General features: G+C 32.4%; 8 protein-coding genes and 3 long non-coding RNA genes across 11 annotated transcripts in view; 7 read left to right on the plus strand and 4 right to left on the minus strand.

Moving 5' to 3' along the window:
* Nucleotides 1-4,669: 4,669 nt before the first annotated feature.
* Nucleotides 4,670-5,380, minus strand: LOC133175315 (uncharacterized protein K02A2.6-like). The gene has a single exon (XM_061310410.1). It carries the CDS (start codon nt 5,378-5,380, stop codon nt 4,670-4,672), a length of 711 nt encoding a protein of 236 aa, XP_061166394.1.
* A 13,080-nt stretch (nt 5,381-18,460) lies between these two features.
* LOC133175317 (E-selectin-like) lies at nt 18,461-26,167 on the plus strand. The gene is made up of 5 exons (XM_061310411.1): nt 18,461-18,665; nt 20,369-20,569; nt 21,132-21,344; nt 25,787-26,006; nt 26,137-26,167. The coding sequence occupies exons 1-5, from the start codon at nt 18,461-18,463 to the stop codon at nt 26,165-26,167; spliced, it is 870 nt and encodes a 289-aa protein (XP_061166395.1).
* A 56-nt stretch (nt 26,168-26,223) lies between these two features.
* Nucleotides 26,224-81,435, plus strand: LOC133175376 (uncharacterized). Its single transcript, XR_009719273.1, has 3 exons — nt 26,224-26,263; nt 80,287-80,448; nt 81,311-81,435. It is a non-coding gene; the product is annotated as an uncharacterized LOC133175376 (long non-coding RNA).
* On the plus strand, nt 71,242-76,247 carry LOC133175246 (sushi, nidogen and EGF-like domain-containing protein 1). The gene is made up of 6 exons (XM_061310348.1): nt 71,242-71,563; nt 74,264-74,440; nt 75,108-75,221; nt 75,331-75,576; nt 75,665-75,862; nt 76,054-76,247. The coding sequence occupies exons 1-6, from the start codon at nt 71,242-71,244 to the stop codon at nt 76,245-76,247; spliced, it is 1,251 nt and encodes a 416-aa protein (XP_061166332.1).
* Nucleotides 81,436-81,742: 307 nt separating the features above from the next.
* Nucleotides 81,743-83,703, plus strand: LOC133175318 (protein crumbs homolog 1-like). The gene is made up of 5 exons (XM_061310412.1): nt 81,743-81,866; nt 82,002-82,195; nt 82,705-82,878; nt 82,966-83,196; nt 83,492-83,703. Exons 2-5 carry the CDS (start codon nt 82,030-82,032, stop codon nt 83,701-83,703), a joined length of 783 nt encoding a protein of 260 aa, XP_061166396.1. The 5' UTR covers nt 81,743-81,866; nt 82,002-82,029.
* A 5,193-nt stretch (nt 83,704-88,896) lies between these two features.
* LOC133175426 (uncharacterized) lies at nt 88,897-91,791 on the minus strand. Its single transcript, XR_009719280.1, has 3 exons — nt 91,736-91,791; nt 90,410-90,497; nt 88,897-88,934 (listed from the first exon to the last, which is right to left on the minus strand). It is a non-coding gene; the product is annotated as an uncharacterized LOC133175426 (long non-coding RNA).
* A 248-nt stretch (nt 91,792-92,039) lies between these two features.
* On the plus strand, nt 92,040-93,389 carry LOC133175517 (uncharacterized). The gene is made up of 3 exons (XR_009719298.1): nt 92,040-92,119; nt 92,232-92,352; nt 93,208-93,389. It is a non-coding gene; the product is annotated as an uncharacterized LOC133175517 (long non-coding RNA).
* An 8,366-nt stretch (nt 93,390-101,755) lies between these two features.
* LOC133175319 (glycerophosphocholine cholinephosphodiesterase ENPP6-like) lies at nt 101,756-107,927 on the plus strand. Its single transcript, XM_061310413.1, has 7 exons — nt 101,756-101,975; nt 102,251-102,399; nt 105,482-105,647; nt 105,774-106,063; nt 107,132-107,299; nt 107,481-107,571; nt 107,725-107,927. Exons 1-7 carry the CDS (start codon nt 101,756-101,758, stop codon nt 107,925-107,927), a joined length of 1,287 nt encoding a protein of 428 aa, XP_061166397.1.
* Nucleotides 107,928-111,191: 3,264 nt separating this feature from the next.
* Nucleotides 111,192-117,379, plus strand: LOC133175320 (glycerophosphocholine cholinephosphodiesterase ENPP6-like). The gene is made up of 7 exons (XM_061310415.1): nt 111,192-111,414; nt 111,638-111,786; nt 113,564-113,726; nt 114,159-114,448; nt 114,800-114,967; nt 116,932-117,025; nt 117,153-117,379. Exons 1-7 carry the CDS (start codon nt 111,192-111,194, stop codon nt 117,377-117,379), a joined length of 1,314 nt encoding a protein of 437 aa, XP_061166399.1.
* Nucleotides 117,380-120,032: 2,653 nt separating this feature from the next.
* LOC133175381 (Na(+)/citrate cotransporter-like) lies at nt 120,033-133,593 on the minus strand. Its single transcript, XM_061310477.1, has 14 exons — nt 133,415-133,593; nt 132,762-132,911; nt 132,331-132,446; nt 127,353-127,501; nt 125,072-125,180; nt 124,800-124,955; nt 123,929-124,057; nt 123,751-123,834; nt 123,567-123,671; nt 122,451-122,533; nt 122,111-122,223; nt 121,011-121,172; nt 120,615-120,752; nt 120,033-120,382 (listed from the first exon to the last, which is right to left on the minus strand). The coding sequence occupies exons 1-14, from the start codon at nt 133,541-133,543 to the stop codon at nt 120,191-120,193; spliced, it is 1,815 nt and encodes a 604-aa protein (XP_061166461.1). The 5' UTR covers nt 133,544-133,593; the 3' UTR covers nt 120,033-120,190.
* Nucleotides 133,594-136,909: 3,316 nt separating this feature from the next.
* LOC133175321 (Na(+)/citrate cotransporter-like) overlaps nt 136,910-144,179 on the minus strand; it is a 9,297-nt gene continuing 2,027 nt past the window's right edge. Inside the window, exons 2-14 of the mRNA XM_061310416.1 lie at nt 142,959-143,108; nt 142,522-142,637; nt 142,032-142,180; nt 141,225-141,324; nt 140,896-141,063; nt 140,469-140,597; nt 140,125-140,208; nt 139,927-140,031; nt 139,262-139,344; nt 138,887-138,999; nt 138,380-138,541; nt 137,971-138,108; nt 136,910-137,827 (exon numbers count right to left, since the gene is read on the minus strand). Of these exons, the coding sequence (XP_061166400.1) occupies nt 137,615-137,827; nt 137,971-138,108; nt 138,380-138,541; nt 138,887-138,999; nt 139,262-139,344; nt 139,927-140,031; nt 140,125-140,208; nt 140,469-140,597; nt 140,896-141,063; nt 141,225-141,324; nt 142,032-142,180; nt 142,522-142,637; nt 142,959-143,108 (1,710 nt within the window). The 3' untranslated portion in view covers nt 136,910-137,614. The remainder of the gene's footprint in view (nt 137,828-137,970; nt 138,109-138,379; nt 138,542-138,886; nt 139,000-139,261; nt 139,345-139,926; nt 140,032-140,124; nt 140,209-140,468; nt 140,598-140,895; nt 141,064-141,224; nt 141,325-142,031; nt 142,181-142,521; nt 142,638-142,958; nt 143,109-144,179) is intronic.

Here is a 144,179-nt window from a genome sequence, read left to right on the forward strand (position 1 = left end):
ATCGGCAATCTTCGACTGACTCAGCTACGCTGCCTTGTAACTCATTTCATATTTTACTCAGCATAAAGTTCTTCAAACATTTTTTTCTGTTGTCTAATTCTTCCTTATATATTGCTTTTGATCACAGCATCATGTAAGTAGTCTTTAAAAGCAAAACATATGTTGGGCGTGCTTCAAAGTAACTCAGAGTTCAAAGGTATAACATTGAGGAATTTCAAATAAGATCACATGACTTTATCAGCAACATGGTAGAACACTTTTGACTTCCGAGGTTAGTGTGCGAGGAACGAGCCACCCGAAGAGCTCCGAGTGCCGACCTGCTCGTTGGAGACAGCCGCCATTTTGGACCCGCTTCAAATCTTAAAATGCGAATATCTAGAGTTTGGATTAATCAATTTTAAAACAAATTGCGTATTAAGCATTTACAAAAGAGTCTCTCTTAAATTGTAAATTACTAAAATCATAAAAAGAAATTTGAAAAACAAAAAAAAGTTAAAAAATGCCCTTTTTAGGTCACCTGAGTCACTCAGGTGACCTATTGCTATCCGTTTTTGTCCGTCGGCGTTCGTCGTGCGTCAGTGCGTTAACATTTGAACATTTTTAGCTTCTTCTCTGAAACCGCTCAACCAATTTCAACCAATTTTGGCATATAGCATCTATGGGTGAAGGGAAACAAAAATTGTGAATTTCATGGTCCCTGCCCCCCTGGGGCCTGAGGGGTGGGGCTAAAACCACCAAAAATAATGCAATCTTTAAAAATCTTCTACTTTACTCCTGGACATCAAGCAGTCTAACTGTTGGCATCATTGTAATAAGCATTGAGCCCTCTACCAAAATTGTGAAATTCATGGCACCAGGGTCAGGGGTTCTGGCCCCAGGGTGGGGCTATATAGATCATATAGTGAAAGTGCATTATTTCTTTGAAAATCTTCTTCTCTGCTCCTGGGTATTAAATAAGGTAACTAAGTATATAGTTATGAAGAGCAAGACTGCCTCTTCCAAAATTGTGAAATTCATGGCCCCAGGGTCAGGGGTTCTGGTGTTAGGGCGGGCTCTATTGATTATATAGTGAAAATACATTAATTGTTTGAAAATCTTCTTCTCTGCTCCTGGGTATTAAATAAAGTAACTAAGTATATAGCTATGATGAGCAAAAGTGCTTTTTCAAAAATTGTGAATTTCATGGCCCCAGGGTCAGGGGTTCTGGTGTTAGGGCGGGGCTCTATTGATTATATAGTGAAAATGCATTAATTCTTTGAAAATCTTCTCTGCTCCTGGATATTTAATAAAGTAACTAAGTGCATAGTTATGATGAGCAAGAGTACTTCTTCCAAAATTGTGAATTTCATGGCCCCAGGGTCAGGGGTTCTGGTGTTAGGGCGGGGCTCTAATGACTATATAGTGAAAATGCATTAATTCTTTGAAAATCTTCTCCTCTGCTCCTGGGCATTAAGGTGATAAACTAAGTACATAGTTATGATGAGGAGGTGGGCCTCTTCCAGAATTGTGAAAGCCATGGCCCCTGGGTCAGGGGTTCTGGTGTTAGGGTGGGGCTCTAATGATTATATAGTGAAAATGCATTAATTCTTTGAAAATCTTCTTCTCTGCTCCTGGGTATTATTTAAACAAACTAAGTGCATGATTATGATGCATAAGGATGCCTTTTAGAAAATTGTGAATTTCATGGCCCCAGGGTCAGGGGTTCTGGTGTTAGGGCGGGGCTCTATTGATTATATAGTGAAAATGCATTGATTCTTTGAAAATCTTCTCTGCTACTGGAGATTATTTAAACAAACTAAATGCATGATTATGATAGGCAAGGATGCCTCTTTCAAAATTTTTAAGTATATGGCTTCAGTTTTTGGGGTTCTTGAGGAAGGGGGGGGGGGGCTCTATTGATTATATAGTGAAAAAGCATTAATTCTATTAATTAATCATTAATTAATCCTGTCTGCTCCTTGGTGATAAGCTGATAAATAAATAGCTTAGTTATGATGAAAATGGAAGCTTCAAACAGAATTTTTAAATCCTGTGGTCCTAAGGTCAGGGGTTCTGGCATAACGAGGGGGGGGGGGGGGCTTTTGATAATATAGTGGAATAGTGTTCATTCTTTAAAGTCCATAGTTATGATGATGAGGGTCACTCTTCCAAATTTGTAAATTTCTTGACCCTTGGTCTTGGGTTCTGGTGCTAGGGTAAGGCTTTGTTGAATCTTTAGTGAAAATGCATTGTACCTGTGAAATTCTTCTGGGCATATCGGAAGAAAACTGAGTAAGACTTTAAATGATATAAGTAAGCATATTTCTACCAGATTTTTGAACATCTGGACCATTTGTCTAAGCATTCTAGTCCTGGGCAGGACTCTATTAATTTGTATTCTACTGAGAGAAGTTATTCCCCTTTTCCATTCACCTTTGATAATTAATCACTGTAAATAATACATTTGGAAGGTTAATAGAATAGATAATTATGCAAGAATGTTTATCATATAATTCAAAAAGTATTTTCTTAGTTTTAATAATCAGGTAGACCTGTAAGTAATAGATAAATAAAAATGAGACAAAAATAACTTATCTTATTAAAAGTTCTTCAAAGACCATAAGAGAGGTCAATGCTAGAGGTCTTAATATGGGTTTAAAAATAGTACAGAAGCACTAATAGTTTGTTAATAGTCTGCATGTGATAGTGTTAAGTGGGGGACAGATTAGAACTTAATTTATGAGTTGATACTGAATACTAGACTAATTATTTTGTTGATCCTGATCTTCCTACTTCTCTTGCTTTAGGGCAACAAAGCTTCATCTATCAGTGTATTTAACTTCTAAATTGTTGTATTATACTCAGGTGACCGTTAAGGCCCTTGGGTCTCTTGTTTAAATTCGCTTCCGGTAGCAACCGGAAGTGGTGACGACGCACAAAAAGATAATTGTGCAAATCTAAAGGTCATGATCTATCTTCTCCAATAAGTCTCCAGTTCATATCTTTAGTCGTTCTTTAGAACATTCATCGACAAAAGTCCATTTAAAAATCAGGAAATAGTCCATAACTTGGAACCAAAAGAGAATTTACTAATTTTTTCTTTGAGATGAACAAAGTTCATTTAATGACTCATTTTTTCTGAAAGTTTCACTCAAAACCACTAAACAAATTTCGAGAAAACGCCTGCACAAAATTTGGTCAATAAAATAATAGCGAGCGCAGCGAGCGGCGCGAAACTGCTCGTCACTGCGAGATCTTAAAGCAACGCCTGGGCGAAGAGAAAATTCGGACTTTGCACATTGATCCAAGTGAATTTTTTTCCACAGTTACCTGTGGTCCCATAACACTCGATATGCGATATTTGGGGCGCTTTGCATATACATGTACATAATACTTAGCGAATTGCATCTCGCCGCAAACCACGTTTTCGCGATAGCAACAAAAATTCAACAAAATATAAAATCACCTTGATTTAATGGATATATAGCAGACACATAGATGATTAAACGTTTTTGATTAAAAATAGCACTGTTCAGACTTCGTTTTGGTAATGCAACATACATACGACGTCATATGACGTCAGAGTCTAGACGTAGCAAATGTCACGTGCGGTTTGACGAGCTCGATCTAAATTAAAACTGAAAGGTATCTGCGCTCGCCCTAACGGTCGCACCGTCAACATATTAATAATAAGAAGAAACAGTAGAATCACTATAAGGTCTTCCGTGAAGACGGAAGACCTTAATTAACCAATTTCAACAGCTTTTTTTAAAAGGAAAATGGTATTTATCTCATGCAAATGTTTTTTTAAGGTGCGATATTTTTTCTGGTGTGTTAAATGTTACCATTTTTTAAAAAAGAGGATGAATTTAGCTTAAAAAACGTAAACATATATAGAAAATTTTAACATCATAATTAATTGAAAGTTTATACATTAACTTAATTTATAATCAATATTTAACATTTTCCTTTACAAAAAATTCAAATGAAAAGATATGTAGACATGAGATAATTTGGACTAGAAGGTTCACCAAGTGATATCATAGAACTAAATTGTAATTTACTTGCTTAAGCATAACAATTGTTAGCAACTTGAACATGCAAATAAAGGGATTATTATGCCCTTTTACAACCATTTAAGTTTCACTGAATCACACGGTATAGTCAGAAAGATACCTAGGTTTCACGACAGCTCGACCCGAACGCGTTTTTGGTTGGTTGGTATCTGGTACTGGCAAAACTGGGTTCTTTTTGACTGTTGCTTCATTCTGTTGCACTGTGTTCGGTTTTGTGGTTAGCGGACTATTTGTCGAATGGTCTTTTGGAACCATAGTAATCGGAGGAATGCAGATTTCTTGTGTTGGTTGGATGATGTGTGGATCCTCTCTGGTTTTCATCAACTTGCAATTGTTCCGACGGTATGTTCGGGCCTGAATACCTGCTTTAACAAGGTGAGAACGTGGATTTCCAGTTTGCGAGATGTACTCTGCCGGTTTCAAACCCTCTGGTGTCTGAATGCGTATGGAATCGGCAGGCTCACACTGTTGTCTTGGCTTTGTGTGCTGATCGTAATAGAACTTCTGTTTTAGTCTGTATTCCATTAGACGAGTTGAAACCTGATTCGGCTCTATGATGCATGGTTTACGTAGGTTGTCACTGCTAGGTGTCAATGTTTAAGCTCTTCTAGACATCAGACGCTGCATCGGAGATCCAATTCCAGAATCCCTCGGGGTGTTGCGTAAATCAAGAAGACCCAAGTGTATATCATCTCCAGATTCTGCACATTTTTTAGAATGTTCTTGACAGTTTGAACTGCCTTTTCCGCCAAGCCATTGGATTGCGGATGTAAGGGCGATGATGTTATGTGTTCAATACCATAAGACCTTGTGAAATCCTTAAACTCTTGGCAGGAAAACTGTGGACCATTGTCGCTTACTAGTATGTCCATAACGCCATAACGAGCGATATTCTCTTTGATTTTTTTTATGACAGTTGCTGCTCTCGTGTCCCGTTCCAATTCAGCAACTTCTATGAAATTCGAATAGTAATCAACCATAATGAGGAAATAGTGGTTGTCAAACTCAAAAAGATCTGTGCCAACTTTGCTCCAAGGAAGTGAAGGTATTGGATGGATGATCATTGGTTCTTTCTGTGGCTTGTTCCTATGCATCAAGCAAGCGCTGCATCTACTAACAACATCTTCAATCTGTTTGTTCATCCCAGGCCAGAACACTAGCTCTCTAGCCTTTTGTTTGCATTTATGAATCCCTTGATGAGAACTGTGGATAGTTTTCAGTGTTGTAGCTCGTAGCTCACTTGGTATGACTGTTCGTTCTCCACGATAGATTAACCCGTTGTAGGTAGATACATGTAACTCATCGTGAAAGTCCCAGAACGGCATGAACTTCAAGTAGTAAGTCACATTTCCTGTCTGGCCATCCTTGGCAGATAACTTGTTTCAGAGTCTGTAATTGCTGATCTTTCTTTGTGGCTTCTACTAAGGTTTCGTGGTTTGTATGTGAAAATGTTTCTACAGTAAAGACCATTATTTCGTCGTATATCACTTGTCCGTCGCTCTCCTTTTACGGTAACCTGCTCAAACAATCTGCCAATCCTTCCCCTTTACTTATATGAGATTAAATTCTTAATACTGCAGTCTTAATGTCATTTTTTGAATTCGCATCGGTGCTTTGTATATTGGTTTTTTGATGATGCTTTCCAGTGGCTTGTGGTTTGTTTCTATAGTTACGTCAGCTTTCCCATACAGCAATTTGTGAAACCGTTTACACCCAAACAATACTGCAAGCATCTCCTTCTCGATTTGCGCACATCTTTGCTCCGCTGGGGTTAGAGCTCGAGACGCATAAGCCACTACTCCATTAATATTTTTCTGCAAGATTGCTGCTCCCAAACCTTTCATTGATGCATCAACTGTAACAGTCACTGGCTGTGTCGCATCAAAGTACTTCAAGACATCTGTTGAGGTAAGTGCTTTCTTAGCATTAGCGAATGCCTGTTGAGCTTCTGTGTCCCAGCTCCACTGGTCTCTAGTCTTAAGCTCTCGTAATGGTGATGTTAGTTCACTTAGTCTTGGAATGAACTTGGCCAAGTATGCGAGCATGCCCAACACGGTCTCTAGCTCGTTTCTATCCTCTGGATCCTTCATCTCAAGAATTGCTCGTACTCTATCTCTTGACGGTTTTAGACCTTCTCCTGTGAGTTGGTGACCAACATAATCTACTTTTGGCTTCACAAGTACACACTTAGCTGAGTTTAATTTCAGACCAATTGATCAGGCCTTTTTGAGTACTGAAGTAAGTCTGTGTGCTCCTTCAGAGTCTTCCCATGAACCAGTATATCGTCAATCACGATTTCCACACCTTCCATGCTTCCAAAGGAGTAACCATTTCTCTCTGGAACACTTCTCCCGAACATTTTAATCCCACTGGAATACGAAGATATCGGTATCTTCCAAACGGCGTGTTAAATGTTGTTAACAAGAAGCTTGCTTTGGTCAGTTTAATTTGATAGTAGCCCATTTTGGCATCAAGGGTAGAAAAAAACTTGCTTCCGTGTAACCTGGTTACTATGCCGTCTATGCTGTTCATAGGGTAATGCTCACGCCTAATCGCTTTATTGAGATCTGATGGATCAATGCAAATTCGTACACGACCGTTCTTCTTCCTTACACAAACCATACTGTTTACCCATGCGGTTGCGGTTGATTCTTTGACTGGGGTAATGATCCACAGCGAACAAGATTGTCAAACTCACTTTTCACTTGCTCGCGAATGGCTACAGGGATAGCTCTTGGTGCGTGAATAACTGGTGTTACAGTGTTGTCAACTTTGATCTCATACTCGCCAGGTAGGCATCCAACTTCCTGTCCGATAACATCTGTGAATTCTTGCTTAATTTGATCCGTGACGTCACTCACACTTACATTGTTTACTCTGGCTATAAGACCAAAAAGAATGCTGTCCTTCCTCCCCAGTAGCTGTAAGGGACGAGGATTGTCAATCACTTGAATGTTTATGGTTCTCTCCATGTCTTGGTATCTGCATGGCAGGCATATTTGTCCACATGCTTGTGCTGTGTTGCTCACTCCATTGATGATAACATTGCTGTCTGTAATGGGCGCGATCGGTGTGAATTTCTCGGCACTTGTTCTTGATAGGATGTTGCACTGCGCTCCGCTGTCAATATCTAGAGTAAGTTTCCTATCTTTGACGTCAAAGGTGACTTTCCCATCACTTAGTTTCTCTTGGCTGGAATCTGTTTGAGCTGTCCACACATCCTGAAACGTACACTGATCAAACATTTGTTCCAATTCTTGAGTATCCTGATATTTGTTATCTTCTGCGTAATATATTCTTGATCGCTGCGGTGCATGTCCACTGCCTCTGAACCTACTCCTGCCTCTACGGAAATTTCTGGCTGGTGTACTGCGTCCTCGACACAAGGTTGAATGTTTGAAATGCCCTTTTTGGCCACATGAATCACAATACTTGTTATAAGCCGGACAGTTTACACTCGCATGGTGTTTGCTACATTTGATACAAAACGGATGAGTGCCTTGATATTTACCTCCCCTTGTTGGTCGCCGACTTGTCCTTGTTTTCTCATGACGCATGTGTGCGCGATTTACTGCTGGGTTCTCTGCATCCAAGTTTTTCAGATGTGCGCTGGTTAGTTCGACATGTCTGAATTACTCTGTCTAGATTCAAGTCGGCAGCTGAAATTTCCATTAATTTCTCTGAGCACTTCCTGTCGTTAACACCGTTAATAATCATGTCACATATGAAGCCTTCCTTATGTTCACCTTACTCACAAAATTCTGCTTTCCGAGCTCCGAGATATAGTCCATAATTGTGCTCTAACCTCTCTTGGTATTTAAAAATTCCTGTCTCTTGATGTTGCGATAATTGTGCACACCAAAATGGCGATCGAATTTGCGGAACACTGTATCTAGGTCATGGCGATCCTCTCCAATATTTCAATGGCAAGCGTTACAAACTTTTCTGGCGGTCGCAATATAATATTTTTTTTTACCTTGCACCTTCCGGCTTCAGTATATTGCAATGTATTTGATAATATGAATAATATTAATTACAGTCAAAATTTTTTATCATGATACGTAATATGTGAATAGCCAAATGATGAAAAAATCTATAATAGAATGTTTCCTTTTCATTATGAAACTTAAAAGTATTTGCCCACATAGTTCTGCATTATATTTTCAACATAACTGAGAGAATCTCAGCCAGGACTAATTTCCTCTCGCTTCCCAACTCTCCATAGATACTTGAGTTGCTTTCACCAACTCTAGTCACTTCTCATTTAGAGAGTTTTAGAATTCATTATATATGATTTGCTAGACCAGAGCGCAGTTCAAACTTCATGTATAAAAGCCAAAAATATGTGTTTAATCCTTAATCAGGCAGACGTATGTGCCTAGACATCCAGACTTAAAACAATCCACGTTCCCTACTTAACCACACAAAAATATATGGGCGCTTGTCTGGCATGTTGGACCGTGGATTTCTATTTAAAAGAAAGTCAAAAATATAACTATGCATGATAAATAACGTTAAGGAATGGACTTGCCCTAAAACTTATTTTTTGTTCAGTCAGTCGGAAAATGCAAGAAAGATCCGGCATCTGAACCATGTCTGAAGCATCATCAGTGCAAGTTTGGTTACGATAGGGCTTATAGTTACATTAGAATGAGACCTGGTTCAAAATCTTTAACCTGCTTACTCAATAAGGAAATGTAGGTCATATCCAGCATCTGAAGCAATCTAGTAGTGTGCATCCGTAGATGCATCATAAAGCATGTTTTTACAATAATTATCACTACTGCAAGAAAGGTGTGAAAAGTCGTTCCTCGAAAAATTACCGTCCAGATAAACGAATCATTTTTCAATAAATTATTACGTTTTGTAGTAGAAATTGACCGTCCGGATCCGGAACGCGAATTTCCGGATTAATGAGACAGAATAACGTGGAAAAAATCGGTTCCCAGAAAATATCGTCCGGAAGGTGAAGCGTCCGGATTATTGGCGTCCGGATTACCGCGGCGCCACTGTATATGAAAGGTCCAATTGAATAAAAGAATTAAACAAGAATTTTTAATGTATAATAATTCAAAAAGTAATTTCATGGTTGTTAAATAATGGTCAGGTAGACTTAAGCTTGTAAATAATAGATGAATAAAATGACACAAAAATACTTATCTTAATACAATATATTATATTCTTCAAAGGCCTAGAGAGGCCTAGGTGAAAGGGAATTCGAAGGGTTTACTCCATGTTCTCTAGCACTATTGTATCCTATTATTATTATATAGTCTGCATGATAATGAAAAATTAAAGTGGACCTTAGTACAGGCAAGTAAATTGATCTACTTTATGATTTATTACTGAGTACTAGACAACCTGACAAGCTATTTTGTTGATCTCTGCTTGATTCATCCTATTTCGCTTGCTTTTGGACAATATATCTTCATTTCTCAGTTTATTTTGTTTTATTTCATTCTTCAATGGATGTTTTAAAGTTTTGTTAGGCCCTAGGACCGAGGCCTGTAGGAAGCAATTTCAGTTATGTTTTTTTTTTTGGGGGGGGGGGGGCACAGCCATACATTTTTTAGTTGACAATTGAGGGGGCACTACCAAAATTTCCTGACAAGCAAAATAAAAAAAGAAAAGGTCATCAGACGTTTTTATTGAGGGGACACAAGCATGTAGTATCTATGTTTACTATTATATAGTAATCTATATATCGGTAAAATTATTTGGGACATCCCACCGTGCCCCCCCCCCCCCCCCCGTTCCTACGGCCATGCTAGGACCTTTAAAGGTCAAATATAATATTTATTATTTGAAAATCCATAATTACTCATGATTATCAGCCTTGGGCGCAACATAAATGATATTCTATGGTCTGTTTAATTTTTTTTTTTGTCATCAATTGTCATCATAGGACGTCGTTTAGATTGAACTTTGTGACAAGTGGAGCTTTTATTATAAATTGCCTCTCTCCCTTTTTTGCGTGACGTCATAAGAGACAACAACTTAATAAGTTCATTGCCGGATTTTGGCACATTATCGTTGGCGAGGTGGTGCTAATTGTGCTTTAACTATAACAATAAGTCGGGACAGGGCCTACGTATGTATTTATCTCCGAAGGTCCCGAAATTGAGGAAAATATGAACATTAAAATTAAAAAGAGATGGTTTTGAACCCAATCAACTAGTCCGAAATATCTGACGTTTTCCAGGCTTTTTTTCACGATTTTGATATTTCACGTGCCAGGCACTTGAAATATCAAAATCGTGAAAAAAGCCTGGAAAACGTCAGATATTTCGGACTACCAATCAACATGCGAAGCTTTCTGAGCGACATATTTACATGAGGCAGTTTACAGTTTAATTAGATATAAAATGACTCACGAAGTTCTTGGTTTTATTTCAAAATTTATATTTTTATATATTAAATTGGGTACATGTATTTATAGCCGCAGTACTGTTTGGAGGAAAAGGTTTTTCGGATTTTCGTTACTACACAAGATTGAAGAATTCATCTGTTTCTCTTCCCGAGGCGCTGATACCCATCCAACAAATCTCATTCTGTAATAAACGTAGAGTAGGAAATGATCAAGGAAATATATCATTTACACGCTTTTTACATTAAGTGCAATAACATAAATGTTTTTCTTTCAAAGAAATAAAAAAAAAATTGTGTAGCATGGTGAAAGAATCAATATCCAAGGGGGGGGAGACTAAATATGGGGGGGGGGGGGGTAATTGACAAGCTAAAAGGATGCTTGATAAACTTTTGACAGACAAAAAAAATCCGAACTAAAGTCTTTCTGACTAAAAAATTGGATATATTGAAGTGTGGGAGATTGAATGTACTGTAACAAAACGAGGAGGGAGTTTGTTACAAGCCTTTCATGAAAATGTTCATTTCAAATTAAAAGCAAGAAATTACTTATTGAAAAAAAGCAAAACAAAAAAAAAGTTAATTTTAGGAAAAAGTCATGGGAGCACCCCCTCCACTTCGTATCTATGAGGCATTTTCTTGTGACATTATACAGACTTTGCGAATTCATTTCTTGTTAGAATGTATAGTAAAATATCCGTCTCAGAAATGACTTACTCATGAATGCGTTCATTTACCTCCAATTGTCCTTTTTCTAGAATATATTCATAGTAAATTGTTTCCAAAATATATTTATTCAACTAGTTTACAATAAAACCTTCGTGTTCAATCATGCACGCAAGTGTTTGTTCTTCAATTTTACTGTCCAGAATATTTGTTTTTCTGCATCATGTATTTTCTCTTGGTGTCGGCATCGTAAAACAATTACCACAAAAGCACCAGAAAACAGAATATAGTAACATTTAAACATTTTTCTTTATTTTAAAAAAAACTAAATTAGGAAGATGTAATTGATTTTAAAATTATTTTGGTACGAGAGTGTCTTATGACAAAGATTTTATTCAATGCAGGCCTGTAGGAAGCAATTTTAGTTTGGGGGCACAGCAAAGAAATGTTATTTCGGGGGGAGGAAGGGCTGCCAAGCAAAAGTTCCTTAACTTATCACGCATAAAAAGTTATCAGATATACGTTATTATTGAGGGGACAAGCTTTGTTTTCTATAATATACTTATATAGGAATTTTAAAAAAATTGCCGTGCCCCCGGTTCCTACGGCCATGCAATGTAAAAATAAGAATTATATACGTTTTCACCTGTGACAGTTCTGATCCTACGATGAACTTATGAAACAACACATAAAATAAATTTTCCCTAAACATTTTACCACAGGCACCTGAGGTTACTTATTTTTATTTCAATAAAAAAATATATACCCTGCATAATAATTCACCCTTGTGAATAACTTGTCTTAACTGAAATACCTACCTCTGTTACATCACCATCACTGTCGCTAGAATTTGACATTTTTTTATGATAAGGCCAACTTTAAAAAAATTGTTAGGTTGCTCTCTCCCGACCGACTAGCTAAAAATGGCCCAGCACAAAATTTTTTTAACCCCCAAAAGGCAATTGTATTTTGTACGCTTTCTGGAAAATAGATTTTGAAAATTCAAGATTTTCTTTCAAAATAAAATTTTCACCTACCTACCGACTCAATTTTTTTCATCCTGAGTCGGGAGAGGGCAAGCAAACATTACATGTATTTTATAGTTTGCGTAATTGAGAGCACAGGCCCGTAGGAAACAATTTCAGTTTGGAAGGGCACATACAATACATTTTCATTTGGGAGGAACTATCAACTACCAAAAATTCCTTGACAAGCAAAAAAAAAAAAAGGTCATCGGGCGTAATTATTGAGGGGGAACAAGGATATGGTAGCTATAATTTCTATAGTATTCTATATATCGGCAAAATTATTGGGGGGGGTCTCCTTAAAGAAGTTATATCTCTCTTATTACGTTTAGTATGTAACACATTTTTATAAGCATTGCATATTCATTTTTCGAAAACCGCGTTTCATATCTTTTTATAAGTCTTATTTTTTGTTATTTTTATATGGTGTGTTTAATTACTCTGTTATTTCTTTAACTAAATAAATGACTTTTTATTCCTCTTCTGAGTGTAAGGTCTTATCATTGATAAGGAAGTCGTGTTTATTAGGTATCCATCAATTTTGTTTGCAGTGTCGAAGTGTCTCCAGCAGGTATTCCTAACCCACTCAGAGTTACACGCACGAGGAGTTTGTCTTTTACAGCAAGCGATGAATATGGTGAAAGAAGAAGTTGCAATTTTAAAATATTTTTTTCAGGTAAAATCAATACATTAAGTACCCCTTTGAAATTATGTGTACATACTTGACTTAATGGTAGTTTATGATACTACAAGAGGGTTGTCATGGTGCTTGACTGGTCCTCAAAATTGGTTTTACATAATTATACAGTATGTACTAATAAGATGAATGAGATGCGATTGTTCATTATTGATACAGTGAAATACATGTGTAATGAAATGTGAAGATAACGATCGATTCTCTGAAGTCCATTTAACAAAACAAGTTATGAGCAGAAACCTCTGAAAACAGAGGTGAAACATTTGCTCTATTACATAAGCTCTAGTATTAATTCTTTGTTTGAAGGGGCTTAGACACAGATTTGAAGTTAATATTCTGTCAAATTTTCTGTATAATATCATGACTTATAATATTGCTATAGCATTTCACACGAAAAAATAATGAAAAAATTATTTTATCTAGAAATTATTGAAACTACGAATTTCGGGACGCGTTTGATTGGCACATCCATCCACTTTCACAAAGTAAACTTTATCCTTAATACTGAAGAAAAGTAGAAATTTTGTTGTGTATTAATGTAAAATAACTATAATCCAGCAAATTCAGAGTAGACATGTGAGAAAGCAAAACCAACTCAACAGTATTGTCAGTCCGTGCTCAGTGATGTGTGCAGATCAATCTGCCGAGCGCTTTTATAAACCTTGTGCTCCTTGTCGTGATCGGGAAATCGGAAAAATCCGTGGACAATTCTGAGTGAAAAAAATGGCCTAACAATTTGATTGAAATACGTCAATCAACATTCGACTTGACGTCGGATTGTATTAGAAATGTTGACTTAAGGTCAAGATCTAGTAAATGACTTTAGACCGTCTTTTCGGTGCTAGATCCATTATGACGTCATAATCAATTTAAACTTTCCTTTTCCCGTATTCTACAGCTCCAATAGAATTATGTAGAAAATAAAGTATTTTCATGGCATTCAATTTGAAATCATGTGAAAAGTAATCCCGATACCTATATTCAATTTTACATTATTTTAAAGAAGAGGCTAGGAACATACAAATTACCGTTTTCTGAGAGACTGTAGGCAAACTGAATACATTTCCTTCGTCTGATATGGAAAAAACTCCAATATTCGTGACTGGCTTTCTTAATTTTTCATTGAAAATGACAGTTTACAAGATGGTTTTTCGTCTCGTTTTCTTGCAAATTATGCCCCGATACACCTTATTTGACCGAGCTATAGTTGTAAAGCATCATAAAAGGAATTTATTTCTCAAGTTTGAGAAATATGTAGGCTCTTTTCATTTACTAGATCTTGACCTTAAAAGCTGAACACGACTCGTAAATAGGCAAACGCCATATTTGATATTACTATCTACGCAGGGCTCTAATTGGCGACTAATTTAGTCGCCATGGCGCCTAAAATTTTTGATTGGCGCCTAAAATTTTTCCATAAGTCACCAAATTGGCGACCATTTTAAATTGACTTGGCGATCTTCGAATTCCGGAAATTTTCACATTTTTAACAATTTTTCTGAAAAAGCGAAAAGAATTTTAACAGAAGAAGAAATTATCTTTAGCAATGGACATGTCATGTTTTCTTAGTCACGTCATGGGACCCTATATTCTATAAACATTTAAAGTTGTCGCCTTAGAAAAATTGCCTGGCGACTAAAAATTTGCATTGGCGACTAAATTTTTTTGTTAAGGCGCCAGCTGGCGCCTAAATTTTAGAGGCCACTTAGAAGCCTGCTACGATATCAGCATCGGACTATACTCTTCGCATTTGTTACACCTGACTGCTTTATTGTCACGGGTATCGGCTTGGAATGGCGATCCGTGTTCGTGCTCGTTATCTTGCATTACCTTTGTTTACATTTTATTGTAGTTATGTGTATTTGCGTTTAATTGTTTGTATACTGCACTGACCTTTGCAACTGTTGTAAGTTTCTTTGGTATCTTACTCTCCTGCATTAGAAGAAGTACCCAATTATTTTTTGTTGATACCGAGTGCTGTATAGCATTCGTCCGTCTACAACGGTGACGATTGATTACACTGAACAGTGACTAAGTGAGAGGCTTTATATAGGGCTCCTCAGATATAGCGAGAGACCCATCGGATATGGCGGACAAATCCTTTATGAATCATGTTCAGCTTTAAGGACATATGCAACGTAGTTTGAACTTTATTGTCTTTTTCCCTAGAGTTGAAAAGTTCCAATACTTGAAGGAAATGTGTGCTACATTTTAATGTTTATATATGCTGTTATACAGTATTTTCTTCTAAAACAATTTTGGATAAACAAACCATCTAGAATATACATGTATGTCTAGTAATTTTTGTATATATATTTTTGAATTGTACTTGAATTTTCATCAATGATATATTTTCAAAACCCCTGGTATCTGATGGCATTTTAATCTTAAATTAAGAATATCTTGAAAAAAAAAATAGCATTCGGTAAGATACGTTGCGTTTGTCCTTAAACGAGATTGTTGATATCCTTGATTCATATTTCACAGGTGTATTCCTTTATCACAAAAAAGCAAATAACATGACTTAATGATGAATTATAGAACGTAGTGAATCTAATCGGTAGTTTAAAATACCATGGATTTGGGTTTACAAAAAAAATTGGTTGAATTTTACTTTACCGATCCTCAGATCCGCAAGGTCCGCGCGCTCACTCGCTATGACATAAGATTAACGTCACTCGACTGATAAGGGATAGTCTTGCACGGTACGTACATGTATACCTGACTAGTTAGTCTTGCAACCCACTGAGAGATAAGGGTTAGTTCTTGCACAAGTATTCGACTGATTAGGATAAAACTCGCATCCATCGAAGAGAGTATGATTAGTACTCGCACATTATTTTACGATTAGGGTTAGTCTAGCATACCATCCGGGAGATTATGATTAGTGTATTGTTCTTTTAGATTTTTAAAGAAAAAATACCTTAATTTCCGAATGAATATTTTGGCAAGATCTTTATTCAATTAAGGATCCTATTCGTTTCTTAACATGAGAAAATGCGTATGTTCGAAATAAACGTTACTAGGCATGCATGCGCACGCGCTTTGTTGACAATTATTTTTATCGATTTTTCACTGAATAAACAATAGTAATTTTTTTTTTCAGAAAACAAGGTTACAAACTTCGTTTAAATCGCAGTTTTGAACAAAACTTTATACAATAAGGCCAAAAACATCGTATTTTTTATTTTTTGGATTGCTCACGCGATCTCATACATGTATATATTGAAGTCGCTTACGGTGATACTATATTTTAGCGCGTTTTTCTGGCCAGTAGTGTTGGAACTGGTAAAGTTCTTCCAAGAATTTATTTGTTTACATAGTAAAATAAATTCGTTATCCAGGCCCCATCGGCGTCAGGGTGTATGGAATAAAACCCGGGGTCAATCCCCGTACACCCTTGATTGAACCTGAATAACTAATTTTATCTACGTGAGAGTTGAGGCCCTTGGGCTGTTTCATTTTAGAATTACGCTCCTTTGTAGGATAGCTCTTAACTATTAGGTCATTTGGCTTTTCAATTCTACTTTATCAAGAGCGATAATATATAGGAAAAAATCATCACAGGACATATTTTGTAGATAGGATAGAAAGTATGTACTTTTTAGTACTTATATTTGTATTTATATTTATTACTTTTTAGTGATAACTTGTCCAACTTTTAAAAAAGATGACTTGGAGCCCGCAAATATTGAGGCACAATGTGAATCGTATCCAACAATATATGGCCACAATTGTCATCTAAGCTGTTATACTGGTTATGAAACATTATCGGGTGAAACAAACGCATCACTGGTTTGTTTGGCTTCTGGATCATTTAATGGGGAAATTGAACCCTGCAAGAGTAAGTTCATTATTTGTTTTATATTTTCTTCAATGTGTTTTAATGATAATCACTGGGTGGGGAGTGGGGACCTAAACAAAGTGCTGAGTAACACTTCATGTATTCATGGGTGGACAGGGGCATAAAAAACAGTCTCCTGGAAATTCCTAATGAGGAATAGGCATCCCCTGTCGACTGGTCTTTCCCACCGTGAGCCCTATGTATTGATCATGTAGACAGAATATTCTGTAGTCAAATTTAGTATAAAAACAAATGCCATGAATGTAATCAGAAATTTCACTGATTTGATAAACAAAAAAGTTTCGATATTTTGTAAATCAGTAAAATTGGTTTATTATGGAATTAAAATTAAAATCTTCAACTTTCTAAGCTTAAGTTTATCTTAAAGATAAAGAATTATTTCCTTTACTAACACATTTATTTTTAGAAATGAAATTCTACTCAGGTAGAATACCTGTTTTATTGCATATTGTAAATGTCTCGTCTTTTCTTATCTATTCATCATGCTATTAAAAAAATATAAATTTTTATAGAAATATATTCTAGATCAAAAATTACGGCCAAAATTAAAGTTTTTGAAAATTATATCATGAAGTAAAAAAAAAAATCATTAATACGTTTGGAAATTAAGGTATTTATCACAGGTAGTGCACTTGTGATATATTTAATCCCTGTCTTAATTCTCTCATGCAAAAGCTATCACGAAAGGTAATATTTTTGACAACTAGTAGGTCAAACTTTAAGGTCAGAGCATGGACTTCAAAAACCGTTGTACATTCTGAAAGGTATTGTTACAGATTGAATGATGGCATCCAGATTATCCTTCACATTTCAAATTAAATGTCGTGAAAATACTTTTATTTCTTCATATGATTCAATCTAATACTATTTTTAAAAGTCCAAAATTAATAGCTGATTTTCTAAATTTTGAAAATGATAGTTTAAAACAATTTTTAAGCATTTTTGTATAGTAAACAGAACAAGAAACACTGTTTGTGAAACACTGATGCCACGGTTGGCAACTTATAGCAAAGGTTAAACTTTATCAAATGCAAATGAATATTTTGGTACCCAAAGTAACGTCTTCTCTCGAGAAATACACCAGATATAAAGGTTAACGTTTTTCAAAAGTAAGTCAAACATCAAGGTCAAAGTCAAAAATAATGGTGCCCAAGGAAAGGACTTCTCGCAAGAAATACCCATTAAAAATATAAAAGTCCTAGCACCAACCGTTTTTAAGGTCATTAAAGTTTTTCAAAAGTTGGTCAAACTCCAATTAAGGTCAAGGTCAAAGGATCAAAGGTGTTGATATCTAAAGGAAGGTCTTGTCACAAGGATTACACATGTTAAGTATGGAAGCCCTAGCACTAACTGTTCAAAAGTAATGGCCAAGGTTAAAGTTGGATAAAATTTTGCAAAAGTGGGTCGAACTCCAAGGTCAAAAGATCAAGTATGATGGTAACCAAATAAAGGTCTTGTCACAAGAAATACACATGTGAAATATGAGAGGCATAGCTCCAACTAATCAGAAGTTATGGACAAGATGAAAGTTTTTGCGGACAAACAGACAGACAGATGGACGGACAGGGCAAAAGTTATATGCCCCCGAATCTTCGATTAGAGAGGCACAAAAGTTTACAACTTATTTTAGAAAGATGTGATAATTAAGCATTATTAAAGAAATTCATTTTTCAAGTTTGAGAAACTGTATGTTCCTTACAGGTCTTACTAGATCTTGAATTTTATATTAAGTTTTCTTTTGTACCGATATGATATATATATAGTCAACTTCAAAAATTCAATGTTAATGACCTTTGATTACACAGAGATAACTTGCGATAAACATGACAGTAAACTGGAGGTGAAAAATGGCGCAGTTTCTTGTAATGCTTACACATATGAATCGCAATGCCACGCAGAATGTAAACAGGGGTACACATTGTCACCAGGAATCAACAGTGTCACTTGCCAAGCTGACAAGTCCTGGTCATCAAAATTACCTGACTGTAAAGGTATATCTTCATATGATGTACAGTGTACATGAAAAAAGTTACTGCCGTGCATATAATTATTTATAATATTTTATATTATAATAATTTATACTACGACAGTCACTGTTTATGCTTAAAAAGACGAAATAAATTATGATCTGAACAATGTTGACATACAATGTTGACACAAAAAAGATAATCTAGAAACAATACTTAACATATGCCGAATAAAGAATGCTTGCAAGACTGGAGTTACATTTTCGTGACAGAAGTATGCATTCAATTATTTCTAAAAAATAATAATGTTCAACCGACTGCTTTAGCAAATAAACACACTAAAAGTAATATATTTATGCCAACAGATGTTACGAGTCCTGTTTTTGTGTTTTGTCCCTCAAACATAAAAGTTTTTGCTGATGCACGCGCCAATTTCACACATGTCACTTGGGTTATGCCAAGAGCTGTGGACAACTCGGGAGACTCTGTGACTATCCAACACACAGAAGGACCTCGGAATGGTTCAAAGTTCTATGTTGGAAGCACAAAGATAAAGTACATAGCAATAGATTCATCTGGAAACCCAAACTACGATTGCAATTTCTTGGTAACGGTTGAAGGTATGTTTTTAGAATTCAATGATTGTAGTTAAGGTTAAACCAACGTCCGATTCTAAATTGATATTTGTTATCATCAGAAATTCACAGACGATGATAACACATGTATGGATAACATTTCAGATAAGTGCTATTACTACGGATTGTTCTTTCATCTACAAGGTTTGAACTTACTATTTATTGAAAAATAGGAACCATGTTTCAATTGGGGAAAACAATGGAGCTTCCTATTCCGGGGGAGAAAATATCAATCGCTTGTGATACGTACGACCTTCCATCTGCTGTTTTCCTCGAAATTAAGTGTTTAACGCCTTTGTTCTTGACAAAAGATATGATTATTAATTCTAACCAAAATTCAAAACCCAATAGATTGTTTAATCTTTGGCAACACCCTCAAAATCAAAACTCACTACACAGAGTAATTAGTATGTTTATATGTACATGTACATGTAATATGCCAAGACTCATTAAATATCTAGAAAAGGATGTATCTTAAGACCAACAGATCCAGGTGGAAAAAATGTATTTCATTACGTAATTTATTTTCTTATGCATTTGCCATGAAAAATGTCGGGCAATAAGAGATAACCATTTACGTTTGTTATTGAATATTTGTATTAAAAAAATTGAAGAGCTGAAAAAGGGGTGCCAAAGACTGGAGCCAAATACGTCGAAGGATCAGAGCTATGCATGAGGTACATGTACATGTAGATAACAAATAATGGCCGAACAATTAGTATGAAAAATGTCAGTCAGCAGTTGGCTTAATGATAGGTTGTATTTGCTGTCAAGGTAATTGTTTGTCGATAGCTTGCCTCGTTTTAGAAATTATTCATTTGGATTTTTTTTTACATATTATTTGAATTGAAATGACCATGAAAACTGCAGTTATCAAACCAATGAAGAGAATTGTGCATGAAGGTGTAGTCCACCTGTATAGCTTTTAAATATTGTTAGCAGAAAATAACACAGATATTTTGACGCACGACAGAAAGTATGCCATCGTGCATGGTTGTCCTGTGTATAATATACATGCATCCTTCATTTCATTTCAAACACAATTTACTCTAAGTCTGCTTTGAAAGTATTGTTTATTCGTCTTTATTTCAGAAATATCTTGTGGATGGCCAATTCTTCCAGATCGGTACATGAATGTAGACTGCCCCAATGGTTTATCTTCTGGAGTGGAATGCCATATTAACTGTGGAAATTTTAAAGTGGTAGGAAATACAACCATACATTGCGAGAGAAAAGGCCAGACAACGGTGAGAGGTGAATGGAATTACGGTCAAAAGAAGCCATACTGTAAAAGTAAGTGTAAAGTTTCATTTTTTCAATTAAAGAGAAAACAAAGATTTTTAAATAATTAAGTCTATAAATAATGTGACTTTTGACTGTATTTAATAATTATCAATGTTATGAAAGGTCAGATGATTTTTTTCCTTTTCAAAATTTTTCATTTGTAAAGTAGATTCATCGCATAGATATTATCCATTTACATTATAAAGTTTAAGCATTTGCATCAGTCGTGCAAAGCTGATCAAATATGATTGTGAACAGAAAGTATATAAAATATGAATAAGACAAGTAAATCTATATAGGATATAGATTGAAATATGATGATAACGAACAGTAATCAAGCTCAGAAGGTCAACTGAAACAATATAAATTTGAAGCAGCGCAAACACAGACCTTTAAGAACATCAGTGGTGGAATATAAATTTAAGTAAACTTGAGTATTTCTATTATTTTACAAATCCAATTCAAGTGCATCAGCGTTTATAATAAGTGGTTTGACTGTGTTCCTGTCCCTTTTGCTGCTGAATTATCAACCAATAAAAACAAATTGATATGAAATGAGCATTTGTTGTAGAGAATCCCTGTGAACCTCTCCCAGCGCCAACCAATGGTGCCATTGCCTGTGATGCCTGGATATACGGTTTATTTTGTCAAATGCAATGCATGGATGGGTACGATATCCCACATGGAGCTGTTGGCACAGGGGGGAAGGCGTTTTCTGGTCGATACGTCTGTTCAGAAACAAAGGGAACATTTATTCCCTCCAATATTGTTCCAAATTGCACAGGTAAAGTAAAATTCCATGTCTGAGTAAAAGAAGGATCATTGTTGCGGATTTGTTTTGAATTCAAGGATAAGTAACACAAACTTTTTTCACAAATCAGCAATATTTCTCATAGTTTTATATGTATATTCAGATAGGTAACCTGAATAATGTTTGTCAAGTAAAGTGGGAGAATTTTGCAAGATTTTGTCACAAAGTTAAAAATATGTGGAAAATTTTGTACAGAATTACATAGAAAATGACACAAAGTCGCATACAGTATCTAAGTACCAAAGAAAACTTACAATTTCTTTATATTTTAGGGATTTATTGCATAATTATGTTATTTCTACTCAAATTCAGTCAAAAAATATCCATGCATCAAATTTTTGTGTGTGTTATGAATCCTTAAATAAAACTATACTGTAATTTTTTGGGTGGAAATTAAAGTTCATTTTAAGATATCCGACCCATAATAGCCTCAGATCCAAGGAAAATGAATGCATAACAGATATGTAAAGACCGAATATTTAGATATAATTTTCACGTTTTAGTTTCACTATGTAAGAGTGGAATATGCCCTAATTTATGACCTTGCCCTGTCTTTGAAGAGTTATCCTCCTTTGATTTAATCAATAAAAATTAAATCTTAAAATTTTATCAGGTAAAAGTCTAGTTTCAATTGATTTTTTAACCCTAATGATTAAATATATCTTTCCACCACAGTATTTCGTGACATTCGTAGCATCTAAATTTTCATTTCAAAAATGTGCTCGTCCCAATAGACCTAACTGCAATCTTCATTGAATAATTACTGCTTAGGTATTTACATTTTTGAAATTTACCAAATTAGGTCCTAATATGGTTCGGATACCTTAAGATATATTTTGGTTAAATGTCATTTAGAATATATTTGCTCTAAAATTAGTTGGGTTGATTGACTGATTGATTGTATGTTGTTTTACGTGCCGTTCGAGAATTTTTCACTCATAAAGGTGCGTTACAGGGTTTTTCATGGGCCGTTTAACGTGGCGGCTCCGCCGAAGTTAAATTCCTTAGCGCCACAGTTGAAAAATTAGCGCCTTACATGTAGTTCCGCCACAGTTAAAATATTAGCGCCACAGTAAAGATCATCCTCGTCTATAAGATAAATTTATAAACCAATAAACCAAATGAACCTCCAAACTATGTACGATTTTCAGTTTCTAATGCTAAACCGTTAATTTACTCTAATTAGAGCACATTGTTTGCTTTGCATCGCTGGACACTTGAATGAGTCATTTTTTCCACACTTCAAGATAATTGCAAATCAAATGGTTAATATTAATTAATTCATGCTTTAATAATTCTACAGATAACCACGTCTTTAAAATTGTAAACGTAATCATGTATTTTTGTAATGTTGAAAAATTAATGATAGATCCACAAATATAATTTTTGCCACTAAACTGCTTAATAAGTATTTTTTAATTCACAAGTTTTAAGATATTTCAGTCTTCAGACCGATAATTGCAAATATATAGATGTAAGTGTGATTGTGTGACTAACCAGAATTTCATCTGTCCTTTAATGAACACTGTATAATTAACCTTTTGTAAACTAAAATTATTTTTCTTAAAATATGGTTAAATGCTTAAAACTTGTTGTAGCTAGTACTTTTATTTTCAGATTCTATAAGCTAATATTTGTTTATTTATAAGTATGTGTGTTTTTTCTCGGGAAGTGGGGTATTTTCCACAGTCATCATTTCAAATTTTGGAGACAAACAGAGTACAAAGTTGTATAAAAAGGAGGTATATTTATACAAAATTTTGAAATTCTTAACCACTTGGTCAAGTGTTCTGGAAATTGCATGGGAAAGGTTCTTTAGTACAATCATTTTCTACTAGAAGTAAAAAAGTTATTCCTTTTTGCTATTCACTGTGTTAATTAATACATGTAACGGTAAATAACAGTGGCGGATCCAGGATTCCTGAAAAGGGGGGTTCCCAACCAGTTAGGGGTAGGGATGGGAGCCAATGGGAAAACCCCCCAGATGCTCTCAAGTTTTTGTAGTTTTTGGAAGTAGTTTTAGACTTATTTTAGCTATATTTTAGGTATAATTAATGCGATATCTCATACTAAAATAATGATTTATGAATCTTATACTTATGATCAAATAAGGGGGTACCGCCACCATCCCCCAAATCTTGAATAATGTAATTGAAAGGTTAATTGAATAAAAATTATACAATGTTTTGTGTTAAATGAAATAAAAAAAGGAAAAAGATAAACTCTTTCATATTGTATGAAGTGTTCAATGTCACAAAACACGTACAGTATACAAAAATTATTGGTTGATATTTTGTAAGCTTATCGCAACTTAAGCTTATCATTCCTATTTTTGTGTTTTAGTATGCCCCGTTTCAATTCAATGAAAGCGCTAGCTATTCACAATTTTCCTTTCAATTTTGAAATGAAGAATAAATGATAGATACTACATGTATGTATAAAAATCAAAACATTTCACCCTTAACTTTTTTTAATTTTCAAATCCTTTGTTACTTAGGTAGCTTTTCCTCGTGTGTGTTTGTAAAGAGGTGGGGGTAATGGTTTAATGTTAATCTTCGTGCCAAATTAAAAGGGAAACACTAATATCGGACAAAAACTTCATTTTCTGATATAGTACTACAACAGAACGGTTACTTGCCCCTAGCAGATTCGTTGACAGACGGTTTCCTATCTAGAAAATTCAAGTTAAAATTACTTACATCTACATGTTCCAAAAAACTGGCGGTAAATGCGTATCAACGAGAAACTCTTTTTTACAGCGACTGTAAAATGTCGAATACATGTATAATAAATATCGATCTTGTCACTCTGCATTGCGCAGATAGAATTGGACAAAGAAAAGTTTGCCAACTTGGTGGGAATTTAATCAAGAAGTTCATTAGACAGAATGATTGACATTTGAACATAATACAAGTTTCTTATTGAACAATTAGTTTGGGTATCCCGTGATATTCTGATGTGTTTGAACTCTCAGAATTAGCCGTTCATTGGTTTTAAATTGCAAAACGATTTAGGGATATGGACGTTTCAGTTTGGAGGATCAAAAAATCAACATAAAGATGATTTCCTTACTGAGAACAATAATTTTTAAAAGGCTTACCATTTCGCGAGTTTAAATCACGAGAAGACTTTAGGAATTATAACTAAGTTGAAAACAGTTTTATTACCTTGAAATTAAAATTACTATCAATAGAGTAGCATGCATATTTCAACGAGTTACCGACTAAATAATATTAGTGGATAGTCGGTATGACCGAACGATAGTCGAGTGCACGAATAATAGTAGACATCCTCAATACAATATATATATTTATTTATTACATTTTCAACAGTGAATTACTGTGATTTATTTATGGAATAAAAGTGATATTCTCTCACAGTGTGAAGGATACCAAAGTGATATTCTCTCACAGTGTGAAAGGATATCAACGTAAGTAAAAAAAAATTCTGGCTTGTAATTAGATAGAGATAGTGACTAAACTATCTTGATAGAGACTAAAACTATCAATTTCTTCCCAAATATGTTGCTAAAATCCTTGTTACAATGTTTTCAATAGGTCGTCTCATAACTGCTAAGCTATGACATCTCAACCGCTCAACTATGACGTCACAGCCTATAACGCTGTGTTACTTAAGAAAAGACAGAGACAAAGGGAAAATCAAAGAAAATGTAATAAACAGAAAATTCAATGTTTTGTAGTTGGATATGGAATTTATTTAACCCGTGAGACAGTATTATTTATTTTTTTTTACAATTGTACTAGTGCATCGCACTCGTGAAGATATCAAAAATCCTGTCCCACTCGTGAAATAAATTCCATATCCAACTACAAAACATTGAATATCCTATATATATATATATATATATATATATATATATATATATATATATATATATATATATATATATATATATATATATATATATATATATATATATATATATATATATATATAGGGGATTTAATGTTTTGTTTTGTAGTTGGATATAGAATTTATTTGAAGAATGGGACGGGATTTTTGATATCTTCACGAGTGCGATGCACTAGTACAATTGTAAAAAAAAATAAATAATACTGTCTCACGGGTTAAATAAATTCTATATCAAACTACATGTACAACTCATGGAATTCTCTGTTTATTACATTTTCTTTGATTTTTCCCTTTGCCTCTGTCTTTTCTCAATTAATACAGTATCACAGGATGTGACGTCATAGTTGAGCAGTTGAGACGTCATAGTTTAGCAATTGTAAGAAATATTGAAAACATTGTAAGATGGATTTTAGTAACAGATTTGCTAAGAATATCATTTTTATTCAATAAATAAATCACAGTATTTCACTGTTGAAAATGTAATTATTTTATTATTTATTTATGAAACCTCCTGAGTAGTTGACTGTTTCATTTATTTTCAGTTAAACGACTTCCGTCTGAATCAAAAACTTTGATGAATTTCTATTACTACACTGGAGACTGCAACAACATAACAGTGCAGGAGGAGATAAGAACAAATTTTATCACAAATATAAGGGATATGCAAGATAATGGAGGTTTTGATGGAATATGCCCCAATGAAATTTCTTGCAATATCGCTAATGTTTCTGTTTCATGTGGTGAAATTTCAAGTCGAAGAAGGCGATCAACCGGAAATACTGCTGCACTGAAAGTTGAATTTGCATTGCATACACATTTCCTAAGTTCCAATTCTACGAATATTGAACATATTGTTCAAAATATTCAAAACAATTACATGACTGTCGTGAAGGAGAGTGCTAAGAACGGCAGCTTTGATATAGGCAATATAAAAGTCGACACCGAAAGTTTCAAAATGGAGGAAATGAAAGGCACATGTGAACCAGGATTTGCTTGGAAATCTTCAACAATTTCGTGTGGTAAGATATATATTTATATAGAGAGAGAGAGATTGAGAGAGAGAGATTTATGAATTACCATTCATTGTAATTTTGCAATTTCAAATTAATATTACATTGTTTACATTTCACGATAAATTTGATAGTGCCCTGTCCGCCAGGAACATATTTAGATTATGTTGGAAGCAAATGTCTTGACTGTCCTATGGGTACATACAAAGAATTTGAAGAGGATGCTACGTGTGCAAAGTGCCAAGCTGGAAAGTCAACAAAATCAAAAGGCAGTTTGTCAAATACCGATTGCATAGGTATGTCGGATAAAAAGCGATAGAAAAATTATGCCTATGTTTTCAAATGGTTTTATTTTTAAAGAATTCTTTGAAATAGGCACAAATACGTCTATTGAAAAGCGAAGAATTTAGTACTTGTGATTATTTTTTACGTACCTATGTAAGTAATGTCGTATTAAAATGATCAGGAATTACAAGTAGTTAAAAGTTTGAAAAAACTATTTGAAATGAATCTATGTTATGTAGGCGCAAATTAATAGCTAGAATCGATTGGTGCAAAGCGTGATTTTTCGTATATGAATCATAAAGGATTTCTTAGATTCAGTGAATGCTCCAGCTGAACCAAATATCAACCGAGGTTACTTATGGCAATAACACCACAAACAAATATAGAGAGAAGATTTTATACCATTGGCTCTCATTCAACAGATGTAACTTATTGACAAACAAGTTGATGAAACAAGTATATCAGCAGTCTCGTTTAAAATCACCATTTCGTAAGTTCTATGGTCGATACAATGAGCTTGTCAGCAAATACAATTTATCATTGAGTTAAATGCTTACTGATGTTTTTCATACTAGCTAATTGTTAGGCCATTACATACACACTGAATTGTCGACGGATTTTTCCGTTATTTCCCGCTCATGACAAGGGGCACACGGTGGGTTTGACCGGTCGGCAGGGGATGCTCACTTGTCCATGGCACCTGATCCCACCTCTGATGTTTTGGAGGTCCGTGTTCGCTATGCTCCTATTTTGTATTGTTTAATAGACTTTTGAGCTTGATACTGTTCGTTATCTCCACATTTTTCATTCCAACTATTCCTAACAGACAGTAGAATTTCTACTTAGTATATTAAATGCTTCTTTTAAAAAACTGTAGAATTTCTATTTTCACTTCTTTAAAAGACAGTATAATTCCTATTTTTACTTCTTTAATAATATTTTCTATACATGTGTCTCCTTCAAGGGATATTACAATATCTCGATTGAGCTTGTCTTCAAAGGACAGAAGGAATTTTGCTATTCCTCTTTAACCGATATTACAATTTGTCTTAGAACCTCGCATTCAAAAGACAATAGAATTATAACCTTTTTTTTTTTAAATAGAGGGTCTTATTTTACGCCTTCAATATTTAATATAAGTTCTACCGTATTTTTTTGTTTTCAATAGACACTAGAATGTAAACTTTATTTTCTCCTTCAATAGACAGTGTAAAAGAAATTCTACTCTAACTATTCAGTAGTTGATGTAACAACTATTGTTTAAATAAGACCGCTTCACTTCAACTTGTAATCTCAAATTATTATTGCAGCATGATAAACATTTACAAGTGTATAATTACTACTAAAAGAATAAGTACAATAGCTTATACAGGTACTTTACCATATAGTACCTCTACAACATCAATACCAACTATTAGTGCAATAACAAATATTATTTAAAAAAAACATGAACACATATTACATGCATATCATTGTGATAATTACAACATTTTCTACAACAACAGTAACACCCAAGAGAACTACTTTCTATGCATGTACCATTCTACAAACGAAGTTTACAGTAGTGTAGTATATCTCGGCATGCCTTAATCACTATGTCCCTCTGTCTATACATATACTTTTTTTGTACGAGGACTTTCTCTGAAACAGTTTCGTATTTTTCTTTTACTTCAATTCTTGACGAGCTCCGTGGAATTCCCTTATGCATTTACCACTGGTACATACCATTTGTATTTTTATGTTATGACTCTTACATTTAATAATCATAAAAATATCAATATAATTATATTACAAACTTTATAAATGATTGAGAAATATCTTACATTCAACGAAAAATTTGTCTTCTGCATTCCATCGTGCATTGAAAACAGCTGACCCTCCGGGGTTACATGGACCTGGTGGTATTAAAGCCTCTGGTGTGTATCGAACTTATTCATATTTTGTTAAATGAAATGTTCATCCGTGTTTCGGAATTGTTTGTAGAAAAAATGTAAAGCTCTTTTCGTGAATAATGCAGGATAACCTTCCTCTGTCTCAAAGAAATTGAAATATATAAACGTCTATGCGATCACCTTCAAGTTTGTTTCATATTTATGTTCCCCAAACGAAGTTTGGGAACATAATGTTTTTACTCTGTTTCTTCTTCTTCTTCTTCTTCTTATTAAGTCTTCCGTTCACAACGGAAGACTTATAGTGATTGTATTGTTTCTTTTTAGGTCTTCCGTTCACAACGGAAGACCTATAGTGATTGTATTGTTTCTTTTTAAGTCTTCCGTTCACAACGGAAGACTTATAGTGTTTGTATTGTTTCTTTTTATTATTATTATTATTATTATTATTCCTCCCAAATTTTGTGAGCGCGATTACTCAGAGATGGTTGGATAGATTTTCACAATTTTTCACATGATAGTAGGCTGATATATGAAGTTTATATAAAATTCCGTTTTTTGAAAAATTCACTTCCGGTCCGAAGTTACGGCCGAATTTCCAATTTTTAAATGGACTTTTGTCCGGAATTTTTCTCGGAAACAGTTTGAGGTAAAGATGTGAAATTTACAGGGGTATTAGATCATGACATTCTCTTTGTTTCGAAGTTGTTTTCGTGTGTTTCCGGTACTTCCTGTCCGAACCGGAAGTGAACTTGTGTTTGGTCAATTTTCAACTTTTTTGTTTTTTAATATTTTTTCAAGATATTATTATGTATAACAGAGGTTATTCTACAAATACCAAATATTTAATTTGTTTTAAAATTGGATTGCGCATTTTCTAGATTTTCGGTACCCTCATTTTCCCTATTTACCTAGTGTGTAGACAATGGGCAAAGAAAGATAACTCTGACTTGTAAGTGAGAATAGAACTTTCGAGATAAAGGCGGAAATAGTATCGATGACGTTAGAGACATATACACTCTCCATATCAAAATATTTAGACGTTCTATATTCACTCTTCAAAATTTAAGAGGACGTTGGTTACCGCTTCCAGTGCATGTAAAGTTTGAAGTTGCCAGTGAAGTGTAAGTCTGTATTGACAGTTAGTTAATTTACACATGAATATATCTAAAAAAAAAAAAAAAATTAATATATATATGCTAGGTAGCTAATTCAAGTAAATATATTATAAGCACTGAATATACATTTATAGTGATGGACAGGCATGCAGTTTTATCTATTTCGTATATTAAGTTCAGAATACGATAGTTATAAGCCTTCTATAATGCAGACGATTTATTATTCTCTATGATCTGAATGCGAAATTATCCCGATTTCCGAGTTTTACTTTCGATATTAAAAAATATTACATACACTCAAAAAAGGAATTAAGCGATAGAAAATTGTAATACAGTACTGTTTTAAAGCCTTTATAAATAAATTGATATCTGCCACTGAAAAGAAAGAAAATCAATCTATAGATTAGATTTGGTTATTACATATATATTTGATAAAAGGTTAAATTATTTATGACACATGATCTATACTCTATATACCCAAGGAATTATAAAAGATGTGAAAAGGCGATTCTTGGATTCTTGTGAAATACTCAAAGAGTTAAAGAGTGTGTGAAATAATGGTACGCTATATGTTTCTTTTGAAAAAAAAAAAAAAACATGATAAAAAAATTGTACAAGTCTGTTGATATGTGGGATAAGTATATCTGAATGAACACAATTTTATGCAATGATATATAATCATGTACATGCAACTGACGTCCGTACTTTTCCTTGTAATTCATAAAATTATCTAATTCCTTTGAAGCCCCCCCCCCCCGTCTTGAATTTGAATTATATATTCGTTTTAGATTTAAATCTGGAACATGTGAATAACATTACCATTTACATGTATACAGAATTTCATATTTTATAATTATGAAATGTTCAATTTACATGTCTGAGAGAGAGAGAGAGAGAGGAGAGATTCCCTCTTAATCCCGATCCAGAGCAAAAATTAGTTCTTTATCGGTCACACCCATTCTTTATTAGATGTTTTCTGATTTCATAGTCAGTCATGGTCACATCCTGTATATTTTTCAGCTTAAAAAGTATCACACGAAGTGCACGTGTGTTGACCTGTCAATCAAAATCACTTGACGCTGTATGCACTGCAATTAAGTAGCCTGAGTTCGAAATGATCTTGAAGTATGATCTTTAAGTAAATCTGCTGCAACAAACTTGTGAAAGAATAGAATAAAATAAAAAATAAAATATCTCGGTATTATGAACTTCGACTGTGGGACGTGGAGACCGGTCCTTTGGATGAGATCGTATAAATCGAGGTCCCTTGTCGCAGAAGATGCTGGCATAAAAAAGATTCCCCACTGCTCAATTGCGATAAATGCCAAAGTATAGGACAAAAATTTACAGTCTCCACCGGCGAGTGGTGGCATCTCCATGTGAGTGAAAAATTCTGGAGAGGGACGTTAAACAACATACGTATAATCAATCAATCAATCGATTGCTGAAGAATTACTGTAATTGAATAATGTCTTATAGGTATGCTGTCAAATCTTGATATTATTACTTTACAAAACTCAGTGACCTTACGTTTAGTGTGATACTAACTTAATTCATTATATTTTTTTATAACACCATCACAATTATGCCAAAATATACACACAATGAAGTTTATGATAGTACGGTGTTCGTTCGTCTGTTTGTTTGTCTCAGAAATGATTGCAAACAATTTTTTTTTAAATTGCTAATGATATACGTTTATCTCTTATAGGTGCCAAATGTATTATACAAGATTGATAATGAAAATCAAAGTACCTTAAGTACTGAAAGGACTTTTTTCTCCAGTTATTTTTTTCTTTCACAGTAAATATGATATGTATGTTGTTTACACAGAAAAAAAGCAAATTCTTACAGATTTAGAAGAACGGAAGACTTTTTTGTTGCCATGGCAACAAGAGTCTAGTTATTATTATTATTATGTTCCCCAAACGGAGTTTGGGAACATATTGTTTTTACTCTGTTTCTTCTTATTATTATTATTATGTTCCCCAAACGGAGTTTGGGAACATATTGTTTTTACTCTGTTTCTTATTATTATTATTATTATGTTCCCCAAACGGAGTTTGGGAACATATTGTTTTTACTCGGTTTCTTATTATTATTATTATTATTAAGTCTTCCGTTCACAACGGAAGACTTATAGTGTTTGTATTGTTTCTTTTTATTATTATTATTATTATTATTATTATTCCTCCCAAATTTTGAGAGCGCGATTACTCAGAGATGGTTGGATAGATTTTCACAATTTTTCACACGATAGTTGGCTGATATATGAAGTTTATATAAAATTCCGTTTTTTGAAAAATTCACTTCCGGTCCGAAGTTATGGCCGAATTTCCAATTTTAAAATGGACTTTTGTCCGGTGTTTTTCTCAGAAACGGTTTGAGGTAAAGATGTGAAATTTACAGGAATATTAGATCATGACATTCTCTTTGTTTCGAAGTTGTTTTCGTGTGTTTCCGGTACTTCCTGTCCGAACCGGAAGTGAACTTGTGTTAGGTCAATTTTTAACTTTTTTGTTTTTTAATATTTTTTCAAGATATTATTATGTATAACAGAGGTTCTTCTACAAATACTAAATATATAATTTGTTTTGAAATCAGATTCCACATTTTGTAGATTTTCGGTACCGTCATTTTCCCTATTTACCTAGTGTGTATACAGTGGGCAAAGAAAGATAACTCTGACTTGTAAGTGAGAATAGAACTTTCGAGATAAAGGCGGAAATAGTATCGATGACGTCAGAGACATATACACTCTCCATATCAAAATATTTAGACGTTCCATATTCAATCTTCTAAATGTAAGAGTACGTTGATTACCGCTTCCAGTGCATGTAAAGTTTGAAGTTGCCAGTGGAGTGTAAGTCTGTTTTGACAGTTAATTGATTTACACATGAATATATCTAAAACAAAAATTAATATATATGCTAGCTATAGGTAGCTAATTCAATTAAATATATTATAAGCACTGAATATACATTTATAGTGATGGACAGGCATGCAATTTTATCTATCTCGTATACTAAGTTCAGAATACGATAGTTATAAGCTTTCTATAATGCAGACGATTTATTATTCTCTATGATTTGAATGCGAAATTATCCCGATTTCCGAGTTTTATTTCCGATATTAAAAAATATTACATACACTCAAAAAAGGAATTAAGCGATAGAAAATTGTAATACAGTACTGTTTTAAAGCCTTTATAAATAAATTGATATCTGCCACTGAAAAGAAAGAAAATCAATCTATAGATTAGATTTGGTTATTACATGTATATTTGATAAAAAGTTGAATTATTTATGACACATGATCTATACTCTATATACCCAAGGAGTTATAAAAGATGTGAAAGGCGATTCTTGGATTCTTGTGAAATACTCAAAGAGTTAAAAAAAATATGTGAAAACGCGATTCTGTGTGAAATAATGCTTCGCTATATCTTTCTTTTGAAAAAAAAAACATGATAAAAAATTGCACAGGTCTGTTGATATGTGGGATGAGTATACCTGAATGAACACAATTTTATGCAATTATATATAATTATGTACATGCAACTGACCTGTACTTTTCCTTATAATTCATAAAACATAAAACTATCTAATTCCTTTGAAGCCGCCCCCCCCCCCTTCGGTCTTGATTAATATTTGGAGATGTTAGTGCAGCTAGGCATTTGAATTATATAATCGTTTTAGATTTAAATCTGGAACATGTGGTTATAAATACATTTACATGTATACAGAATTTCATATTCTATAATGGTAGATTTGTCATTATGATACTGAAATGTTCAATTTACATGTCTGAGAGAGAGGAAGAGAGAGAGAGAGAGAGAGAGAGAGAGATTCCCTCTTAATCCCGATCCTCCTTTCCATTTACATAGACCAAAAATTAGTTCTATATCAGTGACACCCATTCTTTATTAAATGTTTTCTGATTTCATAGTCAGTCATGGTCACATCCTGTATATTTTTCTGCTTAAAAAGTATTACACGAAGTGCACGTGTGTTGACCTGTCAATCAAAATAACCTGACGCTGTATGCACTACAAAAAAGTAGCCTGAGTTCGAAATGATCTTGAAGTATGATCTTTAAGTACATCTGATGCAACAAACTTGTGAAAAAATAAAATAGAATAAAATATCGCGGTATAATAAACTTCGATTGTGGGACGTGGAGACCGGTCCTTGGGATGAGATCGTATAAATCGAGGTCCCATGTCGCAGAAGGTGCTGGCACAAAAAAGATTATTCACTGCTCAATGGTGATAATTGCCAAAGTATAAGTATACTCCGGCGAGCGGTGGCGTTTCCATGTGAGTGAAAACTTCTCGACAGGGACGTAAACAACATATAATAAATCAATCAATTAATCGATTGCTTAATAATTACTGTTATTGAATAATCTTTCTTATAGGTATGCTGTCAAATCTTGATAGCTGATAGTACGGTGTTCGTTCGTCTGTTTGTCTTAGAAATGATTGCAAACAATTTTTTTAAATTGCTAATCATTCTTGCTCTATGATATACGTATATCTCTCATAGGTGCCAAATGCATTATACAAGATTGATCATGAAAATCAAAGTACCATAAGTACTGAAAGGACTTTTTTCCAGTTATTTTTTCTTTCACAGTTAATATGATATGTATGTTTTTGACACAGAAAAAGCAAATTCTTACAGATTTAGAAGAACGGAAGACTTTTTTGTTGCCATGGCAACAAGAGTCTAGTTATTATTATTATTCTTTTTTCTTCTTATTTCTTCTCCGGTACTTTTTTGTCCGCGAGTGTTCTCGGAAACTGCTCATCCAATTGAGTTAAAACCTTTTTAGGGTTAATAGGCATGTTATGTAGAATTGCGGAACAAAGGTCATTTTGCGCGCACGTGCATGCACGTGCGTGCGGGTGCAATGGGTAAAATAACCAATATACTTGATATAGCTGTAACTTTTATATTTTTTGATGAAATGCTTTGATACTCAGAATATAAGGATATATTAAAAGTGTGAACAAGATGACATGGTCAACATGCACATGCATGCGCGTGCGCGCACGCGCAAAGCGTAAAATTCCAATTTACTTGATAATATCGTATCTTTTATACTTTTTGATGAAATGCATTGATACTCGAAATATTTATATATATAGAAAGAGTAGACAAGATGACATGGTCATCATGCACATGCATGCATATGCATGCACGTGCGCGCGCGTGCAATGTGTTAAATGACTAATATAATTAATATAGCCGTAATTTATATATTTTTTTATGAAAAGCTTTGATATTAAGAATATATAGATATATTAAAAGTGTAGACAAGATGATTTGGCCATCATGCACATGCATGCACATGCGCGCGTGCAATGTGTTAAATGACCAATATACTAAATATAGCCGTAACTTTTATATTTTTTGATGAAAAGCTTTGATACTATGAATTAACAGACATATTATAAGTGTACACAAAATGGCATGGTCATTATGAACATGCATGCATGTGCGCGTGCGCGCAATGCTAAGATGACCAATATGCTTGATTTAGCCGAACTTATATATTTTTTGATGAAATGTTTTGATACTGAGAATATAAAGATGCATATATAGTATAGACGGGATGACATGGTCATCCTGCACATGCATGCACGTGCGCGCGCGTGAAATGCAAAAAATGACCAATATACTTCATTGCCTTATTTAATGAAGCTTACAGGAAAAAAGTCACCAAAAGGGAGTTGGGGAGCGTTTGGGGAACATCTGTAACGGTTCCCGTTACAATTATAACTAGTTAAGGTCTTCCGTCTCCAACGGAAGACCTTATTGTTTTCGTTCGGTTTCTTTTTCCCTATTATTATTATTATTATTATTCTTACCGATTTTGTGCACGCGAGTTCTCGAAAACGTCTCGGCCGATTTTCATGAAATTTTCAGATCTGATAGGGATTGATCTGAACCTTATTGGAAATTTTTTTCGTTGATGACGTTACTTTCTATCTTGAGATATTTAGGATTTTCTGATTTTTAGAGGGTCGGCTTGTCCAGGAAACTCCTCCGAAACGACTTAAGATATTGAGGCAAGATTTTCAGTGAAGGTAGGGGAAGGTTGGTAGATTTGCAGGCAGGTGTCCAAATCTCTCTAGCGCAAAAGGCGCCGAAGCTCGGTAGGGCTCAAAAAATGTCTCAGAAACATCTCACAAAATTTTACACCTTTTCTTTCATATCTTCATACCTGTTAAGAATTTGTAAAAACATATAGAAGAAAAGTTGTGCAGAATGATACGACCTTTCATTTGATATCAAGAAAAAGGGGCTGATCCCTCAAATTAGGGGCTGAGGGGGGCCAAAAGTCTTTCATCTATAACTCTTTAACGATGAATAATTTGTAATACATTACTGAAGCAAAGATGCTTATCTTAACGATTTACAACAATATATGACACGATTCTGATCATATGTTACGTAATAAGGGGTCTTTAAGGGCCAGAATGCTAAATCTTTGACGCTTTATATCTCGAAAAGGGAGAATATTTTGATAAGCAATACTGAACAAAAGATGGTCAGAATAATGTTCTAAATAATATGCACCCTTTCAATTTTTGTCAAACGGCCCCATTAAGGACTTGGAGGGGTGGCCCCTAAATATTTCCATTCAGCATATCTCCATAACGAAAAGAAATCTCTGAATAGTTGTTGAACAAAAAATCTTCAAAATCACAAGACCTTTCATTTGATATCAAGAAAAGGGGGCTGACCCCTCAAATTAGGGGCTCAGAGGGGCCAAAAGTCATCTATAATTCTTTTACGATCAATAATTTGTAATACATTACTGAAGCAAAGATGCTTATTTTAACGATTTACAACAATATATGATAAGATTCTGATCATATGTTACGTAATAAGGGGTAACAAGGGGCCAGAATGCTAAATCTTTGACGCTTCATATCTCGAAAAGGGGGAATATTTTGATAAGCAATACTGAACAAAAGGTGGTCAGAATTATGTTCTTAACAATATGCACCCTTTCAATTTTTGTTAAACGGCCCCATTAAGGACTTGGAGGGGTGGCCCCTAAATATTTCAATTCAGCATATCTCCATAACGAAAAGAAATCTCTGAACATTTCGTGAACGAAACGTTTCCAAAATCACAAGACCTTTCAATTGATATCAAGAAAAAGGGGCTGACCCCTCAAACTAGGGGCTCAGAGGGGCCAAAAGCCTGTCATCTATAGCTCTTTGATAATGTTATATAAATCAAAAGAATGAAATCTAATTAGGGAAGTCTATATATTATTATCTTTTAACAAAGATCATAGTCAAAATCATATCTCATCTTATTGAAAAATCGGACGGAAGACCTACTCGTTGCTCGCAACGAGATCTCATCTAGTTATTATTCTTTTTTCTTCTTATTTCTTCTCCGGTACTTTTTTGTCCGCGAGTGTTCTCGGAAACTGCTCAACCAATTGAGTTAAAACCTTTTTAGGGTTAATAGGCATGTTATGTAGATTTGCGGAACAAAGGTCATTTTGCGCGCACGTGAATGCACGTGCGTGCGCGTGCAATGGGTAAAATGACCAATATACTTGATATAGCTGTAATTTTTATATTTTTTGGTGAAATGCTTTGATACTCAGAATATAAGGATATATTAAAAGTGTGAACAAGATGACATGGTCAACATGCACATGCATGCGCGTGCGCGCACGCGCAAAGCGTAAAAAGACCAATTTACTTGATAATATCGTAACTTTTATACTTTTTGATGAAATGCTTTGATGCTCAAAATATTTATATATATAGAAAGAGTAGACAAGATGACATGGTCATCATGCACATGCATGCATATGCATGCACGTGCGCGCGCGTGCAATGTGTTAAATGACTAATATAATAAATATAGCCGTAATTTTTATATTTTTTGATGAAAAGCTTTGATATTAAGAATATATATATATATTAAAAGTGTAGACAAGATGATTTGGCCATGATGCACATGCATGCACATGCGCGCGCGTGCAATGTGTTAAATGACCAATATACTAAATATAGCCGTAACTTTTATATTTTTTGATGAAAAGCTTTGATACTATGAATTAACAGACATATTATAAGTGTACACAAAATGGCATGGTCATTATGAACATGCATGCATGTGCGCGTGCGCGCAATGCTAAGATGACCAATATGCTTGATTTAGCCGAACTTATATATTTTTTGATGAAATGTTTTGATACTGAGAATATAAAGATGCATATATAGTATAGACGGGATGACTTGGTCATTCTGCACATGCATGCACGTGCGCGCGCGTGAAATGCAAAAAATGACCAATATACTTCATTGCCTTATTTAATGAAGCTTACAGGAAAAAAGTCACCAAAAGGGAGTTGGGGAGCGTTTGGGGAACATCTGTAACGGTCCCCGTTACAATTATAACTAGTTAAGTCTTCCGTTTACAACGGAAGACTTATAGTGATTGTATTGTTTCTTTTTATTATTATTATTATTATTATTATTATTATTATTATTATTCCTCCCAAATTTTGTGAGCGCGATTACTCAGAGATGGTTGGATAGATTTTCACAATTATTCACATGATAGTAGGCTGATATATGAAGTTTATATAAAATTCCGTTTTTTGAAAAATTCACTTCCGGTCCGAAGTTACGGCCGAATTTCCACTTTTTAAATGGACTTTTGTCCGGAATTTTTCTCGGAAACGGTTTGAGGTAAAGATGTGAAATTTACAGGAGTATTAGATCATGACATTCTCTTTGTTTCGAAGTTGTTTTCGTGTGTTTCCGGTACTTCCTGTCCGAACCGGAAGTGAACTTGTGTTTGTTCAATTTTCAACTTTTTTGTTTTTTAATATTTTTTCAAGATATTATTATGTATAACAGAGGTTATTCTACAAATATTAAATATATAATTTGTTTTGAAATCAGATTCCACATTTTGCAGATTTTCGGTACCCTCATTTTCCCTATTTACCTAGTGTGTAGACAATGGGCAAAGAAAGATAACTCTGACTTGTAAGTGAAAATAGAACTTTCGAGATAAAGGCGGAAATAGTATCGATGACGTAAGAGACATATACACTCTCCATATCAAAATATTTAGACGTTCCATATTCACTCTTCTAAATATAAGAGTACGTTGGTTACCACTTCCAATGCATGTATAGTTTAAGTTGCCAGTGTAGTGTAAGTCTGTATTGACAGTTAATTTATTTACACATGAATATATCTAAAAAAAAAAAAATTAATATATATGCTAGGTACCTAATTCAAGTAAATATATTATAAGCACTGAATATACATTTATAGTGATGGACAGGAATGCAGTTTTATCTATCTCGTATAGTAAGTTCAGAATACGATAGTTATAAGCCTTCTATAATGCAGACGATTTATTATTCTCTATGATTTGAATGCGAAATTATCCCGATTTCCGAGTTTTATTTTCGATATTAAAAAAAATATTACATACACTCAAAAAGGAATTGAGCGATAGAAAATTGTAATACAGTACTGTTTTAAAGCCTTTATAAATAAATTGATATCTGCCACTTAAAAGAAAGAAAATCAATCTGTAGATTAGATTTTGTTATTACATGTAAATTTGATAAAAAGTTAAATTATTTATGACACATGATCTATATTCTATATACCCAAGGAATTATAAAAGATGTGAAAAGACGATTCTTGGGCATGGATTCTTGTGAAATACTCAAAGAGTTAAAAAAAAATATGTGAAAACGCGATTCTGTGTGAAATAATGGTACGCTATATGTTTCTTTTGAAAAAAAAAAAAACATGATAAAAAATTGCACAGGTCTGTTGATATGTGAGATAAGTATACCTGAATGAACACAATTTTATGCAATGATATATAATTATGTACATGCAACTGACGTCCGTACTTTTCCTTATAATTCATAAAACATAAAACTATCTAATTCCTTTGATGACTCCCCCCCCCACCCCCACCCCCGTCTTGATTAATATTTGGAGACGTTCGTGCAGCTAGGCATTTGAATTATATATTCGTTTTAGATTTAAATCTGTAACATGTGAATATAATTACCATTTACATGTATACAGAATTTCATATTCTATAATGGTAGATTTGTCATTATGAAATGTTCAATTTACGTCTGAGAGAGAGGGGGGGGGGGAGAGAGAGAGATTCCCTCTTAATCCCGATCCTCCTATCCATTTACTTAGAGCAAAAATTAGTTCTATATCGGTCACACCCATTCTTAATTAAGTCTTTCGTTCACAACGGAAGACTTATAGTGATTGTATTGTTTCTTTTTATTAAGTCTTCCGTTCACAACGGAAGACTTATAGTGTTTGTATTGTTTCTTTTTATTATTAAGTCTTCCGTTCACAACGGAAGACTTATAGTGATTGTATTGTTTCTTTTTATTAAGTCTTCCGTTCACAACGGAAGACTTATAGTGTTTGTATTGTTTCTTTTTATTATTATTATTATTATTCCTCCCAAATTTTGTGAGCGCGATTACTCAGAGATGGTGGGATAGATTTTCACAATTTTTCACATGACAGTAGGCTGATATATGAAGTTTGTATAAAATTCCGTTTTTTGAAAAATTCACTTCCGGTGCGAAGTTATGACCGATTTTCCAATTTTTAAATGGACTTTTGTCCGGTGTTTTTCTCAGAAACGGTTTGAGGTAAAGATGTGAAATTTACAGGAATATTAGATCATGACATTCTCTTTGTTTCGAAGTTGTTTTCGTTTGTTTCCGGTACTTCCTGTCCGAACCGGAAGTGAACTTGTGTTTGGTCAATTTTCAATTTTTTTGTTTTTTAATATTTTTTCAAGATATTATTATGTATAACAGAGGTTATTCTACAAATACTAAATATATAATTTGTTTTGAAATCAGATTCCACATTCTGTATATTTTCGGTACCGTCATTTTCCCTATTTACCTAGTGTGTATACAGTGGGCAAAGAAAGATAACTCTGACTTGTAAGTGAGAATAGAACTTTCGAGATAAAGGCGGAAATAGTATCGATGACGTCAGAGACATATACACTGTCCATATCAAAATATTTAGACGTTCCATATTCAATCTTCTAAATGTAAGAGTACGTTGGTTACCGCTTCCAGTGCATGTAAAGTTTGAAGTTGCCAGTATAGTGTAAGTCTGTATTGACAGTTAATTGATTTACAAATGAATATATCTAAAAAAAAAAATTAATGTATATGCTAGCTATAGGTAGCTAATTCAATTAAATATATTATAAGCACTGAATAATACATTTATAGTGATGGACAGGCATGCAATTTTATCTATCTCGTATAGTAAGTTCAGAATACGATAGTTATAAGCCTTCTATAATGCAGACGATTTATTATTCTCTGTGATTTGAATGCGAAATTATCCCGATTTCCGAGTTTTACTTCCGATATTAAAAAATATTACATACACTCAAAAAAGGAATTAAGCGATAGAAAATTGTAATACAGTACTGTTTTAAAGCCTTTATAAATAAATTGATATCTGCCACTGAAAAGAAAGAAAATCAATCTATAGATTAGATTTGGTTATTACATGTATATTTGATAAAAAGTTGAATTATTTATGACACATGATCTATACTCTGTATACCCAAGAAGTTATAAAAGATGTGAAAAGGCGATTCTTGGTTTCTTGTGAAATACTCAAAGAATTAAAAAAAAAATATGTGAAAACGCGATTCTGTGTGAAATAATTCTTCGCTATATGTTTCTTTTGAAAAAAAAATGATAAAAAATTGCACAGGTCTGTTGATATGTGGGATGAGTATACCTGAATGAACACAATTTTATGCAATGATATATAATTATGTACATGAAACTGACGTCCGTACTTTTCCTTATAATTCATAAAACATAAAACTATCTAATTCCTTTGACCCCCCCCCCCCCGTCTTGATTAATATTTGGAGATGTTCGTGCAGCTAGGCATTTGAATTATATATTCGTTTTAGATTTAAATCTGGAACATGTGGTTATAATTACATTTACATGTATACAGAATTTCATATTCTATAATGGTAGCTTTGTCATTATGATACTGAAATGTTCAATTTACATGTCTGAGAGAGAGAGAGAGAGGAAGAGAGAGAGAGAGATTCCCTCTTAATCCCGATCCTCCTATCCATTTACATAGACAAAAAATTAGTTCTATATCAGTGACACCCATTCTCTATTAAATGTTTTCTGATTTCATAGTCAGTCATGGTCACATCCTGTATATTTTTCTGCTTAAAAAGTATTACACGAAGTGCACGTGTGTTGACCTGTCAATCAAAATAACCTGACGCTGTATGCACTGCAAAAAAGTAGCCTGAGTTCGAAATGATCTTGAAGTATGATCTTTAAGCACATCTGATGCAACAAACTTGTGAAAAAATACAATAAAATAAAAGATCTCGGTATTATGAACTTCGATTGTGAGACGTGGAGACCGGTCCTTGGGATGAGATCGTATAGATCGAGGTCCCGTGTCGCAGAAGGTGCTGGCACAAAAAAGATTATTCACTGCTCAATGGTGATAATTGCCAAAGTATAAAAAAAAATTTGCAGTCTCCTCCGGCGAGTGGTGGCGTCTCCATGTGAGTGAAAAATTCTCGAGAGGGACGTAAACAACATATAATAAATCAATCAATTAATCGATTGCTGAATAATTACTGTTATTGAATAATCTTTCTTTCTAATAGGTATGCTGTCAACTCTTGATAGCTTTACAAAACTCAGTAACTTTACGTTTATTGTGATACTAACTTAATTCATTATATTTTTTTATAACACCATCACAATTATGCCAGAACATATACACAGTGAAGTTTATGATAGTACGGTGTTCGTTCGTCTGTTTGTTTGTCTTAGAAATGATTGCAAACAATTTTTTTAAATTGCTAATCATCCTTGCTCTATGATATACGTATATCTCTCATAGGTGCCAAATGCATTATACAAGATTGATCATGAAAATCAAAGTACCATAAGTACTGAAAGGACTTTTTTCCAGTTATTTTTTCTTTCACAGTTAATATGATATGTATGTTTTTGACACAGAAAAAAGCAAATTCTTACAGATTTAGAAGAACGGAAGACTTTTTTGTTGCCATGGCAACAAGTTTCTAGTTATTATTATTATTATTATTATTATTATTATTCCTCCCAAATTTTGTGAGCGCGATTACTCAGAGATGGTTGGATAGATTTTCACAATTTTTCACATGATAGTAGGCTGATATATGAAGTTTATATAAAATTCCGTTTTTTGAAAAATTCACTTCCGGTCTGAAGTTACGGCCGAATTTCCAATTTTTAAATGGACTTTTGTCCGGAATTTTTCTCGGAAACGGTTTGAGGTAAAGATGTGAAATTTACAGGGGTATTAGATCATGACATTCTCTTTGTTTCGAAGTTGTTTTCGTGTGTTTCCGGTACTTCCTGTCCGAACCGGAAGTGAACATGTGTTTGGTCAATTTTCAACTTTTTTGTTTTTTAATATTTTTTCAAGATATTATTATGTATAAGGAGGTTATTCTACAAATACTAAATATATAATTTGTTTTGAAATCAGATTCCACATTTTGCAGATTTTCGGTACCCTCATTTTCCCTATTTACCTAGTGTGTAGACAATGGGCAAAGAAAGATAACTCTGACTTGTAAGTGAGAATGGAACTTTCGAGATAAAGGCGGAAATAGTATCGATGACGTCAGAGACATATACACTCTCCATATCAAAATATTTAGACGTTCTATAGTCACTCTTCAAAATTTAAGAGTACGTTGGTTACCGCTTCCAGTGCATGTATAGTTTAAAGTTGCCAGTGTATTGTAAGTCTGTATTGACAGTTAATTGATTTACACATGAATATATCTAAAAAAAAATAATTAATATATATGCTAGGTACCTAATTCAAGTAAATATATTATAAGCACTGAATATACATTTATAGTGATGGACAGGCATACAGTTTTATCTATTTCGTATATTAAGTTCAGAATACGATAGTTATAAGCCTTCTATAATGCAGACGATTTATTATTCTCTATGATTTGAATGCGAAATTATCCCGATTTCCGATCGATATTGAAAAATATTACATACACTCAAACAGGAGCTAAGCGATAGAAAATTGTAATACAGTACTGTTTTAAAGCCTTTATAAATAAATTGATATCTGCCACTTAAAAGAAAGAAAATCAATCTATAGATTAGATTTGGTTATTACATGTATATTTGATAAAAAGTTAAATTATTTATGACACATGATATATACTCTATATACCCAAGGAATTATAAAAGATGTGAAAAGACGATTCTTGGATTCTTGTGAAATACTCAAAGAGTTAAAAAAAAATATGTGAAAACGCGATTCTGTGTGAAATAATGGTACGCTATGTTTCTTTTGAAAAAAAAATGAAAAAAAAATTGCACAGGTCTGTTGATATGTGGGATAAGTATACCTGAATGAACACAATATTATGTAATGATATATAATTATGTTCATTAACTGACGTCCGTACTTTTCCTTATAATTCATAAAACATAAAACTATCTAATTCCTTTGAAGCCCCCCCCCCCCCCCCCCCCGTCTTGATTAATATTTGGAGACGCTCGTGCAGCTAGGCATTTGAATTATATATTCGTTTTAGATTTAAATCTGGAACATGTGAATATATATAATAACCATTTACATGTATACAGAATTTCATATTCTATAATGGTAGCTTTGTCATTATGAAATGTTCAATTTACGTCTGAGAGAGAGAGAGAAAGAGAGAGAGAGAGATTCCCTCTTAATCCCGATCCTCCTATCCATTTACATAGACCAAAAATTAGTTCTATATCGGTCACACCCATTCTTTATTAAATGTTTTCTGATTTCATAGTCAGTCATGGTCACATCCTGTATATTTTTCAGCTTAAAAAGTATCACACGAAGTGCAGGTGTGTTGACCTGTCAATCAAAATCACTTGACGCTGTATGCACTGCAGTTAAGTAGCCTGAGTTCGAAATGATATTGAAGTATGATCTTTAAGTAAATCTGATTTAACAAACTTGTGAAAAAAATAGAATAAAATAAAAAATAAAATATCTCGGTATTATGAACTTCGATTGTGGGACGTGGAGACCGGTCCTTTGGATGAGATCGTATAAATCGAGGTCCCTTGTCGCAGAAGGTGCTGGCATAAAAAAGATTCCTCACTGCTCAATTGCGGTAAGTGCCAAAGCATAGGACAAAAATTTGCAGTCTCCACCGGCGAGTGGTGGCGTCTCCATGTGAGTGAAAAATTCTGGAGAGGGACGTTAAACAACATACGTATAATCAATCAATCGATTGCTGAAGAATTACTGTAATTGAATAATCTGTCTTATAGGTCTGCTGTCAAATCTTGATATTATAACTTTACAAAACTCAGTGACTTTACATTTAATGTGATACTAACTTAATTCATTATATTTTTTTATACCACCATCACAATTCATTATATTTTTTTATACCACCATCACAATTATGCCTAAACATACACACTGTGAAGTTTATGATAGTACGGTGTTCGTTCGTCTGTTTGTTTGACTTAGAAATGATTGCAAACAATTTTTTGTTAAATTGCTAATGATATACGTATATCTCTTATAGGTGCCAAATGTATTATACAAGATTGATAATGAAAATCAAAGTACCTTAAGTACTGACAGGAATTTTTTCTTTCACAGTAAATATGATATGTATGTTTTTTACACAGAAAAAAGCAAATTCTTACAGATTTAGAAGAACGGAAGACTTTTTTGTTGCCATGGCAACAAGAGTCTAGTTATTATTATTATTATTATTCCTCCCAAATTTTGTGAGCGCGATTACTTAGAGATGTTTCAATAGATTTTCACAATTTTTTACAGGATAATAGGTTGATATGTGAAGTTTATATAAAATTCCGTTTTTTGAAAAATTCACTTCCGGTCCAAAGTTATGACCGAATTTCAAATTTTAAAATGCACTTTTGTCCGGTGTTTTTCTCAGAAGGGGTTTGAGGTAAAGAAGTGAAACTTACAGGAATAATAGATCATGACATTGTCTTTGTTTCTACGTGATTTTCGTTTGTGTCTGGAACTTCCTGTCTGAACCGGAAGTGAATTTGTGTTTCAGTCAATTTTCGAATTTTTTTGTTTTTAAACATATTTTCAAGATAATTTTAGGCGTAACAGAGATAGGTCCATAAGTGCCAAATATATAATTTGTTTTGAAATCAAGTCACCCGTTTTATAGATTTCAGCTACTTTCGTTTTCCTTTTAAAAATCAAAGTACTAAAAGTACTGATAGCGCATTTCTTACTTTAACTTACATGAAGGTTATGTTAACAAGTTTCTCTGCATACAAAAATCAATACATACAGTATCATATATAAGAATGAAAACTACATTTAATTGCAGTAAATATCAAAGTACCTGAAGTACTGAGAGGACTGTTTTAGATACCCATTTTTTTCTAACTACAGTGTAGCATAAACAGGAATGTTTTTCTATACATAAAAATTAATGCATACAACAAGTTACCTATGGAAGCTATTTTCATTAGCCAGTAAAAATCAAAGTACGGCAAGGACTGAAAGGATATTTAAAATTCTTTTTTACTTCGATTTATATATAGATGTTTCTCTAAATGCAAAATTCAATTCATACACTACATGTATTATAATTTGTCATGTTTTTTAATATATAAGGACGGTGGATACTTTCATTTTTGTAGTGAAAATCAAAGTACTGTAAGAACTGACAGGTTGTTTTCTAGATACTCCCCCCCCCCATTTATTTTTTAAATTTAAAATAGTTTCAATATACTTCTACTAATGAAAAAAAACATGCATACAATATCTTATATAAGGACAACAGAAACATTCATTTTTGCAGTAAAAATCAATGGACTGCAAGTACCGAAGGGACAAATTTTAGATGCTTTACAACTTAATTATTACATACTGTACACGTTTCTCTACATAAAAAAATCAATGCAAACGGTATCATTTAGGAACGGAAGACCTTTTTGTTGCCATGGCAACAAGTGATTGTATTGTTTCTTTTTATTAAGTCTTCCGTTCACAACGGAAGACTTATAGTGATTGTATTGTTTCTTTTTATTATTATTATTATTATTATTATTCCTCCCAAATTTTGTGAGCGCGATTACTCAGAGATGGTTGGATAGATTTTCACAATTTTTCACACGATAGTAGGCTGATATATGAAGTTTATATAAAATTCCGTTTTTTGAAAAATTCACTTCCGGTCCGAAGTTACGGCCGAATTTCCAATTTTTAAATGGCCTTTTGTCCGGAATTTTTCTCGGAAACGGTTTGAGGTAAAGATGTGAAATTTACAGGAGTATTAGATCATGACATTCTCTTTGTTTCGAAGTTGTTTTCGTGTGTTTCCGGTACTTCCTGTCCGAACCGGAAGTGAACTTGTGTTTGGTCAATTTTCAACTTTTTTGTTTTTTAATATTTTTTCAAGATATTATTATGTATAACAGAGGTTATTCTACAAATACTAAATATATAATTTGTTTTGAAATCAGATTCCACATTTTGCAGATTTTCGGTACCCTCATTTTCCCTATTTACCTAGTGTGTAGACAATGGGCAAAGAAAGATAACTCTGACTTGTAAGTGAGAATAGAACTTTCGAGATAAAGGCGGAAATAGTATCGATGACGTCAGATACATATACACTCTCCGTATCAAAATATTTAGACGTTCTATATTCACTCTTCAAAATTAAGAGTACGTTGGTTACCGCTTCCAGTGCATGTAAAGTTTGAAGTTGCCAGTGTAGTGTAAGTCTGTATTGACAGTTAATTGATTTACACATGAATATATCTAAAAAAAATTAATATATATGCTAGGTAGCTAATTCAAGTAAATATATTATAAGCACTGAATATACATTTATAGTGATGAACAGGCATGCAGTTTTATCTATTTCGTATATTAAGTTCAGAATACGATAGTTAAAAGCCTTCTATAATGCAGACGATTTATTATTCTCTATGATTTGAATGCGAAATTATCCCGATTTCCGAGTTTTACTTTCGATATTAAAAAATATTACATACACTCAAAAAAGGAATTAAACGATAGAAAATTGTAAAAGATGTGAAAAGGCTTCTTGGATTCTTGTGAAATACTCAAAGAGTTAAAGAGTGTGTGAAATAATGGTACGCTATATGTTTCTTTTGAAAAAAAAAAACATGATAAAAAAATTGTACAGGTCTGTTGATATGTGGGATAAGTATATCTGAATGAACACAATTTTATGCAATGATATTTAATCATGATATTTAATCATGTACATGCAACTGACGTCCGTACTTTTTCTTATAATTCATAAAACATAAAATTATCTAATTCCTTTGAGCCCCCCCCCCCCCCCCGTCTTGATTAATATTTGGAAACGTTCATGCAGCTAGGCATTTGAATTATATATTCGTTTTAGATTTAAATCTGGAAAATGTGAATAACATTAACATTTACATGTATACAGAATTTCATATTCTATAATTATGAAATGTTCAATTTACATGTCTGAGAGAGAGAGAGAGAGAGAGAGAGAGAGAGAGAGAGAGAGAGAGATTCCCTCTTAATCCCGATCCAGACCAAAAATTAGTTCTATATCGGTCAAACCCATTCTTTATTAGATGTTTTCTGATTTCATAGTCAGTCATGGTCTCATCCTGTATATTTTTCAGCTTAAAAAGTATCACACGAAGTGCACCTGTCAATCAAAATCACTTGAAGCTGTATGCACTGCAATAAAGTAGCCTGAGTTCGAAATGATCTTGAAGTATGATCTCTAAGTAAATTTGATGCAATAAACTTGTGAAAGAATAGAATAAAATAAAAAATAAAATATCTCGGTATTATGAACTTCGATTGTGGGACGTGGAGACCGGTCCTTTGGATGAGATCGTATAAATCGAGGTCCCTTGTCGCAGAAGGTGCTGGCATAAAAAAGATTCCTCAGTGCTCAATTGCGATAAGTGCCAAAGTATAGGACAAAAATTTGCAGTCTCAACCGGCGAGTGGTGGCATCTCCATGTGAGTGAAAAATTCTGGAGAGAGACGTTAAACAACATACGTATAATCAATCAATCAATCGATTGCTGAAGAATTACTGTAATTGAATAATCTGTCTTATAGGTATGCTGTCAAATCTTGATATTATAACTTTACAAAACTCAGTGACTTTACGTTTAATGTGATACTAACTCAATTCATTATATTTTTTTTATATCACCATCACAATTATACCAAAACATACACACAGTGAAGTTTATGATAGTACAGTGTTCGTTCGTCTGTTTGTTTGTCTTAGATATGATTGCAAACAATTTTTTTTAAATGCTAATGATATACGTATATATCTTATAGGTGCCAAATGTATTATACAAGACTGATAATGAAATTCAAAGTACCTTAAGTACTGAAAGGACTTTTTTCCAGTTATTTTTTTCTTTCACAGTAAATGTGATATGTATGTTTTTTACACAGAAAAAAAAATCAAATTCTTACAGATTTAGAAGAACGGAAGACTTTTTTGTTGCCATGGCAACAAGAGTCTAGTTATTATTATTATTATTATTATTATTATTATTCCTCCCAAATTTTGTGAGCGCGATTACTCAGAGATGGTTGGATAGATTTTCACAATTTTTCACATGATAGTAGGCTGATATATGAAGTTTATATAAAATTCCGTTTTTTGAAAAATTCACTTCCGGTCCGAAGTTACGGCCGAATTTCCACTTTTTAAATGGACTTTTGTCCGGAATTTTTCTCGGAAACGGTTTGAGGTAAAGATGTGAAATTTACAGGAGTATTAGATCATGACATTCTCTTTGTTTCGAAGTTGTTTTCGTGTGTTTCCGGTACTTCCTGTCCGAACCGAAAGTGAACTTGTGTTTGGTCAATTTTCAACTTTTTTGTTTTTTAATATTTTTTCAAGATATTATTATGTATAACAGAGGTTATTCTACAAATATTAAATATATAATTTGTTTTGAAATCAGATTCCACATTTTGCAGATTTTCGGTACCCTCATTTTCCCTATTTACCTAGTGTGTAAACAATGGGCAAAGAAAGTTAACTCTGACTTGTAAGTGAAAATAGAACTTTCGAGATAAAGGCGGAAATAGTATCAATGACGTAAGAGACATATACACTGTCCATATCAAAATATTTAGACGTTCCATATTCACTCTTTAAATATAAGAGTACGTTGGTTACCACTTCCAATGCATGTATAGTTTAAAGTTGCCAGTGTAGTGTAAGTCTGTATTGACAGTTAATTTATTTACACATGAATATATCTAAAAAAAAAAAAAAATTAATATATATGCTAGGTACCTAATTCAAGTAAATATATTATAAGCACTGAGTATACATTTATAGTGATGGACAGGAATGCAGTTTTATCTATCTCGTATAGTAAGTTCAGAATACGATAGTTATAAGCCTTCTATAATGCAGACGATTTATTATTCTCTATGATTTGAATGCGAAATTATCCCGATTTCCGAGTTTTATTTTCGATATTAAAAAAAATATTACATACACTCAAAAAGGAATTGAGCGATAGAAAATTGTAATACAGTACTGTTTTAAAGCCTTTATAAATAAATTGATATCTGCCACTTAAAAGAAAGAAAATCAATCTGTAGATTAGATTTTGTTATTACATGTAAATTTGATAAAAAGTTAAATTATTTATGACACATGATCTATATTCTATATACCCAAGGAATTATAAAAGATGTGAAAAGACGATTCTTGGGCATGGATTCTTGTGAAATACTCAAAGAGTTAAAAAAATATATGTGAAAACGCGATTCTGTGTGAAATAATGATACGCTATATGTTTCTTTTGAAAAAAAAAACATGAAAAAAAATTGCACAGGTCTGTTGATATGTGGGATAAGTATACCTGAATGAACACAATTTTATGCAATGATATATAATTATGTACATGCAACTGACGTCCGTACTTTTCCTCATAATTCATAAAACATAAAACTATCTAATTCCTTTGAAGACTCCCCCCCCCCCACCCCACCCCCGTCTTGATTAATATTTGGAGACGTTCGTGCAGCTAGGCATTTGAATTATATATTCGTTTTAGATTTAAATCTGTAACATGTGAATATAATTACCATTTACATGTATACAGAATTTCATGTTCTATAATGGTAGATTTGTCATTATGAAATGTTCAATTTACGTCTGAGAGGGGGGGGGGGAGAGAGAGAGAGATTCCCTCTTAATCCCGATCCTCCTATCCATTTACATAGAGCAAAAATTAGTTCTATATCGGTCACACCCATTCTTAATTAAATGTTTTCTGATTTCATAGTCAGTCATGGTCACATCCTGTATATTTTTCAGCTTAAAAAGTATCACACGAAGTGCACCTGTGTTGACCTGTCAATCAAAATCACTTGACGCTGTATGCACTGCAATTACGTAGCCTGAGTTCGAAATGATCTTGAAGTATGATCTTAAGTAAATCTGATGCAACAAACTTGTGAAAAAATAGAATAAAATAAAAAATAAAATATCTCGGTATTATGAACTTCGATTGTGGGACGTGGAGACCGGTCCTTTGGATGAGATCGTATAAATCGAGGTCCCTTTTTGCAGAAGGTGCTGGCATAAAAAAGATTCCCCTCTGCTCAATTGCGATAAGTGCCAAAGTATGGGACAAAAATTTGCAGTCTCCACCGGCGAGTGGTGGCGTCTCCATGTGAGTGAAAAATTCTGGAGAGGGACGTTAAACAACATACGTATAATCAATCAATCGATTGCTGAAGAATTACTGTAATTGAATAATCTGTCTTATAGGTCTGCTGTCAAATCTTGATATTATAACTTTACAAAACTCAGATACTTTAGGTTAATGTGATACTAACTTAATTCATTATATTTTTTTATAACACCATACACAATTATGCCAAAACATACACACAGTGAAGTTTATGATAGTACGGTGTTCGTCTGTTTGTTTGTCTTAGAAATGATTGCAAACATTTTTTTTTAATTGCTAATGATATATTACGTATATCTCTTATAGGTGCCAAATGCATTATACAAGATTGATAATGAAAATCAAAGTACCTTAAGTACTGAAAGGACTTTTTTTCCAGTTATTTTTTTCTTTCACAGTAAATATGATATGTATGTTTTTTACACAGAAAAAAGCAAATTCTTACAGATTTAGAAGAACGGAAGACTTTTTTGTTGCCATGGCAACAAGAGTCTAGTTATTATTATTATTCTTTTTTTCTACTTTCTTCTCCGGTACTTTTTTGTCCGGGAGTGTTCTCATAGAACCACTCATCCGATTGACATGAAACCTTTTTAGGGTTAATAGGCATGTTGTGTAGGTGTTCGGAACGAAGGTCATTTTGCGCGCACATGCATGCACGTGCTCGCGCGTGCAATGAGTGAAATGACTGATATACTTGATGAAGCCGTAACTTTTATATTTCTCGAGGAATTGCTTTGAAACTCAAAATATATAGATATATTAGTAGTCTAGACAAGATAACATGGTCAAATTAGCGTGAACTCACGCGCATGCACGTGCACCCTTCTCTAATTGGCTGATACAAAAATATCAATAATTTCCTTATTTTTTGACAAAATATTTTGAAAATAAGTATATATTATAAGGTGCTACAACATGTTACATAGGAAATTTCTTGAAAACACGCGCATGCAGGTGTGCTGCAATCTGATTGGTTGAAACTTTAAATGTCTATAACTCCCTTGGTTTTCAACAAAACAGGATGAAATTTACGACATGGATGGGCACATAGAGCTCCTACATTATGATGCTATCAAAATTGAATGCAAGGCCATGCATGCGCGTATACTGAATTCTGATTGGCTAATACTTAAATGTTACATCTCTCTTATTTTTCAATGAGATTCTTTAATATTTAACACAAATGTATGTATAACTATAAGAAAATTAATGTGAAAAATGTAGAAAACATGTGCAAGCACATGCGCTGAAATTTGATTGGCTAATACCCATATGGCTATATCGGAGTAGTTTTCCAATGAAATACCCTTAAAAAGAAAGTGCCCATCTATATAACAAAAGTATTGTCTAATTTGTTGAAGCTTGTAGGGAATGGGGCATCATAAGGGATTGGGGAGCCGTTTGGGGAACATCTGTAACGGTTCCCGTTACAATTAGCACTAGTTCATATATTTATTTCATAATTTTCTTATGATCGTAAGATGTATAATAATGATTGTGAAAAAAGTCAAATTAATTAGACAAGGCCAAGTTCAAACTGTATCTAAAATAGTAAATTCTGAAGGAATCCGTAAATATAAGATTAAGAAAAGATTGCAGCCCAGAATTATTCTTTAACTATTTTATAGTTTGACATTTAGTTTTCCTACTTGGAGAGTTTTACCTTTGAAGTATGGGGAATCATACTTCTATTTGAATATCAGATTTTTATGTTAAATGCTGTTCTATCGATCTTAATATTTTTGGGTTTTTTTCTTTGCTATTTTATATCATAACAATGCTAGTAGCAAATAAATAAATTACCACCTTTCGATTTATTGTTTTTAATGACGCTATAAAGCAGCGACACATGTGTTCCATGGAACACTCGACGTGCATTACTAAAATAATCAAAACACATGCATTTCGTAAAAAACAATGACAACTACGTTTTAATTGTTTTCAGCAATTTCATTTAGAAGATATTTAGTTTATGATTAAATAATACTTTATAATACAATAATTCTTACCAGATACCTGTATACCAGGAACTTTCTCTAAAAATGGTCTCGTGCCTTGTCTTAGATGCCCCTATAATCACTACCAAGACGAAGAAAATGCAACATCATGTTATCTATGTCCGGACGGCAAAATAACATTATCTGTAGGAAATGCAGAAATATCTTCATGTGTAGGTATGTTCTACTACTGAATTATCAAATTTGTTACAGGGTAATTGATATAAAAAGTGAACTTCTTTCTGAATTGATGCTTTATATGAAAGAGATTATGTTTTAAAGATAAATGGATTCATTTCTTTCTTCCATTATCTAGATATGGACATACTTTTTAAGAAAGAAGAAACTCTTCATCTTGGGCAAATGAAAAACACCACTCAACTGACCTTCGCAGTTTGGTTAAAATTTGGAAATGAATCACTAAACTTGACTCTTTTCCGGGCAATTTCACCAAATAAGAGCATTGAGTTTGGTCTACAGGATCAACATTTTGTTATAATTGGTGATAGGTAAATCTTATTCCTATTCAATTATAATTTCTTTAACTTGTTTAAATCCCGCGCAATCGCGGGTAATTGAATTTTTACCACTGATGACGGAATAAGTCCAGTATTTATATCTTATATTTTCTACTGACAGTTAATAATACAGACTTACAGCAGGAAAAAATACTGTTCAAAATCTCGCATTTGGTTAAGAAGCATAAGAGGATATACCCCCACCCCGTCTTTCTTTTTTTTTAAATTGAAAATCTAAAATTCACTAATTGACATTTTCTCTTTGCATGTTATATTGCAACCTTATTTTAATACCTGATGTATTCTTGTCTACGTATTGTTCTATGTATTGTACTTTGAGGGAGCTCTGTTTCTATTTTCATCAAGGATAGAAAAAAACGTGAATGCGCACATTTTACTAAATTTGACAGCATATTTTTTTTACAAAGGAGGGGGGGGGGGTTAAAAATTAGCTTTTCAAACCATATGAACAGGCCTTGAATTTAATACAGAAGACTGCATGCAGAAAATTTATTATTAAAGTACAAATTTTTAAAAAGTAAAATGTGAAGACTTAGAATGAACGACTTTTACTTCATATACTTGAACAATACCATATTCATCAACTGACATTTTCCCTTTAGCAAGATTGTTACTATAATATACAAATTGTACTTTTGTACGTTCGTTGACATGATGCTCTCAGTGGGGAACATGTATTCTGTGAGCACAACTTACTAATAGTCTTTCGATATATTAAAATATATTCACAACTTTTAGTGATATCAACTGCTTTGCCATTATCTCTACCCATTCACATCAAAAAACATTTTTTTTTTATTCATGTAGTGTTAATCGCCTCGTTTTTCTGTTAACGGGTTCGACGCCGTCTAACGCTCTAAAAATTCCCTACTTACCGGCAAAAAACGATTTGCAAATTTTGTTTTTTAATCAGAAATCATATCTTATTTCTTCTGTATAACTTAAAATAAGTTTTCATTGAATTATTCATTACTTGACGTTATATCAAATAATTAAGCGATTTTTTTATTGTCAGTTTCTTTAAAAATTACCAGTAACTTTGATCCGCCAACCTTTACCGCCACTATACTCTCTTTTTTGCTATTTCACGACTGTTTATCGAAAATGAAAGTAGACTTTTAATTAGATTTACGATAATTAATAGGCGAATGAAATCTGAATATAGTTTACGGACATCATCTCGTACGTAGTGTAATACAGGTGGAGTAAGGAGCAACTCTTGTGCAGGCGTTTCGGAGTTTATTTGCAATATTTATTAATTTATTTATAAAATTAATAAAGATATTATTTATAACGTTTTCTTTTCATTATTATGTTCCCCTAACGACGTTTGGGAACAAACTGGTCTTACTTTCTTTTTTCAAAATTTCTTTTCGGTACTTTTTTGTCCGCGAGTGTTCTTGGAAACTACTCATCAGATTGATATGAAACCTTATAAGGGTAATGAGGCATGGTGTGTAGATGTGCGGAACGATGGTCATTTCGTGTGCACTTGCAAGTATGTGCGTGCGCTTTCGAGGAGTGAAATGACTGATACAAATAAAATAGCTTTAATATACCATTTCTATTTTTTGGATGTGCTTTGAACCTTATTATATAAACATATATTAGTTGTTTAGACAAGATGGGGTTGTTGAATTAGCAAGGAATCACGCGCATGCACGTGAGCTTCGTTCTGATTGGCTGACACAGAAAATCTCAATAACCTTATTGTTTTTTTTTTACCTTGAAATTTAAAACATACAATATGTAGTCATACATAAAGAGGTTCAACGTTAAAATATACTAGTATATGGTATTGTGAAAACGCGCGCATGCACGTGTGCTGCAATTTTATTGGCCTAATCTTTAAATGGTTGTAACTTTCTACGTTTTCATCAAGACAGGATGAAATTTAGAATATAGATAGGTATAATGAGTTCCTGCACTGTACTACTATCAAAATTGAATGCAAGAACATACATGCACGTGTGTTAGATTCTTATTAGCTAATACTTATATGGCTCTATCTCAAAGTTTTCAATAAAATGTTTGAGATTTCTTACATATGTATTTATTGTGAGTCTCTTTACAATGATAACGTGAAATATCTAGAAAACATAAAAATGCGCGTGCTTTGAAACTGATAGGCTAATACGAAAGGGATTATAACTGTGTTGTTTTTCGATAAAATACTTCTGAAAATAAAGTGAAGATTTATTACACAACAGAATTGCCTAATATAATGAAGCTTGTAGGGAATGGGGCCCATAAAGGGGCGAAGGAGTGTTTGGGGAACATCTGTAATGGTTCCCGTTACAATAAGCACAAGTTTAAGTGTGTTTTTGCGATATTTAATGTGCACCTATAAAATAAACCTTATTCTTTATGCTACCTCCATATGTATTTATTTTAGAAACAATGTTTCAACTCAATTGATTCATATGTCTAACCAGTGGAATCACGTGACTGTGATGTTGTTTGAAGACACTGCCAATATAAGACTTTACAACAGGCGTCGTCTTCAGATGGATAAGATAATCAATATGACTTCACATTTTAAAATATCGGATCAAGCTAACATTGAGCTAAAACTTACTTCAGGAAATGGTAAGAAAAGGTGCTAAAAGCGGTCATTCTTGAAAAATTAAATACTCTTAAAACCCGTTTTCTAGAGGTGTACGGCTTTTATTTGCAATAATAGTTTAAATATAACTGTTATTTCTAATAATGAATTACGCATTTTGTACATGGGGAATGGTCAAATTGATAATTAAATCATGCATTTTATTTTATAGATGTTATGCTTTCCGGTCTGCAATTTACCGATAGACTTATTCAAGATGACGAAAAATCTTCCATACAGAGGTGTAATAGTTCGCTACATATGGCGATTTTCAATATGAGAAACTTGTCAGATCACATACCTGACAACTCTAACGTTCGCAAAATTATCCCAAGCTCCTGTTTTGGTAATTGTTTTCCAATAATATAATAAAATCAATGACATATTTATGTATATTATGAATATAATCAATCATAAATTGAATTAATTTTTTTTTTTCACAGATAAAGATGAATGTGAGCCAAATCCTTGTAATGGGCATCCCTGCTCAAATACATTTGGTAGTTACTTTTGTAATTGTCGTTCTGGATTTAAAGGAAATACGTGCCATATTCCACCCAACTTTTGTTCCTCTGGGCCTTGTTTCAACAATGGAACTTGTCAAAATTCGAACATCACATTCAGTTGTTTATGTAACAAGCATTATACTGGAACAAGATGTGAAAACGCAATTAGTAAGATCTATTGAATATACAATATGGATATTCTAAACGAAAAATTACTATCAAATAGATTGGATTTTACATATTTTTGAAACATATTCATTTTTTGTAAATACGAATCTGAAGCATGATAATATCTTAAATATAATATAACTTAAAAGATGTTTTATAAAAATGCACGAATTAAAATGTTAGGCATCCAAGTCTACAATGCTCTCTTGAAATATTTTAGCGCAGGTGATTTTTTACACAAAATGATCAATGTTTTATTAAAACTGAAAGTGATTCTTTATTTCAGCGGACGGAGGATGGAACAGCTGGGGGTTTTGGTCATCATGCTCAAAATCATGCGAGTCTGGGACTAGAAAACGAAAGAGATTATGTAATAATCCTCTGCCATCTCAGGATGGAAAACCGTGTGATGAATCGGAAGCTGAAGAGCTTCAGCACTGCAATACGGATAAATGTCCAGGTATTATGGAATTATCAAAAATGTAGCTTAATGTGTTTTGCATGCAAATTGAGTAACTATTATTACCAACCATATATTTTTAGAGTGTCCTACCTTTAAAGCTGGAAACAACTCAGCTGTTGATTGTTTTAAGAACAATCAACAAATCACATGTTTTCTCACATGTGAGGAGGGATATGCTTTTCAGACAGGTCTACAGTCAAATATAACATATGTATGCAATTCGGAAACTTCTTTTAAATGGAATGGAAGCAAAATTCTTCCAGCATGTGGTCGTAAGTACTCTCATACTCAACGTTATTTCAATTTTGCAAAATCAACCAGATTTCTGTCTCAAATCTATGCATTCTTCAAATAAATGTATCTTTATATGTGTGAATGCAGGTGTTCAAATACCTCGGGAACTACAAGCAAACACAGACTTTACATTTGACAAAGCACTAAAATGTTCCAGATTGCAAGAAATAACGGATAATATTAAACAGAAAACAAAGGAAACCGTCAGATGTGTAATGAACAAGACGTGTGACTCAGAAGTCAAACTTGAAGGTATGTAAAACATTACGTTTAATATACATTTATTTGATAAATATTTTCTTCGATAACATATTTCATCAAATTAGGATATGATTGCTTTCATTCTGAAGTGCCATCTATGCTCCCCAAAAAGAAATGTTAAACACAAATTATGATACAGATGAAGAAGTACCTTAAGTTTATGAATATGAAAAAGGTGAAGATACATGTAACAGTGATTGACCTAAAAAAAAAAACCCACAGACAATACAAAATCTTCATAAAAATGGACCCGGGAAAATCCAAAGGTGGGATTAGGTGGATAGGAGGAGTAAGCATCTCCTGTTTACCCGTCACACCATATATTGAACAGGATGTCGGCATTCTGTAGTCAAACTTAGTATGAAAACCCGTTTGGAAATCATATATTTCAGTCAAAATACGACCCAGTGATAGCTAGGTTATGTTTTCTAACAAGGTCATTTTAACGACTATAGAATTTACAAAATGCTGAATTTAAACGAGGTTGTTGAAATCCCCGTAACATCAACTTATCTCTTAGGATATAGTAGTCTTTTGAAACCATGTGTTAAATCAAGGCAAGCTACTGACAAATAAGTTTATATTACAGGGATTTCAACAACCCTGTTTAATGTCAGCCTTTTGAAAATTCTACCACACCAGTTTTTCAAATTAGATTTGAAGGGACACAGATTAGAGGTTAATATATTTCAGTTTAATATCATTATATATATGTTGCTAGAGCATTTCACTTCGAAGTATTATAAAAGCGTGTTGAGAAACATTTTTCATCGGAAATATGTTTCGGGACGTGTTTGATGAATACTTATTCTTGGACTTCCACGAATAAACTTTATCCTTAATATTTAAGAAAAATGATCAATATCAACACTATAGTCCAGAAAATTCAGAGTAGAAACGTGAGAAAGCAAATCCAACCCACTTGTATTGTCAATCCGTGATCGGTTAGGTATGGAAAGTGAACAATTTGAACACACCCGGTAAAACATAAACACTAACATAGACAGAGCTCGTGCCCTCTTTACAAACACAGGTGTATGACGTGATGCTGTGAAGAATTTCCATGTCATTTTAAAATTTTTCATGTAAGTTCAATTCATTGAAACTAAAAAATATTTTTGAATAAAAACAGAAATTGAAAACAAGACCCCTTTAAGTCTGGCTGTGGTAAATGTACATAGTAATTTTATATATGTATCCATTTAAAAGGTTCATGTAGTTTGACTATTTAGTGACAAAGAAAGTGGATCTGAACACCTTCAGTGCTGTAGTTTTCATTAAGTCTTTCAGTCTCTAAAATGAATAATAAAATTTCATAATATTTGTTTTTTAAACTAACTGATAATGCTGACGTCACTTGTAGGTACTGCTGTAACGAAAAGCAAATATGTGTTGATAAGTTAATACATTAGCATTTGTAATTAGCCATATAATTGAAGAAGCTATTATAACATAAACATAATAAGAGATAAAATTAAATAGATATTATGCTGAGGGTTGAGGTAACTCTCAAATTAATAAGAATTAAGGATTGACAGTATTTACATTGGGCATTTTAGGCTTCTTTTTGTGCCCTTTTGTACTGATTTTGTATTTTACTTGCAAAATTTATTCCAGCAAAATTAAATTTGTGAAGTGCTCAATACAGTATACTGATGTCACTTTTTGTGACTATATCTTTGAAATTTTATGATGTCTTTGAAAATGTTTTTCTGGCACCCTTCAATTGATTTTATAACTGACTTGCAAAGATGTTTAATATGAAATATTTCAGGAGGTCTATCAATCACCATTAAATAAACATTTCAAGAAATATAATTATGTATGATGAGATTGAATTTCGAAAATGTAATATTAATATCAGAAAAAGTCACTTGTTAGGGACCTTTATTTTTTTGTCAGATTCAGTAAAAAAATATATATATGTAGGAGATTTAAGTACTTAATGTAATAAAAAAGTAATTTAAAAGTAATGGTCATTACTGACATTTTTAAGAAGGTAATACATTACAATGTACAATTACATGTACTTGTAATGGCAATATGGATTCATTACACATTACACCCCATTACTTTGATAAATGTAATGCTTACAATGCATTTATTAACACTACACATTACCTTTGTAACTTTTATATATATATATATATATATATATATATATATATATATATATATATATATATATATATATATATATATATATATATATATATATATATATATATATATATATATATATTCATTATCATTTTATGCCTTCCATTTATCCTGTAAAAGATTGCATGAATGAAGAGGAAACAAGAAGAGCAAATCTTGTGTTGTCACGTAAAATAAACGCAACTGCTGATGGTGAGTATTTCATTTTGCGGTATTTTTTTAAACTGTAGGAGAGAATTAATCTAAATAATGTACATCAAAACTTAAATCCGGTATAGCAAGTTAGAAGCAAGTCACTGATCGTACTGCATTTGTCGATATGACGTCATTTCGTAAACGTGACGCAGTTTGTATGCAGTGAGATGCGGATCAAGTAATATTTTGAAAACGAAGAAATGAATTTATTTAAGCATTGAATCATTTTTTTGAAAGATATAGTTTCATAACTGCAACGGTGTGTGCAAACAAACTGAGTAACGCGCGTTATTAAAAAATAATGATTTAATGCTTATATTTACATTTTTTAACTCCTTGCCTTGACTGCAAATGTGATTTATATTTCAAAATCCCTGTATTATCTTTCGGGTAAGTTATAATTAATGGGAGAGCCGATGCAACAGCTGCTGTTCAATGTGAGCGTGAATTTTGATTTTCGTTGATGACGTTGCACTTACATGGCGTTCAACGTTTGTAACGTCAAAATAAAACGCACACTTTAACCTTTTGACCCCTTGTCCGTGTCATGGTGTTTTGAATGTCGTAGCTTTCCTTACACTTTCTAAGCAAAATACATGTTGAATGTAAATATAATTAGCTATAGATACAATATTATTTGGCAATGCATATACATGTATTTCAGAGGCCATTAATTTGGATGCAATGTGTTTTTATGAGATTGTTCATTTATTTTCCGTACAATTCCTAGTTAACTGATACTGCGGTACATTTGCAGTATTTACCAAAACTGTTTTGCTCCACTGGCCTGTAGGGCCTGCCAGTAAATGAAAACTACATGGTCCCTTGGAAATGCGGAGGCCCCTCCATTTTTTATACATTCACAAGTGTTCTTAGAAATATAATCAATAATAATTAATCTGATATTCAAATTCCTTGAAATGCTGTCTATTGTATAGCAATTTAATGAAAAAATAAACAAGTGACTCAAGTGTTTGGAGTGCAATAGAAAATTTGTCTTCAATTTAAAATTACTGTTTTATGAAAGAAATCTGCAAGAGACTATAGCTCCGGTAAAATGGAGTGCATCATGGGGGGGGGGGTAATTTTTTTAAATGAAATTGTTAACATATTTTTGTATCTGAAATATATCATATATACCTACTATTTAGTTGATTTAGAAAATGGAAATGATATGATGGCATATCTTCATGCATGAACAGAGGAACGGAGGAAATTCGGATTAAGAAAAAAACCCGATTGTTTTTGGGAATCAATTCACGCAGTGCTGCTAAATGGATAAGACGAAGGAGATCTATAACCAATGCAGTCATTCAGCTTTTATTGTTTTAATTGGTTGGGGATTTAAAAGGAAATATTGGGAAAAATGCCTGCCTTTTTAACTTTAAAATTCCTGCAGGCCTATCGGACTAATTTTATTTTCCACTTTACTGGCCCCAGACAATTTAACTGGCCTCGGACGTTGGAGTTTTGGTAATGACTGTTTGAATGCAGATACATTAAAGGGTAATTTAAAGATCTTGATAAATCGATATAGTGCAAGGACATACCCTCAATGGATCATGACAAGATTTTAATCTTACACTCTAGAAGTATAGAGCTATATGAAAAATGCTGTGATCCTGTTGAAATCTTAAAAATGAATTACTGAGTAATTATTTAATATATTAAATGCAGCAGACCAGCAAAATATTCAGTATGCGGTTATACAGATATCATGATTTAAACAATCAAATAGTAGAATTCATATAGGATCGCAGCATTTTTCACAAACTTCAATGGATGATAAAAATATTTAAAAATTGGTTTTAGAATTTTAACTTGGTTACGTATGGCATGTCAAATGTTGCAAAATTCAATCTTTTCCATTTGTATTGTATAATTTACGATTTGCATGCTATAATTTTACAGTTGAATTTTACAATTTTTATTTGTGTTGTATAATTTTCCATTTGTATTATATAATTTTTCATTTGAATTGTATAATTTTCTATTTGCGTTATATAACTTTCTATATTTATTGTATAATTTTTATTTGTATTCTATAATTTTCCATTTGTATCGTGAAATTTTTATTTAAAATTCTATAATTTTCCAATTGCATTGTATAATTTTCTATTTGTATTGTACAATTTTTCATTTGTATTGTACAATTTTTCATTTGTATTATATAATTTTCCATTTGTAATGTATAATTATATAATGTAAACGGAAAATTATACAATACAAAAAGAAAACTATAGAATATAAATAAAAGCTATGGAATATAAATAAAGATTATACAATACAAATGAAAAATTATACAACACTATTGTGAAATTATAGATACAAATGTAGTATTATAGAATAGAAATGGAAAATTATACAATACCAATAAAGATTACAGAATACTAATGGAACATTATTATTATTATACAATACAAATGGAACATCATACAATACAAAGGGAACATTATACAATACATATAAAAAGTTTTATAATACAAATGAAAAATTATACGATATAAATGGTAAAGATTGAATATTGCAACGTTTTACAAGGCATAGTTACCCCCTTGCACGGTCTCATCTGAAGAACCGGTCTCCACGTCCCACAGTGGGATACGAACCCGCGACGTAAGGATCATCTCCTTACTCCGCGACTCTAGCGCAGACGCTCTACCACTGCGCCACGCGGGCGACTCGTAGGTAGATAGAGGCAATGTGATTTTATGTAATGTTATGGCTAAGTGATGTGTCAAGAACTTTTTAAAAATCATCATAACGGTAAAATTCAAAATGCCTCCAAACTGAAATCGGTGAAATTTGAAATTTCCTTATAAACCATGATATGCTACGTCTACAGTGCTATAAATAGAATTGGATACATGTGGTCACGTTTTCTAAATTCGATTTGACTTGAATTTTTCTTTGCTTTCCGAATTTAATCATCAAAGAACGATTTAACTTCGGCCTTAAGAGACGTGTACATCCGAATGAAATTCTTTCACATGTAAAGAATAATGTAAGTGTATTCGCCATGTAACTGAAAAAAAAAACGACTGCATGTATCATAATAATGTTCGTTAGTATTTTACAAGTTCTGAAAGATTTAAAGCTGTCAGTGCATAGTAAAAAGTTGTGCAGGGCAAGATGTGTATGCAGATAGTTAAATTTGCCAGATGCTTCAATCAACTTGGAATCAGCTTGGATCGGCCAAAGCCGATCCAAACAATGTACCCGATCTTATTTTGGAAAGTGGGGTTATAATAAATGAATTTTATGCTAATGCTTTTTTTATATTAATATTGTTAACGTCATTTATTGATATGGCCTTAATAAACATCAGGTTTACGCATTTCACGCTGCTACTTCCATATTTTAAAGTAAATATCTGAGATTTATTTTTGTATTTCTTCAAATCATATCCAAGTATGCTGTAGATTAGCTAGAAAATTGGTGTTCAAGGTTTTGCATGAGAATACATTAATTTTGAATATGAGAAAAAATAAGAATACTAAAACAAAGTCTGATCATGAAGTATGTCATTAACCTGAAGTTGTCTTTTAATATGGTCAGTAGGAGATATTCTTTCAAATATAAAAAAAAATCTTTATGTGCATGAGACTTAAATATTTATTTCAGGTGATGGCAATGGAGAAGATTACGCAACTACTTTGTTTGAACTAGAGTTTTCACTACAAGAAATAAATAATACTGAAGGTATTCTTTCTTTTGAAATGGATGGCGAAACTTATCGTTCACTTGGATCATCCATTAAACCACGTATCGTTTGTGAAGAAGGACAAGGTGTCATACAAGGACTATGCAGTAAGTCCAGAAATGTAATATTTAGGAAATATTTTCATGTGAGTTATTGGTTATTGCTCGTGAATAAATAAATAAAAAAGCAATTTCGGATCATCCGGCAGACTCCATGAGTTACTTCAAATAAGTAATATATCTTTATTCTATAATTTTAAAAAGAAATATAGATTGGACAGTTTTCATAATTAATTTAGGTTTCATTTGAATTTTAAAACATTGTAAAACTGTTAATTGGATAATAGGAATAATAAACAAAAATGTAAGCAATAAATACAAATGTTTGGGTTATTCAAACATGGATAATTTGGATTCACTGTTTCAACCAATAACAAGATTTTGTATCTTTTTCAAAAATGTATTATAAATACACCGTGATGGTATAGAGTTTTAATGTTATTCCTGTAATGTGAACAGAATAGACCAAGACAACTTCTATAAACAACGAAAAAGATGAAGATCACGAACAGTTGTCGATCTAAAAAAAAATACACAAATACAAATTTGTGAACAGAGCATAAAACACGGACCCCCGGAAATTCCAGAGGTGGGATCAGGTGCAAAGAAGGAGTAAGCATCTTCTGTTGACCGGTCACACCATCTGTAAACCCTAAGTATTGATCAAGAAAACGGAATATTGAACAGTGTTATTGGGCAGGCCCTATCTTTGTCGTAATAAATTAGCGATAATTAATTCGATCAATGACGTAGATCGCACTTAACCAGAGTACACAACAAAAACCGGAAGTTTATTTGTAGTGCTAGTTGTTTTCGTTTCTCTATTTCCTTTGTTTTTATAACTTTCTAAAGTTTTCTTTGTACTGAGTAAGGGAAAGGGCGTTCCGAAAATTATACGATTTCTATTTCTAATTTTTACTGCTTTATATATATATAGAGAGAGAGAGAGAGAGAGCACTATAATATATCTAGCACTACAACTACGCTACTTAACCCTCAGGAGACCAGACTGTCCCACCGCGCCTTGCGATTATACATGTACATATTCATTTCAAATAAATAATCTGTCAACATCAAAATTCGAAATGTTAAACTGTAAATAAATAGGGGTTAGAAGCGTCTGGAAATTTTGACAATTTTTAATTATTAGTGTTGTTAATCATTTTTAGTGTTTCATATCAATTTCGATCCGTGACCTTTTATTTACAATGTACATTTTTTGTATTTAGTAGATCCGAAAAATAGGATATACAGTATTGTTGCTCTCTCTCTCTCTCTCTCTCTCTCTCTCTCTCTCTTAAAAGAGATGCGACTATACTAAATTTTTTAGTTGCTCCGTGATTCTTTTTTTTTTTTACAAGTTTTAAATTTCAAATAATTTTGAAATATATCACGATATTTCTATTTTTTAAATTCAAATTATTCGGTTTTTAGTTGAAATATTTCTACTTAATCTGGTCATTTTATGACGTTAAATAAAAAAAGTTATGACAAAAGTCTGCGTATTCTTTGATTGACCCTCTTGTTTATATCCTTTATTAATTTCTCGGTGCTTTTTATGTTATAACATGTATTTGATCATTTACGACTAGTTACTAATTGTAAGAATTACCTCTTATATTAACTATATGTTTACATGTACCAGATATATCAAGTCAGTATCACAAAATATTGCATAAATATTCATTGTTTAGGTAATTTGTATCAATATCATTTTTTTAATTAGTGGATTGTCCTGCTGGAACCTATTCATCCTTAAGTCGGTGTCTTCTGTGTGATTATGGTTTTTACCAAGACACACCCAGAACGAATATTTGTAAACCATGCCCTGAAGGGTTTACATCGGCTGGTCTTGGAGCTAAGAGCGTCGATGATTGTTCTGGTTTGTTCCTTATATTTGTGTTTTTAAGCTCCAACGTAATCACTAGTAAAATACTTCTGTCATTGAAAGGGAAGCTCACATACATGTATTTGTTTTGCAATATTAATTATTACTTTTCTTAATTTGATTAAATTGGAAATAATTCATATGCCAAGCAAATAAAGCAAACTTTACAAACTTTATCTTAAATCACCAACAGTATACATGTAGTTCCGCCGAAATATGTCTGAAATATTGCCGACTCGGCATTAAACAATAACAATTAATCAGTCAATCCAACAGTATAGTGTATTTTTTTAAAAATTTTTTTATTTATTTATTTTTTTTTTGTAGATTATCAAGTTTTGGATATATCAACGCATAAAAATGACATCAAAAAGGGTAAATGTTATTGTTTCTGTGGATAAAATCTTAAATATTTGAAAAGTAATGCTTTCATTTTCTCACTATAGTATGAAAATGTACATCTTAAAAATATTTTTCTCAATCAATTATTTAAAAGAATATTTTTTTAAAGTTATTTTGGTTCATGAATCCGTAACAAGAGCTGAAGAAAACCTATAAAATATGTACATTTACTTCATAATTATTTTCATTTTATTGTCAAGACATCATAATGGTAGCAAAAGGCAAACACAGATTTTTATTTATTTATTTTTTTTTTTAAATATTAGTGATTGTTTGAAAATAGTAATAACTGGTGTGATTTTTGTTTTTGTTTAAATCAGAGGCAAAATCCACCAATGTGCCGTACATCTATATTGCTATTGGCTGTGTTGTTGTTTTGCTGATTATAATCCTCACAACGATCTTTTATTGCAAGTTTAAAAAGAGGTAAACACTTTTCAGAATTAGACATCTTACGGTACGTTAACGGCGGATTTTGAACATTGTCTGCACTTTTAATTTCATAATTTTTATATAATAGAAAAGTCAAGACAGCTGGGGCCACATACAACGTAAGCAAAGAGGAAATTGGAGTGGAAATTCAGGATAACCTATATACATGTATTCCCCGTGTTCATCTTCATCAGTAGAATGAAGTGAAAAGTACCTGAATGTTTATTAATAAACACTGTTTAAAATTTAGATCTTAGCGATATCAAAGTCAGAACATATCACATATATAACACATGCATGTATTTAACACGATTTTTACATTAAATTGTGTTTTGATAAGTTACACATGAAATGTATAGAGATAACGAACAGTATTAGGCCCTTCAGGGTAACTGCAGTACTACGTTTGGCGAAGTTTTCGCTTAAAGATAATTAAAGTATATATATATATATATATATATATATATATATATATATATATATATATATATATATATATATATATATATATATATATATATATACAATTACTTTTACGTCATTTTTCACCAAACTATATCAGTTTGCCCTGCAAAAGAGCAGTACCGCAGTTACCGTGAAATGGTCTGTTATATGAAGGGGTTATATGAATGTTTAATAAGTAATCTCCATTCAGATTTTTATGGGAAATATTGTAACATGTATATCTTCAATGATTTTGATGACAATTAATACTGAACTGAGTGTATGAAATTTAGTGTGAAAATGAATTTTACCCCTCTTTAATGTATTGTATATTTTTAATTAAAAGAAATTGAAAGAAAATGGTTTTGTCTGATTATACAATGTATCATTTTTGTTTTTGTTTTTTTAAATTTTGCATTGTAGTATACATTCAATATAATCTTTAGATATTTCATGATTATTTGTTTCTTACATGTTCTCATGTAAAAGTGTGTATTTACATTTGTATTAAACAATATCAAGTTTTAATACTTTTGCTTTCTTTGGCATTGATCATATCAAAAAATGTATGTGAATTTAAAGAACCACAACCACTGCATTAGAAGAGAAAACATTTTGGGAAAAGGATTACAATGAAATATGTAACGATCAGTAATTTATAAACAGTAAACAGCTAAAAAGTCCATTGAAACAACACAAATCAGGATCAGAGCAAACACAGACATCTAAAAGATCAGAGGTGGGCTCAGGTGCCATGAGGGAGTAAGCTTGCCTTGTCGACTGGTCACACCTGTCGTGTGTTCCATGTCATGGCTGGCAAACGTAAAAATCCTCAGACAATTCATTGTTAAATAATGGTCTAACAATACTATATTATCATGCATTATAAATATGCAAGAAAAACTGACAACCTCAGAAAAAATATCACGAATAAGAAAAGCTATATAATGTATTAATCTATTGAATTGTGAAATAAAAAAAAATTCATACAAACGTTAAACCTACAGTTACATTTTGCTTTTCTGAAATATCTAAATCTGAAGAAGAAATTGTTTTTAAAAAAAATTTGAATTCAAATATCATCATTTTTAAAAATCTTCTATGGTGTCGCGGAGTAAAAGTTTGACTGTTGTTTAACGTACATTTCGAGAATTTTCATTAATATAGATCCTCACATCGCAGGTTCGAATCCCACTGTGGGACGTGGAGACCGGTCCTTCGAATGAGACCGTATGAATCGAGGTCCCGTGGTGCAGTAGATGCTGGCACGAAAAAGAACCCTCACTGCTCAATGGCCCTTAGTGCCGAGTATAGGTCAAAGTTTGCAGCTGTAGCGTTTTTCATACTAATTGTTAAGCCATTATTTACACACTGAATTGTCGATGGATTTTTCTGTTGTTTCTTAATCATGACAGGGAGCACACGGTGGGTGTGACCGGTAGGCAGGGGATGCTCACTCCTCCATGGCACCTGATCCCACCTCTGATGTTTTGGAGGTCTGTGTTTGCTCTGCTCCTATTTTGTATTGTTTAATGGACTTTTGAGCTTGAATACTGTTCGTTATCTCCATATATTTCATTATGAAATAAAGTGTTACAATTCAGTCTCCATACAAATATTCATTTTAAAAATAATTTACTTGATATTGTGAGAAGCTATCATATTTTCAGGTTCCTTTCGGCATTTCTTATCTCCTATGCATTTGAAATTAATTTATGTAACCTTTACACAGCCACAACTGCCCAGCACAAATCAATCACTTTAATTTGTGTCCTTAGTTACTTCATTTTAATTTAAAACTATTTAAAGAATCTTCAATGTCATGTCATATTAACTTCTTTCAAATGTTTCCATATGCATGTGCATTCCCCTGTATTCCTGTTATTTGAGATACAATAAATATCGTTACCTCAATGTCCACTTTTCAATAACTTTCTATTCTTTTGATGAGTTGCAAAGATGGCTTGCACAATCAGTTATCTTCTAGCACTTGAATGAAAAGAGAAGCCATTTTTTTAACACTTCATGATATATAATGGAAATTTTTGATATGAATAAGTTCAATCTTTAATAATTCTAAAGATAACCACGTCTCTAAAATTGCATTGGCACTGCAAGTTTAACATGATAACGTTATCTTGTATTTTTGTAATGTGGAAAAATTAACGATATATCCACCAAAAATTATTTCATGACTTTTAACTGCATACGTATTTATTTTTAATTCGCAAGTTTTATAGGTAATATATTTCAGTCTTCCGACCGATAATTACAAATATATATAGATGTTAACGTGATTGTGTGACTTACAAGAATTTCCTCTGTCCTTTAATGAACACTGAAATTTACCTTTGTATGCATTGTTTTAAAAATAGGGTTTAATGCTTAAAATTATATGTTACTTTTTCTTTAATTTTCAGATTCTATAAAGTAATGCTTGGTATTGATAAGTCCGTATGTGTTGAGGGTGGAGGGAGGACTTTTTCACAGTATGCATATATTTTTGAAATATCCTACACAATAACATTATGTAATTTTTGTTTTTTATTGAGTTTGATCGATATCGATTAATTGTTTTTATTATAAGATTTATTAAACAGTTTTCCAAATTATAAATGCCATTTGTATATTAAATTATTGATTGTGTGATTTTTCAATTCATTTTGTGGTTCCTTCGCGAATTCGGTTTGGAAATGACCGCAAATATTAGCACTTCGCGTGAGTCTTGCGCCACAGTTAAATTTGAAATGATGGAGAAACCTACAAGACATTGTTTTGTCACAAAAAACATAAACTAAATAAACGGTTTAGGGATTTTAATTCCAGAATGAAATATGGTGTTAGCTCAATGAACAATAATTGGCAAATTGATTTGTAAAGGATCGGAAAAGACAAACCAAGCCCTACGAATCTATGCAATAAAACTTAATTGCAAATGTAAATTAACTGATAATATGTAAATTTTTTGGAGTAGGTGTGGCTAGTTCTCCTGTTTTGATAGAGTGGGATTTGAGCTTAGGCAAATTACATTGATTTCATGGTTAAAGTTGACCTTGATTGGGGGGGGGGGGTGTAAGTGATCCAATAAAAAGTACTGCATTTATATTAACTAAGACCATGAATACTGTCTGAGCACAAAAAAGCCTTATCAGCTGGAAAAATCTTTAATTTGAATATTTTGGCTTTTCAACTTTTTTGGCTTTTATATAAATTTTACATTCTCTTTTTGATAATATTTTAAACTTTTATGATGACTAATTTGTTATTAAAAGTAATAAATATTAAAAAGCTATACGATAACAGGGTGTTTTATGAACTTCTGAAGACATACAAATATTGGTTTTTGTAAATTCAAAAATAAAATTGTTATTTAGGAGTTAAGGTTGATATCATCATATATTTCCAGTTTAAAATGCAGACTGTTACGTTTAAACATACCTTTGTAGTCAAAATAAGCCTCTTATCTTATCATGCAGATAAACCTAATATAGGGTTCATGTGCTAAAAAAGTGAACACTCGAAAGAAAGCTAATTTTTCATTGGTTGAAATTTCCTTCCAGGTTTTTATTTCGCAAAAGATAAGGATTGAATATCTTAAAATCGATTAAGGTTTTAAAACTTGTATCATAACTAAGCAGTTGCAAGAGTATCTGTCACAGATACTTGTTATTCAAGTTATAGCAATATCAGTTACAAAACAGAGAACAGATAAAAAATGATATTTGTTATATTGATTGCTCTTCTGCAAGTAAGTGATGTTTTAAGCGGAATAAATCCTGATTGGACAAGATGTAAGTGTCGATGGGACAACTGGCAAGCATGGTCATCTTGTAGCCAAACTTGCGGTGGGGGATATAAATATCGGAGCAGAAAGGTTTACTTGCTAACATCATGTCCCTTTAAGTTTGAAACTTGTGCTACATCCGACATGGGTAGTGATCATGGTTCTTGCAATCAAATTTGTTATAATGGAGGTACCTACAAAGGGCTTGGATGTTCTTGTAGAGACGGATGGTATGGGCAGTGTTGTTCGCAGGGTAAGCAGTTGTTCCTTAATTTTCCAGATATGAAAATATTATATATTTCGGGGATATTGGTTGCATTTCCTATTCTCTGTACTTTTTGGTGTCGAATATTGACACCAAACGGCTAAGATATTGTTTGTAACTTTTACATGTTTAATTGTAAAATCTTTAAGTAACTTTTTTTATTTCTTTTATCTCAAATTATGTTTGCTGTTCGAAATATTTTTAACTTTATGCACGAAAAAAACTCCAAAATTTACCATTCCAAAAAAAAAATCGCGGGCTGTTCAGAATATTCGCGGATTTCTGTCATAACTTTTTTTTTACATAAAGTCATATGACATCCAAATTTGATAGACATGTTCTAACAATAAATTGGAATGGTCTGAATTTAAACTATCAAATATATCATGATATTTTTCAAACTTTTAAAGACATTTAGAACGGAGATATTAGGATCACGAAACAGATCAAGATTTAGAAATTTACAAATTATGCACTTGAAATGTCTGTAGTAATATCTCTGTTAAATGGTCTTAAAACAATCGAGACGTTCATAGTAGGGATTTTTATATGCCAAATTGTGACTTCGTAGTTTGATTACTTGAAAAGAAATTAATTACAGAAGATAGGTACTTCTGGCTATAAAATTTTGTGTTGCACCAGAGAAAACTTCAAAATAAAAACCTCTGAAAATGCTGGAGGGAAGCTAAAATGAGATGCACTTCTGTGAGTAAATGGCACAGGGGGTATTTGAGTGGTAGAGAGTCTGTTTCACTTAATATACGGTCTGTTATGAAACGGATTATCGGTAAAAACAGAAAGAATCAATAACGTCATGGAATGAGATAGACTCTTCACTGTAAGCAGAATTACGCAGTTATAAAATGAAATTACTGACAAACGAACTTAAGCTACTAAAACCATTGTTGGAAAGCTCAATGCAAAGTGGTGCAGAATTTTTAATTAGTACACATAGTTATAGGACAGTCTGGGTAATATGTATAGGGAGAGTATTTTTGGGAAACTCATTATGTTTTTGACGTTACAGTGTTGTTAAGTCTCCTTCATGGTAATAAATCATGTTAATTTTAGAATTAAATAACATAAGCAATATAAATATAACTAAATATGATAATGTACTGATTTTAGATTTCATGAATATAGCAAAGACTGACACTTTCCATAAACTTTTAGAACAACCTTCATACAAGACGACGACATTCCCCGCCTTTCTCAATTAAAAGAGTGCATAGAAAAGTTATATTTTTTCCAATAATTTTGTTGTCATTATCATCTTTCACACATTTGATTCTTATATTTCCTTCAATTATTTATTGACAATTTATTTTTCAGTTATGTTTTAAGGTACAATGTATGTGGGAAAAGAGCAGCCTCATGCATGATTCGATCTCATTGTTAATGACTACGCTACGCATTCTTTTTCCTTGAGTGTGTCAGTGTTATTTGTTGAAGGATATCATTTTTCAAGAAATTTTCAATAGAATGGGTTCAGACTCCATTGTTATGATATAAAGAAAAGATTTACATGTACATTCATTTTTTCGTCAATTAAGCGTTTGTGTAGAATGGAGACTTGACCATTCATATTTTAAAAATCACTTTAAAAATTACTCTGATAAACCCATTTCCCACTAAATATGCTTTAACCGTCAACTCAAAAAAAATTGTCAATCAGTAACTTACTCTAAAAAATAATTAAATGAATAAAGTGTGTTAAAGATGACATAACTGACAAAATTATTTATGAAAAATAAAATGTATTCATGAACTTTGAAAATCCTACTAGAAATATGTTGCCTCAGAGCGGGAAATTAATTGTCCTCGCCTTGTACGCCTCCATTCTTTGTTTTCTAAATGTATTTATATCTAGACGTCAATCTCATCAGAATTTCACAATACTTCAGAAGTGCCATATAAGGCACGCAATATGAAGAGGGATGGCAACCCAACCAACATTGAATAAAATTCTCCTGTAACTTTTTGTTGCAGTATGGTCGAACATGATTTTCAGTTTTGTTGAATGATAAGTGCAATTTGATAGTTTTCTAATTTCAAACTGATAAGGAACAATTTTCTAGAAATAGCTTGCCTCAAACTCAAAAATTATCTAATATTCAGGAGAAATAATCCTGACAGCATAAATGTAGTGTAGTTTGTTTTAATAAAGTAGAAATTAGTTAAAAAGAAATTACTGTAAAATATTTTGTTTTTATGTTGGTTAAAATGGATATTTAGATTATACACTTGTAGTACAGTGTAGTTTGTTTTAATAAAGTAGCAATTAGTTAAAAAGAAATTAATGAAAAATATTTTGTTTTATGCTGGTAAACATGGATATTTAGAGAACGTGCCGGTTGTTCAAGTTTATGAATTATTTACTGTATTCATGTTGTCAGACGTATATTTAAAAAAACCTTGAACTCCAAACATTCACTGTTCTTTCTTATATTTACATTTTAAACCTATCACATATATTTACTATTCCAACATTGACTCTAATGACATACACTGAAGTAAACCAAAAGTCACGTGACGTTACAAACTGTACAAGATCTTAGCATTACACCGGTTTCTCACCGTATTCGGATATTATTTAAAACTCATACAATTTCATAGATGCAAAAGTCATTTCTTATAAAATTAGAACTTAAATTTGAGTTCTCATATTTTGCTTTCTCTCTTTTTTAGAAGTAACCTGTGGAAACCCTGGTTCCATAGCCAATGGTGCTGTAGTAGGATCAGAGTATACATACATGAAGACAGTAAATTATGTCTGTAACACTTATTACAATCTTACTGGAGGATCCGCATCTAGAACTTGTTTACTGTCTTCGTTATGGAGCGGAATCAAGCCAAGATGTGCTTGTTAGATCAAATTCTAAAATATTCAATAACAATGTACAAATTAAAATGTAGCTATATTAATAGAGGATATATTCCCATCCAAGTTTCATAGAATATTCTTTATTCTTAGCCCCAGGTTTTCCAGTTGAAAAGAAATAGCATTTGCTCTCTCTGTATAGGTTTCTATGGCTGTTCATAGTTTGTCAAAGTACACTGACTCTTGCAAATTGACTGTACTTCCATAAATTCAAGATCATTTTTCCAAGGTCATTGGACAAAAATTAGTAACCGAAGTAAAATAAAAGATCTCGGTCTCTTCATCTTGATCCATACATCTAATTAATATGATTTGATTCTTAAAATTTAATTTGTCTTAATGGAACATCGAACATCTATAAAACCGTTCATTTTATAATGTCATACTCAAATAAAACACAGTATTTACATGTAGGTCTCTACTCGGGCTAAGTGTCTCGTACTAATAAAAGAATGTCAAATTTTAATGATTAAGATCAATGCAGGCAATTTATTAAATGTGCCTTAACAGTGGTGGATAAGTGAAGGTATTTTTCGTCGGCTCCTCTTTTTCATTTTCTCTTCTAAAAAAAAACCCATTCAGCTAATATTTTTTTTTAAACATGTTTTATTTATTTGTTCACCAATCGATCTGTGCGAATTTCATTTACAGTTATAAACTCTTGTGCTAGTAATCCTTGTTTGAATGGCGGTACTTGCAAAAATGGATTGGATAGATACGATTGTTTTTGTACACCCAGCTTCTCCGGACTTAACTGCGAGAATGGTATAATTTTTACTGTTAATCACATTAAAATTAACTATGAATCAGTTTCATTTTTGCTGCAGTTATACTTCTGTTACAGTGTATGATTTACCAATCATAATATTTACAGATATTCAAGCACCTGTTGTACGGGGTTGCCCCGGCAACATAACTTCTTACTCTAAAAATCACAATATATTTGTGAATTGGACAGCGCCAGTTTTTTCCGATCCAGTAGGAAGAGATATAAGAGTAACAACTAATTATCCAGAAAACAACTGGAATTTCCCATGGGGTGATTTTATGGTACAATATACCGCACTGAAACCTTCCAATGGCCTTCAAACAGACTGCAATTTCAGCATAAAGACGAGACGTATGTATTATAAGTGGATATCTTGACCAATGTCTTAAAACTTCCTCACTAAGAGTATCTTATAATTTATGTTTTGTATTTTGCACAGCCCATCCATGCCCTGATCTGGTTGCACCAGCTAATGGTGCCTTAGTTTGTAATTCTTGGAAACATGATTATGGTCGTTTTTGTCTTTTAATCTGTGGAGAAAATCACCGTCTGGAATTAGGACATGATCAAAATCAGTGGTATGTTTGTGGAGCCAGTGGTAGATGGACACCAAGCCAAGAAGTTCCAAACTGTACAGGTATTATTTTACCACCACCAAAATAAACCCTGGATTTTCCTAAGGATTCTATATTATATAAATCATTGATATTTTAAAAGTCAACATTATTTTTTGTTTATTTGTAAAGGCCATATTTTGAAACATCTAAACATAAAGATAAGATAAAGCATAAACTCTGTCCATTCGTTTTTTTTTTTTTAATTTTCCAGATCTACTTCCTGGAATACCTCATCATAGAGTGAATAACTTCCGCTTTGTTTCCTGTGAAGATGAACAGGAAAAAAGAAAGATACAAAGCATGTTTATAACAAAGCTAAAAGGTTCAAATTATGAGTACTTTTGTGCGAAATTTGCGGAGGAATGCAAAGAAAGTAACGTCGACATTAAATGTGGGCTTACGTGAGGATACCATCAATCACTATTCAGATCCTTGTAATTACATGTGATTTGCAGAAACATTTATTTGTATTCAATCATCGCACATTTATTTTCCAAAATATATAATGTATCCTGTTTTTATCATTATATCATTCGTTTTAGTATATAGTTTAATTTTTTTTATTCGGAGTATTTAATTTGTTTATATAATTTCCTTAAATGTTTACATTGTACAATAAAAAAAAATCAGACCCCCCCCCCCCCTGTGAACAATGCTTCTCCATGTATTGATAGAGATCACTAATTCATAATAATTTCCCCATAATGATCAATTATTTTCATGAATATGATTAATTATATATATATTTTTATGATCAGTTATTATGGATAAAGTATCATGAAAAAAGTGATCATAGCATGTTTTCATATTTTTTCATTAATAAAAATAAAATCACGAAGAATGAAAAAGATGTGATACTGACCTACATGTAATAATATACTACTTATAAAAACTAACAAACAATAAAATAAAAAAAGGAATTTAGGTATAACTGTGGAAGAAGCACTTAAAAGTGTAGCTGTTAAATTCAGACCGTATGGTAAAGGACACTTTGCTTTGATGGGTTGAGTTAAGGGGGGCGGAGGAATGAAGTTACATTTAGGAATCACTGTCTAGTTTGTTCGGTATGCCAAGGCATTAACAACAGGTAAAGTGTGGGATAATTTGTGTAACGGGCGAAGCTCGTTATTCATAAATTATCCTACGTTTCCAACTGTCGTTGAAGTCCGAGACAAACCTTACAAACTAGACAGTGATTCCTTAAATTTACATTTATGTGTGAAGTAAGAAAGTGATATAACTCAAAAAATTTACATACACAAAGCATTCCATATTAATTTCCATAGTATATCCATCCTTTGACATCAGACACAATGACGGCCCGGGAATTTGACATACATATTAGGCACCTGAAGGCTCGCTTTCCAAAATTTACATTCAGTTTTATAAATTGAGAAATTAACACACTTATTTCAAAGAGTTATCAAAGAGAAAACAGTTGGAAATGTAAACATAAACTTATAAAGGAACTGAGTTACATGTACTCATGCAGTAAAATAATATCATAATTATGCATGATATGCATAATACTTATATTCGAGGTCCTTATTCCGTGGAATCACAATTTCTGTCCAATGTGCGGTGTACAGGAACTTCCTTAAGGAGATTGGAACCGGCTATCAAAAGTAATGATAATTTTTTATCAAGTATATTTTTAGAATCTACACATACATTGTATACCTTAATTAAAAATCGAAACAAAAAATGGAGGTCAATGTGATTCTCTTGGCCAATGTGCTTCTACGGAGCATTTAGTATGACCTTTTTGCACTGTGATTACGTCTAAAACATAAATCAATTTTTTAGAGTTTTTCCTTCAATCTTTTTATTCAAATAAATTATGGGAACAAACACAGTCTTATTTCATATTGAATTGACACATTAAAATTTGTGACAACAAAAATGTTTCAAATTACTTCGCATGGTAAATTATTTGACCTTTCTGCAATCAAGAAATATTATTTTTCTGGCATTAAAAATTTAACAAGCAATAAAATCATTTGAAACTAATGTCATTTTACTGAATTTAAGAAGAATGGTTAAAAGTATCTTATATTTTCAGAAAAGAAAATTTAAAGTGGGGGTCTGTGTTATTTTTTAGATATTATTGAAATAGTGTTAATTTTAAGCTTAAATTTTGGGCTATTTTTTTTCTGGATTATCACAATATATTGGCTATATTTGTCAAATATGATGAAAGAATTCATGACAGTTTATTTAATATATAATTTAAGATATGCATAAAATAGTTCAAGGCACAAAATAATTATGTGTGCAGGCTGCATTGAAAAATAGAAACCCAAACTTAACAATACTTTAAATACTTAGAAGGAGAAAAATTATCATATTCTTCTTTAAAAAAACCTTCCGCCACAAAATATAGTTCCTCACTTTTGATAAGGAATTTAACTATGGGGTTTTAACTGAATATAGTTTAATTGGCATTGTAGAATCCAAATTTATTGTAAGAACTAAAACATTATGCAGAATTTTTGAAATAGGTCAAATTAAGATCTGCTCAAAAGCTCAGGAGCGAAACTCAGTCTTTAATTGCCATTCTCTGTTTTCAGTGCGCTTTCAATACGCTGTGTCAAATTTCTGCGGAAAATTTCTGATTTTGAATAAAGTGTAAATATGTCCTACGCGGAAAATTAAGTCTGCATTTTTTATATCATTACTGATAAAGAGTTTATAGCTTTGAATTGGCACATTCCCTATAACATCAGAACAGGTTTTGAAAGGCCTTTAGCACGGGATGTGTGCAATCTTAGTAAAAATAAAGGGAAGGTAGAAACTCCAGCGCTTGTTGACTCGTTCGAATGTCCGTGGACAGAGTAAATCTTTGTTATATTTAGGAACCTCAAGATCACCGCGAGTGTTCCCAGAAACGCATCTGTCGCGTTCAACAGAAGCCTTAACTAATGAAACAAAAAAAAAAACTTTTGTGTGTCCAACTTTGTATTTATTTGCAAAAGACTGGTGTACATGAAAAGAAATCACTACTGTATGGTACGTCGATCTTGTCAAAAGTATTTTTTATTTTAGACCTTGAACAAAAATTACACGAGTAAATAAAAACTTTTATCCCATGTTTACCCCTTTCTCCCGTGGATATGACTCATTGGATATTTTTTTCATATCCCACAGTTAAGTGCAGTTGTGACGTCACAACTGCACTTAACTGTGGAATATGAAAATTTATCCAATGAGTCATATCCACGGGATAAAGGGGTAAACATGGGATAAAAGTAGTTGTCTTAAATATATGGAACAAAAGTGTCGTGATTTCACAAATGTAGAAAAATTACATTATCTTTTATTTTAATAAAAAATAAATTCATTAAAAAAATGTTTAAAAATTTAGTCTTTATTGAAAAGGTAAAAAGCACACGAAGGAGTTAAGAAAATTTAAAATAGATTCCCTTAAATAAGCTTTTTAAACGTGGATTTTGTATAAAGTATGTTCATGGAATGTTACTGAAGATTATTTTCATTTTATAATACATTTTCCTTTTATCATGACCCTAAATTGAACTACTTGAAAACGTATTACTAAGAAATAGTATTGGAAAATAAACTTCTAAGCATACGAAATGTAAAGGGACTTTGTAATCTCGGAAAGTATTTGTCAAACCTCGAGCTTCAAAGAAAATGATTTATTTGCAATGTTCAAAAATTACAATAATTCCCCGATAAAACACATTCCATGTATTTCTATTTATTTTTTATGCTAATTCTCATATTATTACAATCTACAACATTGTATGTACATGTATTAATTTACTATGTTTCTGACGTGTCACATGACATAACATTTGAAACCACAGGAAATTGTGGACAAGAATCCTACCCCCCCCCCCCCATATTCAAGCCCAGTTGGCTTGGACTTTTCTTCACAAATTATATTTGTTACACTTATTTATTTATCATGTATACCATAAGAAAATCGGGAAAAAACGCAAAATAATCGATCTTAAAAAAATACCCCACTTAACATTATAAAGTAAAGTAGGGGTATTTATTGTAAAGAACGATTATTTTGCGTTTTCCACACGAATTTTTTCTGTTGTACATGTATACATGATAAATAAGTGTAATAAATATAATTTTTGCAGAAATTTCCAACAAGCCCCAGGGTTTATTTTTTTTTTTTTGGGGGGGGGGGGTCTCTCTACAAGTACCTGTGTTGAAATTTTACTAAATACACATATTCAGATGTTATTATATGAATAGAACTCTCGTCGAGCCATGGACCCTATTCGACACTGCATATGTGTTTATCCCATACAGTGTAAATGTTCTCCGTTTATTTGTTACGAAAACATATAATAATAATCGTCATTAAGAATGAGGTTGATATCTTGATCTTCATGTACAAAATAACTTTGGTATATTTGAGAATTGGCAAAGTTGTACTATGTTGAAAAGCAAAGTTTTTTGACAGTGCCCTGTCCACCGGGAACATATCTTGATTATACTGTAAGCAGATGTCTTGACTGTCCTATTGGAACCTACAAAGAAACAGAAGAAGGTGCAACATGTACAAAGTGCCCAGTGGGAAAGTCAACAGAATCAGAGGGCAGTTTGTCAAAAGCTGATTGTATAGGTATGGTAGGATATTAGCGATAAACTTCTATTACCTAGTTTTTTTATCCCTCTATTATAGTGCAGTGCTTTCCCATTCGATTTTACAATACCTCGTATTGTTGCTGATAAAAAAAAACAAATTGATACGGACGTTTTCCATCTGAAAGTTACAGAAATTAATCCATTTATTTTGCAAAGAAATTTATAAAATATTAAAGAATATTTTACATTCAATGGATAAAGATCGTTTGCATTTCATTGCGATTATTAAACGGAACGGCTTTATGGAAGCGAGTAGTAATGTCCTATATCATATTTCCATAGAGAATAATCAGCGCTTGTAATTCTTGGTTCCTCTTGCAAAACAACGTCCTAGGTCTCAAAATGTTGCTTGAAATATAAAATCTTCGTCTAAAGTTTCGGCTTTATATTTCAAAACAACATTTCTATACCTTCGGGGTTATCCAACAGCATAATATAGAATGCTTATTTTATTTCCAAATATTTACATTCACAGCTGAATACTAGTACTTTCTTCTCGATTTCGTATCAAATGTTATTGCTGTTCATCAAGAGCAATCAACATATTTTATTTCAAAATTAGAGGGATTCAGTTTTTACAATCTCTCTTTTTTTACAAGTAGTGTCAAAAATCAACTGTTTCATGGTTCTTCCAATATATTAGGATAGTTTGATAATGCAATAGTCTACGTACATGTGTTTGAACCCATTATGTTAGAATAATTAAAACATACATATAAATAAAACAATAATAAATGGCTTTTTTGAATATTTTTATCTTGATACTATTCAGCAGGATATAGAAGAGGACTTCTCATCATTAAATGATACTTATTTTCTTATACAATGACTATCGCCAGATACCTGTAGACCTGGTACATTTTCTAAAACGGGCCTCAAACCATGTCTCAGATGCCCGTATAACCACTACCAAGATCAAGAAGGAGCAACATTCTGTAATCGATGCCCGGAAGGCAAAGTAACATCATCTGTTGGAAGTGAAAATATCTCTTTATGTGAAGGTACAGTACATGTGTATGTTCCAATACTGCTTTTTTATATTTGTTATTGTAAAATGATTCATAAGCAAAAGATCAGTATCTTTCCTTAATTTAAAATGGATTTTAAAAAGGTAATTTTTTTTAACTAAGCGGAGACAAATTTCGTCCAAGCTGTAACAAATGTAAATTCTGATTAACTTTAGTTTAAGATACTCTATTACTAGATATGGGCATACTCCTTAAGAGAGAAGAAACACTTTATCTGGGGCGTATAAAAGGCACCAATCAACTTACCTACGTAACCTGGTTTAAATTTGGAAATGAATCGCTAAATTTGACTTTTTCGGGCATCGTCACCGAATAGGAGCATCGAATTTCGTTTACAAGATCAACGTATTTACTTTATTATTGATAGGTAGATTTTTTTTCTCTTTTTGTTGATTTCTGTAAAATATTTTTTTTTTTTCAGTTTTCATCTCTATTTTGTTTTATTAACTTGTAGTTGGTAATTTTTTTTTCTTTATGCTAAATTTACATGTATTTCTTTTAGAAATAATGTTTCCACTCAATTGATTAATATGTCTAACCAGTGGAACCACGTGACTGTGATGCTGTCAGAAGACGCTTCCCATATACGACTTTACAATAGGCGTCGTCTACAGATGGATAAGATACTCAGTTTGACGTCACATTTTTATATATCAGATCAGGCTAACGTGGAGTTAGAACTAACATCAGGAAATGGTAAGAAAAGTTGTAAATGTATTAATTTTGTGAATTTTAATAAGCACAAAAAACATACTAGTACATGTATAATACAATTCTTTATATTCTGTTTATATTCAAAATATGTAAAAGAAACCTTAAGTTCATTTAAGGAATGAATTTATTAGCTACCCAATTTATACGGTATAAAGTGGGTTGAGACAGTTTACGCTATATAAACCGCGAAGCGGTTTATAAAAAAGCGTAAACTGTTCCAACCCAATTTATACCGTATAAATTGGGTAGCTATTAATTTCATTCCTTATAATTTAATTTTCATTCATTTAGTTTAAGAAAAAAGATACGTTTTTGACGTAGGCAGCCCAATTTATAAGATATAAAGTAAATTTGTTATCCAATCAAATGGCGCGTTACAATCAGAATAATATTATATTGCAATTAAACTATATGGTTCTATTATTTCATGTTTTGACTTACACAAATTGAACAGAAAAAAGTTCATTAATTGACAAACATTTTACTTCTAGATGTAATCCTTTCCGGTCTGCAGTTTACAGATAGACTAATTCAAGATGACGAAAAATCTTCAATTCAAAGGTGTAACAGTTCGCTAAGTTTGGTGATTTTCAATATGAGGAACTTGTCAGAACGCATAACGAACAACCCTTCCGTTCGCAAAATCATCCCAAGTTCATGTTTTGGTAAGCTTTATCATTATATTATATGAGAGAAAATATAAGTTGTGAAATATAAATTGCATTCATTATGACGCAATGTTTTAATTACAGATAAGGATGAATGTGATCCAAATCCTTGTAATGGTCATCCCTGCTCAAATGAAGCTGGAGGTTATTTTTGCAACTGCCTTTCTGGATTTAAAGGAAATATGTGCCAAACTCCACCAAACTTTTGTTCCTCCGGTCCATGTTTTAACAATGGAACTTGTGAAAATTCGAACACCTCATTCAATTGTTTATGTAACAAGCATTATACCGGAATAAGATGTGAAAATGCAATGAGTAAGTTAATATATTCATACAACACTTTGAACTTGTATGAAGCGCAAAATCAAATACATTTAAGGCATTCTAACATATTTTCAAAAATCGTATCCTGTAGAAGTATTAATGTGAAAATGAATCATTTTGTGGATTGATTGTCCTCGATAAAGATGTATTGCGAATGGTGTTGTTTAAGCAGTAAAATAAAACAAAAAAATATTGAGCCTCAATGACTCTTATTATTTATATTTAAGTTCAAATACGGTTAATTCTTTGCAAAAACAAATAATAACCTCATCCCTCATCATTTCAGTTGACGGTGGATGGAACAACTGGGGGTTCTGGTCAACTTGCTCAAAATCATGCGAGTCTGGGACGAGAAAACGAAAGAGATCATGTAATAATCCTCTGCCATCTCAGGATGGAAAACTGTGTGATAGATCGGAGGCTGAAGAACTTCAGGATTGCAATACAGATAAATGTCCCGGTATGATCATGATGAATTTAGAAATATATATAGCTTAATGTATCTGCATCGCATGCAAATTGAGTACTTAATATACACCATATTGTTATAGAATGCCCTCCCTTTAAAGCTGGAAATAACTCAGTTGTGGATTGCTTTGAGAACAGTACTCGACAGATAACGTGTTTTCTTTCATGTGAGGAGGGTTATTCATTCCATACGGGACTGCAATCAAATATAACATATGTGTGTGGATCGGAAACCTCATTTAAATGGAATGGAAGCAAAATTCTTCCAGCATGTGGACGTTAGTACTTTTATTCTATTATTTAATATGTTTTATTTTGTATTATTCAATCAAGCAAACTTTTGCCAATCCATGCATCGTTTTAACATCATTAATTTATGAATGCAGGTGTCCAGATACCAAAGGAGCTGAAAGCAAGCACGGATTTTAATTATGACAAAGCACTTAAATGTTCCAGAATGCAAGAAATAACGGATATCATTAAAGAGAAAACAAAAGAAACCGTAAGATGCGTAATGAATAAAACGTGCGATTCAGAAATCACACTGGAAGGTATTCAATGTACAATATTTCGATATTTATTTCCTAAAATAAAATATTTTATGTTATATTGTACAATCAATACGATTGATTGCAATAGACATGACCCCCTTCACTTCAGTGTGTATAATAAATATTTCCAAATAACAAGTAGGTGCACTCTAGGTGTTGACAGTTATGTTATCAATATTCCTTGTTTGTTCATTTACGTTAAGGAATAGAAGGATCTTGAATAATTGAGGAAAACTCCAAAGAAGCCTTTTGTTTATGTTAATCCCTACATATATCTAGGTTCTAACATATTTCATTTCATGTGTTAAACAATTTATTTTGCAAAATTGTACTGCTACACAAAAAACATTTATAAATAATGCTTACAAGTCCCTCCTTCTTTCTCGGTGAAAAATGCTAATACACAGTTACTCGGAATTTTGTTGACAAGTTTTTTGTTGCATTTTTTTTGATGTACAGAATTTTGGAAATATCGCAGATGAAGAATATGTCATATTAAAAACTAATGCCAAATGAATTTTGTGGTTTAATATCAACACATAAATTAATGGTTGACATCAATATTTTTAAAAACATTATAAAGATAGATTATTTAGAATTACCTATTACAATTATTCAAAAAGAATAAAGCGATGTGGTATTGATGGTCTTAGGGAATTTCTTTTTCTCGTTCTCAAGTTTGTTTCTCTGTAGGGATTTTGGTATAGTATATCACCTATTACAAAAATATTATAATATATATATAAAAGAAAAATCCAAAAAATCATCTTATGATAGATTAGTTCTTATGATATTATTTTATTATTTTCTGTAAAAAGATTGCACGGCAAACAGGAATGAAGAGGAAACAAGAAAAGCAAAACTTGTGTTGTCTCGTAAAATAAGAGCAACTGCAACTAGTGAGTATTTCAACAGTGCAAATTTGTGTCTAACAAAACGGATAAAACTTAAGAAGTATTTTCAAGTTAGCTTGATTTAAATTAAAATCTATTCAAAAGATCAGCTAAGTTAGATCAACTGAGACACTATGATTGCCTTTATTGTGAATTGTGAAATATAGTAACCCCCCCCCCCCCCCCCCCCGATCAGAGTCTCTGGGGGTCGGGCGTGGATTTATTGATCACATAATGAAAATAAATAAAGTTCTTTTGAAAAAGAGTTCTTCTTCCAAATGCATAGCCCTTGAGACAGGATTCTGGAATTACGCTGGGGCTCTATTATGATCAAGTATGGGAGTATAACTCTGCTCAAGGAAAAGTTAGTTCCCTTTAATTTTTGTAATTGTTAGGTAATTTAATAAAAAGATTTTTTTATGTATAATACAAAAATTAATTTCATAGTTTTTGATAGTCCGGTAGACTTATAAATGATAAATGAATAAAAATGATACAAAAATGCCAAATATCAGAATGTCTGTCAAACTTATTTTTAGCAATTTCAAAACTCTTTTTACTTATTTCAGTAGATGATAATGGAGAAGATTATGCAACTACTTTCTACGAACTTGAGTTTTCACTACAAGAAATAAATAACACCGAAGGAATTCTTTCTTTTAAAATGGATGGCGAAACTTACCGTTCACTCGGATCATCCATTGAACCACAGATCGTGTGTGAAGAAGGCCAAGGTGTCATTCAAGGATTGTGCAGTAAGTTAACAGATAAAGGGATTGTGCAGTAAGTTAACAGATAAAGGGATTTGCAGATTTACATTTTTTCGAATGTGTTAAAATTCCACTTTCAGAGAGAGAAGATTTTTCTGGGGAGAAAAAGTGATTAAATGTATCAATATCATTTATTTTATCTAGTGGATTGTCCTGCTGGCACCTACACAGGGAAAAGTGGCTCGCATGTATTTCATATGAAATTCGCACAAATATCATGCGAATTCTTTGCATGAGAAGGAGACGAAAAGGACCACGCATGATATTCGCATGAAAATATCATGCAATTTTCACATGAAATTCGCACGAATAGCATGCGAAAAGAAATTCATGCGAAATTCATGTGAAAAAAGAACCCAGGTTTCATATGAATATCATGCGAAGACAAGCATATTTTTCGTACCCCAGAAATTAATATCAAGCCATTATCTATGAGTGCCGCCCAAAGCTCAATCCATTAATTCTATTGTTCTTCCTTGGAAACAGAATTTTTGCTTCTTGCAAATGAATTTTCCTTGAACATATAGTACCATGGATTTAATATCTTCTCTTTTTCTTACTTAGTCAGTTAATCCAGATACAAGTAATGCATGATTATACAAAAAGTAACTTTGAATTTGAAAGAATCAAAACTTGTTTTCTGGACTCCCTGACTAAATAAAGACATTTGTGACATTAATTTCTACATTGAAAACTAAAATCATTGATCTTTTTCTATCTTCTTTATTGAGGTTCTCTTCACATAAGATTTCTTTATCTTGAGGATTCTTTTAAGAGGGTGTTGTCTTTATACCTGAAAATACAAAAGTAAACAATCTCAGGTTATTGAAATTCATAATGGACAATATTTTTTTTAAAATCAATTATGACTACCCTTGGTCTTTAAGTAGGATCAATACCTCTTGGTCATAATCACCTGTATGCCAAGTATGTTCTCCAGATACTACTCCAATAAAAAATTGTATTTTCTGAGATACTTCTATCAAATCTATGAACTTGATCTTGTCTTATGACCTCTGTTCTGGAAATGGCATATCTTATGATCATAATCAACCATTAGGGCAGTATGATCTTTGGCAGTTACTTTTTTTCAATATACAATTATATAATTATGTTATATGGCCAAGAATTTAAACTTGAATTCCTGTGACCTTTACATTGCTTAAATGACCAACATGCAGGGTTGTTTCACTGCCTCTAGTCATAATTAAGCAACCTTTGTATTTACTATATATCCTCATAAAAGTTATGATTATTTTATTTTTTAAAAACATATCTAGTTCAAATTACCCTATGTAAGACTTGGGATATAACTTTGAGTCACAAGCAAATTTTGTCTCAGGATTGTCTACTGTGTTTCCATTAAAGAGTTGTGATTGAAAAATAATTTAATACATTTGTACCCTTTTGATCTTGAACATATCTAAAATGCCCTTGGTACTGAGTCAACTGGCTCATCTCTGGACACAAGCTACCTTTCTATCAGTTATGAGCCTCAGATTGTTTTCTTGGTTACAAAGTCATGTTCAAGTAAGAATTTAATTCTCTTATTCCTCTTTTTAAAAGTTTGACAAATCAGTCTGTAAATTCCTGTTACCAGTTAGTTCAATGGTATATAATTACAAAGTGTAGGGAAAAACAAGGTGTGTTTCTGAAACACTGATGCCCCCATATGGCAGCTTGTGGCAAAGGTTATAGTTTCTCAAATGCAAGTCAAACTTCAAGGTTGAGAGATCAAAAATGCCCAAGCACCAACCATTCAACAGTTATGGTTAAGGTTAATGTTTTCTAAAAGTGGGCCAAACTCCAAGGTCAAGGTCAAAGGGTCAAAATTAATGGTATTCAGGGGGAAGACCTTGTCATAAGAAATATACATGCAGCATATAAAAGCCCTAGCACCAACAGTTCAGAAGTTATGGTCAAGGTTAAAGTTTTTCAAAAGTAGGTCAAACTCCAAGGGCAAGGTCAAAATTGTTGATATCCAAAGGAAGGTCTTGTCACAAGGAATACACCTGTGAAACTTGAAAGCCCTAGTACTAACTATTCAAAAGTTATGGCCAAGGTTAAAGTTTTTTAAAAGTGGGTCAAAAGTTATGGCCAAGGTTAAAGTTTTTTAAAAGTGGGTCAAACTCTAAGGTCAAGGTCAAAAAGTCAAAAATATTTACACCCAAGGAAAGGTCTTCTCAGGATAAATATACATGTGAAATCTGAAACCCCTAGCACCAACTGTTCAAAAGTTATGGCCAAGGTTAAAGTTGGGTAAATTTTTACAAAAGTGGGTCAAACTCCAAGGTCAAGGTCAAATACGTTGGTACCAAAAGGAAGGTCTAGTCAATAAATACACATGTGAAATATGGACGGACGGGGCAAAAACTTATATACCCACGACTCTTTGATTACCAGGGCATTATTATAAAGTGGTTTAAAAGATAATTTCCAGACAAAACATGTCTACAGACAGACAAACAGACATGGTGATTCCAGGACACCCTTACAACTTCTTTGTAGGAGCTAGTATATAACTTCATTGTAGGGGCAAAAAAGTTTTAGCTTTTACCAATAATATATGGCCCAGTGATCTTGACTTTTGAGATAATTCAATGTTTTACTATACCCACATCACTGTTTTCGTTATCCCTAAATGCTCTCCCATTGGAAAATGGTTAGTCTGTACATTTCTGTTAAAACTTGAATTTCCTTAATCTGAGACTTAAACAAAACATGAGTTGTGCTAACTGGCCAAGTTGCAATGGTTAAAATTGGCATTTAGGTGTGATTCTAGAGAATGTAATACGTACGTCTGGAAAGTGCAAAAGTTTACAACAACAGACAGACAAGTTTTGACAGTAAAAAGCTTACTAAAGCTTCTGGCTTAGATGGAATAATTAAATTAAATATGTTCAGCTTAATGTCAAATTTAAATTGTCGAAAGAAAAAAAATCATACATGTATTTACTTACATATACCATTGACAAATCTGTTTGCATGTATCTTCTGAGGATATAGGTTCTCTGGTATTTGAAGCTGTGATGACATGCTAACTGTGCCTACAGTGAAAATTAAAAAATGTCAGATACTGTCAATTCAATAGCATTTGGTTAATTATCTCCTTAGTACTACTGCATTTTTATGCATTTATTCTATAAATTAGCAGAATATATTTAAGAATTAGATAAGCAGAAATAACCTGAATGCTTATGGTTCTGCTAGTCTGATTCAAATAATTCACAGGAAAAAAAAATCCTGCTTTTCTGCAGCCTTATCCTGATTTTCTGCAACTATATTTTTGCTTTTCTCTGTTTGATCTTCTATTATGGCCCCACCCTACCCCCAGGGGACATGGTTTGAACAAATATGAATATACCTAACCTTACCTGAGGATGCTTCTGAATTGATATGGCTAATCATGGATTTGCAATTCTTTGGAAGAAGATTTTTAATGATTTCTCCTATGTATTCTCATTTTAAACTTTGATCACCAATTATGGCCCCTCCCTACCCCTAAGGGGACATGATTTGAACAACCTTGAATGTAAACTATCAAGGATACTTCCATATAAATATGTCTAATCACTGCTTAACTGTTCTTGAGAAGAAGATTTTTCACATGTATGCCTAACATAAAAATTTGATCACCCATTTAGGCCCTCCCAACCCCCAGGGGTAATGAATTGAACAAACTTTAATCTATACTACCTGACAATGCTTTCATATAGATATGACCAATCATGGCTTTGCTGTTCTTGAGAAGGAGATTTTTAAAGATTTTTTCTATACACTGTATATTTATTTCTATGTAAAAATTTGTTCACTCATTGTGATCCCACCCTAGCCCCGGAGGTCATGGTTTGAACAAACTTGAATCTACACTACTTAAGGATGCTTCTTCATAAAAATCACCAATCATGGCTTAACTGTTCCTGAAAAGAAGAAATTTTAAAGATTTTTCATGTTTTCCTATGTAAAACTTTGATCACCCACTGTGGCCCCACCCTATCCCAAGGGGTCATGATTTGAACAAACTTGAATCTACATTATGTCAGAAAGCTTTCACATAAGTTTCATCTTTCTGACCCAGTGGTTCTTGAGAAGAAGATTTTTAAATATCCACACCCAATTTTTACTATTTCTTACTTATCTCCCCTTGGAAAGAGGGTATGGCCCTTCATTTGAACAAATTTGAAACCCCTTTACCATAAAGGATACTCTGTATTAAGTTTGGTTGAAATTGGCCCAGTGGTGGAGAAGAAGATGAAAATGTGTCGTGAAAAGTTTATGACAACAATGACAGACGACAGACAAATTTTGATCAGAGAAGCTCCCTTGAGCCTTTGGCTCAGGTGAGCTTAAAACCAATCATGGAAAAGCAGCATGGAGTAGTCGCAGAAAAGCAGACAGGTTGCAAAAATAAGATGGGGGGAAAAGTATGTCAGCCACTTGATCATATAAATAACAACATTATTTATATATATATATTGATGTATACCTTTGCAATAAATATTTTATTCTAGATTTTTCTTACCTGTTTGCATGTAACATATATGTATAATCTTTGAGAAGCTATCAGTGTGGTATAGTGGGGGACCATCTGCTCATTTTCTAGCAAATACCTGCAAGATAAGAATACAACATTTTAGTAAACATTTCTCAAACATGTCATTTATAAGTAAACACAAAATAGAATATACAGTACAACTCATTTACAGGGAAGTTACTCGGACTTGCTGTCTTATAATTAAGCTTCTTTATATATCTGCATGTATTTTGGAATGCATAAAAGTTTAACTCCTAAAACAACTGAGATTTACCTCTTTTTATGAGAACTGAGTTCTGTTGTATTTTCAATTTAAAATGCATAGATATGTTTACAGTGGCATTAGTGCTCCTAAATAAATACTTTTTATCTCTAGCTCAATCAGAAACCAATTGATTTATTAGCTATATTACATTACCGCTTTTATTAATATTGCAAACAGAGCGTCAAACTTCAAACTCGATGAATTATAAACATTTTTTATATCTATCCCCATTTATAATTAACCTCCTAGTGTTTTTAAAACACTGAATTTATCACAGCACACCCCAATGCCTGCCCTGGTGGCAAAAAGATCAAAGAAAACATTATTCTTTTCACTCTTTAAGTCTTGACCTTTTGGTTAAGTGATTATAGCGGATTGTACCACATAGGAAGAAAAGAAGACCCCACAAAGGGACACAACTCATTTACTATTTGCAAACTAGTGAACATGAACTACAGTGTATCTAAACAGATGTGCCCCCACTGTGCATGTCATTAGTACATTGTAGTAATTATATAAATATCATGGTTCTATATAGAGAGAGAGAGTAACCTCTTTGTGATTATACATGTACATTTACAAATTAATGTTTTGATTGGTGGTGATGGGTGAATGTGAGGTGTAAAGCAGAGTTTGGAGAGGAAGAAATAGGGAAGGTCGGAGTCAGACAGAGGAATATAAAGGAAATTCAAAATAGTAGAGTTGAAGGGATGGGAGCTAGGAGAAGGATAAATTAAAGACCCACCCCACTTTTTTCCAGGCCACCCATCCATTATGTATCTATTTTTAGAACAAAATGATTGACTTACAGTCTGATTAAAAAAAAAAATTAGGTATATCCTAATATACATGTATAACTTTACAGTGCTGTATAATGCTTGGTGAGGTTTACACCAGACCCAGGTGCAACAGGCAAAGAGTGCCTGTGCCAGGTCCATCTTATTTCAACATATCTATTTATTAAGCTGTCAGCATACATGTATATTGCCAATAAATTATATTACATTTATCTGGTGATAAAGGAGATGATAAAAATATGACAAACTTACAGAAAATATGCAGTTGAATTTACTCTGCTCTTTCTTGTCTGCTTTCTCAGCCGCATCATGACGTAATATGTGACGTACGGCATTCCATAAAAAAACTACTTTTGGTTTCGTAAAATAAGTGTATACCCCGACCCCGTAGTCATCAAAGTTCCGACTTCGACGCGGAAATAAATTTTCAAAATAAAGATTTAAAGGACAAAAATTATAGTTATTTAGATATTTCCCGATTCTGTGATGAATACGAAATGGACTGGCAGATTTAGCCAGGTTCTACTTGCACTTCCTGTTACTGAAAAAAAAAACACGAGTGTACCCTCCTGTGGCTTGTTCCAGAGTTTCCTTTGGGATTTATGTGCTCTAATCCCTTGAAACGACGGTGAATATGTATGTACTCTTAATCGTTTGTCATATTTTGTGTTTAAAATGTAGATTCTTATTGTTATTCATTTTGCAACGAAAATTTTCAGAGTAAATTCGGATCTCGTTTTCGTTTCAGGTTCAACAGTTCAACGTAACACGACCAGGTGAATCGAATGGTTCCGTTTCATCGAAGTCATAATGAAGTTATGCATTTTTTATGCTAAGCGACATTTATTTGAAGGCTTTACTAAATTTGAGTAAGTAATTAACATTAAAAGTGATTTTTAATTGTGTTGTTCATGTGCAGAGACTTGTAAACACGACTTTTACAGTGTATCACACAAAATATTTTAGGACGCAGGTCCCACAAAAGATCCAATTTTCTTGGGGATTAATCTCACAAATGTGAGGGTTATGAATGAAAAAAATTCCTTGTAATAATTAAACTGTTGCATTTGATATATTCTAATTATTTTATGCAGATTAAAAAAAATCCATCTTTTCAGCATTATAATGTCTGTAAAACTCAAAAATCCAGTTGGAATATCATAACTAAAATGGACTATTATATCTAATTTGGACAATAGGTTCCAATAACAACCTTATACAGTGTTTTCTCTTTATTTCAAAGTAAAGCATTAGAGATCAATTGTATCTGGCTTTGGGTTGATGTTTATGACAAATCTCTGTGGACCTTACAACAATTAAATTTTATTTTATTTTATTTTTTTATTTCAAAGCGGCATTTTTATCAATTGAAGCGATTAATTTGGCCGGTAGCTGGTTCTTAGGGAAATCACTACTTATATAGAGAGTTGCATGGTCAATAACATGTTCTGATGTCTGACATAAAAAAAAAATTATGCCTCTATTGTGCAGTTATTAATGTACAAAACACAGGGTCTTCTGTTTTGCTCAAAACATGAAATACCAGTGCAGTTTAACATAAACAAGTTGACAAAACATGGACCTTTCAGGTGATAACATGGAATTTATTGTATGTAATGACAGATCCTATTCAGTAATTATAGGAGTTAGCCCCTTTGACTGAAACAATTGGAATATCAGTATGGGTAGTTAATAAAAAATTTTATGATTTAATTTCTTTGTAGGAAATGCTTGTCAGGACAAAAGACTGAAAAAGACTGAAAAACTGCCTTTAAACACAGCCATCATTAATGTAAATGGATTCATAAGGAGCATCCAAACAATATGATATTAGGAACATCAGAGACTGGCAATTTTTTACCACTCACTGTGATAGATGCATCTAAATAAACATTGAAATGTTAAATTTTTTTGTTCATTGCTTTTCCTCATATGGTATTAATATTGCATAACATTCTTGTGAATATCGCACGATTTTCACACGAAAAACAGACAAAGTGGAATTTGCATGGATATCATGCGAAATTTTAGTCGCATGAAAATCGCATGAATTTCGCATGAAATTTGTGTGATAACATTCGCATGAAATTCGCATGTGGGACTTTTCGCATGATTTTTGTATGATTTTCGCATAAATTTCATGCAAAAAGGCAAACGCATGAAAATCATGCGAGCCACTTTTCCCTGTGTATTCATCCTTAAGTCAATGTCTCTTATGTGATTCTGGTTTGTACCAAGATACACCTAGAACAGATTTTTGTAAATCATGCCCTGAGGGATATACATCGGCTGGTTATGGCGCTACAAAATTGGAAGATTGCTCAGGTTTGTTCCATTAATTTGTGTTTTCAAGGTATGGTGCATTTTCGAGTGAAAATACTGCTTTCATTGAAAAAGAAGCTCACAAGTAGTCATAATGTCATAAATCTGCAGTATTATTTATCATAATAACTTTCTCAACATTTTTGTTTTATTTTAATGGAATATATGAACATCAAATAATTCATATTTTCGTCTTTAATCATAAATATTTTAGTGTATATCTTTGTATTTTAGAGGCACAAGCCTTTGCTGTTTCAACGCAAAAAATTGACATCAAAGATGGTAATAGTCATGCATTGTTTCTGTGAATAGTTTATATAAATATTAAAGAAAAACTTATGTCCTCCCTTTATATGGTTTTTTTTTGTTACAGATTGACCTAGGTATTCAGATTTGAAAACAAAACTTAACAAAATAAGTAATACTAGAGCCAAATACTTTGAGCTATTGCACACTTATCACTATGATTTTCATAGAAAATACACACCAAATACACACTAACTGATATTAAAACTTGAAAAAGAGAAGGAAATATAGACCAAAAATGTTTTCCTCATCTCTGTTAATTTCATTATATTTTATGTAAGAAAACTAGTAATTGACTTTCCAATTTCAATAAAAAATTAGTTGACTGGTGACTAAGTACTGTATAGCGTGGTAGTCGGTCAAGGAGAGTGAAAGCCTTAATTAACTCATGTGAATAAAACTGTAATAAAGGGGTACCATGAAGGGTGTTCGAATGAAAGGTCCTTTACAGGGTAACTAGATAATATTTTGAACAATATATGATGAAACAGAATAATATATAAATGTGGCATAAATTCAGTATAGTGTATTAACTATATATATTTTGCCTATACTTTCCTTTTCTTTAACAGAGACAACGTCCTTTGGTGTACCATTCCTCTATTTTGCTATTGGTATAGCTGCTATTTTGGTGATTGGCATTGTCATAACAACGATTTACTGCATATATAAAAAGAGGTAAATATTTTTTCGTAGACAGGCATCTCATGCGATATTTTATTATTTTCAATCTATACAGCTTTACTTTTTATTTTATTATTATTTCTATACGAAAGGAAAAGGACTACATACGATTTGAACAAAGAATAAAATGGAGTGAATATTCACGATAAAGTACCCCTTATACCCTGTGTTGCTTCTCATCATTAGAATGGCGTGAGTAGAAACTGTATTTTCATCAATATACAATTCTTGAAGGCTTATTTAATTATGTAAATTGGAATAAATCACATATATAAAGTATATCACATGATGTTTACATTAAAGTTGTAAAGAACTGCGAACGATAACATTGTTCTCCCGCCTACATCCAAGTCATTTTCAAAAGTTAACACATTCGAATGATTTTTCATATTTATATAGATATTTATAGGAATTTTCATAAAACATTACTTTTTGGGAAAATAAAGAGAGTTAACTCTATAATTTGGGTAAAACTTGTGTTTTCACTATAGAAATCAACGGAAAACTGAAAATATTTTTAAAACATCATCCCCCCCCCCCCATGAAACAAAAATTCCTTTCTACAGGTAATATGGACTGCCATTTCACAAATTCATACCAAAGCTTTTTGTGTTTCACGGGGGGGGGGGGGACATATATTTACAAACAATAAACTTCAAAAATACTTATTTTCTCACCAATTTCAAAGGGTTTTACAACTAAAACATTGTATTTTATTAATAATATATGATTAATTTTATATGCGTAAAACATAAAAGATTTAAGGAATATTTTTTCATATCCAAGACTATTTAAAAGTGTGTTGATTCTTTAAAGCCCGATTTCAATGGAAAATATCGTCTACCCCACTTATTTAAAGAGCTGCAATTATGGGTAATTAACTATTTGACACTGGCATTAAAATTATCAGTCAATTATCATTGAACTGTTCTTTGCATTCAACAAAGATTGTGCGGCCAAATTCCCATTAGTATTGAATTAAATGGGTGTTAAATGTAGGCGGGAATCGAGAGTTAGTGTGCGTAGTTCTTTGATAACTAAATTCTAAAAAGATTTATTACATGTATAATGTTTAAAAACAAGAACAAAAAAACCTTGGAAAGGATTATACTTATAATTTTATATATATATATATATATATATATATATATATATATATATATATATATATATATATATATATGGAAACACAGAGGAAAAGATTGTCTATTTAAGATTTTCATACACAAGATTAATCTGACACAGATGCATGAATTATGTAAATTTCGTAGAAAGGCAGTGTTTTCTGAAAGAAAATTCGATGTTTTCTGAAAGAAAATATGCCTATGATTTAATGAAAAGTTAAATTGAGAAAATTCAGAAATCAACCAACATTTTCTTTAAGAGTGACCAAGTTGAATTTACAGGGTAGCTCGAACCATTTCCAATTTACTGAAAATGTTTTGGTGACTAAGCTTGCATTCATGATGTATCCAGGGATGTAAGCTGTTAGACTTCTTTCGGATTCTGAATCTGAGCTAAATTTTACATATGATTAAACATTTGGAGGGGTGAATTCCCAAGGAACTATAAGCTTTATCTCGACAAAAAGAGTTTTTGAAGAGGTTTATTCCCAGGTTACTGTAAGTTCCATGCCAACCAAACTTGCATGAAAAATGATATAAGGTGTTAACACTGACAGACTGCCTGACAGGGCTCGGATGCTGAATCTTACATTATATTCCTGGTTTTTGAAGTGAGAAAGCTTTTGAAGTATTTTTTCTCAAGTAAATAAAATTCCTACCAAGACCAGTAAAGACTTGGCTAAATATTGCTTCTAGGGATGCGCACTGTTTGAACATTGTTTAGTGTAGAGCTAAATTAATGATAACATTAGTTGAGGACAGCTGTGTAATCTTTGATTTCATATGTTTATTTTACAATTGTTCATTTTTCAAATATACATAAGTGTTTGATATTGTTTATATAATTAGGGCTTATTATACAATATCTCATTAAATTGTTTTTAAATTTTTGATATTATGACAGATTTATACATGGATTAGAATTTCATGATTTGTATCTTCGAAGAACATTTACTCATACATGTATAAATGTTTTTGGGTGGGTGGATCCTATTTGCAATTGGATTGTGGCGGTCATTTTGTTTTATCCCACCCTTTTTGATGGCAGGCATATCAGTGCCTGATTATGGAATGTTTAACTTTAGCGGGTCAGTTCTTGCATAATATGATGCCAAAGATTTTTGTGTTCTTTAGAAGTTTTTTTCTAGTCTCTTCTGACCCCCTAACTATGTGCATTTTTGTTTTGCGTCGTTTGCTTGAATAAATGACATTTCTTCACTTTCAATACTGCTGTTATTTTTTTTCAATCCATCAAACAAACTAGCTCAGTTAACTTGGCTTCAGACTTGTAGGAATAACAAAGGGACATAAATGTTTATATAATTATATTTATTAGCATTCTTCATTTATTTTACTCAATTTCATATTTTTAAATTTATTTTCTATTGATCTTATGAAAAATATATGTAAATTAATAATAATAATAATAAATAAGCATGCATTAAAGAATATTAATATTCTTGGAAATAAATGAATGAAATATGCATGGAGATTTTGAACAGTAATCAAGCCCAAAGGTACATTGAAATAATACAAATTGGAGCAGAGCAAACAAGGACCTCTTTGAATAATAAGTTGCAAGAGTATACGATACTTGTTAATCAGATATCAATTATGAAAAGTGAACAGAAAAAAAAATACACTTATTATATTGATTGATTGCTCTTCTGCATGGAAGCGATGTTTTTAGAGGAATTAATCCTGATTGGACGAGATGTAAATACGAATGGAACAGCTTGAAACTATTATCATCTTTAAGTGGAACCTGCGATGTGGAAAATAGTTATCGGAGAAGAGAGGTTACCTTGCTTAAATCATGTCCTGTTATAGTCTGAAAAATTTGTTATAAAAATATATTCCAGGAATATTGAAGGCAATGAGAAATTCTCTGATGTCTAGCTCAGAATTCTGGGTAATCTATCCTCAGAACCGGGGAGTATTTTGGAATTACCTCAGCGGTACCTTAGGGACCAGCCTGATCCTCGTGGGTACCAAATGCAAGGTTTGGGGCCTACCCCTGGGGGATATTATCCTCATCTAGTTGTTGTATACCAGGTGAGGCAGGTATAGAGTAAGAGCTCGAGTTAGAACTTGAATTCGTTCATTTGGTGTGACATTCACTCTTGTTGGGGGCACCAAGAGGCCCGTTCCCGCCTCAGTCACTTGTGGAAGCTCTATTCCGCCAGGTTCTAATGGAGGTCATCCCGGTAGGCAGATAGCGGTTCTCTGGCTTCCGTCGGGGTATTTTCATCTATGTTTAAATAGATTGTAATAAACACTTGGCACAAAATGTAATTCTTATTTCATCAATGAACGCGATTAAAATTAATGTGTTAATATTCATTGCATCTGGGAATACGTATGCGTAAACTAAATGTAGATTGATACATTTATCATATTTATTAAGTATAATTAATGAATAACTTACTTGTTAGTGCCATATTCAAATAAATTATATTTCACATCTCATTTCGGTGATTTGGTTTAAAGTGTTTGGTTGTAACTAACAAAAGAGTTAAGGATCTCAATCCAATATACAGTGTTAATATCTTTTAATTTCATATTGACAATAAATAACAATTTAAAACCATTTTATTTTTTTTTATCATTTTTAAACCATTGTGATTTAACCAAGTATGTTTGATTTGTTAAGCGCAGTAATTTTATAATCAAAAACTGAACTCCCAAGATTGTCGTTAACGTTGTCGATTGTCGTTAACATTGATTTCTTATTGTTTAAGATATTTCAACGGTAATGCACCATCTAATATTTATTCTTCCTTTCACACAATATTAGAGAAACTGGTTAATATTGACTCACTCTGTCTAATATAAATCCGCAACCTTGAAATAATCAAATATTATAAACATAGAAGACAGCATAGACATGAATGCCGTCAAAATCATGCACTTAACATGAAACACAGCTAGACACAGACAATATTCAATGTCTTTTCGTCGAAGGCTAGAGATGTGTCATCCGTCTCTTTGTCTATCCATATCATTTATTTACCACATTTTAAAACCACATTTACTTGAGAAACACTTGTGAATTTCGTGAATACAGTACTGGCAATATTTACATTGTAATAGACTACTAGTATATTTAATTAGGGGAGTGGGAGGGTAACACACATGTGCAAGATTAATGAAAGTGTATCTCATAAAAATATATAATTTCGTATGAAATTTATGAAATGTCAAACTTCGTATTTTATATTTACCTTTTCCGTACATATTGTAACATTTCAAGTAGTACTAGGTCTAGGTGAGTGCAATTAATTAAGAGCAAATTAAATAATGAAGAAGTGAAAAGTAAGATGGAAAGTATTCTTTTTTTCCCCTTCGTATCTAGAAAAACTGTTCATCCTAAACAAAGATACACTAAAACTTTATTTCAGTCTATGAAAATGTTATTCTCAATGTTCAGTAACCAGAGACCAGTATCGGGGTACGTTGTGTAAATCATGCAACCTCCTCGATCCAAACCTTTCTTTGCAATAAAACATGTTTTCCAGCTAGAATATTATGAAAGAGAAAGCTAACAATGTCCAAGCGGCCTGGCTGATTTCTGTTGACAACAGTTACACTGATGTGAACTCTAAAATTATAAAGATTTTAATCATCGTTTTCAACATTTGTTACATGTAAGAATTTTTATACCAGAAAGCTATCGTACATTTGACGTACGATAAGAAATTGGGATACCAAAGTATTTTCTTTGCTTAAAGATGCAGACCCTGTGTTTGTTTTTGACAGAAGGTATACCTGTATGTATGCATGATATCAATGCTTTAGAGAACAGTGGCTTGAAAAAAATCGCGAGTAACTTTGTAGGTTTTCCACATTGTTTCTTTCTCAAGTTTTCAGACTTCGTTTTTCGTGGATAGATTATTTATTGTTACAAAACTATGCCTCCTCATTTTCATTTCAATTCATTTACATATAAAAATGTAAATGATTAAAATCTTTACAGTTTTTACTAAATTTTATGAAAGCACTTTTTCCCTAAAACAGAAGTACAAGTGTTTACCTGAAACATTAATTAATAAACGAATCGACTTTCCAGAACGAAAAAAGAAAATACTGAGGTCACATCACATAGATAAAAAAATACGTTTATAGTCTTTATAAACCCGCTACTAAGGAATATATGTTTGAATCTCAAAGTAAGTGCAATAAAAACGCTCTTCAGTTCATTACACTTCATGAAAATATTCTAGGAAACCAAATCACAAATCTATAGCAAACAAAATAGTCTGTTGCGTCTTGGATGCCTTTTATTTTGTATATTTTGGATGCCTCAGGTGCAATCAAATTAAATTGTTCTGGCCAAAAACTGATCACAGATAACTGTTAATTTCATAATGTTACATGTTGTTCTGTTGATTCTCAAAATGTATCAAAATCATGCTCTCTGATTTCAAACTTAAAATACCAGTACATGAATTCTCCTATCAGTTATAATTAATGGTCAAATCATAAAACTAATTGTATGGCTTAAAGAATTATTATCGAAAGGTTTTTTTGTCTAATTTCATTTCACCATTAATGAAACTATTGTAAAATTGAATTTCTGTAATTAAAGAGGGATTATTACTTATAATTGGGAAAACATAAAGGGATGAACGGATATGATAATACTGTTGTAGATACGAAAGCATTATTTAGAAAACAGGACAAGGTAACTGTCACAGTTTCTAATAAATGATTTTAAACTCTTTGTATGAGTATATTCTTCTATTAAGAAATATTTTGATAAATGGTTGTGTAATTTTGAATTATTTTTCCGTAATTTTAGCATCCTTGGGTTTGTCATGGTTTTTAATCGAACTCGGTACCTCCAGTTCATGAAGCGAAAATCCTATCACTAGTCTAGTTTGACCGTAAATGCATTTGAAAGTTTGATTGAAGATTATTTTTTCTCCATATATTTATGCAAGAAAGTAAGGAAAAAACGAAGTAGCATTTAAATTCATATTTTTAGCATTTCTTGAATTTCGTTAAAACGTTTCATAATTGGAATTCTATATCCATACATATATACATGTAATGTATTTCCGAATCAAATGTAAAATCAACACATTTAATTAGCAATCTTACTATGTTGTAAACTGTGATGTCCTAATATTAACAAAAGCTGGAACCGAAGGTGAAAATATCTGAATATCACACTCAATCTGATACATGAAGACTAAATAATTGACATATTTCCGTCGCTGATGTAAAAGTGAGTCCCCTTCACACACGGATGCAGATTTCATTAGATCGAAGTATAGTTTAACTCAAAATCCTTTACACTTTCGAGGTCACAATCTCCATAATCGTAGACCTGCACGATCAAGTGCATGTAATACTATATACATGTATATACTGGACAGGAAATTCATCTTAAAAGTGAATTTATGTTTCATTATTAATAATACTTTGACAAGATTATGTTATTAATTTCAACAAATCATTTGAAACAAAGTAGACAATTTATGTAGTCAACTGCTGTGTAAAAAATTGCTTTATGGTACACAAATTAAGAATTACCGTACAGAATATTTAAATGGAGAGAAAATTACAGGTAGCAAAGCAAGAAAAAGTGAGGACAGTTTTCCTTATGATACTTAAAAATCAATCAAGAAAAGAGCAACATCATTCTCTAAATATTTTAGTTTCCACGTTATGTAAATATATCAGGCTTATCTCCTTAAATGTAGGTACATGTAGAATATGGTAGTGAAACCATAGAAGAAAAAAGAAGGGAGAAAATTTAATGTAAACAAGCGTACCTGCTTCATCGTAGTAAAATTTTTATATGCAGTGAATTTTTAGATTTTGAGAGAAGATGATATTTCTGTTGAGAATTTTACTGCTGTTTGCCAGTCTAAATTTCGGGAACAGTTCAAAACTCATCGTTATACTAATGGACGGTTTACGGTGGGATTATTTCGACAACGTGGATATGCCTGGGTTCGCTGAAATGGCACGGGATGGTGTGAAGGCGGAGTATATTGTCCCTGACTATCCATCGATATCTTATCCTAACTTTTACTCCATTATGACAGGTTTGGTGGTATAATTCTTTTAATAAAAAATTCTCCAATGTGTATAAAATTCCGATTTAGTTTCTTTTTTTTTTCTTTCTTTCTTTTTTTTAATACATATTTATGTACAGTTTTCTTTCACAAATGTTAATTTGTTAAACCATACATTATGAACAAATGTTCTATCAACCAAATCCGTACGTATTTCTCTAACTTCGGTGTTAAAATGTGTTAAAATATAGTTTGATCACTTATTAAAAACCAATTCAGTTAACCTTTATATGGCATAAATTCAGGTCTACATTGCGAATCCCATGGAATGGTAGGGAATTTCATGTACGACACCATTCATGACAAAAACTTTCTAATTGGTCTCAACCCTGATCAAAGTCTTCCTTTTTGGTGGAATGATGCAGAACCATTATGGGTAACAGCGGAAAAACAAGTATGCAGTGTTTTTTTTTATTGTTAAAAATCTAAAAATTAAAATATTGACAATATCTGTGTAATCTTTTTTACTAGATCTTCTAACAATCTATTGATATTCAGATAGGTACTAAATGTGTCACATTATAAGCACGCCAGTTCTTGTATTCTTATGAAGCAGAATTTACTTTTTAAAAACTTCTACATGCTAGATAAAACAAGTCTCTTGCTGTAGCTTTTAATTCAACATCTAGATATTTCGACACTTTTTATTAATTAATGATATTAATTTTCTTTCCTACATTGATTAGATATATCCCATTCATCTCTAAGTAAAAAAACATCATGAATCTGACACATCTGTTTTATACATGTATTTGGATGATTTAAGAGAGAAATACATTAATGGCAAACTAACATCTAAACTTTATGACAAACGTGATGACAAAATTTTCTATCGTCAACTTCCCAATATATCATTATCACCTTCATACGGTGATTATGATTCCCATTTGATTCGATACACAAGCCTTATGTTTTTTCTACCTACGAACACTTTCTATAACAAAGCAGGCTACTGACAGATAAGTTGATGATACAAGGATATCAACAATCTCGTTTAAAATCTCAGCATTTCGCAAATTCTTTCGTCGATGCAATGACCATATAAGCAAATAAAGTCTATCGTTTGGTCACTTGTTGACTGACGTCTTTTATATAAATTGCTAGGCTATTATTTCCACATTGAATTTTCCGTGTATCCTGTAATGACAATGGCACACGACGGGTGTGACCAGTCGACAGGAGATGCTCTCATCTTTATGGCACCTGATCCATCCTCTGTTTTCAGAGGTCAGTACGTGTTTGTACTGCTCATAACTTGAATTGTTTATCGGAGTTTTGATTAATGTTTGTTATCTTCAAATTTCATTATACAGTAAAATTAAAGAAATAAATATTTGAATCAAATATATATAAAAGCAAATAAATGTTTTCTTGACCTATTTGAATTCGATTAAGGTAAACAATTAAATTAAACTATTGAAGTCAATCTATTGTCCATGGGTATTTTCAGGAATGGAAAGTTAAGAACAATGGGCGACTTTTAAATGACATTTATAGAATATACTTTTCACATTTATTTTCATCTAAAAATGTCAATCCCAGCTAAGAAAATTATGTCGATTTGTTTGAAGATGAAACTCATGTCTCTCAATTTCGTTGAAAGCTTAAATGCTCTAAGAATTGCATTTTCTTTCATATAAAACAACAAACATCACCCAACATAGTCCATTCTTGATGTGAACTTTGACCAATGTAGAGCTGTACACGTCCTAGCGATGGCACAATCGAAAGAATACATACAGGGAAAATTACATTCCGAAACAAGAGACAATCATGATATATTTACTTTCCAATAACAATTTCAGGGTGATGACATACAATGCACATTCGAATTATAAGCCACTATTGTGTCAATCTAAAGTAATTATGGGATTAATTCTCCACTACTAATTAATACTTATAATAATTTGGCCCCCTATAATTCCCTTACATTTTAACAAGGTGAAGATACACTAATAAGTCATAAAATGCCAACTTAAGAGGGTTGTCCCAGAAGAACGCGAACTTTTTAAATATTTCACAAACTACTTGACAAAAATTATTCATTTTTGGCACAATGTTGGGAAATGATATTTTCGTCCGTCATTTTGACCAAATACTATAAGGTTGGAATGCCATATGCATTTAGAAATAGCATTTAAAGGTTGTTAAATATCGGTGGTCACCGCACGGCCATTTCTTGACTTTCAAAATTAGCATAGCCATCTACGTTTTTTCTTTATTACATGGCTATATGGAAATATAATGTGACAAAAATTACATCCATAGAAACTGTACGATCTAGAGTACTCGTGTGTACAAACATTAATACTTTGACTTCATAAATGACAAAAATATGACGTTATATAACCAACCACTATTAGTTATATATTGTCTAAAACGGCGACGTCGTGCGATAATGCGGCGCACCAAATTAATCACTCAGTACTGTGTGGAGTAGGGTATGACTCCTGTTAACACGAGAAAAGAGCTGGAACGAAGGAACGACACAAATACATGTATCAGACACTGGTTTATACATAGTAAAAGAGGTTCAAAGATGAATGGACTGATTATCCAAAGGAAAAAGCGTTTGGTAGACCAACAGAAATGACGACAAACTGAAAAGTCTAGAGCTGGACGTCATACGTGGAGACCGCTGTTAACTATGCGAGCAGTTAAGTTTATGATCGGGGTTGGAAAATTGTCTTTAAAAAGAATTCATTCCTTGATTTATTATTAGCTGTAGTACGTGTGAAATGGATAACTCGGTAACTAAAAGAAAATCAAATGCATTATCGAATTTCTGCTTCGAACGAATTTTTAAAGACGCACAATTCCTGAACAAATTCTAAAACTCAACGAGCTACGTTTTGACGTCGTCGATGTTGCGCCTTGAGCTATTTTGAATGATTCGTTTATCAGAGAGAAACATGTTATTTATAGAGGTATTCTATTGAAATTTCTGTGAATTATGTAAAAAATGTTAATTATGGTGCATGCCAATTTTTAACTTTATAATATAAGTGAAACGAAAAATATTGAAAGTGTTCGCGTTTTTCTGGGACAACCCTCGTACGAAATGTTCAAACATTGTGTTGTTCACTTTCAAAATAAAATGATTGAACATGATTGAAAGATTAAGGCTTCAGAAAGTCAGAGAGATGGATAGGTATTGAAACCCTTCCAATTTAGGAATAAAAATATCATTTCTTATGTAAACCCCTTTATTCAGAGGTATACAGGTTCCAAAAAATACATATACTTTATACTGCATTTTTAAATACGTATTCTTATTTCTTACAATTTACCGACGTTTGGACTTCAATAAAAATCTTGTATTAATTTAATAAAACACAACTGCCAAGTTTAGCTATACAAGAACAGAATCCCTGCTGAGGTCATGATTTATCCAAATTATGGTGTTTATATAAATCCAGTGTAAAAAAAAAATTATTTGATATGGTAACTTATTAATTTCAGTTATAAAATTACAGGGGAGAAAATCCTTCATGTTTTACTGGCCGGGCTGTGACGCAACTATACGGGGAGTGAGACCAACATATTGTGAAAAATATACACGTGCCACGCTGCTCTCAGATTTTGAATACTCACTTCAGCAAACTATGGAACTCCTGAGGAATAATTCTGCTGATCTGATTGGTAACCTTTAGCTAGCATAAATTTGAATTTGAAAGTATTCGCTTTTCCCGATGTATATTTTCTTTTAATGCAAAGGCAAAATTAAAGACATTTTATTAAAACGCCTAAAATGTTGTTTTTTCCCAGGGATATACTTAGAAGTTCTGGATTTGTTTGGGCATCGTTACGGTGTAAATTCGGTGGAATTAAATAAAATGTTGGTAGATGTTGACAAAACTTTAAGTTATTTTCGCCAGAATTTGACTTCATCTGGTCTTGATAATGACGTAAATTTAATGATTTTCTCTGACCACGGAATGATCAATACTACGAAGATAGTAAACATCACTGATGCCTTGAACCTTACAAATATAAAAATCATATTTCAAGAGCCATCTTTTTTAACAATCTGGCCAGAGGAAGGAATGATTGAAAAGGTAAATACGATTTTGCAATATGATACAAATTAAGTTTTCATCGAAATAAAATAAGGTTAATCATACATTCTTCATCATATTTAAAAAAAGTTAAACAAAATTTTCAAGATAGTTCGAGAGGTAAAGAACTATATATTCTTATATATTTATCATTCTCATCTGAAAAGTCCCCATATGCCTGTTTTGTTATAATCACGTAATTTGTACTTTTTTCACAATAAGTTGTTTGTGAAAAAAAAAAATAATAAAACGGAATTTATGCTTTCCATAAGTATTCATAGTTATTAAGACTGTATATATGGATATCGGCAAGAGACCCTTCTCCTTTTTTTAACTCAGGTCGTTTTTTTTTTCAATTGCGCCCTATTATACAGGTCACCACTAAAGAAATGAAATAAAACCAACTTTTGGTATTATATAATACTAGCATATTAAGTGAATTTCTTTACATTCATTAATGATATACAAAAATGTTGTTTCATTAGTGGATGTTGCATCATTAAAACTCAAATTGATTTGTAATTAATGACACAGTTGTATCATTATTTATTGCAAAGTTACAATGTAACACATGCTACATTATATCACATTATAGCATTAGTGAATTTTCATTCCATTAGTGGTTATTACATGACCCTATTTATGAATTTGAACTTGATATACCTCTTTGGTCCCATCTTGAAAGGTTATTAAGAGGCATGGGTTATTGTAACTAATTGTAAAGGTAAATGTAGGTCAATAGGTCATAGTTAATGCTATTGACTAGGAATGCACCAACTGGGGAAATTTGTCCCTCATCTACCCTTCCCCCACTTAGTTACTTTCTCCATTTTGCCGCCATTGTGATCTCTCTTCATTGAATGATGTTGAATTGATAAACAAATGATACTTATATTACACCCATAATGCAAGTAATGGGAAAAAAGATAAAGAAAATAATAGCAGAAAAGTTCGTAAGTAAAGAAAAAAGGCCAAATAAATTCTTTTTTTCATAATGTGGATAGTTTAATCTCTTGATATCACAAAGCAAAACAACTAAATTTAAGTCAACGTATTTCTTATTCGAAGGTATACAACGACTTAGTGAGGGCAAACAAGCCAAACATTACAGTTCACAAAAAAGACTCCCTTCCTGACCGTTATCATATAAAGAACCATAGACGAACCGCGCCCATTGTTATAGAACCTGACAATGGCGTGGCAGTGGTTTCTCCTTGGAAATGTAGCGAATGTAGTGTAAGTAATTATTACAATAAATCTTGGTTTCCACATGACACTGTTTCATAAAACTATCAATGAAAATAAGTTTTAATTCTTCAAATTATAAAAGTGAATAAAAAAATATCATTTGATTGTTTCTGCGTCACCGAGGCATACATTATTGTTTAAAAGCATGTGCATCTTAATTGAAATACAGGTTATTCCACCGGGAACCAAAGACATAGGTATCCATGGATTTGACAATTTAGTTCCAGAAATGCGGGCTACTTTCAGGGCTTCTGGACCAGGTAAGGGAAAAACAAGAGTAAAATAAAATATGTCTTTTTATGTGAAAATGTGGTAATTTTGAGAACGAAGTATGATTTATTTATAATTTTGAACAAAAAAAGAATTCTTAATCACAAGGATAATGCTAATACCCTGTGTGTATATTTTTTCAGCATTTAAGAAGAACTATCAACATAGACCATTAGCAAACATAGAACTTTACCAAATTATGTGTAACGTTCTAGGATTAAAACCCAATGCACATAATGGAACTTGGAATAATGTGAAATATATGTTGGCTAATGGGTCCCCATTCCATGTATCCTCGATTCTAGTGATCCTTAGTGTATCTTGCATAATTCTAGCACTGTTTTAATGTTATGTGAATTCCGCACGGTAATTGTAGGAGAAAACTGCATAAAATCAATTCAAAGTTAAGAGTTGAATATATGTGTATTGTATTATTGTTGTTAATGATTAAAACGGTTTTAAAGTTCAGAATTTATTATGTCCAAACATATTAATTTCACAAATGCATTGTGAACAAACTGAATTTAACAAAGAAATTTCGTAGATTGACTCAATTTAAACTCGCTCACATCTAATCTTTGATACCACCTCCCACTTTCGTACTGTCCAGCCAATTAACTTAAGGATAAGACAGTTGCATGGACAGGGTAAATCCGGATAACATTAATTTACAAGACTGAAATTAGGTAGAGCTTAACATAATTAACACATTCAAAGAACACAATCCTAAGATCTAACCATAAAGTTGATAACAAGTAAGAGTGAATGACATTGATATCGTGTGACAGGAAAGAGATGTCAAGGATTAGATATTGCTACCATGTGCAAAAATGCTCTTTCTAAACATCAAATAAAACAATTAACCTTTAACTACAGATGTAAATCAAGACCGAAAATTAATAGAACAAATATATAGAAAATTATAGAAAATAGATTTGATAATTGATAATTTGTCATTTATAAACCCTCATAATACATAATCATAACGTATAACTTTTATTTTTCTAGCTTGAAATTTGACCTTTTTTCTAAAGTATGTCATTAAATAGAATGGAAAAGATGTGTTTTATATGTTGATATCACTGAAACAAAATCTTACGAAATAAAGTTACTAAATACCATTAATCTTTTATCAGTGGATGTATCATCTCGGTGCAGAAAACACTATGACTTGCTGAAGTTCGATTAAAAACTTATGTAGGTATCTCCAAAGGAATTTAATTATAAGAAATTAATGTGTTTCTGCTTTGTATGAAGATAATCCACTTGAAATTATGCGAATTATCACATACTCACATTGCTTATACACACCAGAAATAGACACTTCTTATATTTGTGTCTGCCCTAGCTCTGGATTTTAATTGATTCTTTCTCTACAGAAACTTTTTTAGTTTCTCTGTGTAATTGATATGCGTGAGTTATCACAAAATGGTACTTAAATTGAACCTTATATCTTTAACAGTTTTCATGAATTTGCATGTTCAATGAAAGAAAATCAATGTTCGTCATTTTTAACTCTAATGAAGCAGTGCAATAAAAAAACTTTACGATATACAATGTAAATAGTGAGAGCGTTGCAATTGACAAGATTAATATAAACTCATTCAAAATACCAAGATATCTCTTTCTATACGACCACCAGTAATAATAATTTTGCTCACAAGAGGTAAATTATACACCGATTAATAAAGGCCAGAGGAAATTCTGGTTGATTACAAAATCACGCTTTCATCTATGTATTTGCAATGATTGGTCTCAATTGTCTGGAGTAATTTAAAAAGACATCGTAACGGGAAAACGTGAAATTTGACAAAAGTAGAATTTTTGCAAGATACGTGCAAATTGTATTCAATTCTTGAAAGTATTAGGTTTCAGAAAATTACAAGTTTCAGAACCTAAAAAATCTACTTTTATGGAGAAAAATGTAAGTAAAAATAATTTTAGTTCGCCCCAACATGAAAATATTGCTTTACTTTTTCCTCTTTAAGATATGCATGCGCAGAAAAGTTGAATTAGTTTCCATGGTGTCCATTCCATAGATATAAAGTCGGATGACCGAGAATTTTGATATAAGCTTCAAAAAAGATGATCAGAACTTATTCCTCACTTTTGATTGTTCCAATTCAAAGTATTTTTCATGAAGCGCTAGCACGTTTCATGAAAAATATGCCTACATGACAAGTCTGTGTGATTTACACACCAATAACTCACGCAAAACTGAAAAATATTCCTTATATAATTATACATTTTACATGTTTAAACGCAGCAAAAATACACTCAATGTTTGAATTTCTCGCTGCCCTATATAATTTTTATTGACGTCTCTGTATCCTCATTGTGACGTCACGTTAGCGCGAGTTCATCCGTTTATATTTCTACGCGTGAGTTTACACGAAAATGGCATTCAAATCAATTTTCTTAGTAAGTATAGTAGAAAAACACAGCAAATGTAAATATTAATATTTATTTACCACAATATACAGATACACAAGAATAATATCATTTGATTCGATACGCAAGAGCATGCTCTACGTATGAACAATTTCTAAAACGAAGCAAGCTATTGTTAAACAAGTTGATGAAACAAGGATATCAAAACTCTCGTTTGAAGTCATCATTTCGCAAGTTTTTTTTGGTCGATACAATGTCCTTGTCAGCAAATACAACCTATCATTAAGTTAAATGCTGACTGACGTTTTTTATACTAATTGTTGGGCCATAATTTAAAAATTAAATTGTCTACGGATTTTTTTTCCGATCAAGACAAGGAGCACACGGCAGGTGTGACCGGTCAGCGGGGGATGCTCACTCCTCCATGGCACATGGTCCCACCTCTGATGTTTTGGAGGTCCGTGTTTGCTCTGCTCCCGATTTGCATTGTTTGAATGGACTTTGAGCTTGAATACTGTTCGTCATCTCCATATTTCATCTAAATTCTCAGCTTTTAGTAGGCAATTCAATACTTACCCTGCTGATTCAATGTTCAAATGAGTCAAGTTACCAAAAGCAAATTATAGATAATTACAGAAAAGCGTCTAATTGATTTGAAAACGTTTATACAATCTTTTTCTACAAATCTTGGACGCTAGTGTCTTCCATTCAAGCTCCCTTCGTCTTCTTCTAATTAGACTACAAGACACACTCAAAGACCCTAATAGTTTTAAGTTCATTGTTTCTGTTCATGTTGCTGGTGACAATATGTACAGGGCGACAAATTTACCGTCACACATCCTGCCTAATAACAATAAATAATAGATGAAATATCAATCTTCATATTTTTTTATCATTGAATCGTACGTTTCAACATTTTCAACATGTTAGAATTTTTTATGCAAAAAGCTGCCGTACATGTACATTTGACGTACGATAAGAAATTGAGATACAAAAGTATTTTCTTTGCTAAAAGATCTAGACCCCTTGTTTGTTTTTGACAGAAGGTATACAGTATGTACATTAAAAATGCTTAAAAGCACAGTAGGTGGAAAACTTTATCACATATCATCGTAGATTTTCTCGAGTCAGATTCTGTACATTGAAGGAGAAATACCAATCTTTTTCCAAAATTGTTTCCTTCTCCAGTTTATTAGACTTCAATTCTCGTGGACAGATGATGTATTGTACAACAAAAATATGCTTCCTCATCATTTCGACATTTTACTTCGCTTCATGTTCTAAACTTCTTGTTATCCTCATGGACGGATTTCGATGGGATTATTTTGACCACGTGAATTTGCCAGGTTTTGCTAAAATGGCAAAAGAGGGAGTAAAGGCGGAGTACATGTTGTCAGACTATCCTACTTTATCTTACCCAAATTATTACACTATCATGACAGGTAAATCATTCTCTTTAGTTCTTAAAACAACTGGGAGTGTGATTTGGAAAAAAATAATAATCTTAATTTCTAATAATCTTGTTAAAATCAAAACTGTTCGATTAAGTAATTTAAATCTTAATATTTGATAACCTTTTTTTCGGTAGAAATTATGAGTGTATTAATTTTTTTGTACCATGCAGATATTTGTAAGTTTTCCCTTTTTTTCTGTCTAATGAAGCAGGTTTGCATTGTGAATCCCATGGTATGGTAGGAAACTATATGTATGACGAAATCAATGACAAAAATTTTCTACTTGCTGAAAATCCGGCCCAGAATCTTTCGTTTTGGTGGGACGATGCAGAACCTGTTTGGATCACTGCTGAAAAAGAGGTTTTGAATTCTTCTTTGTACCATGCATGTTGTTTCCCCGCTGGGGAGGGGGGGGGGCATATGTTCACAGACCTAGTTTAAATACAGTCATATAAATTTCAAATAACAGACAGATATAAACTTTTACCAAATGAATCAGATATTAATCCTACATAAATTTATCGAACGAAAAGATTTAGAGGTCATTTATCCACTTCCATGTTATTTCAAAATCCGATTACATTATAAATTCTGATTTCAATGGAAAACGTTGCACATTGTACACCCCCTTGTCGGTAAGAGTTGTATTTAACAGCAATTAGTCAGTAAACAGTGTTATTAGAGCTATTAATAATTGCCGACGAAGTCAACTTTACAATAAAAATAGATTTAATAGAAAATAATATGTTCAAATATGAAAGTGTCGGCGAGAATCGGAATTTTGCGTTCGCAGTTTTTCAGGAGAACTATTCTGAAGATTGTGACATATACAGTTGTATTTTAATTAAGTCTAATTAGTAGGTAAGTTCTTAGTGATCCAAAATTCCGTATCGATCAAACTTGCATCGAAGGATATGTACTATAAATAAGGATTTGTATCTTGCATTTGACCTATATTTCTGGGAGAGTGCAGAGATAGATCGATATTATAGAGCATATTTTAATTGTTAGTAGTCTTTTATAACATTCGAATTTGTCGATTCCTGCGACATCATTTTTTGGATGTCGCATGTATCCTATAAATGCGGATGATGATTTTTTGTTCTTGGAAAATATGTGGAAATAATGGCCTAGTAACAATTTTTTAATTCGATGAAGCGACATGTTGTATTTGCAAATAAGGTCACTGTACCATCTAATCGACTTAAGAGTTTGCCAAATTGTAACTTTAGACTAGATTGTTGATACTCTCGTAAAATCAGCTTATTTCTCAGTAGTCTGCATCGGTTTCGAAATACGCTGAACATGTACTTATGTATCCAATCAACTGGGAGACAGAAACACCATGAGAGGATATTATAATATCATAATATGTTGCTAAATTAAGGAAAGTCGATGATAGAAAAAATGGATTTGTCAAATTTATCATAAAATTTAGTTGTTAGTTTGTCATCATTATCTAAAGCAAAAAACATTCAAGTATTAAGCAGATATGTCAGACACTATGGTGTCTTTTATTTCGAGTTATATATAAAACAAATCAAGTCCCAAGTTGATATGTCAAACAAGGTTTCTTGACTAGCCTTACTCGGATGTAATCACTAATAATCTAAACAAGAGTTCAATTTTCAACTTTATTAGAACAATTCAATTCTAAATCATACCTAGACAAAAGTTGCATGAAATATTTTAAATGCGAATGTACATTTCCTGTGTCCCCCCCCTGGGATCCTGCATCTGGCCAACAATTTCTAGAATAGTTATAGGCTTACAAAATGATCTTTTTCTTACAGAAGATTGAATAGAACAACGATTTTAGCAACTCTTACATGGAACTTAATTTTAACAACTATGTAAAGAATTAAAAGTAGACTCTAGCTTTTATTAAATCAATGCATGCAGATATGCACTTTTCTTTAATTCTGTTACAATAAATGAAAATTTTAGTATACGCTGCTGTAATTTTTCCTCCTATGATAATTGTAAAAACATTCATTGTAATTAAATCTATTAAATCTCTCTCTCTCTCTCTCTCTCTCTCTCTCTCTCTCTCTGCTGTTGCATGGAGAAATCCCGTTAAGAATAACTACCTTATCTATTTTTTTAACTTAAAGTTTATTTCTATTTCTCCATTAAGGGAAAGAAATCTTATTTCTTCTACTGGCCAGGATGTGACGTGACAATAAGAGGCACCAAACCCACTCTTTGTGTTGATTACAAGTTAACTTTGATTCCCGAGTTTGAGTATTCTCTTCAGCAAACCGTGGGCCTTCTTAAGAATGATGAAGCGGATCTTATCGGTAAAATATAGCAGGGTGCTTGTGGCTTCTGATCACCATGTGTAAAAATATGTATTCCGTATATATTTCTAGAGTCTTCCTTGTTTTTACCGTGAAATCAGTTTCAGAAACTAGTAGTTTTTACAGACACACATTTATTAAAGTAAATACCTTAAACATCATTCAGTTGCAAGCTTTAATAAATAAGATGTAAACTATTTTAAGATTTTCGGGGAAAAAGAATACACCACAGGATAACCAACTATATAAAATAATCGTGAGCTAATATTGAGAAAATGTCTCTCTTTTTCTATAGTATTTGATTCATAAGACGTTGCCAGGTATCCAAACTCTATTGATAGCAATCTTCTGTGGATTTTAAAATGTTTGTACATCGTAGATATGAACTTCCCACGTTTTTAAGTTTTAAATTTTGTTATCTGTAATTTTTAGGAATATACTTAGAAGCCCCTGACCACTACGGACATATTTTTGGTGTGGATTCTCAAAACTTGACAACTGTTTTGAAAGATATTGATAAGAATTTACAGAGCTTCAGAGAGCAACTGACGTCACTTAATTTACAAAATGAGGTCAACATAATGATTTTTTCTGATCATGGGATGACCAATATCACAAAGATGGTAAACATCACTGATGTGTTGGATTTTCGGGATATAAAGGTTATTATGTCAGAGGTACCCTATGTCGGTATTTGGCCAATGGATGGAAAGCTTGAAAAGGTAATCATAATATTGAATTATACCTTTAATATGATCACAGATTTCATATATGTATACACATGTAAAAGAAGATGCAGTCTATCGCCTGAATGAATCAAAATATGTTTGTAATGAGTCCTTAAAAGCAACAGCCATGTATAAGAAAACACTGCTGAATATTTAAAGGGGGTATGAAAAGAAATACACGTGTAAAAAGTGTTTTTACACCTTGAATTATTTGGGTCTATAATGTGGTCGACTCTGATTTTTGCATTGTAAACTCTTGCATTGTACTTTTTTTCATTCATTAACATATTTACGAATTGGCTTCTGAATATGGTCGCTTCAAACAAATTTTTATTATATTTCGAGGTTTACAACGATTTAGTAACAGCTAACAAGCCCAATATAACAATTTATAAAAAGGAATCAATCCCTGATCGTTATCATCTCAAAAACCATCCACGCACATCACCAATTGTGATAGAAGCTGATAGTGGAACAGCGATAGTGGCACCATGGAAATGTAGCGAATGCGCAGTATGTATTATACATGTTCATGCATCTCTGTGGTTTGAGAACTATAGGAGATTATTCATCAGTAAAGTGTTCGTCGTCCATTCATCAGCATTCTTTTCCGTCTTTGTCCACCTTTATAAACCTCTTTTTGGCCAATTTTCTTATGTTTTTGGAGTGATATCATTTAAAGAAGAAGATATAGTTTTGGCTTTATTGTGCCCTAAAAATTTTATGTTTTCAGAAAGTTTTGAAATTGGCTTAAATATGAGTTGAGTACATGCGTGATAAATCATGAAAGAATATGACAGGAAAGAGGACGTCATTAATTTGGTATATTTCCAAGTTTTAAACAGAAAAAGCTCAAAATTACTCATTTCAGGGGTTATTTCCCTGGAGAAAATAGTGTCCACAGCCGACGCCCACTTCAATATTCGGATATAATGTGTAAAATTCTTCGAAAAATCACATATGTCAAAATCTTTGTGGCCGATGCATTTGGACTATATTATCTGAAAGAAAATTCCACTGAAAATTGATGTCTTCTGTAACTTTTTAAGAAAAACAACTGGTAAATGCACAAGTTTATGACGTCACAATTAGCATCTAAGAGGTCAGATGAGAAAACGATTTGTTTGATCTAAGTGCATGTAAGTGCAACAATTCAGAAAGCACGAGTTTTAATTTCTTACATTACTTTCATATTTTAGAAAATTATAGGGCCAGATATGTATTAAAACCGTACCTTGTTCTTTGATTCTTGAGAAAACTACTATCATGAAACATTTGTTTTCCGATTTTGATGCCAATGAAGGTTATTGCTATGGGTACTAAAAAAAGTATTTATTGTATAGCCTGAAATTCTTCATTCTTCATCAGTTCTTAATTAAGCGTGGATTCTCCATTTCTATGAAAGATGTTGCTATGAGTTTAAAAAGAAAAAAAAATTATGTTTTCCCCAAAATGTTTCCTCATGTATTTCAACTGACCCATTTGAAACTTTTAAAACTATTCATATTCTAAATTAAGGTACATAATTCTGAATATAGATTTTTCACTGTCAGTTTATTAAGGTAAAGGAGCTCAAAGTTTTGATAAAATTAATTTAATAATTCAGTATTAAATATGAATAAATAAATAAAATTACATTATTTAAATAATGTAATTATTAATACATCTAGGTTTGATTGAATCATAGGAATACATCTTCCCTAAGCACAGAAATACAAATGTATTCCTGAAACGTAAATGAACGAATTAACATTACTAAAGAAAAAAAGGTAGTTCCCTTTCAGATGTAGCGAAACGTAGATAAAAAGTATGCTTAGAAAAATGCTTGAATCTTAAAGTAAGCGCAACGACTTTCTCTCGCTTTAATTTATCATTAGTGGGACATCTTCGCTAACCAAGGGTTTCTGATACGCTACTCTCCTCATAATTATACGGTGCTGACAAAAGACGGGATTGTTTTCGTTACGTGATCACGATTCTTACCAGGTACGCACAGATTGCGTCATCGACAAAAATCAAAAGCGTATTTAAAAAAATAATGTTTTTAAAGAATAATTAACAAGAAGGTAATGAGTAATGTTAATTTGTTATTTAAACATGTTAAAATGCAAATGTACACATTCAGTATAGATTCTTAATCACATATTTTGCACGTAGATTAAGATATTGGATGACACCATATAACTATTCATAGAATGACATGTTATCTTACGGATCGTTGTTTACTTGCATTTTTCATTCCCGATATTAAAGAGTCAAGATATATCCCGAACGCAAATATCGTCATTTATAAAAAAAAAATTGCTGATTGGTCGAACGATGTCGATCAACTCCAATCACAACTTGAGAAAAAAATCCCAACTTTTTAAAATACCCTATGCCAAGGGCTTATGAGGAGAGTAGCGTATCAGAAACCCTTGGCTAGCGAAGATGTTAGTGGGACTGTAGTGAAAATTGAATTTCTGTCATTAAAGAAGGATTATTATGTGCCTGGAACAACATACAAAGGAATGCACGGATATGATTATACTGATCCAGATATGAGGGCAATATTTAGAGCAACAGGGCCGGGTAAGTAGTTCAGAATGAAAACACTTCCTAATTAAAAAAAAATTAAATTCTTTGTACGATTATATATATTCTTCTATTTGGAAACATTTTGATTGTGTGATTTAGATTCAACTCTCCACCATTTCAGCATTCAAGAAGAACTTTGTTAACAAGCCAATAGCAAATGTGGAGTTGTATCAAATAATGTGTGATATTCTTGGGATAAAACCAAAGAGAAACAATGGCACTTGGAGCAATGTCGCACAAATGATGATCAAAAGAGACATATCATCTGCACAACTAACAGACTTTTCCTTTCCTTTGTTTCTTTGTGTCATGATTAATATTGCATTCACCTTAATTTCCTTTTGGTAAACTAACATAAATTATAAAAATTTATATTATACATTATTATTTAATGTATAATAACGGTTTGATTGACTCCCACAATATTCTGTCAAGCAATATACTTAAAGTATAGTAAAATCTTACAATAAACAGAGTAAAAAAAATCATCAATCAAGTATCTGTGCTAACTGGAGTTTTTTTTCAAGTACTAATGTCGTATAATTATCTAACCTTTAAAATCCTTCTGATATTAACATAGTCCTTAACATTCAACAACAACCTGCTGTTGAAATTTTAATTAATATCCATTCTCTGTAACCGCTTTTTTGGCATGAATAATAACAATTTTTTTCTGATTTGGCTGAAGTATACTGTCATAAACTACTTCCAACAAGCTAATTCAGAGAATTTGTGTCCCCCGCTTGGGGGAAAAAAAGAGCATGCGCAGCCCCCCCCCCCCCCCCCCCGATTTGTAGAATTATTAAATGTATACATGTATATTCAAGCAAATAAAAAATGCCAATATGGATATAAAGATTTGATTGCTTATTCTTTAATATGTGTATAAAAGATTCTTTTTAATACATAGAATATTTATCACACTGAAATAATTATTTTATGAGTTTGTTCATGCCAGACGTCATAACTTTCTCATTTCACATGTTGAATAGTATCATTTAGTAAATCCAAAAAACTCGTCCGGAGTTTGAACCCGGGCCTCTCGCTTGCTAAGCAAGCATCATACCCCTAGAGCACGAAGGCACTTGATTGTACAGGAAATTAAATGCAAACATTAAGTCACATATAAGGTTTATATTCACGTTCGATATTGTCAAAATTTTACACAATACATGTCGTCTAATTTAGCCTTTACTAAACAGTTCTAATAGATGTAATCAGAATATAAAGTCCGCCGACAACCTGTATTATACGTAATAACTCTCCCATGACCCTGTGCTAAAAATAGTGCCAAGCGACTTTTAATACAATAAATAAAAAAAAAACGGGGCGGGACACTTTGAGAGGGGCGAGAGAGGCCATAAGGAGTTATGGTATAAAATTACATTGCTAAAGCTCAAAAGCTTCTTGAGATATCGCCAGGAAACGAAAGTGTTACACACAGACGGAATTTATGAATTTTACGCCCTTGAACTTTGACGTTTTGACCTCAAAATCAATAGGGATTTTCCTTAGGCCACAGGGAGTTGTTATGTAAAATTTCATTGCAAAAGCTCAAAGAATTCGCGAGATATCGAGTGTTAAACGAGTGTTAAAACAGACAGAATTTATGAAGTTATGACCTTGACATTTGACCTTTTGTCCTCAAAATAAATAGGGTTCTTTTCTAGGCCATTGGGAGTTGCTATGCAAAATTCCACTGCGAAAGCTCAAAGGGTTTTCGAGATATCGCACGGAAACGAAAATGTTATAGACAGAAATAGAGACGGGCGGACGGACGGACAGACAGACCCAAATTAATACCCCCACTGTCAGTGAAAGCGGGGGACAAAAATATGGCAAACCAGTCTAAATGTTGAGTTGGCTAACATGAAAACGGGCTTAATCTTGTTTTTTTTTTTAAATAATTTTATTTATTGATTTTTGTGGGAAAAGTATAACTTTTGCGATTGTTATCTAATGGAACGCAGCTTAATGTACTTCAATTCATGTTTATATCAGAAATGAGTAGCTTGAAGTATGAATTTATTAGATAAGCAATAGCTTTATTGATAGCTTATCCATAAATATAAGGGAATGTATTATTTTATTACCAAAATATTTTCAAGGCACATGATCCCACCTCTTAAATGGCTGTGTTGTATGCCCTGTTACACAGACATTTAAGAGGTGGGATCAGGTGTCTTTATGTGCCTACATAGTTGACTATATTCAGGTAAAATCAGCAGCCTTCTTTTTCACTTAAATAATTTTTCCAGCATTTAAGAAGCATAGATCAATAGCAAACGTAGAACTTTACCAAATTAACGTTCATGGATTAAAGCCCAATGCGCATAATGGAACTTGGCACAATGTTAAATATATAATGACTAAAGGATCCCTGTTCCATATCTCTTCATATTTTGTAATTTTTAATGTATTTATTATCATTCTCGAACTTTTAAATTTTTTTTGACCTGAAGATATTGCTTTCAGTATTAATCAATGTTAACGTTAGCAAATGAATATAACTGTATAAATTTATTATTCTAATAGCTTGAAAATTATTATTTTGTTAAAACACATCGCTTTATAAACGTTAATAATAAAGATGTTTAAGCTTTAATTGTTTGCTTTTACCGAAAGTTTTACAATTTAAAAACACTAGATATATTTTTATCTGTGGATGTATTACTTCCTCGCAGAAAACACAATTTCCTTCAGAAGAATAAAGTTTAACAGTTTCTTACACCAATCATTCTGTTTTTGTCTTGCACATTTGTAAAATAGAAATTCTTCGATTAGGGCTATTTAGTAAAAATAATAAATGGGAAAATAGATTGTTATTTTTTGGAAAAATAGGTGTTGATAAACACACATAAGTAGACAGGAGTAATTTATATTTCTAAGTAAAAGAACCATATGCATTTAAGTATGTGAAAATTAAAATGGCTTTTACATTATTTATTATAAATAATCCATAAATATAGGTTAACATTAAAATGGAAGAATCAGCCATTGCCGCACTTACGTCTAAGACGCAGGGTTAAAAAATTAACAATTCAAAAAATTCTAAAAGTAATGAAGCCATAAAAAAAATTGTGCTAAAAAAGAATAGCCATCCAGCAAAGGTTGTAGATACATTATAGGCAATGTATGAATTTATATACATATGTATTTTCAGAAGGTTGGCCCTTCTGTTGACATTGAGTTTACGGACACAGTTGTTACATTCGTTAATACTGTTGTATCATTTCCTAACTTAAAAGCACCAGGAATCGTATGGAAACCAAAGATGGCTTCTCCCCACGTTTCTGTCCCGATGACTAATACCAAAACAGCTATTATATTCAGTGGAAATCCAGCTACAACCTACAATAATTATTCAAAATTTCATTCAATTAAGTATATATGTTTTACAAAAAAAATCATTATGACAATTCTATGCTTTTCAAGCATAACTGAATCACTAAATCAAGATGCTTTTATATCCTATCTCAGCTATAAAAATTATTCTGGAAATCTTTTTTTTCAAACTTGAACTTTTTTAAAAGATTTAAAGAGATTTTTTTGATTATCTTTAAAATCAATGTTCAAATCTTACCATGTCCAATACTCTGATAAAACCATATGAAAACACAACTGCATTAGGTGGAGTAGCGACAGGAAGCATGAAGGCAAAGGATGTAGCGATGGCCGTGGGGAACATAAAGTACAGTGGGTTGACTTGAAGAGTTATTGACTGGATTTTTTTTTTTAGAAAAAGAAAAAAAAATTAATTACGTTCGAATTACTTAATTTTCATACTTACTAGAGAAAGTCTATAATGGTTATAATCTGTCACTGTTTTTTTTTTTCCTTCTTAATTCTTTTATTTATAATAATTTTCTTTGGGCGATTCAAGCTACATGCAATGTACTTAAATATTTTCATGCTTCTATAAAATAAGACAAATATGATGATATATATAAAACAAATATGAACAAAAAGTAATATTTACCAATTCTTTCATTATTGGCATCATCAGTGTACATATAGCAATGTTACTTGTTACTTCTGTTGCAGCGGCTACCATAAAGCACAGAACAAGATTCATCACCCAGGGTTCAAAGTCCTCAAACACAGTTAATTGTTCTCCAATCAGTTTTGATAATCCAGACACCTACAACAATTAGGGACAGAATGTTAAGGCTATCATAAAATCTAAGACAATATAATAAAAGTAAAAGAACTAATTAAGGAAGTCTGTTCCACATGTTTTGAAAATCAACAAATTTATAGTAATGTGTATTTGACAATGTTAATAATCCTATTATTTAGGGATATTTATCAAATCTCAAATACTATTATATTTTCAGGAAACGTGAATAAAGGAATTTTCGAATTTAAGATTGGAAAACAAGTTTATTTTAGGATTAAAGTTATCCAGGGCTTTGGAAAAAATATATGTTTAATACTTATGTTGTATATTTGTTCTTCTATTAAGTAACTCCATTTTTCAATAAGTACATATTGTAAAAATGCATGTGATATCTGCAAGACATCATATATTACTTCTGATTTCATTTCACACTAATAAGCATTGGTTTAAAAGGCAAGATTTAAGAAAATTTTGTTCTTCTTTTTAAAAAAGTACCTAGTAATAAAATAAAGTTTTTAAGAGTTATTTCCTTGGTTAAGGAGCTAATATCCTGAAAATAAGAGGTTTGGAAGATTAAGAGGTACAATGTAATTTGATTTAATAGAACGATCATAATTGCAAAAGTAGTTTGATTTTATACACGATAAATTGCACTTGAATAAAATTTGTTTAGTCGAATAAGACATTTCTTTCCGTTTTACATAGCTTAACAGTCTTTTTTAAAAATCTTGTAGATTTCTCCAATTTATTTTTATCTTTGACCAGTAACCCTAGGATAGAATTTACAAAAATGAAATCAACGATCAGTTTCAAGTGGGCTCTTCCATAAATAAATAAATCAGCCATGTCTGTAAAAAAGGGGTCTATAAACCTCCAGGGACCTACGAATATTGACAATAGCAGCAAAATAAAATTAGTTATAGCCAATAGATGATTGTAATTTCTCCTTTTTATAGTACCTTGCTACCTTTAGCGATAGCGAACCCTCCTCCAAGCAATAAAACTACTCCCCAAGGTACATTCTTCTCGGCAGCTTTCCACGGAAGAAGGGGTGGCAGTGGCTTTCCTTTGTCTGGAAGTACAGCCATCTTTATTTATCCAAATTTTAGTCAGTAAGGAAAACACAGCATTAGGAGAGTATTTAAATTTAAAATCAAAAGTTGAATTTTATTTTTAAATTCTTAAGCTACCTCTACAGCTTAATTAGAGAATATAAAAATACTTGTCTATTCATTAAGTCTGCTTTATTTAATATTATGAAACAATGTATTAAGCAGTTTCAATATTGTCTTGCTAAACCTTTAAATTTATGTGGCAAAACGGAGGGAAATAAGAAGAGACTGATAGCAATAAATATGGCTGGTGTGGAATCAGTCACTGTTCTGAAAATGAGAAAAATGATTAAAGAATCGTAAATGGCGAAATTGAAAAGCAATGTATTTGAAAAAGCTCTATAAAAATATTTTTGTAATATGAAAAAAATAACATATATAGAAATTGTATTTGAAAAAATATATATTTTTCACTTAGCTCGTTTACAAATAAATACATATTTAAGTGAAATAATGCTATAACAATGAGAGGCCAATGCATCGGTCACAACGCTCACCGACTCACTGAGAGCCTTGCTGTTCTTCATAAGCAGATTTTCCCCAAATATTCCTATGTAAAAGTTTGATAGCCCATTGTGACCCTACCCTACCCTCTATTGGCCATGATTTAAACAAATTTCAATCTACTTTGATATAAATATGACTAATCATGACATTACTGTTCTTGGGAGAAAATATTTTTCTTTTTATTACAATGTTCATCGTCCATTGTGGCCCCACTCTAACCCTCTAGGGTCACGATTTGAAAAAAAAAAATTGAATTTACACTCCATAAGAAAGCTTTCACATAGATATGACTAATGCTTGTATTTCTGTTCTTGACTAGAAGATTTTAAAAGACTTTTCCTATATATTCCTATGTTATGCTTTGATCACCCAATGTGGCCTTACCCTAACACCGGGGTCATGATTTGAACAAACTTAAATCTAAACCAAATTAGTTGTTACATAAAAACATCCGCGGCTTTGTTGCTTTTGAGAAGACTTTTTAAAAATTTCTTATACACGCCTATCTTAAACTTTGATCGCACAACGCGGCCCCACCCTTACCCATGGGTTAGAATTTGAACAAACTTGAATCAACACCAAGTGAATATGACTAACCATGGCCTTGCTGTTCTTGAGATTTTTACACTCTTTTGTAAAATTTTGATCGCCCACTGTTGTCCGATTCTTATCCATCGGGGTCATGATTTGAACAATCTAGAATTTTCACTACCTGAAGATGCTTTCATATAAATCTGTTTAATCATGACTTTGCTGTTCTTTAGAAAAAGATTTTTAAATACTGTACTGTAATTACTTTTCTGGAAATAAATCTCCCCATCCTCGAACTCCACCTAATTTTCTGGTGACCCACAATAGTGCCAGCAAAACAAAGTGTACAATTACTGCTCCCTGCCCGAAGCTACAATACGAAAAGAGTATGATAAGCAAGATTATACAGTTTTTGTTTTATTTAATTCTTTAGCTAGCATGAAACTTACGTTAATGGCCCTAGTTCTTCATACTGTCTTCTTATAACCTCCTTCACTTTCGCAATCTGTCCCGGGGATTTTCTATTATACGTTCTTGGGAAAGAAAAAAACAAATTTTATAGCAAAAAATGGGACTTTTTCTAATTTATGTTCATTGAAGGGAGTAAAGCTATGAAAAAAAGCTCACTTGCAGCGTAGGAATATAATCTGTAGAAACACCCAGACAAGGATCAAAAGGATTGCTGATATTGGTAAACAGTATTGCATCCATGTTGCAAAGGAAACAGGGGATGTAGCATTTTTCTCTTCAAAAGCACTTTTGATAGATGAATAAACACATTTATATGTATGCACATATAGATATGTATTTACATCCACTGAATATTATTTCCTTTATTTCTTATGAAAACCATTGACGTTTATCAGTCAGTAATCGCCACTAAGCAAGCCAACTGCATAGATTTCTTAAACAACGGGTCTTCCATCAATTATGCATACTATGACATACACATCTATAATACAATATTGAACATATTCGATTTTATTTTAATTTTTTTTATACAGATATAAATATAAACAATAAATTGCCTTTCTTTGTTTGTTAGTACGGGAATTACATGTAACGTCGCAGCTATTGCAGAAAAAAATTACATGACTCGCTTACGCGGGTTCTGTATTTTTTCTGTAACAAGCTATCATGGCATTAATTCCCGTTCTAACAACCAAAGAAAGCATTTTATTGTTTAAATAAATGCAAATAAATGTTAAAGAACTTTTAATATTTAGAAGTTAGCAATCCGATTTGTAGCGTCTTCATGATAAAATTCTGTCAGTACTTCTCTAACCATTCATTGTTTGTTTTACACCTCTAAAAATACACAAACTCGCATTCTTTCAAATTGCAAAATATCTTCCTTGGAGCGTGGTAAATATGTATTTAGAGTATTTGATAGCATTTAAGAAAATTGTCTTTTCGGTCATTTTATAAATATGATAATTAATAAAAAGCAGATTAAATTGAAGATATTTTTTGTCATGTATTAATGTATTGAACTCACATATCTGAGGCTCCTTTCATAACGACGCTTGGACCTGTCCCGGTAGGGGTAGCCATGCCCCCACAGTTTGCAGAATAAGCTATTCCTAACGACAACGCCTTACACATACGTGAGTAATCAGCTTCTTCGTTCTTTTCTCTGTCACTTTGTTCTTTTCTGACAAATGGATCAAGCATAATTGCATATATATCAAGAAATACAGTTAAAGATATTTTATGTGCAAATGAACGTTAATTTAAATTCTTTTGTGCGAAGCTAGAATTTTTACTCACGATTCTTTTCTTGGGTCGTCAATCACGTTTGTAGAAAGGTTGGAGCTATCTTTTTTGCCATTCTTTACGACAACTTTCAGTTCAGTATCACCATCCATCTGATCACAAACTGAGTTGTACATGTAAAAAAAACTACTCATTTTATACTGTATCCATATGGATACTTTTACTCTGAGGATAATCAATTACTAGCATGTAGATGTATTTTCCCACTTACTTAACTAGGGTAAATCCAATGCACCCTATCAAATATTAACTTGATGACATGTATGGAGATAACGAACAGTATTCAAGCTCAGAAGTCCATTAAACAATACAAATTTTGGACCAGAGCAAACACGGATCTCTAAAACATCAGAGGTGGGCAGGTGCCATGGAGGAGTGAGCATCCACTGCCGACCCACACCCGCCGTGTGTTCCTTGTCATGATCGGGAAATAACGGAAAAATCCGTCGACAATTCAGCGTGTAAGTAATGGCCTAACAATTAGTATAAGAACTGTCAGTCAGCATTTGACTTAATGATAAATTGTATTTGCTGACAAGGTCATTGTATCGACCATAGAATTTACGAAATGCTGACTTAAAACGAGACTGCTGATATTCTTTTTTCATCAACTTGTTTTTCAATAACTTACCTCGTTTTAGAAATTGTTCATACATAAAGCATGCTCGCGTGTATCGAATCAACTGAGAGATATAAACCCCGTATGCAGGTGATGAAGGTATATTGCTGCATAAATAAGGGAAGTTGACGATTGAAAAGTTAAAATCATCACGTTTATTATAAAGCTTTGTTGTTAAATTGCCATTAACGTCTTTTTCTAGTAAAATGTCCAAATATGAAACAGTTGTGTTAGACCCTGTGCTATCCTTTATTTCAAGCTCACTGGGATATATCGTATCGACATAAGAATGGAAATAACCATTGTTAATTGACACTATGTCGTTGATATATCTAAATGTCGAAAATGTCGAGTTGAGGGCCATAGCAAGTATTTTCTTCTTTTCACGTATAAAATTTTGAACAAATTCTACTTCATATGAATACAAAAATAGGTCTGTTTATAACGGGGCGCAAGTGGTACCCATGGAAATTCTAATAGATTGTTGGAAGACCTGGTCTCCAAAAACCAAATAGATATTGTCAATCAGAAACTCAAGCATCTTTTTAATATCAACTTCAGATTACTTGTTTGTACAATCAGAATGTTTTTTGACAAAATAATTTTGCAAATGACCAATGACAAGGTAAGTAAATGATTTTTTATATAAAGAATGTAATGTAATGTTCAAGGTGAGAAAGTTCTTCAGAAGAATACAACAGGTAGGAAATAAATCCATACTTTTGCTGATCCATTATCTCCATGTCTACATATCAAAACAATGTGTTATGGACATCCATTTTTGTTTTATGATCTCTCAAGATTTAATTTGATAAAATCATGTTAGATTTTAAGCAAGTTACGGATAACTTTAAATCTATGACGAAATAATACCACTAGTTTTACATAATATGGACATAGCGCAGATAGTTTTAAGGATAAATAACACAAGCAATTTTTTTCTTCCAAAATTTAAATATCTTTGCTTAAATAGGTGCCTCTCTGACTAAAGAAATGACATCCGTTTCTTTAGACAATTTAACTTGTATGTTTGACCAAGCTGCATAATTTGGTGAAGAGTGGGAAAATGTAACGTTACAGCTAATAAAACATAATTTTAAACTTTTTTAAGAAATATATGAAGTTTTGTTAAAGTAAAGTTTCTATGAAGATTTTCAAGAGTCTATTTTTTACATTTTACACAAAGAAAATTTCTAATTAGATTTCGATTGAAAGAAATATTGAAAAAAAAACAGCAATGTTACTCTTCTGTATGGTACAAAAGAAAATTTGTTTGTGGTATGTATCTTAAAGTTAACATCTCGCCTATTTCTCAGAGAATATAATCGTGGCTTTTGCAATGTCATGTTCATAAGAGTTTATTTTCCTTCAGATTTCTACGATTTAAGATCCATGAATAGAAATCATTTGTAATTGGTGACTTAGTAACAGTAATTTCCTGTAAATATCCGGGCACATCGATAAATGAAAAAAATATTATCAGAAAACTTTATACATGAACTGTGAATCTAACTATTTAATTTGAAATCTGCAATTTATTTAGAGTTTAGAGAGAAATAGCTTTTCAATGTTGTAAAAAGATACACAGTTTTTACTCCTTAATAAAAAATTAAAATAAACAGGTTTAAAACAAAAAGTGAAGCTAAAACTGGAAACCTGTTAAATCCACCCTTTTCTCTGCCTCCCGCGTTTCTTTGATTTGTAGAAGGACTGCGTTAGCTATAGGAATCATCATGGCTGTGGTCGCTGTGTTGCTCATCCACATAGACAGGAACCACGTAGGTAACATCATCCCAAACATCAACCTGAAAAAAAACTCTAGTGTAATATTGAGTATGTCTCTTAATGACAGACAGTCCTCGTTTGAAAAGTTAAGCAAAAATGAGTTATTCAGGGACAGTAACATAAAATGATAACATACATGTATATTGAATTACTTTTTATCTTGTGAAATATGGAGATAACGAAAAGTAATCAAACTCAAAAGTCATTGATCATGAAGCAAATTAAAGTAGGAGCAGAGCAAACACGGACCTCTAAAAATATCAAAGGTGGGATCAGGTGCCATGTTTATGTAACTGACTCTATCAAAGCGCAAAGGGAAATTATTTTGTAATTTTCTTTTTAAATGTATACATATATAACATTTTCTGCAAATTCAAATGGAGAGAAAATGTCGTAATCTCATATGTAATGCAAATAAAATTTAAACCATGAAATTTGTTTTATCGAAGATTCCATTATGACTGATTGAGTTTCAAACATTCTATAAAAACATTTGTTTCCCAAAAACTACTGTTCAAGTAGTGCATATATGAGGGTTGTCCATAAAGTTCGTGGACAAATGCTATAATTATCTTAATAATGACAGCATCAGCAAACGTGTAAGATGATATTTTAATACAGACCATGATTTAGATAATATATAAGAATTTTTAAAAAAAAAATACACACTATTTTACGAACGTTATAGATGTAAATACATTGTATATGCAAGCTGCAAAGGCCCAGTCTGACGTAAAGCTATTTTTATGATAACTTTAAATATATGGATTTTGAATTTTGTCACATGTTCTTGGACATACGTTATTTTTCTTTATTTTCTCACACTCCCAAGTGTGTGCAATAATATTTATTTATGTATGGACCATAATTAAGGTCTTCCGTCTCCAACGGAAGACCTTATTGTTTTCGTTCGGTTTCTTTTTCCCTATTATTATTATTATTTTTCTTACCGATTTTGTGCAAGCGAGTTCTCGGAAATGGCTCGGTCGATTTTCACCAAACTTTCAGATCTGATAGATATTCATCTGAACCTTGTCGGAAATTTTCGTCGTCGATGACGTCACTTCCGGTCGTGAGATATGGACGATTTTCTGATTATCAGAGGGTCGGCTTGTCCTGGCAATCACTCCTAAACGACTAAAGATATTGAGTTGAGATTATCAGTGAAGGTAGAAGAAGGATTGTAGATGTGCTTTTTTGCGTCTATATCTTCCCGGCGCAAAAGGCGCCGAAGCTCGCCTGGGCTCGAAAAATAGGCTCAAAAGCATCTCGCTAAATTTGACACGTTTTCTTTTATATCTTTATACCTGTTAATATTTTGTGAAAACATATATAACAAAAGTTGTGCAGAAAGATAAGAGCTTTCATTGAGTATCAAGAAAAAGGGCTTTTTCCTCCTATTAAGGGCTCAAAGGGCCAAAAGTCTTTTATCCATAACTCTTTAGGGGTCAATATTTCGTTATAAATTACTGAAGCAAAATGTTTATCTTAACAATTTAAAACTACCTTTTATAAAATTGGGATCATATATTACGTAATAAGGGGCCATAAGGGGCCAAATGATAAATCTTTGATGCTTTATATCTTAGAAAGGGGAAATATTTTGATAAGCAATATTGAACAAAATATGTTCAGAATAATGTTCTAAACAATATGCACCCTTTCAATTTTTGCAAAACGATCCCAGTAAGGACTTGAAGGGCTGGCCCCTAAATATTTCTATTCTACATATCTCGGAAACGAAAAGAAACTTCTGAGTAGTTGTTGAACAAAAAGTCTTCATAATCATAAGACCTTTCTTTTGATATCAAGAAAAAGGGACTACCCCCTCAAAATAGGGGCTCAAAGGGGCCAGAAGTCTTTTATATATAGCTCTTTAATGATTAATATTTTGTCATAAAGTACTGAAGCAATAATGTTCAACTTAACAATTTGCAAATATATATCATGAAATTTTGATCATATATTGCATAATAAGGGGCCAAAAGGGGCCAGAATGATCAATCTTTGATGCTTCATATCTCAGAAAGGGGAAATATTTTGGTAAGAAATATTGTACAAAATATGTTCAGAATAATGTTCCAAACAATATGCACCCTTTCAATTTTGCAAAACGATCCCATAAAGGACTTGAAGGGTTGGCCCCTAAATATTTCTATTCTACATATCTCGAAAACGAGAAGAAACTTCTGAATAGTTGTTGAACAAAAATGTTTAAAATCACAAGTCTTTTCATTTGATATCAAGAAAAAGGGGCTGACCCCTCAAATTAGGGACTTAGAGCGGCCAAAAGTCTTTCATCTATAACTCTTTAACTATCAATATTTTGTTATCAATTACTGAAGCAAAAATGTTCATCTTAACAATTTGCCAAGATATATTATAAAAATAAGATCATATGTTGCGTAATAAGGGGCCAAAAGGGGCCAGAATGCTAAATCTTTGACGCTTTATATCTCAACAAGGTGAGATATTTTGATAAGCAATATTGAACAAAAGATATTTAGAATAATGTTCTGAACAATATGCATCCTTTAAATTTTTGCAAAACGGACCAATTAAGGGCTTGAAGAATTGGCCCCAAAATATTTTTATTCTATATATCTCGAAAACGAGAAGAAACTTCTGAAAAGTTGTTGAACAAAAAATGTTTAAAATCACAAGTCTTCATCGGATATCAAGAAAAAGGGACTGATCCTTCAAATTAGGGGCTCAGAGGGGCCAAAAGACTAATATGTAACTCTTCAATGATCAAGAAATTGTTTTTAAATTACTGAAGCAAAAATTCTTAACATAGCAATATGCAACAATATGTTGTAAAATTTTGATTCTCTATTGTGTTATTTGGGGCCAAAAGGGCCAGAATGCTAAATCTTTTACACTTCATATCTCGAAAAGGGGAAATATTTTGAAAATCAATATTGAACGAAAGATTTTCAAGATTATGTTATATAAATCAAAAGAATGAAATCTAAGGAGGGAAATCTTTATATCATTATCTTTTAACGAAAACTTAATCAAAATCACATCTCATCTCATCGCAAAATCGGACGGAAGACCTACTCGTTGCTCGCAACGAGATCTCATCTAGTTGATTTTACTTTTTAAAATCCAATTGGCAAATCAATACACAGTCATTTACGAGCTTCATCAGTAAAAACAGTAAACACAGCTGCGCAGCCCAGTCTGACGTTGTGCTAGATGTTTAACAACGTCATGAATAGGAATACAAGTATTCTATTTTCATCAAATAACTGTGGTTTCCCACTTTTTGTAGTGTCTCCAAAATTGTACACACGTTCAAAATTCGTATTTACCAATTTCAAATAAATGAACTAAATATACTGAAAGGAAAAAAAACGCAGGGTAACATAATATGCAAAATATTTTTGACTTAGTGGCCGAAAATTATGAAAATTGGTCAGAGGTGTATCTTGGTTACTGTGTACTAAAATCGGTGTTCAAAATTACTCAAACATGAAAAGTTTACACATAGGAAAAGTGATAAAAAGCCAAAAAACACGTACATATTGATGATGTCAGGTTTGTTAACAGATTTTGTAGTACTACTTGATGCACTGGAGGTATACACATCGTTTTTCACTATTTACAGTCGATATGAATTTCTTGTAATCATGGTACGGCTGGTGGAAGTCCCATGGGGTCTAGAGATTCAATTGCCTATGTGAAGAAAAAGGCAAAACTTGTTGTTGTGAAGTTTGTCATTAATACTCCACCATATAACATTTTATCCGTTGTCAGAGATGAACAGGAATTTTTCCAACCAACCGTGACGGTGACGTTGGCCGTAACAACGTCATAAGAAAATAAGGTTTTTCATCCTGCCACCTGTGTAATCGCCACGGTATTACAACTGAAACCGATTCTAATACAGCAAGTTATCATTAGCATTACATTCACTCTAAAACTGAAAGAAATCCATCGCTCTAATTTAGTCCCTGAGCTCGTCAACCTTTCGTCGGTGCGTCGTAAGCCTGATTATTCAGCATGTTCACCCCCAGGAAAATGTTATCAAAGTTTGTCAAGACTTTCTCGTAAATATTCACATTTACCAAATCAATTGGCATCCGCATATTCTATTTTTTTTCTAATTGAAAATCTGTGGGACTGAATGGACGCTACGGTTTGATAGCGTCTGTAAGCCCAGCTAATCCCGGCCAACAAGGTGCTGTCCTGTTGGAAGGGTTGAATAAATATCCCTATCAGAAAGATAAATGCTCTGATGAACTTCATGCACAGGAGGATCAAGGTTGTGATGGACGCGCGAGAGATATATTGAGAATTTTTATTTTCATTTGGGGGGGGGGGGGGTACCGTCATATGAATTTCAATATCTTATGAATTATCAGTCAATATCAAATGAGATTTTGCTTACTTCTTCATTAAAGATGAGTTTAAATTATAGATAACAATACTGGAAAATCCCATCGGAAATTAATTCATTTCAAAAGTTTACCCTGCGTTTCCTTTTCCTTTCAGTATACATTCCAATAATTTCAAGTTGTTTGAATCAATATTCTGTCTCTGACGTCGTTTCAACCATATTGAAACATAACTGTGTCGCCTGCAAGAGCAGAGCGACACTTAGGGATCACTTTACCTATACTGACTTGGATTTTCAAACCAAATATTTTGGTATACAATACGTATATAAGTAGTAGGACCATTCATTTTGATAAAAACGTCATTTTCCCTGAACTTTATGAATAGTTGTCGTATATGTACTTTTTAATTATTTTTGAAATATATTGATACATCTATTCGCAGAACTATTATAAATATAAATTAGTCTTTGATAAAATACAAAAATCGGACATATTGTTCTTACCATCTTGGTTCAGAACCTACAAGCATGAGAACTCGAAGGGCAAGACGTTTATGGATGTCCCAGTGTTCAATAGCGGTTGCCACAATTAGACCTCCAATGAAGAGAGTGGACGTATCCTATAAAGGAATGACAAAATGAGAACTCAGGTTTGTACATATATATTATACAGGTATAACTCTTAAAGTGTGTACAATTGTATTGAGGTGAACTATGATACCCTAACACTTGATTGATCAAAAGTATAATAATTGTTTTCTTATATTAAAAGTTTATTTTTGACTGACATGTAATAAATGATATGTGACAACAACATTACTACAAAGGAAATATTTATGAATTATCAATTTGAACTTTAATGTATTAGTAAAAGCGCCCCTTGATTTGTTTTAAAAGACACATGCATTTATGCCCTATTAATTTCTGAAACATACGTTGAGGTATGCGCTTGATACATCTTTAGCATACAAAAGTCCAACCATAGGAAATAGTATTAGGGGTAGTAATGACGTCACGGCTATTGGCAGGGCCTCTGTTATCCAAAATACCGCCATGATGATAATGACATATGCACATTTTGCCTCCTGTAAAAACAACCCCAGAAAGCTCTATATTTTGTCTTTAATATATTTTAATGAAATTCTAATATACCAAATAATTCTTCAAGTAAACTTATAGTTTATCATCAAGCTACTTTAATTCGATGGAATGAAAATGTCAAGAATTTTAAGCGTATTTTAGAAATTATTTTTATATACTAGTACGACTAAAGATTTTTCTCGATTAAGATTTCATGTTGTTACTTCATCCGTCCACTGTTTTGTGAAAAATGCCATTATTGTACATGTATATAACATTTTACCTTATTTTTACACAGTTTTGAAAGTTATCTGTTCATATACATTGGGAAAAAAATCCTACATCGCATCTTTAACGCTAACAATAACATGTGAACACTATTTTCGAATTACATTATAGTTTCAAATAGCTTAAATAACTTATTATCAAAAGATATAATGTATTGAGAAAATATATCAACATACTTATGTCTTAACATGCCAGTCAAAGATGTTACAGTAGTACTTACGTTTCCGTCCACAACAAGTATAAGCGGCAATAAAACGATCGGAGTTAAAACGACAATGAATATATTCCTTGCAAACTTCAGCAATCTAACAACTGTATGCACTACAGACGACATGGCAACAGTTTTCATCAAGGAATGTATAAATTTAAGTTAATTGTAAACACGCCTTGCCGAGATTCTTGTTGCACAGTATTGTGATGCAAGCAATCCTTGTGATAAGAGAAAAAATAGAGCTAAGCATTCTAAAGCAGGTCAACATTGAAAAACTCTCACAGAGATGTTTGGACCATGAAAGTGAGTAATAAAATCGCATGAATAGGAATTCATCGTTAAGCCAGGGTAATGATTAAGTCATTCGGTAGTTGCCTATTTTACACTCTTTTGTTATTGCTAATTTTTGCAAAGGTCACTTAACATGTAAATGTAGACTTCAAACCATTTGAGTTTTTTTAGACATCAATTTCGAGTAAATGTAATATATAATAAGTAGATGTATAATGTAGCATATTCTATTTAGTGGTGCTATTACAGTCAGGATTTGCCCTCTGATATTTAATTTGACGAATACGTAACCAAAGTGAAATCGTTATTAATGTGGAATAAGGAAATGTAGTAAGTATGATGACTGAAACTATTGCTATTACTCCAATGCCATGCACAGTAGATTTCACATTCTAAATGAAAAAAATATTGGGAAAATCATGCCAAAACAGTCGTCTTAGCGACTTCCTGTGAAAATGCACTTTCGAATTTTTTTCTGGGTCGTGATTTTGAACCAGTCATATTTCAGAGGCTAATATTATTATAACAGTTACTGTATGGCATAATTTTTTTGTCCTGTTCACATTCTTGAAGCCACAACCATAAAGCCCGGATACAACACAAAAAAAATTCCTTACTTACCGTAGTTAAATTAATACCTAACAATTTGAGATAGCTAAAGCTGTGTTGCTAAATCAAAGTTGGAGTTAGAATCCTTAAAACTAATGAGTACACCTGTAGCTTTTTTCCCTTTTATGTTGACGTTTTTACTGTTTGAACAGAATATGGTTCATTTTCATAGTCATGTTTAACCTACCTTCTTCAGCCCAAATTGAACGAAGAGCGATACGATGAACAAACGTCGAGAGAAAATTCAAACTTTAGGTAACACAAACAAGAACGAAGAGCGATACGATGAACAAACGTCGAGAGAAAATTCAAACTTTAGGTAACACAAACAAGGAACAGAAAGTTAGCATAGATATATATGCGATTACAAAAAAAAATGGAGAGCGAAAGGACAGTTAACGCTGAAATAATGGTGAGCGAATTATTAAGTAATACTTTTACAAGTGTAACAAATACTGTTTTTATAAATATCTTTAAACTATCCTATCTACAATTATTATAAATATGAAAAATCTTATTTCGTGAAAATGGTTCTCTCCCAATTTTTTTTTTTAATTTTCTTTTAAATTAGTACTGTATATCTTTTTTTTAAAAAAAATGTATTCCTTAGGGGGTTAAATCGGGATGCAGTCAAACATTTTCTTTTGAAAAACAATAATTGAGCACGTATCATTACTAAACTAAGATTGTTTATCAGTTCCTCTTCAACAATAATTCCTACATCGCTAAGATGACCAATCCAGTTGACAGTCATTTGCCAGAAAACCTGGTGTGAAATTAATTCATCTTGATTATAAAATAAAGTGTAAAATTAAAGAAAAAATACTAGTTAATTGCCTAGATTCAGTTCTTATCAGGCAGTTAATCTCATTTTTATTGATCATATGAAAAAAAAAAAAAAAAAAAAAAAAAAAAATACGTGTTTGTGAAAATCTGAGGCCCCCATATGGCACCTTACGGGAAGTTAAATTTTCTCAAATGCAAGTCAAACTCCAGGTCAAGAGGTCAAAAATTTGGTACTCGAAGAAAGGTCTTGTCTCGAGAAATATACCTGTAAATTTGAAAGTCCTAGCACCAACTCTTGAAAAGTTATGGCGAAGGTTAAAGGTTTTTCATAGTTAGTAAAATGTCAAGGTCAATGTCAAATGGTGCCCCAAGGGAAGCTCTTGTCACATGTGATACACATGTTCATGAAAAGTGAAAGCCCTAAAACCAAACGTTCAAATGTTATGGCCAAAGTTAAAGTTTTTTTAAAAGTAGGTCAAACTCCAAGGTTAAGGTCAATGCCAAAATGGTTGGTATCGAAATGAAGGTCTTTTCACAAGGAAAATTAATGCACATGTGAAGTATGAAAGCCGTGGCATCAACTGTTTAAAAGTTATGGTCAAGGTTAAAGTCTCATGAAATTTTGCAAAAGTGGGTCAAACTCCAGGGTCAAGGTCAAAGGATCAAAGATGTTAGTAGCCAAGGAAGGTTTTGTCACAAGGAATACACATGTGAAGTATGAAAACCCTAGCACTTACTGTTCAAAAGATATTGTTAAGCTTATAATTTTTCAAAGTTAAAGTAGGTCAAACTCCAAGGTCAATATCAAAAGGTCAAAGTTGTTGGTATCCAAAGGAAGGTCTTGTCATAAGGAACAAATGTGAAGTAAGAAAGCCCTAGCCCCAACTGTTCAAACGTTATGGCCAAGGTTAAAGTCTCATGAAATTTTGCAAAAGTGGGACAAATTCTACTGTCAAGGTCAAATATGACGGTACCCAAAAAGAAAGGTCTTGTCACAAGAAATACACATGTGAAATATTGAAGCCATAGTTCCAACCAATCAGAATTTATGGGCAAGGTTAAAGTTTTTGCGGACAAATAGACAGATAGACACACATACGGGCGGACAGGACAAAAACTATATTCCCCCGAATCTTCGATTACGGGGGCATAAAAACTTTTTAACTGTCGTTTACATCAGTGAATAATATGAAGTAAATATGTACAAACAAAGAGCAAGATCAAAGAGCTAACAAAGATTAAAGCAAAGGTTGAGAAAAGGAGGAAAGGAGAAGAAATGAGCGGTGAGTAAATCCTGAAGGAAAAGAAAGTCGTGAGCCTACATTCAACAAAGGATAGATAGTGGAACGTTTCAGAGATTGAATAAACGCTGTCTGAAGAAACGATGTGTTTAACCGAAATGAATTTGTACTAGACATGATTTGTATAAAAACTTAAAATGCTCTGTAATGTTTAGTTTTATACATGTATGACGCCTATCTCAGTCTAGATCTGTAGAAATTTCTCGGTATTTAATTTAACTAAGCAACACATAGCACTACTAATAATAAAATAATAATACTATACATACGAGAAAAAAGTATTACTAGTACTCTATATAAGTATCCCTCACAAAAGTAACTGTAATCCATGTAACTGCCAAATATAGGAGGTAGTTACACACAGGAGTAGGTTCGTCTAGTAAACTGAGTTAAGCCTAGAAATCCAAGCTTGTACATGGATATGCAATAGATTAATCAAACATTTAAATACAATATGTGTATGACAATCATTTATTGTTAACAACATGTAACAGATATTCAAAAGTAAATTGGGACTACAACTGTTAAGAAATTAAATTTTCGATAAACTGCCTGAAAAGTTGCAGATACCAAAAATATCTATTAAGTAAAAAAAAATCGTGAGACTTTATAAGGATAAATAACACAAACTTTTTTCGAGAATCAGCAATATCTCTATTTATATTTGAGTTCATATAAGTAATTTGATCAACGTTTGCCAAAGATAGTGTGGACATTTTGTAAGATTTTGTTATAACGTCATAAAAATGTACCACAATTTGTATAGATTCACATAAAACATGGCAGAAAATCGCAAATTTGAACACAAAAGAAATCCTACGATTTCATAATATTTTCACATTTGAGAGCAAAAGGCGCATTTAGAGTTATAAAACTTCGCACATTCAAATAACTTTCATTTAATGAGATCTAATGTAAAAATAAAAAAAAAAACGAACAGTGGTCCATCTCAAGAAAAAACCCAACAAACGATAGATCATTACAAATCTGTGAACAGGGCATCAAACATGGATCCCTGGAAATTCCACAGAACTATCAATTATAAATAAAAACAATGTTGTCTTTCCTTGGATCGATTGGATGAACTCATAATTTTCTCGACAAGCTACATTATAGATTTTTTTTGTCCAATCATGATCAATCATTCTTATGTTAACGTACTTTTAAAATATCACTACAATAAAATTTTATGATAACAAATTCCTTTAAAAATTTAAAACATCTAAAATGTAGTTCCATTGAGCGGAACAATTGTTGTCTGTAATGTAGAAGTGTTTACAAAGGCTGTTGTGAAATTTACAAACGTTGTAGTATCATTTTTTGTTTTGAAGGCATCAGGAAGCGTGTGAAATCCAAATATTGCTTCTCCCCATGTTTCCGTTCCGAGAACCAATACCAGAACAGCAATAATATTTAATGGAAATCCAGCTATTACCTATATAAAAAATTAAATCCAAAATATTAAAGCCAAAGAACAAACGTCCTTAACACAATCTTTACATTGTGCGATGTTGTGTACAAATTTATGCAAGAAGGAATCATTTTTAATAAGAACAAATGAAATATTTACTCTCTTACCATGTCTAAAACCTTGACAAATCCGTAAGAAAAAACAACTGCGTTAGGTGGGGTGGCAACCGGAAGCATAAAGGCAAATGATGTAGCAATGGCCGTCGGGAACATGAAGTATAGTGGATTTACTTCAAGAGTGACAGCCTGTATAAAATGGAAAATTACTTAGTTCTTCAAAACTATTCACACATAGTCCAAAATTTTTCGAGCATGTATCATTTCCTTATCGTAAAATCCTCACTTTCCTCAATGGACATAACAAGATGATTTGTCAGAGATTACACGTAATGTTTGTTTCTATTAAATAATGAAAATCTTTTATCATTTTGTTTAGCACCTGTTCAGCAATTTAAACTTTAAAAATTAGTAAATAATACGTATTTTTATGCTTGAAGCTAGCAAAAACTGTCAATACCAGTTCTTTCATTATTGGCATCATCAGGGTACATATAGCAACGTTGCTTGTTACTTCTGTAGCGGCGGCTACCATTAAACATAAAACAAGGTTCATCACCCAAGGTTCAAAATCCTTAAATACTGTTAATTGTTCTCCTATCAATTTCGATAATCCAGATTCCTAAAATAGTGAAATTGTTAAAAACAATGGTCAAGTTCAAATCAATATTAATAGTTAAGTATTCTTAGTATGAAGTCAATAATACTTTGTTTTATATATACACTTGTAAATGTCCATCTCATTAAGATTGCACGTTCTTAAAAAAGTAATTTGGAATGACATACCAGTTTGATAATTGACATAGAATACGAAAGTATTAGAACTATTTTCAACATTTATTAATTGTATTCGAAAGATGTGTATTGAAATACAATTTATAATGTCAACAAACTTTTTAAAAAACTTAGTAGCTGTAAAGAAGACGGTGGTTTAATAGTATACTGAGCAATATAATATATTTCAAACCTGGCTCCCTTTTGCGATAGCAAATCCTCCTCCAAGCAACAAAACTATTCCCCATGGAACTTTTTTCTCCGCTGCCTTCCATGAAAGAAGAGGAGGTAAAGGTTTTCCCTTCTCTAAAAGTAGAATGGCTGACAAAGGTAAAGATTTGATCGACAAATCATCAATCAAACGCCGATAAGTATAGTCTCAAATTAGAAACTAGCAGAAACCTAAAGAAAATATTTTACAATGCTTTATTTCTTCATGTATATTATAATATTGCATCATAAACCTATTCTTAGTGCATTGAAGCATTTAATTATCTTTACTTCTCAAATCTTCATTTTGAACGTGATAAATGCTAGAGTACATGAACCCATATGTATTTTACTTAACCTTTGAAATTGTGAGGCAAAACAGAGGGAAATAGAAATAGGCTGATGGCGACAAGAATAGCCGGTGTGGAGTCTGTTACTGTTCTGAAAACAGAAATACACTGAAAACAGAAATACAATTTTATGTCCCATAAAGTGTTTTATATACAAGCTTTTTTACATTGTAATTGGCATAGTTAATTTGTAATTTACAATTATCATTTGTATCTTGTATGAAGATCGGTTTCAGCTTGATCGGGATCGAACTCCCAATTATGAAATCCGGTGGAAACGCGAGGTTTTGGTCATTTTAAATCTTAGATACAAAATGAAGAATTGCTTCATATACACATACATCTATATATCGAATACAGTAACTTGAAATTTTTATAGAAAACATATTTGTTGACTTTGTTGAGGTACATTTACATGAAAAAGACATAAACTACTTCAGTGGAATTGAATTTGAAATCTTGATCATAATTATATAAATGCTTTAAACGTTAATAAAATTTAATTTTAAAGGGAGGAAAATTGTTATTTTTGAGGAACATCGAAAAATTAATAGCGGAATATACTGTACATGCGAAAAAAAACATAAAAGTCATGTAGTTAATGTGATCAGCAAATGGAAACGGAAACTTCTTGCAAACTATATTCATATTTGATAAAGTATGAAGTAAATACTTTTTTGGAAATAAATCTCCCCATCCTCCTACTCCCCCTAAATCTCTGGTGACCCACAACAGTGCCAGCAGAACAAAGTGAACAATAACTGCACCTTGTCCGAACCTACAAAATAACACAGTTAGATAACGTACATATACATGTACTATTTGCTGTACATTCTAAGCTATATTTTGGTGAATACATGCGAGTACTTACGTAATTGGTCCCAATTCTTCGTATTCTCTTCTTATAACATTTTTCACTTTCTTTGATTGTTCTGGGGATTTTCTATTAAAAGTTCTTGGAAAAGGAAATTAAGAATGAATAGGTTATCTTACCGCCTATAAAGTTTCGAATATATTATATTTTGCTAACACTTATTCGTAAGGAACACGCCATTTTAAATTTGCATTTTTTTAATTCCAGATCAGAGAGATAATTTCATTAGTGATGAAAGCAAAAATAAAAATAGAAAAAAAATTCCCCGAATGAAATATTTTTTGTAATAGGTAATATTTATTTCTTGAAGAATTATGACGATAAAGCTTCGAAAGGCTCACTTGCAATGGAGAAACAGAACCTGGAGCCATGCCCAGACAAAGATCACCAGTATGGCGGATATTGGTAAACAGTACTGCATCCATGTTGTAAAGGTAACAGGGGATGGAACATTTTTCTCTTCGAAAGCTCTGAAGAATTAAAAATAGTGTGCATTCATGCTGAAATATTCAAATAATGCTCTTTTTGCAAATGTTGTATTGTACAATAGCATGTTTACGATAAAACTGTATTCCATGCACTCCTTTAAATATTAACATATGTTGAAGAAAGAGTTATATTGCATACACTCCTCTTAGCATTTCGATGTATCTAGCTTTCAACAGTTATCCAAAAGGCACATATCCTAATTTCAAATTCAAAGTATGATTTTCTCCTCAATTCAGCAAATATAAAAAATAAGCTATTTTAATATGTACATGTACTCACGTGTCTGCAGCTCCCTTCATGACGATGTTCGGACCAGTTCCGGTAAGACTGGCCACGCCCCCACAGTTAGCAGAATAAGCAATTCCTAACGACAGTGCCTTACATACACGTGAGTACTCTGCATTTTCAGTTTTTTCTTCGTCAGCTCGTTTCTTGGCATTTTCTCTTCTATATGAATAGTAATGGTACAATCTATACTGAGGACTTTTCATTGTTACTGATATTTATTCAAACTTTTGGACCTACTCATTATTGAAAACATATTCCACATGTTGGAAATATTTTTTTTTTTTTTACTTTTTATACTTTTGTGCATAATTGCTACTCACAACTGATTTTCTTGGTCATTGGCTAGGTTGCCATTGGAACTATGTTTTATGCCATTCTGTACAACTTTCAGTTCAAAGTCAACCTCATCCTGATCAACAGCTGTGAAAAGCCCATTGTTTAAATATCTATAGGTATATCAATATAAACATGGAAAATATATAATAAATGAAACAAAGGTTATAATACTATTTAAAATACTGCATATGTTGTAATGAAAGATTACATGTTTTTTCGATTCAGGAGTAAGGAGTTGATCTTTACGTTGCGGGTTCGAATCCCACTGCAGGACATGTAAACCGTCCCTCGGATGAGACCGTAAAACCGAGGTCCCGTGTCGCAGTAGGTGCTGGCACGAAAAAGATCCGAGAAAAGTGCCGAGCACAGGTCGAAATTTGCAGCCCTTCACTGGCAAGTAGTGGCCTCTCAATATGAGTAAAAGTACTTAGAGGAACGTTAAGCAAGCAAACAATATTCATCATAAAGGATGGTTATCTATTTCATTATAATAAAGTTCTCTATCCATTGAAATTTCTACGTAATATTAGAGGTTTTCCTTTTAGCAAATTATCCCCCCTCTTTTTTCCAAACATTTAGTGCCTTGAATCCGAATACACGATCTTCATCATTCGTCAAGGCTTTCATTTGAGAAACATTAGTGAACACATTTTTTCATGTCAGTGCCTCATAGATTTCAAATCTTTCTTTGTATAGTTAACATTTGGTATTTACTGGATACATAGAAAAAAGATAATTGTATTTAATTAAATTAAACTTCTAAAGAAAAGAAGTGGGGGGGGGGATAAAACCTGTGGCCTCGTCCTGTTTCTCTGCTTCTCTTGTTTCCTTCATTTGGACCAGGACAGCGTTAGCTATGGGAATCATCATGGCCGTAGTAGCGGTGTTACTGATCCACATCGACAGGAACCACGTGGGTAACATCATACCAAACATTAACCTGTAGGGATTTTTTTGTTGTTGAAAATTTGGATCTGAAATACTGCTTGCTTTACTTAAATCTTATACTAACAATTATTTTAGACTTCCACATTAAAATAATATACTTTTTTTTAGTAGGAAGTCATTCTTAAAATTAATTTTCATGTTTGCATTTTCAAGCAAGAAAAAGGGTCCTTTACTAAATAATGTTAAAACCTCTCACATAAGCATATACATGTACCTGGTTATAAAGGATTTTAAGATTTATATTAATTTTATATTTAATCTTCAAGCAAAGAATAAATAAAAGAAAAAAAGAAAATTTAACCGTAGAACAGATCTATTTATTGTAATACTTGCCATCTTGGCTCTGAACCAACAAGCATAAGGACTCTAAGGGCAAGACGTTTATGTATGTTCCAATGTTCAATGGCGGCCGCCACAATTAAACCTCCAATAAATAAAGCAGCAGTGTCCTATGAAAAATATGACACATTGGCAATAATGAATAATACCTAAAGGCAGCAACACTATTTGCTTTTTTCTCTTTTTTTCAATTTACTTTATTTAACTAGTATTTGTTAATTAAGTGACTAAAATAAGTACATGTATAACTGTTACTGTAATTGTGAAGGGGAAGGCTAAATCGTAAGAATTAGAATATTTTCATGATTTAGAAAGCATTTCCATTTTTTTCAATTTCCTAAAAATGATGAACATTTTTATCCTTTTCGTTAATTTACCACATAATTGTAATTTGTTGAATTATTCAATGAAGTTGTATTAATGATACGTACATTGATATATGTTTTCGATACATCTTTTGCATACAGAAGTCCGACCATAGGAAATAGGATGATTGGTAGAAGTGCCGTCACAGATATCGGCAGAGCTTCTGTTATCCAAAACACTGCCATTATGATTATAACGTATGCACATTTTGCTTCCTGTATAATAAAATAAATAAGTGTAATAATTTAATTGATTTTTCATTATTTTATTTTTCTGATAGCTACATGTACACCATCAATTCTTTACAAAAAGAAAAATAAAAGGCTACATGTAACTAACATTACTTTCTAAGTACTACGTATCATTTTTACTTGCATAGAAAAATAAATTTTGTTTGATTTCAATATGGAACTTCTGCAATTTTATTCCACTCTATGATATTAAATAGTTTTGACGTAATCGGCCGACGTATTGACATCACGTACACACTGCTAAATAGATCAGCATAGGAAAGAAGAGAAAAAAGTGTCTTTTAGTCTGTTTCTTCTCATTTATTAAATAGAAAATGTGATTAGGTATATTTAAGGTACAATGTATTGTCAATTCAGAATATTAGGGTATTAAATCATGATATAATATTGTGGCAGTTGTGGATGAAGTAAAACCCGTGTCAACCACTAATTGATATTTTTTTCAGATTCACTATTATATAAATAGTGCACGTTTTTTGAGGGTAACATTTGAAATTGACACCCCAAGGAAACCATTGTCAACCGACGCGTCAGCGGAGGTTGACAATGGTTTTCCGAGGGGTGTCAATTTCAACTGTTACCCTCAAAAAACGTGCACTATTTATTTTATTATACTGAATGTCCTATTGATTTCGGATGTCATAAAAAATTCGGAGATCGTCGTTAAGTTCACGCTTAGAAAGCTTTCAAACTCCCCGCTTCTAGTTTTCTCAATAAGAAAGCTTCGGACAAGATTTACCAACCTCGTTATTGTTTGTTTGCTACTCAAAAAGACCTTTATCATCTAAAGTTTGCACTCGCAAGGATGTTTCGTCTGTCGTTTGTTGTTTTCAAGTCAGCTACATCGGACGCAAACTTTTATTGACGTCGTTTATTCGGCTTCTTTCAAACGCACAACCGACGTTTTGAGAATTCTACGGTGAACCGTACGCGCATGATTTGAACGCATGTGACATTTTCGTAATGTTACCCGTTGTCAAGTGTGTTGCTAACGCTGAGGGTAACATTACGGATTGTTAAATGCGTCTAAACCAA

This window comes from Saccostrea echinata, unplaced genomic scaffold (genome assembly GCF_033153115.1).
Source record: "Saccostrea echinata isolate AGI-Se365-2 ecotype Australia unplaced genomic scaffold, CSIRO_AGI_Sech_v1 ptg000062l, whole genome shotgun sequence".
In the NCBI taxonomy this organism is placed as follows: Eukaryota; Metazoa; Mollusca; class Bivalvia; order Ostreida; family Ostreidae; genus Saccostrea; species Saccostrea echinata.

Coding starts and splice junctions, on each gene's coding strand:
- LOC133175315 (XM_061310410.1), bottom strand. CDS start 5,380: ATGCCGTTCTGGGACTTTCACGATGAGTTACATGTATCTACCTACAAC.
- LOC133175317 (XM_061310411.1), top strand. CDS start 18,461: ATGACCTTTGATTACACAGAGATAACTTGCGATAAACATGACAGTAAA. Junction 21,345..25,786: donor TATTGTTCCAAATTGCACAG/GTAAAGTAAAAT, acceptor ATTTATTTTCAG/TTAAACGACTTCCGTCTGAA. Junction 26,007..26,136: donor GAAATTTCAAGTCGAAGAAG/GCGATCAACCGG, acceptor ACTGTCGTGAAG/GAGAGTGCTAAGAACGGCAG.
- LOC133175246 (XM_061310348.1), top strand. CDS start 71,242: ATGATATTTGTTATATTGATTGCTCTTCTGCAAGTAAGTGATGTTTTA. Junction 74,441..75,107: donor AATCAAGCCAAGATGTGCTT/GTTAGATCAAAT, acceptor TTTCATTTACAG/TTATAAACTCTTGTGCTAGT. Junction 75,577..75,664: donor TTTCAGCATAAAGACGAGAC/GTATGTATTATA, acceptor TATTTTGCACAG/CCCATCCATGCCCTGATCTG.
- LOC133175318 (XM_061310412.1), top strand. CDS start 82,030: ATGTCTAACCAGTGGAACCACGTGACTGTGATGCTGTCAGAAGACGCT. Junction 82,196..82,704: donor AGAACTAACATCAGGAAATG/GTAAGAAAAGTT, acceptor TTTTACTTCTAG/ATGTAATCCTTTCCGGTCTG. Junction 82,879..82,965: donor CATCCCAAGTTCATGTTTTG/GTAAGCTTTATC, acceptor TTTTAATTACAG/ATAAGGATGAATGTGATCCA.
- LOC133175319 (XM_061310413.1), top strand. CDS start 101,756: ATGATATTTCTGTTGAGAATTTTACTGCTGTTTGCCAGTCTAAATTTC. Junction 101,976..102,250: donor CTTTTACTCCATTATGACAG/GTTTGGTGGTAT, acceptor GCATAAATTCAG/GTCTACATTGCGAATCCCAT. Junction 102,400..105,481: donor GGGTAACAGCGGAAAAACAA/GTATGCAGTGTT, acceptor ATAAAATTACAG/GGGAGAAAATCCTTCATGTT.
- LOC133175320 (XM_061310415.1), top strand. CDS start 111,192: ATGTATTGTACAACAAAAATATGCTTCCTCATCATTTCGACATTTTAC. Junction 111,787..113,563: donor GGATCACTGCTGAAAAAGAG/GTTTTGAATTCT, acceptor TTCTCCATTAAG/GGAAAGAAATCTTATTTCTT. Junction 114,449..114,799: donor TGGATGGAAAGCTTGAAAAG/GTAATCATAATA, acceptor TTATATTTCGAG/GTTTACAACGATTTAGTAAC.
- LOC133175381 (XM_061310477.1), bottom strand. CDS start 133,543: ATGAAAACTGTTGCCATGTCGTCTGTAGTGCATACAGTTGTTAGATTG. Junction 123,835..123,928: donor ATTATATTCCTACGCTGCAA/GTGAGCTTTTTT, acceptor TTCTTTCCCAAG/AACGTATAATAGAAAATCCC. Junction 122,534..123,566: donor GGAGATTTATTTCCAGAAAA/GTAATTACAGTA, acceptor TCTCATTTTCAG/AACAGTGACTGATTCCACAC.